The following is a 115,207-nucleotide window of genomic DNA, read 5'->3' on the forward strand; positions in this document are numbered from 1 at the left end:
AAATTCTATCTAAATATGCAGCACATTTGCATTTGAAATAGTTGTATTTTAATTAATGTATTTCCGCAGCGATACACCACATGCGACAAGGTTTGTGTCGCTTCACGTTTTGGTTTTTAAAGTTTTTTTTGCAAGGATTGTTTTTTGCTAAATTTTCCGAATTTAGACACCTAAACCTTGAACTGACGTGGTTGGCTGACACTCATGTAATCTACGTATATTGTGTTTTCCAATGTTGCATAAAATTTGTTTGTTTTTGTTGCTGATCTTTCCGTAGCGATTAATCTTGCATTGCCTAGGTAGTTTTGTAGACGTGTTTATAAGCATTTAAAATGGCAAATGCATCCTATCATATATCCAGTTTACTGGACAAAATGAATTCGCATGACAAGGATTACAGGTGAATCTGTTTTTATGTTTGTCTGTGTAGTTTTCCCAGTGAATATAGTATTTCAACTGGCATTGGTTTTTTGTGTTTATGTTTTGCAGATTTATGGCAACAAATGATTTGATGACAGAATTGCAGAAAGACTCCATCAAACTTGATGATGAAAGTGAAAGAAAAGTAATTAAAATGCTCCTTAAGCTCCTAGAAGACAAAAATGGAGAGGTTCAAAACTTGGCAGTGCGATGGTAAAACTCAGTAAAACTACTTGTACTAAAAGTTGCTGTGAAGTTGTTTATGAAATGATGTACAAGTCAAATGTAGTACACCATTTAATGTTGTTGTATATTTTTGATAATTGACATCCAAAACTCACTTGTCATCTTGTTTAACCGAAGTCAAGACATCTATAGTCAAACAAAGCTAAATGATGCATCAAACCTTAAACATGACACTATACTATTGAAGCAAATATTATGTATTAAAACCTTAATTTGTTTTTTGACAGTTTGGGTCCATTAGTGAGCAAGGTAAAGGAATATCAGATAGAGACAATAGTTGAAACTCTTTGCAACAACATGATTTCTGACAAAGAACAACTCAGAGATATTTCAAGGTTTGTATTGCTGTGCCAAAATATATATATTAAAAAGCTCTCTTCAGTTAACAATTGAAAGGTAACGCCTTCTTTTGATATGAAGCATTGGATTAAAGACGGTGATAATTGAACTTCCACAAGCAAACGTTGGGTTGGTGGGAAATATTTGCAGAAAAATCACAGGTCGCCTTACATCAGCCATCGCTAAGCAGAAGGACGTCTCTGTGCAGTTGGAAGCACTTGATATATTGGGTGTGTATAAATCATTGGCACTTTTGGTATATACTTCTTTTTTTGATTGTTTTTTTTTAGTTTGTTTCAATGACAACAAACACATTAAACTGGTTTTAATTTTTTTATCTGCTAGTATGTGACACAAAAATATTTAAACTCCAAAATTGTCAGGTGATTTGCTGAGTCGTCATGGTGCTTTATTGGCAAGTTTTCATCAGCAGATTAAAGAGGCATTACTTCCTTTACTCAATAGCAGCAGAATGGCAGTCCGCAAAAGAGTTAATACTGCAGTTGGCCATTTGGTAAGTCAAAGTTCCACCATTGTGTAAAGCTGAAAAACCAATATATTATATTCCTAAGACTACAAAAAGAGTAAATGGTGATCAGCGCCAGTATATAGTCTTTTTTAAAAGAAATATTAATTTCTGCCGGTCAGCAATCTGCACAGGCTGATTCCTGTAGTCATTTTTGACATTTTCTCTAGCTGCCAGACCAATATTGAATTATTCATTTAGATTATTTAGATCAATAAAAACATTTTTTGCAATTTTTGTTTTGACCTACATTTATTTGTCTACTTTTCGATAAATGTCTTAAAGAAAGTTATGTTTCCATAGTAAAAATCTTCAGGTCGACTTTTGCATAAGATGAAACTATTTCACTACATAGCATCCTCATTGTCTGTATAAATTCCATAAATGTGATCAATAACAAAGAGTGGTACATAATAGCTGCAACCATTAAAAACAGAAATTTTAGATAAATAACATTTCACAGATGCTTATTTAGAAATATACATTTAGCTTTATTTAATTATTAAGCGTGCACCATAATTGATTGCTACAACAGACTATTTTGTCTTATTCATTTAACAACGACTATTACCAGGTTATAAGTTGCAACAACAACATATTTACTGAGCTCATAAACCACCTGGTGGCCGAACTAAAGAGCAACGATCACGGATGTGGAGACGACAACTCACTAATTCGAACACGCAGAACTTGTGTTCAATGCATTTGTTCCATCACAAGACAAGCGGGACATCGTGTGGGCAGATCGCTCGAGCAACTCATGCCCCTCGTCACAGAGTTTTGCACACAAGAAGAGGTATATACTGGAAAGAATGGTGACATTCAAACAAATATTTCATCAAATTGCACTTTCTTTGGTTTGGTACCAATAAAAAGTACCTTCATAAACCATGATGTTTTGACTAAATTAAAAGTTCAAAACCCATCTGACTTTTAAGATGTAATTTCTGTTGTTAGGCTGATGATGAACTCCGTGAGCATTGCCTGCAAGCATTTGAATTATTTGTGAGAAGATGTCCGATGGAAGTTACCCCACACCTCTCATCCGTCATAAATTTGTGCCTCAAGTAAAGATATTTGTTTGAAGAAATATAAAAAATGTATTTTGGTAACAAAGCTACTGAAGTAATTTTCTACATTTTGCTTCCAGGAATGTACAGCAGTTTTTTTGTTGCCCTGAAAAATTACCCCAAAAATTATTTTGTTGTAATTTGTATGAAGAATTAACAGAAATCAATACAACCCTAAACTGGTTGTCAAGAGTTTTTTTGGAGAGAATTATGTGTTTTAAATGTTATTTACTCAAGCAAATTGTCCCTAAGTATAATCAATGTAACAAATCCACCAACAGCTACATAACATACGATCCTAACTACAACTATGATGATGGAGATGAAGACGATGATTCTATGGAGGAAGATGGGGATTTGGATGATCAGGAAGATGATGAGGATTATTCCGATGATGAGGATATGAGCTGGAAGGTAAATATTGTTTTAAAACTTTTTCAAATTGGTGGTATGTGATTTTTTGACTGTACCTCCTTACTGACATACACTTACTGTGTGATACACTTGGAAATTCTTATTGCTTTATTTACTTCTATTGATAAGAGTTGTATGCTTATTGTTGGCAAAATATTGCTTTGTTTGAGAATTTGGTTTGGTCAGTTTTAACAAAATCATTGAATGATTTCTGGTTGATTTTTTGTAGCAGCCATTGTCTTTAACTTCCTTTTCCACCTAAAAATTGTTACACAACCCAACCTTAAAGATACATACCCTACTTTGAGACCTTTTGTTTCAATTTGTAGTTGTATATTTTCAAAAGTTAAACCAAGAAGTTGTTTGAATTATGTATTGTTAATCTACAATGAGGACTTTTGAATTAACTGATTTTCCAACAGGTTCGCCGAGCTTCTGCAAAATGTATTGAAGCAATTGTTTCCACGCGACCTGAGATGTTGGTTGAATTCTATCAGACTGTCTCTTTGCCCTTGATAGCAAGATTCAAGGTCAGAATTTTTACCACTAAATGTACATATTGGTTTTTGTTTCATTTTGATTTTTGTAAAAACTATGCACATTTTGTGATTTAAGATTTTTTTTTGGTCGTTGCTAAGAAAATCAACAGAATGTCATAAATAATTAATTCCAGGAACGAGAAGAAAGTGTGAAGGCCGATATCTTTGCCGCCTTCATCGCGCTGGTGAAACACACAAAAACTGTGACGTCATCATCCTCAAGCACTGTTGTTGTCAGTGGCAACGATTCCATGGAGATGGAAGATACATCGCTGTCCCTGTTAATGTCCCAAGTTCCAAATATTGTGAAATGTGAGCAAAGCTTTTTATTAGATGTGTCTTCTGTATGCCATGATGGGCTTTCATTGTCATGGCCTCACTTGTATGTTGCACTTTTCAGGGTTATCATTTACTTATCTTGTTACTTGGCTTATTCGACTTATTGTTTTTATGCAAGTTTGTATTTACTTTGACAAACTGTGGAAACGTAAAGAAATATGTTGAACAATTCTCATGTTTTTTTACATTTGTAGCCATCCACAAACATCTTAATGAAAAAAGCATCAAAACTCGTCAGTGTTGTTTCTCACTTCTCACACAACTCATTCTCACCATTCCTGGGTGTCTTTCGAGCCACTTGGAGGCGCTAATGCCAGGGATTGAGTTTAGTCTTTCTGGCAATCGAAGCAATTCCTCGAACATGAAGATTGATACGCTCAACTTTATTCACATACTGCTCACAAATCACGAACCAGAGGTGATTTAGGATTGGCTTTCATTGACAGTCGACTCTTATTTTTCTTTCTCAAATTCTTGTGTTTCAGAAAATTCATCCTTTCATTCAATCTCTAGCGCCACATGTGGTTGTTTGTGTTAAGGACCCATTTTACAAAATCACCTCTGACGCTCTGTTGGTCATGCAAGATATCGTTAAGGTTTGAATGTAAAAAAATGTGATGAAAATAAACCAAGAGTATATAAAACAAGTATTATTGCATTATGTATTACATTTATTATGATTCAAAATAAAAATACTTGTAAACAGACGGTAAAGTAATATTTTGCTTATTAAAAAATTAATTAATGTTATGTTCTGTTATTTTCCATTTTTAAACAAATTATTCAGGAGGGTTTTTCGTTTTCAGATAATATGCGTTGACACAGTGACCTTTGACCCCGACCCTCTGATACAAACCCTCTATCTCGCAACTTTACATCGACTTAAAACTTCCGATATCGACCAGGAAGTCAAGGAGCGTGCGATCACTTGCATGGGGCAGATCATGTCGTCGGCCGGTCACAGGCGAGTAATTTATTATTTGGTCTCATTTATATCTTGTGCCCATTACTTGTTCAGGTTTAGGTTACATCTGATACCAAAGCTGATATGCGTGTGTTTTAATGTAAAAGTTTTAAAATCTAATTTTTGTTTGAGAAGTTTAGACACACAAAAGGCAAAGTTTTAGTCACCACCGTTGCATGATGGCGAATTTTCATTGATAAAGATGTTCTCAAAAACGCTAAAAAAACTCAATTTTTATTCACAGATTGACAGGTGAGGCCCCGAACACGTTGCAACTTTTCCTCGATCGTCTGCGAAACGAAATAACTCGATTAACTGCCGTCAAATCCCTGGATGCGATGGCACAATCCGGTAAAGTAAGTCTGGTGTCCATTCTACACCAGGCGATGCCGGTTTTGGCGAATTTCCTTCGCAAGAATCAGCGCTCGCTTAAGATTTCTACCCTCAAATGCTTGGACAGTATTTTCAAGAATTTTTCGAGGTTTGTGTCGTTTCTTCTTTGAAACTCGTGTAGATAAGAAAACTTTGGCTATTTGCATTAGATAACATTAATTTCATGTCAAACCAACCCATTGTTTGCTATGTGTAAATGTACAAACCATTACAATCAACATACTGATATTAATTATCGAACAGAAAATTGTTTGTACAATAATTTCTGAACCATTCTTCTTTGTGACCCCGCTGTTCCAAAACACAACTTTGCTGCATTCTACCATAGTGACATCACAGTGGAGATGATGTCGTCAGTAATGGAGGAGATCCCGCAGTTGATCAGTGATTCCGATTTGCACATCACACAACTCTCGATGCAGCTTACAACACTTATGTTGCAACAACCCATATCCGCGGGGATCAAGGGGTTATTGGATGAAGTCCTCCCTAATGTTTATAATATCGTTCGGTCTCCTTTGCTGCAAGGTAAGAATGAAGACTTTCCTACTTTGAAACTTGTTTCGCAAATTAACGTCACACCAGGTTGTAACGGTACTTGTAGGGGTTACGTTAAAAATGTTGCACGCTGTGGGTCAGCAATACACAAAAGAGAGTTATTTTTCTTTCGAAAGATATGGTTTCGTTTAAATGCGTCACATATTTTTCAAACGTGCAATGGTGACGAAGACATTGTTCGTGGATTTACAGCAAAATCAAAGTGACGAGGTTTTGTATCTTTGGAATACACGAGTTAAAATAAATTAGTTTAAAAAATGTCGAATTTATCAAAAAAATGACTGATCGTTAAAAGTCTCTATGTCTCATGTATTTTGCAGGTGGAGCGTTGAACGCAGTTCTTCGCTTCTTCCACGTGCTCGTTACCACTAGCGACGCGCGACGCAGACAGGGCGATGACTCAGCAGTTTCGTTTCGTGACGTCCTCCGATCGTTGATCGAACCAATTTACCCGCAGAGATCAACGAAACAACGAACGTCACCACAAAGTTCGACGCCTTCCACTTTGCACAAACAAGCCTTCCATTCAACCGGTGTGTAAAAATTAACTTCAACATAAAGCGAATATTTGAACAGATTGTTTCAGAATTGTTTTTTTATTGGCAACAAATATGTCAGGATGAAAAGTAGCAACGTGGGTGAAATTTTGGGTTACTTATAAATTTATTTGTTCTTAAAACTTGAACTACCGTTTTTCTGTTGATGCAAAATCCTCTTTTGGCGATAAGTTCTGTTAAATTCTTCGACGTTGTGGTTGTCATACAACCGCCGTTATCGGAATTACATAAATATGCACCAACGAACATATTTACTGAACGTATAGTTTGTCTTGCGAACCAGCTATGTTATTGTCCAGTACAACATATTCACTATTGCTTTAAACACATATTATTTTATAGCCAAGTGTATAGCGGCACTAGTGGTCGCTTGTCCGTCCGAATGTGAGATGATCGTGAAACAGTTTATGATGGATATCGGGAACCAAAAATCTACGGAGAGCATCCGGACATTTGTGTTGCTCGCGTTGGGTGAAATCGGACAAAATGTTGACTTAAGTTCGTACAAAGACCTGGACTCGGTGAGTTGATAGCAATGCCGTGCAAAATAACGTGTGTGGAAAACTCCTGCTCTGTATTTTTCAGAGTTAGAACTAGGGGTTTATTTAAACGTATACCGCTTGGTATAAGAATGAAAATTATTTCGTGCAAAGTTGTCTCGCACAAATGGTGTGATGGAATTTCGGTTGAATTTTGTTGTCTCTTAGAGGTTATACTGTATGTGGTCGTGTTTACCGACCGCATAGTTGGTGCGAAATCTTGAAAATGGCAATCAACTGTTTGCGAAATCGAATCAAATTAAAGAAAAACTAAAAATTTTTTCATGGGTGAGCCAAACAGATTTAAGCACGATTCCCCGGTCGTGAAACAATCTTGATAATGTGATATTAGGCATAGTTTTACGTAAAAAAGTTAGACAGACGTCATATTGCACATGTGCGGTACCAACCAGTAAATGTTATAGGTTGTGATGAGCGCCTTCTCCGCATCCAACGAAGAAGTGAAGTTCGCCGCCTCATTTTCCCTGGGCAGAATTTGCATCGGAAACTTACGTCATTATTTACCGGGAATGTTGAAACAAATTCACCAACAGGTGGCGTACAAGATTATTCGAGAGTTTATCCTTGTATATTGTTACTTGCTTTTGTGGTAATTGCATCGAATAAATTTTCTAATTCAACCGTTTGTAAACATTTCCACCCAAGTTTGCTTGGCAACTATTGTCATTGTTAGATTTTGTGTATTTTGCACTTGTATGTGTGGCCGTTTCTTAAACATTCCACATTGAGTCGTGAGGAAGTTTATATTGCGTGTTTTATCAGTCCAAGATGCAGTATCTTCTGCTTCATTCACTCAAGGAGACCATCACATATTCGACACCAGATGCGCTAGAGAGCTACATGGGAAATATTTGGGAATTACTTTTCAGATTTTCCGAAAGCGCAGAAGAAGGTTTCCAACTTATTTTATCCGTTCTTTCGAACAAATGATTTCCAATATTTTTTCAGGAACGCGAAATGTGGTGGCCGAGTGCCTGGGTAAACTCACACTGATCCATCCGGAACGACTCCTTCCCAAACTCCAATCTTTCCTGTCGAGCAAATCTGCTCTCGTGCGCTCCACAGTGGTGACGGCCGTCAAATTCACAATCGCCGATCAGCCGCTCTCTATCGACACCTTGTTGCGAGATCGCTTCGGTGACTTCCTGTCGTTAATGGAGGTTTGTGTGGAATACCTTAAGGAAGCACCTTGAGTTCAGAATTAGTGGCGCATTGCTCTTCCCGTTAAGCTTTGATTGCAGATATCAAATCATAATTTTTTGACAGAAAATTCTAATTCTGTATCTGTATGTGTGTTCGCAGTCGTGTTGGCAACATTTACAAAAGTTTTTTTTTATAATTTTGCGTCCTATTGCGCTAATGCAGGCAATTAGACAATACCCTTAATCTTTTTTTCTGCACAATCTTTCTAACCCTCTGTTGCTTGTCATGGGTTTTACAGGAACTTATTTATGTTTAGGATTCTGATTTAAACGTTCGCCGTGTGACGCTGACGTTGCTTAATTCCGCTGCGCACAACAAATCAATGTTAATTCGGGATCTCCTGCCCAACGTCCTTCCCAAGTTGTACAGCGAAACCAAGATACGCAAAGAGCTCATCAGGTGAATGGAGAATTTGGCATGTATTGATCATTTTAGAATTTGAACTTAGCAAACTAGTCTAGTGCAACGAACACGTTAATTGTTATTTCTGCCGTACATTGCTTGGATAAAGCAGGGGTTGCTCAACTTAAACGGTTTTGTGTGCCACGTTAGCTGTCACTTGCCAAACGTGACGTTTTGTTAGGATATTTTATGTATTTAATAAGAACAATTTTTATTAATTACGATGCCTGGCAGCATGAATAGCACTATGTTGTTATGCGTGTTGGGAAAAAAAAAGATTTAACGATTTTGGATCTAAAACAACACGTAATTAAGGAAGGAAAATATCTCGAACAGGTTCAATAAAGTATCTGCATTCTATTTTAAAATATGTGAATGTTTTTAACAGAGAAGTTATGATGGGTCCTTTCCGACACACAGTAGATGACGGTTTGGACGTGCGGAAGGCAGCGTTCGAATGCATGTACACCTTACTCGAATCATCCGTTACCCAACTCGATATATTCGAGTTTTTAACTTACGTCGAAAGCGGCCTAAAGGACAGCTACGATATCAAGGTACAGTTGCTATGGTGTCTTGGAGTGTGTGAGCATTTGTGTTCTGTTGCCAGGTGCCCATCCTATGTGTTTTGGTTTAATCCTAAACTGTAAAGTCCTAATGCATTCCAACCTGGTCTCGCAATAACTCAATACATGACTTTGCCAAGCGAATAAAATACTTTGGTTCCAAATTTTCATCCATTATTTCCCTGTACAGGCGTTTGTGACCTAATTAATGCGCTCTGTTCGGTGATAAATGTTTTTTGCGAGTTATTGTTTCGTAAATTTCGCCAGTGTGTAAGTTGTGTGGAATTTGTTATTTGGTTAAAATTATAAAATATTTAATCTCCACAGATGCTGACGTTTTTAATGTTGGTTCGACTCTCTCATTTGTGTCCAACAGCTGTTCTGCAACATGTTGACAAACTCGTCGAACCCCTAAGGGCGACCTGCACAGTGAAGGTGACGTTCAGTCTGCTAATACTTTAGGGCGTCCAATCGCTTGTTTCACAAAAATTGTCTTATTTAAATTGTTTCAATCTACTTTTTGATGCATAAATTTAAAGTCATACTAATAGTAAATGTGTGATTTCGGCATGTTTGTTGCTAAGAAAGCATGTGATTTCTATATAAACGAAGTGTGATTTCTATGCTACAGGTTAAGGCAGATTCAGTGAAGCAAGAATTCGAGAAACAAGACGAATTGAAGAGATCTGCGCTGCGTGCTGTTCACGCCCTGTTGGCAATCCCAGAAGCCGACAAATCACCTGCATTAAGTGAATTTCTCGCCCAGGTAAAAAAACACGTTGTGATCGGCGCCTTTGACAATTCAAGTTTTACTGTATTTAATTGACAGCTCATTCGCTGACTTGATGTTATGTTGTTGTTTTTTTCGGAAATTGTTGTTGGAACAAATTTTCCCAAACATTTGGTTCAACCTTTACAAAAAATCATTTTCCACCCTGACAGACTTTTGTTAACTGGTTGCTGCTCTTATTCACATAACACCACCCCACAGATACTCATACATGGACCCACTCTCTTATAGGTTCGCTCCAGTACCGATCTCGCCGCCATGTTCGAGAACATACAGAAAGACTCGACATCCTCCGCTTCCCTGGTCTCCATGGAAACAATGGACACAAGCTAGATGGTGTCGCGGAGCAGCACCACGACAAAATTTCATTCATTCAAGTTCACGTTCAGCAACCCCTTTGCTGTTGCGTCATCCTAGTGTGTCTGTGATGTAACAAACGCACGACAGAGTTAATTTCTTTTTTTGTTTGTTTGTCGTCGTTTCTTCGCTTGGCGGCACCATTATGCGGATTGCGTCATCATTTGCTTAGCGTATAATCGTTGGGCTTAGCAGGCATTCTACAGTTCGGCCAATCGCCAAAGTGATAATTTTTGTGGCCTCAAAAGTAATGCGAATACCTCCCAACGTTAAAGTATATGCTGCCAACTTTCAACTTGGGCAAGATGTGTTGATGAATGTGATTGTGGGTGTGGATGACTTCCCACATACTTTAATATCAATAACTCACGGTTCACAATCGTAATTCTCAGTTCATAGTTGTTTTGAATTCTTGGCTGTGCCATACAAGTTGACAATCCTATTATTCAATGTTTCGCTGCCGGAAATGATGTTCCATTAAAATTCTGCGTTGTTATGCCGCTAATAAAAGTTCTACGTAAAGGTACACGGTTAACTTTTGATGTGAACTTCATGAAAAGTGAAACGATTTCAGGTAAATGTGCCATCCTGCCAGGGCCATTGTTAGAATGACCGGTTTGATGCAGATTGCAATGCTCTACCCCTTGTCAGTGACGTGCTCCATTGCTGGTTTTGTAGCTAAAGTTTGACGCGCGTACGTACATCGGACGTGTATAGATATACCTCATAATATTATCATTACATACCTGCTGCTTGACATAGGTTCAAATGTATTTGTAAACCTGAAAATTATTCTTGATCTTTTTATGGATTTACAGAAAAAAAACATGTGAACGAAACAGTGTGACAATTTCCCTTTTTCTTTCCAACTCTCTCGCTCGATTGTCAATAACGTGGAAATCACATGTGTTTAAATTTTTCAAGGACGTTTTTGTAAAGCTGTATATTTTAGCGAAACAATGGGAAATTGGTCGTCGAGTCAGCCAAAATTAGACCCAATCAACAATACTTCTACCCCTGATGTCGCGAAACCTGGTAAACTTGTGTGTTGCTTGTTTCCATTTTGATTTCTTGCTAACTTGCTTGCGGGGAAAATGGAATATAGGCCTATAGGATTTTTGAAAAATTGTGCTGAAATCATTGAGAATTCTTACTTAAGGCAGTTAACCATTGCACTAATATCCTAATTTTCTGATTTGTTTCGTAAAAATGCCAAACAAATAACTTTCTTGGTGTGAAGCATGATGTTGTATTTTAGTTTCAGATGGTTATGCAAGCGAGTGTCCAATGTCTCGGGGCAAAGGAGATGCATCACAATGCCCTATAAACAAAAATGACGACATTGACCCAGAGAACATGGTATAAATATTTATTTCTCTTAATTTTAAGCTTTTTTATTTAAACCTAACGAATTATTAGAAATAGTCAAACAAATTCAAGTATTGTGAATGAATTTTGTTTATTTAAGGTTCGTGCTGAGCCAGATTGGAAAATTTGTGTAAAGATTTTTTTTTACAGTGAACGTTAATTGTGCAGATTGTCAGAACGTTTTTTTTTGTTAATGCATTGACGAATTGTTTCTGTGCAAATTGTTGGTTAATGTTTGTAAAAATTATTATCCTCTTACATTCTTTGCTAAACCCAACCCTATGCTCATAAGCTTATAAATTGTAAACCAAAAATAACATGAAATGGTAATAACTTTTTGGACCGAATGGGCACACAGTGTGTATGATGGAGATATACTCATTTTACTGAACATTAGCCAAATATTGATAATCCAGCTCTGGAACCTTTAGGAGCAGTGATTCTTAACCTTTAAATACTTGTTGCACCCCTTTGAAATCACCAACTAGTTTTTTGCACAGTATATTGTATAATCATACCTGCACTCCCAGTTAAGATCCACTGTTCCAGGGTCATTAAACCAAGGGTTTCCCACTTTCCCAGCAACCAGCTACCTAGAAATTCTCTAAAAACCTAAGTTTAAATGAAACACCAGAAGTGCATGTAATCTATCTATCTATGTATAGGGTCGGACAGTTTCCAATGTTTAAATTCTTCACAGTTTTACAGTAATCTTGCCATGTTGCTTTGTTGCAGATGCCACCACCAAACCAACGCCCTGCACAAGACCAACCATTTGAACTTCCAACTTCTCGTGTTGTCTCAACAATTCCCAAAGCTAACCCCAAAGAAGGTGAAAAGAGTACTTGGGTTTACCCCTCCGAGCAGATGTTTTGGAATGCAATGCTTCGTAAAGGGTGAGTGAAGGTAGTATTTTGCAAATAAATTTTTAATCTAAGAAAGGGTTTAGTTGCAGTTCATAGGATAGTATGAAAAGTTCCGCAATACAGAACTCACCTTATGTATTTTTGCTACAAGTTGTAAACTAAATATTTTAAGTGTATCTAAAATGTTACTGTCCATATAGCAAAATTGTATTGTGTAAAGTGAGTAAAAATACTGCCTGACTGAAGGTAAAACACGGTTGATTTTCCAACTTTGTGGAAAAAAGATTATGAAGTTTTGATTTTAGGTGGAGATGGAAAGAAGATGAACCCTCACCAGATGATTTGAAAAATATTGTTTTAATTCACAATGCCAACAATGAACAAGCTTGGCAGGAGGTTTTGAAATGGGAAGCATTTCATTATAAGTAAGCCATTGACAATAAGAATATCTTCAACAAATTTTTATTTTTGCCAAACAGCGTTTTTTTTTGAAGGATTAACGCTTAGATTTCCAACCTTTTTTCTCCTAATTACCCCCTGGCAGCCTTTCAAGGCCAAACCTATGCTCCTTTTTAAATATGGTAACTTTGCAAAATAGATTTTAAAATACAACGAAATTGTATCAAACTTAAAAACACTCCACCAGAGCAAAGAATGTAAAAATAACTAATGGTGTACAAGGAAAAGTTTGCAATTTTCTTGCTCACAAACTTTAACTTTACCCCCAAATATACTGCTATTAGCCCCAAAGTAGGTCAGTAGACCTATTGGTAGCCATTGGTATGTAAAGCCCTATAAAAAAGTAAAACTTTTTCAAAGAGCAAAAATTAAAAAACTTTATGATGGTAAAAACTTGCAGAGCAATCAGGGTGCCTCTAAAATGCCATTGTAGGTATTGACAGCCTACGATGCCTAGACTCAATACCTACAATGGGTTTTTAGAGAGACCGGAGCAATCATGTATATTTGTTGTTGTAGAGAGTGCCCGTGTGGGCCAAAACTTATGAAGTTCGGAGGCAAAGCTCAGGATTTTTCTCCAAGGGCCAGAATGAGAAGTTGGCTGGGGTAAAAGACGTATGGAGTGAAAAAAAAAATATTGAAATGTTTCTGGTTCGAATAGGAGTTTTGCCTACTCCTATTTAAACAAAACATCCGTTTTGATTTTATGTGCAAACAAATGTGCACATTATGCTCTCTTGAATGTAACTCGTTCCTGCTAGAAGCCAATTACTGGTTGTTATTGTAGATATCAGCTACCCTTTGATCGCCATGACTGGATTGTGGATAGATGTGGAAAGCAAGTTCGTTACATTATTGATTATTATGATGGGGGAGAAGTGAACATGGAAAATTACCAATTTACGTTACTGGTATGAGACAACCACTAACTACCATAGGCAGCGGCAACGTCAGTATTTGTGAATGAACAAATTGCAGATATTTTTGAAAGAAAAAGTAAACTGTACTTAATTTTGCATAAATCCTTATTATGAATGTACTTTTAAGCTGCTTTGTCAAAACTAATTGTGTCATTTTTTACCAGGATGTTCGGCCAGCCCTGGACTTTTCAAACCCGGGTGCATTTTGGGACAGATCAAAAGCTTGTTGTATGAGGTGGAAAGCTTCCATGTCTGGTAAGCTCGGAGTGGGGGCGAAAAGCCGGGTGTATCACACTGGGGAAGCACCCGAGACTCAAACTGCTGAAGAATCTAAAAAAAGTGACATACCACCAGAATGCCCAATGCATGCCAAGTGAAACCGGCATGTTGCTTTGTAAACTTTTCACTATTTATTTGTTTGTCTGCTAATTTTGTTTCGTTCTAAATATTTGTAACAAGTGTTTGGAGCGTGAAGAATATATTTTTTGCATTGCTGAAAATTTGAAATCGTTGACTTGTTGCAGAAAATGTTTTAATGTTGTCAGGCCTAGGGATGGATACAAACCGGTGTTCATTGTTGGGTTTCTTAAATGTCAAAAGGTGAGAAGGCAAATCTTACACATGAACACATGATTGAAGTCCTGGTAATCTGCTTCTCCAGTCACAAAACCAGGCTGGAATCCAATACACAATAACCAGATTAAATATAAACCCAAAACCATTGGTTTGTGTTTGGTTGCATTTTTACCTGACAACTCAATTCAAATTATGATTAGCTGTCATTGTGTGACCTTAATTTAAAAAAGCTCGGAAACCAAAGGTGAGTGTATTGGGATGAGCAACATGACCAACAGAAACCAGATGTAGAATTTTTTAAAACAGGATAAATAGATTCATTCAATCAGCTCACTCATTTTTCGTTTTTCTTTTGCCATCAATCGCTTGGTTCTTTCATATTCCATCATTCGATGCTTTATGCTAAAAAATATAAAGGATTGTTTCACGACAAGAGGCCAGAAAACTCTTATGATTTGACATTTCATCATTGCAACTTGCCAACGATAAAATTATACAATTATGAATAAATGCAACTGTTCATATCAAAACAAATGTGTTTTTACTCATTGACGGTGCAGTGCTTATATTTGTGAAGCAAATCATTGCATCTGTACGTCTCCGGAAACCAATCCCGGCGGCATTTCATATAATCCATGAATAAGTGGGCACAGTAATCCCTATATTCTCGAGGAACTTGCGCCAAGTCCATTTCTTCTTTTGTGCATTTCATTTCTAACACAAAAAACATGACTGTGAAATTACTGTTCGTACACCATTGAGGTTTTAACCAAACATGAATCCAGATCCTACTAATAAACAATATTTATTTAGTGCAATTACTTGTTTTTTTCTTGAGGATCAATTCCCAAAATTGCCTTTACACCATTGTTTATTCAAAACTATTGTTAATTTAAGGTTTTACCTCTAACTTTTCTTGTGGGATCTTCAAATTTTTCATAGATTTCAGTTTTGTTCATGGGTTCATCTTGCAGGTTTCGCACCCGACTAATACTCGGGCCCATCTTGAAGCCACAAAGATACCAACTAGGGGGCCAAAATACCTGCAACTATAAAATACCATATAAATTAAAATGCAACACGGAATTTGTGACTAGATATTAATCAGGCAATTTTTTTAAGAAAATACGTTTAAAAATAAACACAAACGTTGAAATTGAGCGAAATTAACTTAAAAATAAAGTCCGAACTACTTTCGAATTATTAAAGTAAAATTATGCACAAAAGCTGCCATTCGTTTAAGCAAGAAAAAATGTACCAAAACGACCACTACAGCTTGCAAACTTTAAGGAGCACACACAAACGAGAAAAAAAAACTTGAATTTAATTTATTTTCCATGTGACAAAACATAACTTAATGGAAAAGTAGAACCAGGCAGAGCTAAAGTTATTTGACCTTAGGAAAATATTAAAATAACATTCTGACCCTGTAAATTAGTTGAAATAGTTTTGGGGAAATCACCTAATTAACGAAATGGACAAACCAAGTACAATGACAAATTACAAAATTAATATTTAATAATAATTTTTAGCCTGTGAAACATTGTGGAAAAATATGTTTTCTCAGTTAAAATCTATTGGCTTTCGTGAGCTTAGCCATAAAAAGCCAATTGATTTTAAACCAGATAACATATTTTTCCACCATATCGTCAAAAGTAAAAGGTGGAAATCGTTGCAACTGTGGGTTAGGAATGAGGGAGTGATTGCCGGAATCGGTTATCAGGATTTTGCCTTGTGAAAAGAATATTTTCAAAATCAAAATATTATAATTTTTAGGGTTCTCTAAAACTGTTTTCATTAATCTTTTACATTGTGCAGTTTATTGATAAAATAATTTACTTTTGTACCTTACAAACATGATACAACTTCACTGAAACGCATTGCAAATGCAAACGTAGAATTGCTTGTTTATGATTAAACCTTTTTTAGCAAGAAACATAGAATGATAACAGCTGACCGTATCTAATTCGTAGAAATGAACACGTTACGTAAAACAAGTAAGTTTTTTGATTATTTTTTTCAACGAGCTGCAAGTTTTTAAACGCACCATAAAATCATTTTAACAGAGCACCCGAATCTATACCCACTTTCTCCCCCCCCGCCCCGTTTTAAGTAGCCTACAACCCGTGATTGTTTTAGTTTAGGTGTGGAGGTTTTTTTGTCAAAACAAACTTCATTAAATCATTTACTACCGGTACACTTAATAAAATATATAAAGCACACACCTATTTGCAGACCATCTTTGTGCGCAAGTACACCAAATAGCAAGCAAAAGTTCTTTTTCTACCACAGGATACTGTTCAGGCAAATTACATAAGTAAGTGTAGTGTATAATAGATTTAAGTAAAAGTTGTATCGCTGCATCTATATAATTAACAGTCACTAATAAAATACTCTGGGCAAATTACAAAGTTTCGAATGTGGAAGTTATGAAGCCCAAAGCAATTTTGAAACAAAAACTCTGATCAGCAATCAGAATAAAGATTTAAATTAAAACATTGATGTGCATTAAAATTGACTTCGCAGAACTTTTTTCGCCCATGCAATCAATTTGCACTGAAAAAAAATCATCTGTAAAACAACAATCATTTCAATTGGGTAAATATACCAGATTGGAAAAAATGGTGTGCGTGGAGAATAAATTCCTTGTGCGAAAATTTACCGATAATCTGTCCAATATAATGAGCTAGTATAGTGTACCCTGCAGATCGACGTTGACCGAAAGGTACCACAAAGTGGAGACTAGTGTGAAAGCTAGCACAGTGCCACTCAACAGCTGCACTGATGAGACCTTACAGGTCGAAACAGTGCGTGTACACACCCTGTCTGCAGCTTTGCAATATTATGGTTTTTTTTGCACATATAATGCATTAACATACGAAAAAACGTTGCTATCATCCGTGCAATTTACGATTGCCCCAAAAAAATCCTCAGCACAAAAAATAAACTTTTCAATCTGGTATATATATGGAAGAATTGCTTCAAAATGTGTTCAGAGATATTACTTGCAATTCATTTATTGCAGGCGTGCACTATGGAAAAGGCCACAGAAAAAAATGGGGACATCCCCATTGGCAAAATTACCAGATTTTTCCATGATTGGTAATTTGTTTTTTATTTGTCATGTTATTAAGGTGTGTCTTGACCTAACCTGCTGTGAAAAATTGTGCCACATGCTGTAAAGTATTGCTGGGGAAATATAAGTGAAAATGGTCAAATATTTTTATTTGTCCATGCATGTTTAACTTGCTTTTGGTAAGGGTGAAAGAAACATTTTAAAAACTGGCGCACAAATAAAACTAAATTTGAAGTCTTGCACTAATTTTTTTTCATGTTTAGACGGAACTCCAGCCACACCAGGAAAACATGCAACGATCAGAATGGAAAATCAACGACGCATTTGTGTGAGTAAATCAATAAAATATTCTTGCTATTTTAGTCCAGCACCATTTTTATCTATCCACCACTTTAATGTTTTCACAGAAAAGAATCATGGAGCTAAATGAAGACATTGAACAGGCGATAGAAAAAAGTGTGCAACAAAAACGAAGTCGACGTCGAACTCAAACAGGGTCATAGTACTTCTGAATTTTTTATAAATTTCATGCTTGTTTAAAATAAAATTCCCCAAACATATGTAGCGCAAAAGAAAACAGATTGTAACAGTCAGTTGTCAGTCTCAGTCAAAAATGGCAGTATAAAAATGTAATTGTGTAAGTAATTAATCTTTAAATAAAATGTAGCTAAAAAATACATAGGTATAGACTGATGAGAGTTTGATTTCTTTGAATCGCCTGTATAGTCTCTATGGCTGACAGAGACTCAGTAACGGATTACTACAAAATATGTAGGTATAGATTATAGATATTTTGTAGGTATAGATTACTTACTGTTGACGATCTAAAAAAGTACAGATGGATTCTAATTCTTGCTTGTAGGAACTCAAGTCTTATGTTTACAAACACGAATATTTGGTATCATGAAAATGTGTTTTGCCCATTACTGTTGAAGCTAGTTGCACAACCAGCCGAGCAATAAGCACTAATCAGTAATCACAGTCGATATCGGTAAGCTCTCGCTCACGATTTTTGCTGGAAGTCCATCTTGAAATAATCCTTTCCCGAATGTTCAATTTCCTGATAATGTCAGGTGTTGATATTTCCTCCTCTGATAAATTATGCGGGATGAGAACGTAACAGAACATTACTTCCTTGGAAACCGTCGTTGCCAACCGGAGCAACCCAGATAATGTCACCCATGAAAAGCTTCTGTTTTTAACCCCATTAAAATCCTTTTCCTGGGTTAAAAGTTAATACAAATCTGATATACTCAAAACAGATGGATATTCACGATTTATAAGTTTAAGCGTGAACAAAAACATGAAGTTCTTCCAAGATTAAAGAACCTTTTTATTTTAGCAATAGCCTTTGCATCATTTTAGTTTAGGTTTACAAATAAATTGTTCATTTTCTTTGATGTGCCATGTCAGTCTCTGGTCTATATCTATAGTACTTGCTGGTTCAATGTTTTGAACAGACTGACATAAATTGTGACACAATATCAACAAACAAGTACATAAAAAAGCAAATTAAATCCCACCTTCATGGTTTTTCCATCCACTGTTTGAATGACAACAATGTAGCTGGAATGATAAAATGGAGGTCCTTTCTTGTACAAAACAAGATCGGAACCATATCGCAACCCATCTGTTGGAACCCAACCTTTACTTCGAAAGTGATGATAAACAGAATATAGAACTGGGAAGTTGGGCTTTCTTTCACAAAATATCCTCCATTGGCTGTAAATTAACAAGTGTCTATACTTTTAACATTGAAAATTTAAGAAAATTTGAAACGAGTTTTTTTCAGAGTTTAATTTGAAATAAGTAGTCATGTTAAATGGTGTAAACAGCACAAAAATAGTTGCAGCAAGACAACTACTCCACAAAAAAAAAATATTGAAAGCAAGGTTTTCATCCAGGTTTCAATATTAGATGCAAGCCTGAAGCGATGATATTATAGAAAGCTTAAAGACCAACCACTCATTAGCAAAGTACAAGTGAAGGTTAGTCTGTACGCACTGAAATTTCTGTGGAAGTAAACTTTATTCATACTGAAACAAAAGTTTAAAGTATTTTATGTTTTGCGCATACATAGTAACTGTCACATTACATATTATTGTACAATTTCACCTACTCCAAAATATCGATACAAGTGGAATCTTCCGACTTGATAAAAAGGCAGCCAAGTGCATATGAAAGAAAAAAGCCCTCCTCAAAACTTAGATGCAACTCATCACTGCCTTGTTCAACCTCTGTCTCCAATGTTCTTAACTCCACATGAGGATCAGATTCCTCAGCAGTTTCTTCATTCATTGAAACATCACAGTTACTTTGAGATAAATACCCGATATTATCAGCGGTTTCTTCACTTTCATGTGATTGTGCTTCGATTACCTCTATGGTCTGCCTGGCGGTTTTTGCCTTTCCAAAAAATCCCTGTTGACGGCACATAAAGTTCATTAAAGTTGTCCTTCAAAGAAATGAAGATGCAGACAAAACCACATGGTTTACTTCTGCTGCAAGAAAAGCTACAATAATTACTTTGCAAAATTGTATTTTCCATTGGACAATGTTTTTATTAAACAGTGAACTGAACATTAGGATTACACAACTTTAATTGGTCCAGCAAAGCTTTATGTTTGATTATATTTTTCTCTCATAGTGCAATGGATTTATCCCAAAAAACTAACATCATTTTTAACAACAGCCTTTATCTTAATTGCCAAGAATTACAATGAGATGCCATCAATTAACCGACTGGTGTATGCACTTAAAGACTGTCAACAAGATAATTATACAAAGAGTAGAGTTCCAACCTGGCTACGCAACGCATGGGCATCTCCCTTCATTGTCACATGAATAAAATCATCCCTCAGAAAGCCTTCGAAATAATTCCATTCCGTTGTGGAAGCATGTACATTCGTTATCGAAGCAATTGGAATAGGAAACGGGCGATATTGAATATTTCCCACATTTTTCTTCTTTTGCGGGGGTTTAAAAAGCGCCATATCCGTTATTACTTTTGTAATGCGACCCCACTTTTCTGTGTTTGCCACATGCAAAGCGCATTGCTTTTCTAACACCAAGTAGAAGTATTTGAATCGTGCAGAAATGATGTTTTTACGACCTGTATTGATACTTTAGGACAAAAAATCCTTAGTTATTTTGAATCATCGGTTGTTTAGTAAGTTAAAATCATCGGTCGTTTATATTTTGCTACTTTCACCACTCGTTGTAAATAGAAGAAGTTTGAAAACTTTCCCCCGAAGGGAAAGAACCGTACATTTTTTTTTCTTTTGGTTTGAAATATTGTAAAAAAAACACTAAAAAAAGATACAAGCAAGAGTTGTTTGTATCTTATTTTTTTTCTTTTGTTATTTATTCAATTCCTACCCAGATTGCTGCGATAAGCGCTTGTGGTGTATTTGGAAAAGAAAAAAGGCGATAAATTTTTTTTCGATGAAAAAGGGCGCGAGAGGAACCAATTTTTTCATTGTTGTTTTGGTTTTGCAAGATTTCGCGGGAAAAGTAAGGTAAGTCTTACCAGTTGGCTTACAGGATTAATAAGTCTACCCCGATCCATTCTTTTGTAATAGCATTGTATTTAAACACCAGTGGAAAATTGTCAGCTTTCTGAAATGGACGTGACACATTCTCCATCAAAAGGAACTAGATCACAAACTAAAATGTACCAGAAGAGGTAATTTTTGTAAACCGTTTATTTTTCGTATCTGTTGGGTTGTAATCCGTTAAGTTGTGATAAACTGATGTTTTGCACTTGGTTAAAAAAATCAACTTTGACTATATTGTGCAGCAGAGAAAAAACATTCTTGGCATCAAAAGTTAAAGATGATCTTAGAAGTCCTCTCCGTCACACACAAGAGTACGTGAGCACTCAGTCAAATGAAAAGAGGTACGAATTTCTAGTCTTGATGTTGTTCTGCAATATTATCATTGTTTTGCGTAATGCACGTGCCACTACACACAGTCTGTATAGAGTATGGAAGCACTCGGGAGTTGTTCATCAACTTTATTGTTCGCACGCTTAAGAGTTGTGCATGCCAGCACACAGAAAGATTTGGTCTTGCTCTCCTAATACCTCAGAGGGAACTGCCATATTCTACACCCTGGTGCACCACCAGATTGAAAAAAAATGTCATGACATTTGTGATAATTTACTGCTAATCCACGCAATCTGCACAATTAACATTCACTGAAAATAATCCTTTGCGCAAATTACAAACTTTCCAATCTGGGGTTGATTAAATCAGTGTTTTTAATTAAAGAACCAGAATCATTTTTCATGTTACTTTAAAGGTCACCTCGGCGATTTACACAGAATAGACGTTCCGGAGCTCTTGAAAAGCAATTCAAATCTGAAAACTGTGAAGGTTCAAGCAATTATGAAAGGTAGACTGAAAAACTGTCTCAAGCTGTTTGTATTTTTTAGACACAAGTAAACCTGATACAGGTCATAATACGTTAATTTTTTGTTGGCTGTTTTATTTCAGGAACAAAAAGGGCGCAGGTAGGAAAGTTTTGGCAAGCAGTCACAGCTGGTTTGATCAGGTTGTAAAAGAAGATGAGTTGGGTGAAGAGTTGGTGGTGGAACAAAGACGGCGAGTTGAAAGTTTAAGTGAATCCGATCCCCACATTCCAACCCCATCCTTAAGTAAGCAAAAATATTTTATTATTTGTTGGTGTGCTGCAGACAGGTACCTAATAGGTGTCATCACCGCAGTTAATTTAAAATATTTTAGTTTTAAAACCTGGTACTTGTGTGCCTCAAAATGCCTCTTGTAACCAACGTTTACACACAAACATTGCTTTTTTTAGAAGATATCGAAGTTGAAACAGACACAGTGGTTTTGATGAGGCGCGAAAAACAGATTGAATATGGAAAAAATACCATTGCATACGACAACTATATTTCAGAAGTTCCCAAGTGAGCCAACTTTTTTGGTTAATTTATTACAATTTTATTGGTAAACAATGTCTAGGTGAACCTTTGTGCTTTTTTAAGCCCAATATTTTGCATTGTTTCAACTGAAATGAACATTATTCATAACACCACCTTTTACTTCGTGTGTCAAGTTTCTGTGTCAATTATTCATTACAAAAATTCCTAAAATTGATTGACATCAAGCTGTGTTGGTCCTACTTGCCAAACCCCCAACCAGTTTGATACTGCTATTGTTTTTGTCAAAAAAGAATTGTAACAATGGACTGTCTGGACATATTGTTTACATACAATGAGAAGCCAACATGATACCATTGTTTCTCATTCGGTCCCTCTTTCTGTGAAATCAAACTTTTAGTGCAAGCTAAATTGAAGCTTCCAAATTATTTTTGTAATTATTACCTAAACATGTATTGTTGCATTTTTTTTTAAGAAAGTTGATTTACAACAAAGTCACCTTGTTTCCTGACAATAATTTTACAGATCCCAGAGAAGACGTGGTCACCCTCGAACTCCTGATAAATTCAGCAAATGCAGTCGTCGTTCTTTTGATGCCCAGATTCGAATCTGGAGAAAAGCTCTCCACCACTGGAAAACCCAAGTCCAGGACCAATCATCAAAGAGGTGATTCTATGTAAAAGTTAATATTTGTGACTCTAGGAGCCATGAACGTCTAATTGTTGGAAAGGTTTCATACATATATAGTGACATGTTTAAATTCAAATGTTGTCATGATTGCATTTCCAGGAGAAACTCAGATTCAGCTAAAAAAGTCGAATCGAAATCGGAAACTCCAAAAAAGCGTTCGAAAGGTGGGGATGCACAACAGAAAGTATCGGAATCACCAATGACAAAAACAAGTCCCAAATCCCTGGAGTTTGATGAGGAGGAATTGCTAGCTTCCGATCCTGATGAAGATGTGCTGGATCTCAATGTGGAAGATTATGACCTTTGACCCCTTCTCCTCTCGCTGGGCTTCAAGATGACTGAACTTCTCCATATGCAGATTTGACAAAACCGTACAACATTTTTTTATCGTTAAATGCAGAACTTAATGCGGAAAGCTACTGTGGCTTTTGGAAGTTATGCCCTAATTAAAAACTAGATTGCGTGCTTATTAAAACCCAAATAATTGGGTCATTTTTCTATACTTTTGTATGTGCTGGTTGGCTCGTATTACTGTCACAACGTGTAGCAACCTGTTGGGGTTTGAGGTTGGTTTTCTGTTGCAAGTGTGGCCACTTGTTGATGCTTTTTAGCACTTGAATACTTTGACATGCCGCATAGTCATTTGTGCTGGAAGCAGGCTATGCTTTTGAAAAGCAAATCGCCCTCAATATTTTGTAGTTTCGGTAAAAAGTTAATTTTTGAGATAATGTGTTTGTTACTTTAGCACTCATGAAGTTGCGATTTCACGATATCGAAACTTTCCCAATACAAAAAAGGCTTTTCTGGCAATCGTATGGATTTCTTGTGACCACAACACTCAAAAGGATACACACAGAACGCTGTAAAATAAGTGCACAAACGTTCACGTTAGATGTCATTGAGTATAAGTTGCTTACCATAAAAGTTTAATCTCACATTTCAGTTATATTTATAGCTGGAAGACGTTCGTATTTTATAAAGCAGCAATACTACTGTACAGGTAGCCGGCCAAAAGCAAAAAAATAGGCGTCTGCACACGTGTGAAGAGAAATCATAGATATATCTCATGAAAACACTCGAGTAGGCCTGGTGTATCTGTTATGAAAAGGAGTGGTTGAAATATTGCATGCCGAAACATAGGATACGCGAAGACGACCTCATGCCTGAGGAAAATTTTATTCTTTTTCGTATTTTCCTGTGCGGCATATTGGTTGCAACAAGATGGCGGACGTTGGATTGCCCCATGCTGTAGATTCCCCGCAATACAAAGGGTGACTCAATACATCTTCTCGCTGAAGTCCTCTTGTTTTTTTTTAACAATACGAGTTATCTTAGCGTATGCCCTACAGGATGTGTTTGCTTCCTGTGAGGGGAAAAAATGTTTGCCAGCGTCAATATATTGACGATGCGGAAGAAAGTTTTTTGTCTTGGAACATAATTTCCCATTGGTGAAGTGGAAGACTTTTGAGAATAAAGGTAAGGACAGTTTTACTATTATTTCTTAAGAGCATTTGGAGTGTTTTATTGAAATTCACATGTGTTGCAACGGGTGTGTGGTCAACAATTTGCGTTAACTTCAAAAGATTAGAGACAACGTAATGAAACTTGTAACGAACAACTTTTCCCGAAAAAATCATTTATTTCTTTGGGAAATAATTGTGCATTTATTTTAATCCTTGCTTAATTCTTGATGAATTTTTAAGATTGGTGACTGAAAAACGATTACACGCACGTCGGTATTCTTCAAAAAACATATCCGGTTGCAATCATGTGTCAGCGAAAATATAGAAAATTCCCTTAAAAAACGGAACATTCACCTTTAGAAAACATTTATGTGGAATAATAATTGAGAAGTTTCTGTGTCAATCCAGTTCTGTATAGGTTCTGGAAATGTCAATCTGACAAGTTTTATTTTTCGCGATAAAATTCAGTATCTTTTGTTGCTGCAGATGAACAAACTTGTGCTGACAATGCTTCTTGTTGGACTTCTTGTCATTTCCTGTGACATGTCAGAGGGATATTACGTTCCTCCGTACAGACAATGGCGACGGATATTTGGAGACAGAAAAAGTTTGTCAATCTTTTAATGCATTTTTGATCACATTCGTGGGTCACTTTTCCGTTGATTTTGCATAAAATGTGCTCAAGAGTTTCTTTTTTAAACCATTTGCAAACGTTTTTTATTCTTTTTAGGGCAAGTGGAGGTTGCCGACATTTTGGCAGATGAGCTTTTTGACTTTGATGACGACAATCAATAAGAAGTCGATCCTTGCCTCGCAAATGTCGATTTCCTAAATAAAAAAAACAGAGACATGATTTACGTTTGGTCTGCTAACAGTCTTGTGATATTTATTGCTAACTGCAACGATTAAAGGGCTGCCTAATGCCATGACCGCGATGGCGCGTGTGCAATAAGTCTTTAGGAGGTCAAACGTCTGTTGCGGCTATAATTTCTACCTCTCATCCAATCCGATAACATGACCAGGTTATATTCGTACAATAGGCGGGGAACAAGTTTGTAAATTGGTGCAAGAATTTTTTGCAGTCTTTATGACGTAGATATCATTTAATCACGTGACAAACCAATCACGTGATAACTGTACCAACTGTTTCGTGTAATTTTAACGCCAACTGCAGATTTACTAAGCCTGAAAAGCACCCCCAAAATCGCGTGTTAAAGCACATCCTTGATTCGGTTTTTAAAATATTCAAGACTTTTGAGTTTCCGGTGTTAATTACGGGTATAGTTTTTTGCGCCACGATTACCGAACATTTAGGCGTTCGCATTTTGTGAAGCAGAAAACACTACACGTAAAACGGCAACAGAAAAAGTCGAAAAGGTGAAATATTTGCACCTAGATGGTTGGACTTTCAAACAATAGCCGAGTAGGCCTGTTATATAAAGATAGGTTTGGGGATTCTGTAGTTTCTGACAACTTACAATTACAACTCCGCGTCGCTTAATTTGGAATTAGATTCTCCTCAAATTTAAAAATGAAGAGTTTTTTTCACAATACGACAGTCAAAGTGCCGATGCTGCTATGATATGGAGTGGTTGACATATTGCATGCAGAAACATAGGAAACGCGAAGACGTGAAATTTGTGTCATCACGCTATCGCCATATTGAGGTCTATGCCGGGATTCTTCATGCCTGACAGGAAACTTTTAATCACTTTCGTATTTTCCTGTATGTGCAGCATATTGATTGCAGCATGGGCGGACGTTCGATTGACTCAACATTAAGAGACGAATACAGGGCGTATGCTGGAGGATCTCCAAACACAAAACATATCTCAGAGCCACCTTTTCTCCCAACGACGGGTTATTGTTTATAGCGTAATGCCAGAGGTTTCTAAGCAGTTCGTCTTTCTGATGTTGTTGCGTCACAAGGTTACTGGGAGGTTTTGGAAGAATGTTGTTTTCATAACAAACTGCGTACTTCTGAGAACAAAAAGACTGTTGAAAACATTGACATGTTTTATTTATTCAAGATTTTCCGTCTCTAAGGATTTGTGACCCATAAAAATAATGTATAACGTCACTATCTACGCGAGCCTTATGTACGCTCTGTGACGTCAGTCAGGTCAGCTCCATACAATCCTGGAGCAGACTAACCGCGTCATTATCACTTGATGATGACATAAAATTTGGCAAAACGTTTTAAACAAATAAAAGATGTCAATGCTTTCAACAGTATGGGCCAGCAGTCTCTATATTCTGAAAATTATGAGCAAATCCGCTGTTGGTGTTTCTTAAACTGCACAACCTTTTAGCTGTTGCAGTAAAAAAGCATATTGGGCTAGCGAAGTCCTCCTAAACAACACTCAACATTTTCCGGGTGTGGGATTGTAACGTTTTGTTAGCGATGATTGCGTCACCGGTTCATAGAAGTATAAACCCCTGCCGTATGTCGCATGCAGGATGCATTTGCTTCCAATGAGGAAGGAAAAAACCCAAGAAAAAAAATATTGGTCAGCGTCAATAAATTAACGGTAAACTCCTGTCTTGAAACACGATTCAATATCAGTAACTGGGAAGACTTACCAGGAATTAAAGTAAGTTAGTTTTTTAGTTGTCAAGAGCGTTTAGAATATTTGATTCAAATTCATATGTGTTGTAGAAGGTTTGGTCAAAACGTCGATTCCTTCTGATTTTGTTTTTACCAGATAAAAAAACGTAGTCTTCAATTTTGCAACAAAGGTTCTCCGGGGCCACAGAATATTTCGGTAACGTAAAAACGATTACGAACAACGAACTCAGTTCTGTAAAGCCCGATGTCAAGTAGCATTAAAGTACCGGCAAAACAGGGGAATTGCCTGACAAATTGAACCTTCTCCTCATATATCGTGTACCTATAATCATCAAAAAGTTTTTTTGCGAGAAAGAAGCTCTTAAGTCACATTTTTGTTACAGATGAACAAACTTTTGCTGGCAATGCTTCTTGTTGGACTTCTCCTCGTCACCTGTGACGTGTCAGAGGGATATGTTCATTACAGATATTGGCGTCGGATATTTGGAGACAACGAAAGTTTGTCAATCTTTTATGAGTTATTGGTTCTGTTCGTATGTCTTTTTGCGTTAATTTTGGATAAAGTGCGTGAGAATTTGTTGTTTAAAGCATTTGTTTATTTGCAGAACAAGACGATATTGTCGACATGGTGACAGACGAGATGTTTGACGTTGATGACGATGGTCAGTAGACACCGATTGTTGCCTCGCAAATGTCGATTTCCCAAATAAATATAAACAGAGACATTTGCCTTTTGTCTGATGCGTGTTATTATGATTGCATCTTTTATTACAAACAGTAATGCGATAATGAGGGGATATTACCGTTAACCTTATTGGGCTTAAATTTCAGTTCAAAAATAAAAATCACCTAATTATGAAAGTGAGTGTTTTAGACGAAAACCATGCAAGTAATATTACTGCCTGTAAAATATTTGACCAAATTGGACCAAGTGCTTCAAAGGGGGGCCCGCAATTTACAATAAACACCTAACAACAAAAAATCTGAAAAAGTAAATCCAAACAATATGTTTTTACTTTTCTTTGGTTAATTAAATCAAATAAAAAAAAACCAGTACCATACTTTTCCGTCACGAAATAATATGTATATAATAAAAGCGGCAATTATTTTAATCTCATCATTAAAAACCTCGTGTTGGGCATTGAAAATCCGCGCAAAAAATAACTTTTGTTGGCTGTAGCGAATTTGGGATATCCCACAATGCTTTGCGCGATCGATTTGCAGTTGGGAAGAACTCGAACTCGACGCGAAACGGTTTTGACTTAGTGAACGGGTAAAGGTTGAGTGTTTGTTAGTTTGACTGGGCCAAAGTACAACATGTCGCGCGGAAGACCAAGCTCTTCTCTGTTTGTACGAAATATTGCTGACAGTTGCAGGTATGTATGCAAAAATCCTTATTCGTAGTTATTGTTAAATAAATATAGCCTAATGACATGATTGCATTATTTTACATTGCTTTTAAGTTGCTGTAAGCAAGATTATCTGTGTTAACTGCAAAGCATGTTCAAAGCAACTTTCTTTATCTTAGACCTGAAGACCTGCGACGTGAGTTTATTCGTTTCGGTCCAATTACCGATGTTTACATTCCACTTGATTATTATAACCGACGGCCTCGGGGCTTTGCTTATATACAATATCCTTTATAATAAATGTGGTTTGTATATTTTCCTTGATTCCCCTAACAATGTCCTGTGATTTTTAAGGTTGTAAAGATCCCGTAAAGAGTGGAAAGTCCACAAAGTAAAGTTTAAAGAAAAGTAAAGCAAAGACTTAAAGCCAAAGAAAAGCTTAAAGCCTCTTGGAATAAAGTTCCTAAAGACCCCAAAATGCAGTCCGTGTAAGCCAAAGTTCTGTCGGCATGCATGCTGCAATATTGGTGCAAAATACTTTAATGGCCTTTAGGTTACCTGCTTCTTTTTTAAATTCCTGAGCGTTTTCTTAGGTGTTGAATAGCTCTAAAACCCTTTAAATCTAATATATCAATGTTTTAAGAGGGCTGATTTATGCTTAAAAGCAACTATTTTTTCCCTGCATGTTTGGCTTTTTCTTTGCCAGTTGCATTTGAAAGGGATTGGTGTATTCAGGTTCAACTTGTTTTTGTAGCACAATTAATCATAAAAACAGACAAAGCATCCACCAAAGATCCAAAGTTCTTAAAATTAAAAAAAGCAAAGAGTTGTAGGCCAGTCAAAATTCTGCGGAAAAAGAAATAAAGACAAAGAAAAGAGTTCATTTCCAAATAGCATTGTAAGAAATGGCAAAAACCACCCCTTAGTTTTGTTAATCCAAGTGACTGTCATATATATCCTTCAATGAAAAACAAATCTGTTCAAACGCAATGCAGTAGTATGGGAGTTGTTGTCAAGACTGCAACTTCAAACTTGTTATCAAATTTGCAAGTTAAAAACCTTAATTCAATCAATCACATTTGAGGATGTGAGAGATGCAGAGGATGCGCTTTACGCAATGGATCGAAAATGGATTTGTGGACGATATATTGAAGTGCAGTTTGCTGCTGGTGACCGAAAAAGTAAGTTATATTGTATATACGCTACTACCAGGGTGGCTTGGTTCACCAATCCGGTGTTGTTTATTGTATTTTCATCGGCATACGCTACTCTTTATATTTATGATTAGATACCCATACAAAAAAAGAAATGTGTTTTCTGTTATCTTGTAAATTGTGGCAACTACAACAGCACAGAATTGTAGTTTTATCAGTTTTACAAATTCTTTGTTTTCGTTTAGCTCCAGGTCAAATGAGGAACAAGGATTCAAGTTACAGTCCTCCTCGCAGAGGCCGTCACAGTCGAAGTCCTCACAGTCGTAGGTACAGCAGATCTCGCAGCCGCTCTCATGAGCGCAGAAGGTCACCAGAACGTCGTTATAGTAGAAGTCGCTCTCGTGAACGCTATGCGAGGGAGGATTATCGCCGTAGATCTCCAGAGAATGGTTACGAGCGTCATGCTGTGTAAGTCTTGTTGCCTTTGTTATAACTAATATGTCTATTTTAACTTACTTTTGCCAACGGTCACCCTTGTTGGCAGCAACAGTAGCAGAATGTAATTTTTGGTGGTTCGTGCAGCAAGATTAAAACTGATAATCTGTGACTTGACTCTTTGTTGGGACAGTGTGTTGCAAACTAACAGGATATACTGGTCAGAGGGTATCATGCTGTAATTAATGGTTTTAGGAGATCACGGTCAGGGTCATATGAGCACGGTCGGTATTCTCGTGAAAGGATGCATCGATCACCATCATTTGAAAAAGAACGCCGGTATCGGGAAGACTCTCGTGAGCATTCACCACGAAGAAGGTCACCACCACCACCACCAGAAAGCCATGGTTACGACAGTCCCCCACGAAAAGTTCATGGGTAGGTCAGTATTGGATTGTTACAGCATGCATACTTGATAGCAGACATGATCTGACCAGTGGTCTTATTTCTGGCTTGTCATGCATTAGCATATATTAGTGTTGCTGAAACTACTCTTCATACTGCAGTTGGTTGTAATTCGGTGCTAACTTTAAATCTATTTCGAATTAAGTAGTTTGGAAAACTATTGCATAAACACTCTGATGCATGTAGGACTAAACACTTGCTAAGACGCTATCAACACCCTCAAAATCAACTAGTTTTCTGTCATTCTTAGACCACGCTCCAGATCTGCTTCAAGAGAATCAAACAGCAGCTAAAGTCAAGTTTTTTGTTGCATCTTTGAACATTGTACACATGCTAATAGCACCAGTACGAAGGTGCACTTGGCACTGTTTCTTTAAAATACAAGCTTTCATTTGTAAATTGAAACCCTGTTATTAGATTTGCATACTAAAGGTTTACCGGGCTAAAAGGAAGCACTGCACCACTTTGTACTAGTAAACAATGTATTCTAGTTAAACGCAAAACTTCCAAGAGAAATTACAACGGAATTGTAGCCAAGATCATAATAGCTAATAGTGGAGGAGCAACCATGTATTCTATCACCGTTGCCACAAGACCGGTGTTCCACTGCGTTCCTACCAAAATCAAGTTTGTTCGGTTATAATCAGTTATTATAAGTACTGTAAGCATTGTGTTGCTGGGAATTGAACGTCGGGCAAAAATTAATGATGAAGTTTATAAGACACTTACCCAAAGCTTTGTTGATTTGTTCTTCCTTCACAAACATCTGTTGAGTTACAACCAAACTAGCAAGGAACAAACCGGCTGCAGTCATCTTCATGGAAGTTGTGATACCTGAAAAAGTTAAATAACAAATATCATTCAAACAAATCAATAAATTCAAGGTTCCTCTAAAAAACAACCCTGAAAATCTCCTTGGTTAACTACATAGGAATTTCTCCATGTGTACAACCGAGTTTATGTAATACTGTGTATCAAGATTATAAATTAACTATTCAGATAGTTTACCTTCTTCTAAATACATGTCGACCCTCACTGACAACAATGTAGGCTACTATTTTAGTTCATAAGTATAAAATGGAAACATTGATAAAAACAAGGCCATACGCATTGGTTTTTTAGCCACTCCTATTCCACCAGTTTCAGCACTGCTGATCAGTAATCTTCTTGGCACAGTTGAGTTGTTATGTGAATTTAGCAATCTTGATAATGTTGATTTTCTCTTGAATGCAACAAAATGGTCAAAAATTTATATGCTGATTTTGTGTTTTGAAAAATATTGCACATAGATACAGGTTATGTGAAACAAAACTTGGCTTTTTTCAAATCAGAAAAGTAGGCTAAATGGTGTCGGTAAATTAAGAAGACAAGTAGCTTTCTAAACATAAGAGCACTTACCAAAACACCGTTTTGAGGACGGGTTTTCAGTAAAATTCGACCCAAGTTCATGATGAGTTGTCCTTCAGTCTTATTTTTCCCGAATACTCTGGTTGCGACCTTTACCTTTCGTGTGAGTTTTACTGCTCCGGCGCAATTTAGAAACTTTGACGTATTCTTTCCAGCTTGACCCATAAAGGGTAACCACTGATAGAGATCAGTGGGGCAAACATTCCGAAAGCTAAATTCACTGTTTGATTCGTAACGAGACCTTGACATAAATTTTTTTTTGAAAAGAACAGAAAACTATGCTGGGTAACAATGGGATTCAGCCGGCACCGGTTTTTGGAATTTAATAACATAGTGTAGGGAATAGCTACGTAAACCGGTTATTGACAACCGCATATGCAAGCCTATGTTTCACTTTGCGCACTGTATTCCTGCTGCTAGTGAAATAACTGGATGTTGAATTACCACCTCTGGCGTTGGAAACAAACAACACACAAAAACCTCAAAAATGAGATATTTCCTGGAGTGTGTTTATTTTTAATTCAACAATCAGGTTCACGCAATACTGGAAATTTCGAATAGTCTGTACAGAAAAGATGTTCAGTTGATTATGCGTGGTATTTGTTGTTTCATTTCTGTTGTTTACATCACCAAACTGTCCTGCACCCACAAATCACATGATCTCGTAAGAGGCAATTTCGTTTACTTATTCAAATATTCAGGGTTAAACTTGATGGAATGGAAATAACACAAAATTATTGAAATTGGCATATATTTGAAATCGACCGTTTTCAGATTTACTTTTTTGTCAAAGAATGTCTTTCCTTAAGGATAGCAAACATTTCATATTCATATTCGAATATTAATGTAATTTTTTTTCTAATTTTTCTATCGTTAGAAAGTTATAATCTGTTTTTGTGTGAAAAAAGTAAGTCGCTACCTCGTAAGATGGCTGAGTTACCCGCGTTTAAACTTTTGTCAACTGGCGATTTTTTTTGTCAACTAACATCCCTCTGGCTTTGTTAGGATAGCTGCAAACAAAGTAATACAGCAAATAATTAATGATGACCATCTTTATTGAATTGATCAATGATAATTTATTGATATAAAATAACAAATTAACTTTCTTTTCAATGCCTTCTCCATAGTATCGTCAATTTACTGTTTATCCTTCAAAACGGTAGCAGCTCTTCAATACTAAATCGCAAAATCTCTGCCTTCGACGTTTCAAATGGACGAGCCTACGCTAAAAGGTTAATTTCTATCAACAATCCAACTCGGTGATAATGCTCAGGCCTTCAAAATTTATATCCCACAGTTTTCGCGCAATAAGTATGTGCATGGCGCAATTCAAATTCGATCTCATCCTTTGCTCCAGCCAATCACGTTGTCGACTGCGGAGCGCGCAGTTAAAAGAGACAAAGGTTCTCCTCATCGCTGCGAAAAAAAGGGTTGAGCAAAAGCTTCGCTTGCCTCGAAGCGACTGACGGGAATTTCGCTCGCCGCCTTCCGCCGGTGAGAAGACATGAGCGAAGTTGTTTTGAGCGTTTTGACTTGTGCCGGTAAAATCTATGTGTAGACGCAGACAAAAGACAAACAGTTATGTTTACAAGTTTCAAAACAAGGTTTTTAAACATTCAAGTAAACTTTTAAACAGTCAAATTCAACAGATGCACTTTTAAGATCAGAAAACAGTAATTAAATATGGTTTATATTTATGGAAACATTTCGTTTTGTTCAGAGTCACTGATTTCTATTGTGCATAAATCGACGTTAAGCATGAATAAGCACGTTATACGCATCAGTAGTTTCGTTTTAATAATTAGGGGCTCAAGACCACTGTCATTTGGGCAAAATGGAAATTGGGTAAAACCGGAATTATTTCACGCATAAGTGAACACGACTTCAAAGGATTGCGTTTACATTAATCATGCATTAACTCGTCACAAAAACAAAAAAATTACTTGTAATAACAAACATTTTAACGAACAAAGTCTCCAATATTTCAAAAACAATATTTATCTATAAACTATATCGCAACGAAATGGGTTTGGCCATGGCGACGCTGTGTGAATATCAGCATTCGCCTTGTTCGTCAAAGCGTACACTGCGAGCATTTGCGGCGGTCAAACCCATTTCGTTGCGATATACTTTATAAGTGTTCAAAAAACACAATGGTAATGTGATCTACATGTTCTTAACCTAATCTACACCAATTTTTAAAAATTCTATGGCCCGGAACATTATTAAATTGGCCCTTGTATGCAGCGCCATAAATACGCGAATGCTGGGATTCACACAGCGTGACCGCAGTCAACCCATTTCTTTCCGATATACTTTATAGGTGTTCAAAATTGCAATTATAGTGTATAGATATTGTTGAAATATCCGTGACCTTGTTGATTCAAATGTTTGTTATTACGACTCATTTTTTTGTGTGACAAATTAATGCATAATTTGTGTAAACACAAACGCTTGAAGCCGTGTTTACTCATACGTGAAATAATTTCGGGTTTTATCAATCTCCATTTCGCCGAAATGACGGTGGTGGCGCAAGACTGGTAATTGCTTGGACGCTTTTATTTTCTTGCATTTAGGTCAAAAGCCTACTTGCTGTGTTTCTAGTAGACTTTCTGCTGTTGTTGTCCAGTATCTCGTCGTGGATAACAGGTTCATATAAACATAACCTTGAATTGTGATTAGTCTGATGGTAAGTTGTTTTATGTGTTTGCAAATCGTTGGTATTAATTTATAACTAACCAGAAGTTTTCTTTCAAGCCCAAGAAGAAAATACGATATTAAATTACACATACATACTCCCGATACAACCAGGGGATCTGGCAATGATTCGAAAAATCCTTCTGCAATTCGTTGTGTTGGGATTATTTGAGGTTTGCCCTCCAGGTTTGTGTAATTAGGACACAAACAACAAAAAACTCAAAACATTGTTTTTTAAAATACAATTGCCAGCAAATGACAAAGCGTCCATTTATGTTATAAATGTATATCTCTATTTAGTGGACAAACCAGATCTCATGTACTTTTAACTTTAAAACTCTGTTACATTTAAGAGAAAATTTCACTAAACGGTGAGTTTGTAAACTTTCCATTCGTCCAACTCGTTACAACGAATGTTAGTTGCTTCAGAACATAGCGCCATCTAGAGGGCGCTATGCTTCAGAAGTAAAACACAACACGTTTACAAAGTGAAACATTAATTTTCTTTTCTAGTTTTATCTGGTTTGTATCCACATTTGCAAAACCGATGCGGCCTTAAAAACCGCACAGCATACGTTGGTGTGACGAAACGTCTGACGTCACCAGGTTGGCCTGATAACTATAGAATCTATGAAGATTGCGAGTGGTTCATCAAAGCACCCACAAATCACGTGATCTTGTTCAAAGTGGTTTCATTTTCAACTGAATCATATGACAAACTACAGGTTAGATGAAGAGAATCGGAAAAAATTATTTAGTTTTGTGTTTACTTTTATTATCATACTAGAAGTAAAACCATGCTTTCGCACAGCAAGGCAGGATGGCCCTACCACGCATGCTCTTTATATTTGGCGGTCTCAGATCTCGTATTCTGATCATAAGGCTCACAGGCTTCGCAGCCAAGGCATTGCAGCCAATCTGGATCAGCCACTTCTCCCATTGCAGCGGCTGATCCAGCTTGGCTGCAATCTCTTGGCAGCATGTGAACGTTAATGTCATGGTTGCTTTTGTTTTTTGTTTGTTGCCTTTTTTTATCTGCCGTGTACTAAAGATGAACTCACAACAATAACAGGTTTACGACAAGGACGGGACAACGCGGTTGTATTATTATTATGGAGATCTGCCACCATTCAATTTCACATCACCTGACAATGAAGTTCGACTTGCGTTTAATTCAGATAGGTCTGAAACAAACCCAGGTTTCTCCATTGAATATAAAGCAGGTTGGCGACCAATGTTGGTTGTTTCAGAAATTATCTTTGAAACACAACATGTTTTAGTCAAATATTAATTGATTTCTTCTAGTTTTATCTGGTTTGTATCCACATTTGCAAAACCGATGCGGCGAAAGAAACCGCACAGCAAACGTTGGTGTGACGAAACATCTGACGTCACCAGGTTGGCCTGGTAACTACAAAAACGATGAAGATTGCGATTGGTTAATCGAAGCACCCACAAATCACGTGATCTTGTTCAAAGTGGTTTCGTTTTCAACTTATTCGTGTTACGACACACTACAGGTTAGATGAAAAGAACCGGAAAAAAATTATTTAGTTTTATAATTGCGTATATTATCATACTACAAGTAAAACCATGCTTTCGTATAGCAAGGCATCAGGATAGCCCTACCACACAGGCCCTTTATATTTGGCGATCTCAGCTCTCGTATTCTGATCATTAGGTTCACAGGCTTCGCAGCCAAGGCATTGCAGCCAAGCTGGATCAGCCACTTTTCCCATTTCAGTGGCTGATCCTGCTTGGCTGCGAAGCCTGTAAACCTTATTATCATGGTTGTTTTTGTTTGTTGCATTTTTATCTGCCGTGTATTAAAGATGTACTCAAAACAATACCAGGTTTACGACAAGGACGGGAAAACGCGGTTGGATTTTTATTATGGAGATCTGCCACCATTCAATTTCACATCACCTAACAATGAAGTTCGACTTGCGTTTACTTCAGATAGGTCCGGAACAAACTCGGGTTTCTCCATTGAATATAAAGCAGGTTGGCGACCAATGTTGGTTGTTTCAGATGTTATCACTAAGACACAACATGTTTACTAAGTGAAATATTAATTGTTTTCTTCTAGTTTTATCTGGTTTGTATCCACATTTGCAAAACCGATGCGGCGAAAGAAACCGCACAGCAAATGTTGGTGTGACGAAACGACTGACGTCACCAGGTTGGCCTGGTAACTATAAAAACGATGAAGACTGCGAGTGGTTAATCCAAGCACCCACAAATCACGTGATCTTGTTCGTGGTTGTTTCGTTTGCAACAGAATCTCGTCACGACAATCTAGAGGTAAGAGCCCAATCAAAAAATTTCCACCGTTTATCTCCGGCCATTCTAATCACACAATCGGCTGTTCTGCGATTATGTCGTGTGCGCCCAAACACGTGAATAACGTACGAAATGAGTGCATTCATAATTGGTTTAGGTATGGTGTTGCCATGCTTGATAATTAGCTAAAAAATCTACTAAGGTTCAACTGCGGCATTGCGACGCTTGCGCGGCGTGAGGTTATAAGGTATCAACCCGTTGAAGGCTCGAACATGTTTGCCTTATGTGATTTTAGCCCTATAGTGTCTCCGTTAAATATCTCTAAGGTGCCTTGCACAAAACTGAATGTACGTACAACAATACAAACACTTTAATTTTTCAGATATTTCAGATCATATTAAATACTTAAAAGGCAAATTTTCGAATGCGATATAAAAAAAATTATTTCGAAATAATTTTGATCACATATGTTAAGTGTTATTTTTGACAAAATTCGGCGATTTCATTTTCATAATGTGGTCATAGAATTATGACAGTATCATTTTGTCGTTACCGCAGAATCAGTTGAACTTTCAATGCGTGAGAATAAATTGCGCAATTTTATTTCGGATTTATTCATGCGTGAAAAGCGTGTTCTGGTGAAGACGAGTCCGTTGTGAACAGACGTTATGTCTTGTTTTTGTTGCGTATCTGACTGAATCCGTTTTACTGTATCAGTTGGGAATAATATTGTGTAATTGTAAGCATTAATAGTGGCAAATATTTCTGTTTTAAGAGTTTGTGAACAACATATAGGCTACCTTTAATTTAGCTATGTGCTGTAGATATTAAGAGAAGAAAACCCATGTTTGTACAATGATAAATTTGAAAGTATAATTGAGAGATAAAGATGCAGCACCTACAAAAGTTATGGTTGCCACAGCCTGCAGACAGTCAAATTTTGTGGATATCATAACTGACCCAATGGTAAAAAGTACATTGCAGCATGTTTCATATTTGTGAGTTTCTAAATTGCAAAAATAAGATTTTGCCTCTGTTGTTTTTGTATCTAAGGTACTGTTATTGGTTAGCCCACTTAAAGTTGCTATATTGTTATTTTGAGAGCAAATTTGCCTAACTATTTACTTATGTTTAAATATGTGCTATTAAAAGTGTTTAATTTTACAGTAATGAAAAAAATCCCATTTCTGTCCAGAGTGTAGAACTACGAAGGTGGGCGAACTCATATTTACGAAAATTGTTTTTACATTGCTGTGAAGTTTTAATAAATTAAAGAATTCTTGTGTCAATGATAATTGTATGCAGGGTATATGATTCAGTATGTGTCTCACATAGTAGGTTGAGGTTAGATAACAAGCCTAAACAAGCACAGTTATATTGTTCGGCCTAATTTCAGTAACAAGGATGAGCCAAACAAGATCGGCATCTACGGCCATCGCTGGTAGTGTTTCTTTGTCGAACTTTACCAGAGATATATATCTGGCTAAGGTTCAAAATCCATATACGGGCCATACCTATCTGCTAAGCTAACCAAAGAAAAGCGGTTAAGGCCCGGAAGAAATTTTTTGCTTGGGATGAAGAGAATCGGAAAAAATTATTTAGTTTTGTAAATACGTTTATTATCATACTAGAAGTAAAACCATGCTTTCGCACAGAAAGGCAGGATGGCCCTACCACGCATGCTCTTTGTATTTGGCGATCACAGCTCTCGTGTTCTGCGAAGCCTGTAAACCTTATTATCATGGTTGCTTTTGTTTGTTGCACTTTTATCTGCCATGTACTAAAGATGTACTCAAAACAATAACAGGTTTACGACAAGAACGGGAAAACGCGGTTGGATCATTATTATGGAGATCTGCCACCATTCAATTTCACATCACCTAACAATGAAGTTCGACTTACGTTCATTTCATTTTGGTCTGAAACAAACCCAGGTTTCTCCATTGAATATAAAGCAGGTTGGCGACCAATGTTGGTTGTTTCAGATGTTATCACTAAGACACAACACGTTTACTAAGTGAAATATTAATTGTTTTCTTCTAGTTTTATCTGGTTTGTATCCACATTTGCAAAACCGATGCGGCGAAAGAAACCACACAGCTAACATTGGTGTGACGAAACGTCTGACGTCACCAGGTTGGCCTGGTAAATATAAAAACGTCGAAGATTGCGAGTGGTTCATCGAAGCACCCACAAATCACGTGATCTTGTTCAAAGTGGTTTCGTTTTCAACTTCTCCTACTTTTGATAAACTACAGGTTAGATGAAAAGAACCGGAAAATAATTATTTAGTTTTGTGTTTACTTTTATTATCATAGTTGCTTTTGCTTTCTGTTTGATGCATTTTTATCTGCCGCGTTCTAAAGATGAACTCGAAACAATAACAGGTTTACGACAAGGACGGGAAAACGCGGTTGGATTATTATTACGGAAATCTGACGTCTTTCAATTTCACATCACCTAACAATGAAGTTCGACTTACGTTTACTTCATTTTGGTCTGGAAGATACCCAGGTTTCTCCATTGAATATAAAGCAGGTTGGCGACCAATGTTGGTTGTTTCAGAAGTAAAAACAACACCTGTACTAACTGAAATATTAATTGTTTTCTTCTAGTTTTACCTGGTTTGTATCCACATTTGCAAAACCGATGCGGCGAAAGAAACCGCACAGCAAACGTCGGTGTGACGAAACGACTGACGTCACCAGGTTGGCCTGGTAACTACAAAAAAAATGAAGATTGCGAATGGTTAATCGAAGCACCCACAAATCACGTGATCTTGTTCAAAGTGGTTTCGTTTCCAACTAATTCGTGGGACAACCTGCAGGTTTGATGAAAAGAACCCGAAAAAAATTCTTTAGTTTTGTAATTACGTATATTATCATACTACAAGTAAAACCATGCTTTCGCATAGCAAGGCAGGATCGCTTTTCCTACCGCGCAGGCGCTTTATCTTTGCCTATCAGCCACTTTTCCCATTTCAGTGGCATATCCAGCTTGGCTGCGAAGCCTGTAAACCTTATCATCATGGTTGCTTTTGTTTTTTGTTTGTTGCATTTTTATCTGTCGCGTTCTAAAGATGAACTCAAAACAATACCAGGTTTACGACAAGGACGGGACAACGCGGTTGGATTATTATTATGGGGATTTGCCACCGTTTAATTTCACTTCACCTAACAATGAAGTTCGACTTACGTTTACTTCTTCATATAGAACAAACCCGGGATTCTCCATTGAATATGAAGCAGGTAGGAATACGAATATTGGGTGATTATAAGTTACTATATCTGAGTTATATTTGGTTGGGTAACTACGACTGTAACTTGGTTTTGTGCTGCTTCATTTCTGTGCGTGTTTTTGTTTTATTATTCACTGTTGCATTAAATTGTGCAATAACACCAAATCCTGAATTCGTAATGTAATCCTAAACAGTTTGCGTCAAGTTGTGGATGGTATTGAATGCCATACATTCGAATCTTGACCCCTAATATGACATAATATGCTTTTGCAGTAATATGTTGGACTGGTTTCAAGTCAAACGTAAGTTTTGCCAATCCAAATTCTTCATGGGCTGGGGGGGGTTCCAACATCACAATTTCCCCCACTTTGTCGTATCGTGGATGCAAACCTGACGAGCTGTATTTGATTGCAAAAAACTTTAATATAAGCAAGGTCTTGGCAAGTTTCTGCCCTGATTTTAATTTTCAAACTCCAAGCAACGATGCTACCATGAGAGTGGGAGTGGACAAAATACAAAATGTAACAATGGTGTCTTCGGAACTATTTGACCGCAGTTTTCGCAAAATTGCCTTTTGTCGTTACAACGATGCAGTGATGAGGAGCCAAGGAAATTCTGTTGATAGTAAGTTGTATTGTATCTGTAAACAATTGTTGCATGCATTCCTTGATGCTTACGTGTTAGTTGATCTACAGTAGGTCACATGCAAGCTTATTTATCACCAGAGGCAAGTTTCAGTTTTTTTACTCCCATTCAACCACTTTCTGCCTCCAAAATCGTTGTGTAGCTCAGTCAGTTGATCTTTAATTCAGAAACATCAACTAACTGAGCTGTCTTTATAATCGTTTTGTCGAATGATTCGAACTTACGCAAATCTGTTTATTTAATAGATATGATAAATGACAAGTTTTAATCGCACTAGGCAAATTATGCGACCCACTAAGGTCGTGCGCCCCATTGGTGATTGCCTAGTTCGCCAAATAGACTAACCGACCCTGGCTACATGCGTCCAGAAATTTATTTTGCATTAGATTGCCTACATCTCCCACATCTCCCAAATCTAACGATTGTTCAACCTGCAAACCACAAAAGCTGGTTTCACAACAACCAGGCGGCTGCAGGATGGAGCAATGAATCGTGTTGGAAAGGTAACTTAAATATATTCGGGTTTGCCGAGAAATTGATGTTAGAGTTTTCTTTTAATTATTTGTGAATTTTTTAGGTTTGTTTGTGGAAATCAACTCCTCCAACACAACTACGTTGACCGCGGGCAGTGTTCTGTTTTTCTGCAACAAATTGAGCGGTGACATGAATTCCGTTTATATAAGCGTGGGCAACCAAGTGTATTGGGGCAAAGAAGTATGTTTATGATTACAGAGTAAACCGATGTTACTGTGCACAAATGTGAACTGAATTTAAAACGGAGTTTTGAAAAATGAGTATCTTATATGCACAAAAAACACTAGCTTTTCACCACATGATCAGCCTGGTTTGGAATAAACATTTCGCCTGTGGGCATCTTCAGTTTCTTAGTCACAGTAAACACAATAATAATTGAGTATCTTATATATTCGGTTTCAGTTTGCCTTTGCGTTTATTCATGTGTCGGCTTCAGACCACGGTGCCTTGGTGTCCTGTCACCAAAACTCCAATGAACAGAAACAGTCGACAACAAGACTTCTGAAACTTAACGTTCAATGTAAGGAAACTCGTGACACTTTGTTGTTCCATGAGCAGTATATAAACCTGCAAAGCAGGAAATTCGCTCTCGCAACCAAGTATTGTGGGCAAAACTATTTTAAGATATCACCATTGTTGTGTGGAGTTTCTCTGGGTTATTTCCAAATTACTCATTTTCAGTTTCGCAACTGTCGATAGAAAGCTTCGTTTAATAAATTGGGTTTATTTTGTCGCAACTTTCTCGCTTTGTTTTTGGTTAACTCCCTGTGTTTATCATAATGATGGTTGCCCCGTATCATGACCCTACTGAAAATACGAACGCGGTTCAAAGTAATACTTGTCACGAAACTAGGTTTCGAGAATTTTAAACTCTTATCATTCCTTGCAGATCCGCCCAAAATCCTAGAAAAAATAATTCGAAAAACAGTCACCTTACACCAGGAAATATCTGTCAGTTTAAGATTTGCATCGAATCCACCCATTGTTGGAAACGGTAAAGTGCAAGTTACCAAGCCAGGTTTGTTCATCCCAAGCAATTTTGTTGCATTTTTGTATTTGTCCTATCACGAGGCACTACTCTAAACTCAAAGTACCTCACAAGGGCCTATTTCTCTGTGATGTAATACGTTGGAAAACGGAAATGTTCCTGAGTACTTTTGTATTGTCCTCACAAATGTTACACTCACACTAATGTTAAGTCGTTGAAGTCGTACAACTTAATTAACATGGAAAAACAATAAACAACACCGGATCGATGAACCAAGCCACCCTGGTAGGCTGTCGATCGATACCGTATCTATAGTAGCTGAGTAAAGCCCTTTTAAATCAATCATTGAGACAGCATAGTTAACATATTACATTTTATAACAGGAGGAACAACCATGAAAAACGTGGTGATAACTTCAAACCTCACGTCGAACGAAATCATCTTACACTTTGGCAAGGTGTTGTTTAGTGACTTACGCCTGCACCCCATACTATAAACTCTCTAATATTTTCAGGTTTCTGGTGAAGATCTTGGAAAATGCGCGATCACCATCAACTCCGGGCCTCCGTTTAATGTTGTGGACACAGTTGAGGTGACGTTGGCCAACGAATCAACAACTTCACAATCTACACTTGTTATTATTCTACCAATAGTGTGTGTTGTTATAATAGTAGCGGTTGTGATTGTTGGGGTTCGACGTCATTGCTTTGCAGCCTCCAGGAAAAGTAAGTATTTAACTCGCATATGATTGTAATTTTAATCGCCATGTTCGCTTTTGTTGCGCCCATTAGAAATTCACGGAAAATAACGAATTATGCTTGTCAGTTATATGTGCGTAACCTTATCTTGATATATCGGTTTGTTGCCCCGTTCTGTTGTTGTCGGTAGATATGACGTCATTTCCTCACTGAAACCATATCGATGCAAGCCAGGCTCCCTTTTTCCCAGTGTTTAATTTGCTCAAATCCAACCTCAAAGCACACAAGCATTGTAACTTGTTAGAATTAACGCGACCATGCAAAGAATACACGACTTTCTTCATAATCACACGACATATATGTTTTGTGCAGTCGCGAAACCCGAAGGAGTGAAGATGGTTGCAACAGCCGAGACCCCAGAAAGCCAACCCATATAGTGAGGATTAAATCTTTGTAATCATATTTTGCTTGTGTTTGAGTGATGACGTAATTTCTTGTTGCAGCGTAAATGATCAACGTCGATTACCGCCTACACGAGAAGCCGAGTTCTCTGGTGATGAAAATGTTTATCTGAACCCCAGGACTGGTCCTGCAGCTCTACCGGAGGACGAAGGGCATTAACGCCGTAATAATCTGATATATGTTACCACGTGATCTCCTTGCCCTCATATTAACCTGGCGTCACCGAACAATGTAAAAACGTGGATAGCTGACATCGAAGAATGCGATCCCTTTTTTGTCACAATCATTGCAAGCAAGTTCTGGAAGTTACAAAACCACTTGAAACTGCTTTAAAGCCCCATTGACGTCTTATATGACGTCATGCTCTTGATTTCCTTGTATCAATTATTTTAAATTGATTCTGTTCATAGTATTATATTTCTATTTCTTCATTGCTTTCCTTTGAGTGTTAAAAGCTAAAAACATGACGAATGGTTATTGCAAGAAATATCAAAATGCTACTGAATAAATTTGAGCCAAAACTACATTCTGCTCCACTGAAAATATTAGGGAAGGGATGACATTAGAGGGCGAAGTCATTTATCATTATGTGCATTTATAAATATCGGAGATATCCTTACCCTAAAAAGATTTGGATTCGTTCGAATCCGAATACCTGCAGCCCGCATTCGGTCGGATCCGAATGTTTAATGACGTCATAAATTTGCAAATCGGTCGCAACACGCAATTTTTGTTTATTCACTGTAACGAGAAATTCTATTCTTTATTTATCAGCTAAATACGCAAGTGCTTGTTTCGTACAATTAAAGGTTTTCTTACAGGAAAAAGCATTGCGACCCGGCGCACGTGAGCTCCAAACAATATAACACGTGGTATCCGACCATTTATTTGAATGCAGTATCTCTTTAGGACCATTTGCGGATATTCAGCTGCTTTGTCCCACCTATTGATGTTTCCGTGGTAAACTGTGGGCCCATTTCTTAGTACGGCTCCCGATTCGATGATATCGATTAAGTACGTCATCGGTCGTTGCTGATTACAGAGCCCTTGGGCTCCTAAAAACTAGTGTGTGTGTTTATGGTATGCAGAGGATAAGTCACGGGCATGTAACTAAAGTCATTGTTTTATTGTTCCATAAGTGGATGTGCTTCAGCCTTCATTGCCCACAAGAATATATATTTCCTTCAGAACTACCCACGCACACCACTCGTTCCCTGCGCGCTTAATGCAAATTCCCAATTACATTACAATGGTTTGCAAAAATGGCACAAAACTGAAAATATACCACGAATGACAGACGGTCAATATTGCTTGTTCACATTCTACCTTACACATCCTAAACGATGCAACCCACGTTAGTTTTTGCACCAGATTGTTAGTGTTTGAAACATTACGTTTGGCAGCAAGGATATCGAACTAACGATCATATTACAAGTTTGCTAAAGCCGCATGATTAAACTGGGCTCATACAGGAAGTCTGACAGTTTGAAATACGCGCGGCTTCCTTGAAGAGAGCGTCAACGCGTGTTGGAAAGGGCGTCCCTTGGAACACTTTCCAAATATATATTTTCTGTTGCAGATCCGCCCACAATCCTTGAAAAAACAATTTGGAACTTAAACTCGCACCGGGAAATATTTGTCAGTTTGAGATTTGCATTAAATCCACCAATTGTTGGGAACGGCAAAATGTAATTTACCAAGCCAGGTTTAATCTATGTGATATCTTACTATAGATGTCTACAAACCGATGGCCCACTGTTTCTATCTATTAGCTACGGGGGCAGGGCGCTCCTAGAAAATGCGAGGATCGATTCTAATCGTTAATATTTACACAAATTATTGTTTTACACTCACCTTTATGTTAATTACGTTTACGGAAAACTGACCAATATTGACAATGTTTGACGAAATACGTTTCATGCATTTACAACTACAGAAGTGATTACGGTTGGTGATAAATTCAGGTCCTTATGTCATAAAACTAGTATAGGTTGTCGGCTCTGCACAGTGATTTAAAGATGTGGAATACTAATAGAAATTGTTAAAGCAAGGTGTTTCAAAGAACCTGTTTTTATCGGGGAAATCCTGCATTAGTTTACATATAGTATTTCGAAAGACAGGTCTCATAGTCGCTTAAACTACAGTTGAGTGCAAAGTTGTCGAGTTATCAGACTTCCAGAGAATCAACGGTATCAGAAAAAGGGAGAATGTAATAACGGATGTGATGTCAACGCTTCTCCATCTATAAAACGTCTCCACTAAACTGGCTTCCAACGACTGCTAACTGTTGGTGATTTCGGTCGTTGCCATTGCTTATTCAGTACCAGTTGATATTGCTTGGACGACTTCACAGCTATTTTCTTCCACTTAGGTTGAAAGCCTACTTGCTGTGTTTCTACTGTTGTTGTGGAACCGATGTCATCCAGTGTCGTGGATAACGGGTTCATATAAACATAACCTTGGGTTGTAAATTGTCTGACGGTAAGTATTATTTTTATGTATTTGCGAATCGTTGGTATTAATTTAAAACTAACCAGAAGTTTTCTTTTAAGATCAGAAGAAAATACGATATTAAATTACACGTGCATACATTTCCGGTGCAGGCAGGGGATTTGGTAATGATTCGAACAATTCTTCTGCAATTTATTGTGTTGGGATTGTTCCAGGTTTGCTCTCCAGGTTCGTGTAATTAGGACACAAACAACAAAAAACTCAAAAAGTAATTTTCGTTAAACACCACTGTCAACAAATGAATCGTGCATTTACATAATAAATGTATATCTTTATCAAGTTGTTAAATGAGAGCTCATGTACTTTTAACTTAAAAACTTTCCGTACGGTCAACTCGTTACAACGAATGTTGGTTGTTTCAGAAGTAAAGCAAACAATGTTTAACTGAAATATTAATTGATTTCATCTAGTTTTATCTGGTTTGTATCCACATTTGCAAAACCGATGCGGCGAAAGAAACCGTACAGCAAATGTTGATGTGACGAAACGTCTGACGTCACCAGGTTGGCCTGGTAGCTACAAAAACGATGAAGATTGCGAGTGGTTCATCGGAGCACCCACAAATCACGTGATCTTGTTCAAAGTGGTTTCGTTTTCAACTTATTCTTATCGTGATAAACTACAGGTTAGATATACTTTCTGGTCTGTCAACTTGTTGTCACGATTGTTGGTTGCTTGAGAAGTAAAACCAAGCATGTTTACGAAGTGAAATATTACATTTTTTTCCCTTGCGAGTGGTTAACAGAAGCACCCACAAATCACGTGATCTTGTTCAAAGTGGTTTCGTTTTCAACAGAATCTCGTTACGACGAACAGAATGTCAAATGAAATTAACCGGAAAAAAAATTATATAGTTTTGTAAATACGTTTATTATCATACTAGAAGTAACACCATGCTGCTTTCGCATAGCAAGGCATGCAGGATGGCCCTACCACGCATGCTCTTTATATTTGGCGGTCTCAGCTCTCGTGTTTTGGTTATTAGGTTCACAGGCGTCGCAGCCAAGACATTGCAGCCAATCTGGATCAGCCACTAATTTCATTTCAGTGGATGATCCAGCTTGGCTGCGAAGCCTGTGAACCTTATCATCATGGTTGCTTTTGTTTTTTGTTTGTTGCATTTTTATCTGCCCCGTTCTAAAGATGAACTCAAAACAATAACAGGTTTACGACAAGGACGGGAAAACGCGGTTGGATTTTTATTATAGAGATCTGACACCATTCAATTTCACATCACCTAACAATGAGGTTCGACTTGCCTTTACTTCAGATAGGTCTGGAACAAACCCAGGTTTCTCCATTGAATATAAAGCAGGTTGGCGACCAATGTTGGTTGTTTCTGTTATCACTGAGACACAACATGTTTACTAAGTAAAATATTGGTTGATTTCTTCTAGTTTTATCTGGTTTGTATCCACATTTGCAAAACCGATGCGGCGAAAGAAACCGTACAGCAAATGTTGGTGTGACGAAACGTCTGACGTCACCAGGTTGGCCTGGTAACTACAAAAGAAATGAAGATTGCGAGTGGTTCATCGAAGCACCCACAAATCACGTGATCTTGTTCAAAGTGGTTTCGTTTTCAACTTATTATTATCATGATGCACTACAGGTTAGACAAAAATAAACGTTTTTTTCTTTCTGGTCTGTCAACTTTTTGCCAGGATTGTTGGTTGCTTGAAAAGTAAAACCAAGCATGTTTACGAAGTAAAATATTAAATTTTTTTCCTTGCGAGTGGTTAATAGAAGCACCCACAAATCACGTGATCTTGTTCAAAGTGGTTTCGTTTTCAACAAAATCTCGTTACGACGAACAGAATGTTAAATTTAATCAACCGGAAAAAATTATTTAGTTTTGTAAATACGTTTATTATCACACTAAAAGTAACATCATGCTGCTTTCGCATAGCAAGGCAGGATGGCCCTACCACGCATGCTCTTTATATTTGGCGGTCTCAGCTCTCGTGTTTTGGTTATTAGGTTCACAGCCTTCGCAGGCAAGACATTGCAGCCAAGCTGGATCAACCACTTTCCCCATTTTAGTGGATGATCCAGTTTGGCTGCGAATCCAGTAAACCTAATTATCATGGTTGCTTTTGTTTTTTGCATTTTTATTTGCCGTGTTCTAAAGATCAACTCGAAACAATAACAGGTTTACGACAAGGACGGGAAAACGCGGTTGTATTTTTATTCTGGAGATCTGCCACCATTCAATTTCACATCACCTAACAATGAAGTTCGACTTGCCTTTAGTTCAGATAGTTCTGCAAGAAACCCAGGTTTCTCCATTGAATATAAAGCAGGTTGGCGACCAATGTTGGTTGTTTCTGTTATCACTAAGACAAAACACGTTTACCAAGTAAAATAATAATTGATTTCTTCTAGTTTTATCTGGTTTGTATCCACATTTGCAAAACCGATGCGGCGAAAGAAACCGCACAGCAAACGTTGGTGTGACGAAACGTCTGACGTCACCAGGTTGGCCTGGTAGCTATAAGAACAATGAAGATTGCGAGTGGTTAATCGAAGCACCCACAAATCACGTGATCTTGTTCGAAGTGGTTTCGTTTTCAACTTATTATTATCGTCATAAACTACAGGTTAGATAAAAAGAACCGTTTTTATACTTTCTGGTCTGTCAACTTGTTGCCACGATTGTTGGTTGCTTGAGAAGTAAATCCAAGCATGATTGCGAAGTGAAATATTATTTTTTTTTCCTTGCGAGTGGTTAATAGAAGCAACCACAAATCACGTGATCTTATTCAAAGTGGTTTCGTTTTCAACAGAATCTCGTTACGACGAACAGAATGTTAAAAGAAATTAAACGGAAAAAATTATGTAGTTTTGTAAATACGTTTTTTATCATACTAGAAGTAACACCATGCTGCTTTCGCATAGCAAGGCATGCAGGATGGCCCTACCACGCATGCTCTTTATATTTGGCGGTCTCAGCTCTCGTGTTTTGGTTATTAGGTTTACAGGCTTCGCAGGCAAGACATTGCAGCCAAGCTGGATCAACCACTTTCCCCATTTCAGTGGCTGATCCAGTTTGGCTGCGAAGCCTGTGAACCTTATCATCATGGATGCTTTTGTTTTTTGTTTGTTGCATTTTTATCTGCCGCGTTCTAAAGATTAACTCAAAACAATAACAGGTTTACGACAAGGACGGGAAAACGCGGTTGGATTTTTATTATGGAGATCTGCCACCATTCAATTTCACATCACCTAACAATGAAGTTCGACTTGCCTTTACATCAGATAGTTCTGCAACAAAACCAGGTTTCTCCATTGAATATAAAGCAGGTTGGCGACCAATGTTGGTTGTTTCTGTTATCACTAAGACACAACATGTTTACTAAGTAAAATATTGATTGATTTCTTCTAGTTTTATCTGGTTTGTATCCACATTTGCAAAACCGATGCGGCGAAAGAAACCGCACAGCAAATGTTGGTGTGACAAAACGACTGACGTCACCAGGTTGGCCTGGTAGCTATCAAAACGATGAAGATTGCGAGTGGTTCATCGGAGCACCCACAAATCACGTGATCTTGTTCAAAGTGGTTTCGTTTTCAACTTATTATTATCGTGATAAACTACAGGTTAGATGAAAAGAACATTTTTTTATAATATGATTTGTCAACTTGTTGTCACGTTTGTTGGTTGCTTGAAAAGTAAAACCAAGCATGTTTACGAAGTGAAATATTAATTTTTTTTCCTTGCGAGTGGTTAATAGAAGCAACCACAAATCACGTGATCTTGTTCAAAGTGGTTTCGTTTTCAACAGAATCTCGTTACGACGAACAGAATGTTAAATGAAATTAACCGGAAAAAATTATTTAGTTTCGTAAATACGTTTATTATCATACTAGAAGCAAAACCATGCTGCTTTTGCATAGCAAGGCAGGATGGCCCTACCACGCATGCTCTTTATATTTGGCGGTCTCAGCTCTCGTGTTTTGGTTATTAGGTTCACAGGCTTCGCAGGCAAGACGTTGCAGCCAAGCTGGATCAGCCACTTTCCCCATTTCAGTGTCTGATCCAGTTTGGCTGCGAAGCCTGTGAACCTTATCATCTTGGATGCTTTTGTTTTTTGTTAGTTGCATTTTTATCTGCCGCGTTCTGAAGATTAACTCAAAACAATAACAGGTTTACGACAAGGACGGGACAACGCGGTTGTATTATTATCATGGAGATCTGACGTCTTTCAATTTCACATCACCTAACAATGAAGTTCGACTTGCCTTTACTTCAGATAGTTCTGCAACAAAACCAGGTTTCTCCATTGAATATAAAGCAGGTTGGCGACCAATGTTGGTTGTTTCTGTTATCACTAAGACACAACATGTTTACTAAGCAAAATAATAATTGATTTCTTCTAGTTTTATCTGGTTTGTATCCACATTTGCAAAACCGATGCGGCGAAAGAAACCGCACAGCAAATGTTGGTGTGACGAAACGTCTGACGTCACCAGGTTGGCCTGGTAACTATAAAAGAAATGAAGATTGCGAGTGGTTCATCGGAGCACCCACAAATCACGTGATCTTGTTCAAAGTGGTTTCGTTTTCAACTTATTATTATCGCCATAATCTACAGGTTAGATAAAAAGAACCGTTTTTATACTTTATGGTCTGTCAACTTGTTGCCACGGTTGTTGGTTGCTTGAAAAGTAAAACCAAGCATGTTTACGAAGTGAAATATTAAATTTTTTTCCTTGCGAGTGGTTAATAGAAGCAACCACAAATCACGTGATCTTGTTCAAAGTGGTTTCGTTTTCAACAGAATCTCGTTACGACGAACAGAATGTTAAATGAAATTAACCGGAAAAAAATTTATTTAGTTTTGTAAATACGTTTATTATCATACTAGAAGTAACACCATGCTGCTTTCGCATAGCAAGGCATGCAGGATGGCCCTACCACGCATGCTCTTTATATTTGGCGGTCTCAGCTCTCGTGTTTTGGTTATTAGGTTCACAGGCTTCGCAGCCAAGGCATTGCAGCCAAGCTGGATCAGCCACTATCCCCATTTCAGTGTCTGATCCAATTTGGCTGCGAAACCTGTGAACCTTATCACCATGGTTGCTTTTGTTTTTTGTTTGTTGCATTTTTATCTGCCGTGATCTAAAGATCAACTCGAAACAATAACAGATTTACGACAAGGACGGGAAAACGCGGTTGGATTTTTATTATGGAGATCTGACACCATTCAATTTCACATCACCTAACAATGAAGTTCGACTTGCCTTTACTTCAGATATTTCTTCAACAAAACCAGGTTTCTCCATTGAATATAAAGCAGGTTGGCGACCAATGTTGGTTGTTTCTGTTATCACTAAGACACAACATGTTTACTAAGTAAAATATTGATTGATTTCTTCTAGTTTTATCTGGTTTGTATCCACATTTGCAAAACCGATGCGGCGAAAAAAACCGCACAGCCAATGTTGGTGTGACGAAACGTCTGACGTCACCAGGTTGGCCTGGTAACTATAAGAACAATGAAGATTGCGAGTGGTTCATCGGAGCACCCACAAATCACGTGATCTTGTTCGAAGTGGTTTCGTTTTCAACTGGATCATATGACAAACTACAGGTTAGATAAAAAGAACCCTTTTTTATACTTTATGGTCTGACAACTTGTTGTCACGATTGTTGGTTGCTTGAAAAGTAAAACCAAGCATGTTTACGAAGTGAAATATTATTTTTTTCCTTGCGAGTGGTAAATAGAAGCACCCACAAATCACGTGATCTTGTTCAAAGTGGTTTTGTTTTCAACAGAATCTCGTTACGACGAACAGAATGTTAAATGAAATTAACCGGAAAAAGTTATTTAGTTTTTGTTAATACGTTTTTTGTCATACTAGAAGCAAAACCATGCTGCTTTTGCATAGCAAGGCGTGCAGGATGGCCCTACCACGCATGCTCTTTATATTTGTCGAGCTCATCTCTCGTGTTTTGGTTATTAGGTTTACAGGCTTCGCAGGCAAGACATTGCAGCCAAGCTGGATCAACCACTTTCCCCATTTCAGTGGCTGATCCAGTTTGGCTGCAAAGCCTGTAAACCTTATTATCATGGTTGCTTTTGTTTTTTGTTTGTTGCATTTTTATCTGCCGCGTTCTAAAGATTAACTCAAAACAATAACAGGTTTACGACAAGGACGGGAAAACGCGGTTGCATTATTATTATGGAAATCTGACGTATTTCAATTTCACATCACCTAACAATGAAGTTCGACTTGCGTTTACTTCACATAGTTCTGCAACAAACCCAGGTTTCTCCATTGAATATAAACCAGGTTGGCGACCAATGTTGGTTGTTTCTGTTATCACTAAGACACAACATGTTTACTAAGTAAAATATTGATTGATTTCTTCTAGTTTTATCTGGTTTGTATCCACATTTGCAAAACCGATGCGGCGAAAGAAACCGCACAGCAAACGTTGGTGTGACGAAACGTCTGACGTCACCAGGTTGGCCTGGTAGCTATAAAAACGATGAAGATTGCGAGTGGTTCATCGGAGCACCCACAAATCACGTGATCTTGTTCACAGTGGTTTCGTTTTCAACTGGATCATATGACAAACTACAGGTTGGATGAAAAGAAACTTTTTTTTACTTTATGATCTGTCAATTTGTTGCCACGATTGTTGGTTGCTTGAGAAGTAAAACCAAGCATGTTTACGAAGTGAAATATTAATATTTTTCCTTGCGAGTGGTTAATAGAAGCACCCACAAATCACGTGATCTTACTCAAAGTGGTTTCGTTTTCAACAGAATCTCGTTACGACGAACAGAATGTTAAATGAAATTAACCGGAAAAATTATTTAGTTTTGTAAATACGTTTTTTATCATACTAGAAGTAACACAATGCTGCTTTCGCATAGCAAGGCGTGCAGGATGGCTCTACCACGCATGTTCTTTATATTTGGCGATCACAGCTCTCGTGTTTTGGTTATTAGCTTCACAGGCTTCGCAGGCAAGACATTGCAGCCAAGCTGGATCAGCCACTTTCCCCATTTCAGTGGATGATCCAGTTTGGCTGCGAAGCCTGTGAACCTTATCATCATGGATGCTTTTGTTTTTTGTTTGTTGCATTTTTATCTGCCGCGTTCTAAAGATTAACTCAAAACAATAACAGGTTTACGACAAGGACGGGAAAACGCGGTTGGATTTTTATTATGGAGATCTGCCACCATTCAATTTCACATCACCTAACAATGAAGTTCGACTTGCCTTTACTTCAGATAGTTCTGCAACAAAACCAGGTTTCTCCATTGAATATAAAGCAGGTTGGCGACCAATGTTGGTTGTTTCTGTTATCACTAAGACAAAACATGTTTACCAAGTAAAATATTGATTGATTTCTTCTAGTTTTATCTGGTTTGTATCCACATATGCAAAACCGATGCGGCGAAAAAAACCGCACAGCAAATGTTGGTGTGACGAAACGTCTGACGTCACCAGGTTGGCCTGGTAACTATAAGAACAATGAAGATTGCGAGTGGTTCATCGGAGCACCCACAAATCACGTGATCTTGTTCAAAGTGGTTTCGTTTTCAACTTATTATTATCGTGATAAACTACAGGTTAGATAAAAAGAACCCTTTTTTTTCTTTATGGTCTGTCAACTTGTTGCCACGATTGTTGGTTGCTTGAGAAGTAAATCCAAGCATGTTTACGAAGTGAAATATTATTTTTTTCCTTGCGAGTGGTTAACAGAAGCAACCACAAATCACGTGATCTTGTTCAACGTGGTTTCGTTTTCAACAGAATCTCGTTACGACGAACAGAATGTTAAATGAAATTAAACGGAAAAAATTATGTAGTTTTGTTAATACGTTTATTATCATACTAGAAGTAACACCATGCTGCTTTCGCATAGTAAGGCATGGAGGATGGCCCTACCGCGCATGCTCTTTATATTTGGCGAGCTCAGCTCTCGTGTTTTGGTTATTAGGTTCACAGGCTTCGTAGGCAAGTCATTGCAGCCAAGCTGGATCAGCCACTTTTTCCATTTCAGTGGCTGATCCAGTTTGGCTGCGAAGCCTGTAAACCTTATTATCATGGATGCTTTTGTTTATTGTTTGTTGTATTTTTATTTGCCGTGTACTAAAGATGAACTCAAAACAATAACAGGTTTACGACAAGGACGGGAAAACGCGGTTGTATTTTTATTATGGAAATCTGACGTCTTTCAATTTCACATCACCTAACAATGAGGTTCGACTTGCCTTTACTTCAGATAGTTCTGCAACAAAACCAGGTTTCTCCATTGAATACAAAGCAGGTTGGCGACCAATGTTGGTTGTTTCTGTTATCACTAAGACACAACATGTTTACCAAGTAAAATATTGATTGATTCCTTCTAGTTTTATCTGGTTTGTATCCACATTTGCAAAACCGATGCGGCGAAAGAAACCGCACAGCAAACGTTGGTGTGACGAAACGTCTGACGTCACCAGGTTGGCCTGGTAGCTATAAGAACAATGAAGATTGCGAGTGGTTCATCGGTGCACCCACAAATCACGTGATCTTGTTCAAAGTGGTTTCGTTTTCAACTTATTATTATCGTCATAAACTACAGGTTATATAAAAAGAACTGTTTTTATACTTTCTGGTCTGTCAACTCGTTGCCACGATTGTTGGTTGCTTGAGAAGTAAATCCAAGCATGTTTACGAAGTGAAATATTAATTTTTTTTCCTTGCGAGTGGTTAATAGAAGCAACCACAAATCACGTGATCTTGTTCAAAGTGGTTTCGTTTTCAACAGAATCTCGTTACGACGAACAGAATGTTAAATGAAATTAAACGGAAAAATTATGTAGTTTTGTAAATACGTTTTTTATCATACTAGAAGTAACACAATGCTGCTTTCGCATAGCAAGGCGTGCAGGATGGCCCTACCACGCATGCTCTTTATATTTGGCGATCACAGCTCTCGTGTTTTGGTTATTAGCTTCACAGGCTTCGCAGGCAAGACATTGCAGCCAAGCTGGATCAGCCACTTTCCCCATTTCAGTGGATGATCCAGTTTGGCTGCGAAGCCTGTGAACCTTATCATCATGGATGCTTTTGTTTTTTGTTTGTTGCATTTTTATCTGCCGCGTTCTAAAGATTAACTCAAAACAATAACAGGTTTACGACAAGGACGGGAAAACGCGGTTGGATTTTTATTATGGAGATCTGCCACCATTCAATTTCACATCACCTAACAATGAAGTTCGACTTGCCTTTACATCAGATAGTTCTGCAACAAAACCAGGTTTCTCCATTGAATATAAAGCAGGTTGGCGCCCAATGTTGGTTGTTTCTGTTATCACTAAGACACAACATGTTTACCAAGTAAAATATTGATTGATTTCTTCTAGTTTTATCTGGTTTGTATCCACATTTGCAAAACCGATGCGGCGAAAAAAACCGCACAGCAAATGTTGGTGTGACGAAACGTCTGACGTCACCAGGTTGGCCTGGTAACTATAAGAACAATGAAGATTGCGAGTGGTTCATCGGAGCACCCACAAATCACGTGATCTTGTTCAAAGTGGTTTCGTTTTCAATTTATTATTATCGTGATAAACTACAGGTTAGATAAAAAGAACCCTTTTTTATACTTTCTGGTCTGTCAACTTGTTGCCACGATTGTTGGTTGCTTGAGAAGTAAATCCAAGCATGTTTACGAAGTGAAATATTATTTTTTTCCTTGCGAGTGGTTAATAGAAGCAACCACAAATCACGTGATCTTGTTCAAAGTGGTTTCGTTTTCAACAGAATCTCGTTACGACGAACAGATTGTTAAATGAAATTAAACGGAAAAAATTATGTAGTTTTGTTAATACATTTATTATCATACTAGAAGTAACACCATGCTGCTTTCGCATAGTAAGGCATGCAGGATGGCCCTACCGCGCATGCTCTTTGTATTTTGCGAGCTCAGCTCTCGTGTTTTGGTTATTAGGTTCACAGGCTTCGCAGGCAAGACGTTGCAGCCAAGCTGAATCAACCACTTTCCCCATTTTAGTGTCTGATCCAGTTTGGCTGCGAAGCCTGTGAACCTTATCATCTTGGATGCTTTTGTTTTTTGTTAGTTGCATTTTTATCTGCCGCGTTCTGAAGATTAACTCAAAACAATAACAGGTTTACGACAAGGACGGGACAACGCGGTTGTATTATTATCATGGAGATCTGACGTCTTTCAATTTCACATCACCTAACAATGAAGTTCGACTTGCCTTTACTTCAGATAGTTCTGCAACAAAACCAGGTTTCTCCATTGAATATAAAGCAGGTTGGCGACCAATGTTGGTTGTTTCTGTTATCACTAAGACACAACATGTTTACCAAGTAAAATATTGATTGATTTCTTCTAGTTTTATCTGGTTTGTATCCACATTTGCAAAACCGATGCGGCGAAAGAAACCGCACAGCAAATGTTGGTGTGACGAAACGTCTGACGTCACCAGGTTGGCCTGGTAACTATAAAAGAAATGAAGATTGCGAGTGGTTCATCGGAGCACCCACAAATCACGTGATCTTGTTCAAAGTGGTTTCTTTTTCAACTTATTATTATCGCCATAATCTACAGGTTAGATAAAAAGAACCGTTTTTATACTTTATGGTCTGTCAACTTGTTGCCACGGTTGTTGGATGCTTGAAAAGTAAAACCAAGCATGTTTACTAAGTAAAACATTATTTTTTTTCCTTGCGAGTGGTTAATAGAAGCAACCACACATCACGTGATCTTGTTCAAAGTGGTTTCGTTTTCAACAGAATCTCGTTACGACGAACAGAATGTTAAATGAAATTAACCGGAAAAAACATTTATTTAGTTCTGTAAATACGTTTATTATCATACTAGAAGTAACACCATGCTGCTTTCGCATAGCAAGGCATGCAGGATGGCCCTACCACGCATGCTCTTTATATTTGGCGGTCTCAGCTCTCGTGTGTTGGTTATTAGGTTCACAGGCTTCGCAGCCATGGCATTGCAGCCAATCTGGATCAGCCACTATCCCCATTTCAGTGTCTGATCCAATTTGGCTGCGAAACCTGTGAACCTTATCACCATGGTTGCTTTTGTTTTTTGTTTGTTGCATTTTTATCTGCCGTGTTCTAAAGATCAACTCGAAACAATAACAGGTTTACGACAAGGACGGGAAAACGCGGTTGGATTTTTATTATGGAGATCTGACACCATTCAATTTCACATCACCTAACAATGAAGTTCGACTTGCCTTTACTTCAGATATTTCTTCAACAAAACCAGGTTTCTCCATTGAATATAAAGCAGGTTGGCGACCAATGTTGGTTGTTTCTGTTATCACTGAGACACAACATGTTTACTAAGTAAAATATTGATTGTTTTCATCTAGTTTTATCTGGTTTGTATCCACATTTGCAAAACCGATGCGGCGAAAAAAACCGCACAGCAAATGTTGGTGTGACGAAACGTCTGACGTCACCAGGTTGGCCTGGTAGCTATAAAAACGATGAAGATTGCGAGTGGTTCATCGGAGCACCCACAAATCACGTGATCTTGTTCAAAGTGGTTTCGTTTTCAACTGGATCATATGACAAACTACAGGTTAGATAAAAAGAACCGTTTTTATAATTTCTGATCTGTCAACTTGTTGGCACGATTGTTGGTTGCTTGAGAAGTAAAACCAAGCATGTTTACGAAGTGAAATATTAAATTTTTTTCCTTGCGAGTGGTTAATAGAAGCAACCACAAATCACGTGATCTTGTTCAAAGTGGTTTCGTTTTCAACAGAATCTCGTTACGACGAACAGAATGTTAAATGAAATTAACCGGAAAAAGTTATTTAGTTTTTTGAAGACGTTTTTTGTCATACTAGAAGTAACACCATGCTGCTGCTTTCGCATAGCAAGGCATGCAGGATGGTCCTACCACGCATGCTCTTTATATTTGTCGATCTCAGCTCTCGTGTTTTGGTTATTAGGTTCACAGGCTCCGCAGGCAAGGCATTGCAGCCAAGCTGGATCAACCACTAATCCAATTTCAGTGTCTGATCCAGTTTGGCTGCGAAGCCTGTAAAATTTATTATCATGGTTGCTATTGTTTTTTGTTTGATGCATTTTTATTTGCCGTGTATTAAAGATGAACTCAAAACAATAACAGATTTACGACAAGGACGGGAAAACGCGGTTGTATTATTATTATGGAAATCTGACGTCTTTCAGTTTCACATCAGCTAACAATGAAGTTCGACTTGCGTTTACTTCAGATAGTTCTGCAAGAAACCAAGGTTTCTCCATTGAATATAAAGCAGGTTGGCGACCAATGTTGGTTGTTTCTGTTATCACTAAGACAAAACACGTTTACCAAGTAAAATATTGATTGATTTCTTCTAGTTTTATCTGGTTTGCATCCACATTTGCAAAACCGATGCGGCGAAAGAAACCGCACAGCAAATGTTGGTGTGACGAAATGTCTGACGTCACCAGGTTGGCCTGGTAATTACAAGAACAATGAAGATTGCGAGTGGTTAATCGAAGCAACCACAAATCACGTGATCTTGTTCAAAGTGGTTTTGTTTTCAACTGAATCATGTTGCGACAAACTACAGGTTAGAGGAAAAAAACCGTTTTTATACTTTATGGTCTGTCAACTTGTTGTCACGATTGTTGGTTGCTTGAGAAGTAAAACCAAGCATGTTTACGAAGTGAAACATTATTTTTTTTTCTTGCGAGTGGTTAATAGAAGCAACCACAAATCACGTGATCTTGTTCAAAGTGGTTTCGTTTTCAACAGAATGTCGTTACGACGAACAGAATGTTAAATGAAATTAACCGGAAAAAAATTATATAGTTTTGTAAATACGTTTTTTGTCATAATAGAAGTAACACCATGCTGCTTTCGCATAGCAAGGCATGCAGGAGGGCCCTACCGCGCATGCTCTTCATATTTGGCGGTCTCAGCTCTCGTGTTTTGGTTATTAGGTTCACAGGCTTCGCAGCCAAGGCATTGCAGCCAAGCTGGATCAGCCACTTTCCCCACTTCAGTGTCTGATCCAATTTGGCTGCGAAGCCTGTGAACCTTATCACCATGGTTGCTTTTGTTTTTTGTTTGTTGCATTTTTATCTGCCGTGTTCTAAAGATGAACTCGAAACAATAACAGGTTTACGACAAGGACGGGAAAACGCGGTTGGATTTTTATTATGGAGATCTGACACCATTCAATTTCACATCACCTAACAATGAAGTTCGACTTGCCTTTACTTCAGATATTTCTGGAACAAAACCAGGTTTCTCCATTGAATATAAAGCAGGTTGGCGACCAATGTTGGTTGTTTCTGTTACCACCAAGACACAACATGTTACTTAGTAAAATATTGATTGATTTCTTCTAGTTTTATCTGGTTTGTATCCACATTTGCAAAACCGATGCGGCGAAAAAAACCGCACAGCAAATGTTGGTGTGACGAAACGTCTGACGTCACCAGGTTGGCCTGGTAACTATAAAAGAAATGAAGATTGCGAGTGGTTCATCGAGGCACCCACAAATCACGTGATCTTGTTCGAAGTGGTTTCGTTTTCAACTGGATCATATGACAAACTGCAGGTTAGATAAAAAGAACCTTTTTTTTACTTTCTGATCTGTCAACTTGTTGCCACGATTGTTGGTTGCTTGAGAAGTAAAACCAATCATGTTTACGAAGTGAAATATTATTTTTTTTCCTTGCGAGTGGTTAATAGAAGCAACCACAAATCACGTGATCTTGTTCAAAGTGGTTTCGTTTTCAACAGAATCTCGTTACGACGAACAGAATGTTAAATGAAATTAACCGGAAAAAGTTATTTAGTTTTGTAAATACGTTTTTTATCATACTAGAAGTAACACCATGCTGCTTTCGCATAGCAAGGCATGCAGGATGGCCCTACCACGCATGCTCTTTATATTTGGCGGTCTCAGCTCTTGTGTTTTGGTTATTAGGTTCACAGGCTTCGCAGGCAAGTCATTGCAGCCAATCTGGATCAACCACTTTCCCCATTTCAGTGTCTGATCCAGTTTGGCTGCGAAGCCTGTGAACCTTATCATCATGGATGTTTTTGTTTTTTGTTAGTTGCATTTTTATCTGCCGTGTTCTAAAGATGAACTCAAAACAATAACAGGTTTACGACAAGGACGGGAAAACGCGGTTGTATTATTATTATGGAAATCTGACGTCTTTCAGTTTCACATCAGCTAACAATGAAGTTCGACTTGCGTTTACTTCACATAGTTCTGCAACAAAACCAGGTTTTTCCATTGAATATAAAGCAGGTTGGCGACCAATGTTGGTTGTTTCTGTTATCACTAAGACACAACATGTTTACTAAGTAAAATATTGATTGATTTCTTCTAGTTTTATCTGGTTTGTATCCATATTTGCAAAACCGATGCGGCGAAAGAAACCGCACAGCAAATGTTGGTGTGACAAAACGTCTGACGTCACCAGGTTGGCCTGGTAACTATAAGAACTATGAAGATTGCGAGTGGTTCATCGGAGCACCCACAAATCACGTGATCTTGTTCAAAGTGGTTTCGTTTTCAACTTATTTTTATCGTGCTAAACTACAGGTTAGATAAAAAGAAACGTTTTTATACTTTACGGTCTGTCAACTTGTTGCCACGATTGTTGGTTGCTTGAGAAGTAAAACCAAGCATGTTTACGAAGTGAAATATTATTTTTTTTCCTTGCGAGTGGTTAATAGAAGCACCCACAAATCACGTGATCTTGTTCAAAGTGGTTTGGTTTTCAACAGAATCTCGTTACGACGAACAGAATGTTAAATGAAATTAACCGGAAAAAGTTATTTAGTTTTGTAAATACGTTTTTTATCATACTAGAAGTAACACCATGCTGCTTTCACATAGCAAGGCATGCAGGATGGCCCTACCACGCATGCTCTTTATATTTAGCGGTCTCAGCTCTCGTGTTTTGGTTATTAGGATCACAGGCTCCGCAGGCAAGACATTGCAGCCAATCTGGATCAACCACTAATCCAATTTCAGTGGCTGATCCAGTTTGGCTGCGAAGCCTGTGAACCTTATCATCATGGATGCTTTTGTTTTTTGTTTGTTGCATTTTTTTCTGCCTCGTTCTAAAGATGTACTCAAAACAATAACAGGTTTACGACAAGGACGGGAAAACGCGGTTGGATTTTTATTATGGAAATCTGCCACCATTCAATTTTACATCACCTAACAATGAAGTTCGACTTGCGTTTACTTCAGATAGTTCTGCAACAAAACCAGGTTTCTCCATTGAATATAAAGCAGGTTGGCGACCAATGTTGGTTGTGTCTGTTATCACTAAGACACATCACGTTTACCAAGTAAAATATTGATTGATTTCTTCTAGTTTTATCTGGTTTGTATCCACATTTGCAAAACCGATGCGGCGAAAGAAACCGCACAGCAAACGTTGGTGTGACGAAACGTCTGACGTCACCAGGTTGGCCTGGTAGCTATAAAAGTAATGAAGATTGCGAGTGGTTCATCGGAGCACCCACAAATCACGTGATCTTGTTCAAAGTGGTTTCGTTTTCAACTTCTTATTATCGTGATAAACTACAGGTTAGATAAAAAGAACCGTTTTTATACTTTCTGGTCTGTCAACTTGTTGTCACGATTGTTGGTTGCTTGAGAAGTAAAACCAAGCATGTTTACGAAGTGAAATATTAATTTTTTTTCTTGCGAGTGGTTAATAGAAGCAACCACAAATCACGTGATCTTGTTCAAAGTGGTTTCGTTTTCAACAGAATCTCGTTACGATAAACAGAATGTTCAATGGAATTAACCGGAAAAAATTATTTAATTTCGTAAATACGTTTATTATCATACTAGAAGTAACAACACGCTGCTTTCGCATAGCAAGGCATGCAGGATGGTCCTACCACGCATGCTCTTTATATTTGGCGGTCTCAGCTCTCGTGTTTTGGTTATTAGGATCACAGGCTCCGCAGGCAAGACATTGCAGCCAATCTGGATCAACCACTAATCCAATTTCAGTGGCTGATCCAGTTTGGCTGCGAAGCCTGTAAACCTTATTATCATGGATGCTTTTGTTTTTTGTTTGTTACATTTTTATCTGCCGCGTTCTGAAGATAACCTCACAACAATAACAGATTTACGACAGGGAGGGAAAAACGCGGTTGGATTATTATTATGGAGATCTGACACCATTCAATTTCACATCACCTAACAATGAAGTTCGACTTACGTTTACTTCATTTTGGTCTGGAAGATACCCAGGTTTCTCCATTGAATATAAAGCAGGTTGGCGACCAATGTTGGTTGTTTCTGTTATCACTAAGACACATCACGTTTACCAAGTAAAATAATAATTGTTTTCTTCTAGTTTTATCTGGTTTGTATCCACATTTGCAAAACCGATGCGGCGAAAGAAACCGCACAGCAAACGTCGGTGTGACGAAACGACTGACGTCACCAGGTTGGCCTGGTAACTACAAAAAAAATGAAGATTGCGAGTGGTTAATCGAAGCACCCACAAATCACGTGATCTTGTTCAAAGTGGTTTCGTTTCCAACTAATTCGTTGTACAACCTGCAGGTTTGATGAAAAGAACCCGAAAAAATTCTTTTGTTTTGTAAATACGTATATTATCATACTAGAAGTAAAACCATGCTTTCGCATAGCAAGGCAGGATCGCTTTACCGCGCAGGCGCTTTATCTTTGCCTATCAGCCACTTTTCCCATTTCAATGGCTGATCCAGCTTGGCTGCGAAGCCTGTAAACCTTATTATCATGGTTGCTTTTGTTTTTTGTTTGTTGCATTTTTATCTGCCGTGTACTAAAGATGAACTCAAAACAATAACAGGTTTACGACAAGGACGGGAAAACGCGGTTGGATTTTTATTATGGAGATCTGCCACCATTCAATTTCACATCACCTAACAACGAAGTTCGACTTGCGTTTACTTCTTCATATAGAACAAACCCGGGATTCTCCATTGAATATGAAGCAGGTAGGAATACGACTATTGGATGATTATTTAGTTTATATTTCTGATGTATATTTGAATGAGTAACTACGACTGTAACTTGGTTTTGTGCTGCTTCATTTCTGTACGTGTTTTTGTCATATTATTCACTGTTGCATTAAATTGTGCAATAACACCAAATCCTGATTTCGTAATGTAGTCTTAAACAGTTTGCGTCAAGTTGTGGATGGTATTGAATGCCATGCCTACGATTTCTTGGCCCCTAATATGACATAATATGCTTTTGCAGTAATATGTTGGACTGGTTTCAAGTCAAACGTAAGTTTTGCCAATCCAAATTCTCCATGGGCTGGGGGGATTTCCAACATCACAATTTCCCCCACTCTGTCGTATCGTGGATGCAAACCTGACGAGCTGTATTTGTATCTGATTGCAAAAAACTTTAATACAAGCAAGGTCTTGGCAAGTTTCTGTCCTGATGTTAATTTTCAAACTCCAATCAACGATGCTACTATGAGAGTGGGAGTGGACAAAATACAAAATGTAACAATGGTGTCTTCGGAACTATTTGACCTCAGTTTTCGCGAAATTGCCTTTTGTCGTTACAACGATGCAGTGATGAGGAGCCAAGGAAATTCTGTTGATAGTAAGTTGTATTGTATCTGTAAACAATTGTTGCATGCATTCCTTGATGCTTACGTGCTAGTTGATCTACAGTAGGTCACATGCAAGTATATTTAGCACCAGAGGCAAGTTTAAGTTTTTTTGCTCCCATTCAACCACTTTCTGCCTCCAAAATCATCGTGTAGCTCAGTCAGTTAATCTTTAATTCAGAAACATCAACTAACTGAGCTGTCTTTATAATCGTTTTGTTGAACTAACACGGAATTACATATATTGGTAAGGTGCGCGATCGACAGCATGCGAAGGTACCTAGGTTCGAACTTATCCAAATCGGTTTATTAAATAGCTATGGTAGATGACAAGTTTTTTATCGCACCAATCAGAAAGTTTATTCTGATGTGTAATCACTACGCAAATTATGCGACCCATTGTGGTCGTTCGGCCCATTGGTGATTGCCTAGTTCGCCAAATAGACTAACCGACCCTGGCTACATGCGTCCAGAAACAATGAGACATTGACATTTATTTTGCATTAGATTGTCCACATCTCCCAAATCTAACGATTGTTCAACCTGCAAACCACAAAAGCTGGTTTCACAACAACCAGGCGGCTGCAGGATGGAGCAATGAATCGTGTTGGAAAGGTAACTTAAATATATTCGGGTTTGCCGAGAATTTGATGTTAGAGTTTTCTTTCAATTATTTGTGAATTTTTTAGGTTTGTTTGTGGAAATCAACTCCTCCAACACAACTACGTTGACCGCGGGCAGTGTTCTGTTTTTTTGCAAGAAATTGAGCGGTGACATGAATTCCGTTTATATAAGCGTGGGCAACCAAGTGTATTGGGGCAAAGAAGTATGTTTGTGATTACAGAGTAAACCGATGTTACTGTGCACAAATGTCAACTGAATTTGAAACAAAGTTTTAAGAAATTAGAATCTTATATGTACAAAAAGCACTAGCTTTTCACCACATGATCAGCCTGGTTTAGAATATATATATTTCGCACTTTGGGCATCTTCAGTTCCTTAGTCACAGTAAACACAATAATAATTGAGTATCTTATATATTTGGTTTCAGTTTGCCTTTGCGTTTATTCAAGTGTCGGCTTCAGACCACGGTGCCTTGGTGTCCTGTCACCAAAACTCCAATGAACAGAAACAGTCGACAACAAGAACTCTGAAACTTAACGTTCAATGTAAGGAAACTCGTGACACTTTGTTGTTCCATGACCAGTATATAAACCTGCAAAGCAGGAAATTCGCTCTCGCAACCAAGTATTGGGGGCAAAACTATTTTTAAGATATCACCATTGTTGTGTGGAGTTTCTCTGGGTTATTTCCAAATTACTGATTTTCAGTTTCGCAACTATCGATAGAAATCTTCGTTTATTAAATTGGGTTTATTTTATTGCAACTTCCTCGCTTTGTTATTGGTTAACTCCCCGTATTTATCATAATGATGGTTGCCCCGTATCATGACCCTACTGAAAATACGAACCCGGTTCAAAGTAATACTTGTCACGAAACTTGATTTCGAGATTTTTTAAACTCTTATCATTCCTTGCAGATCCGCCCAAAATCCTTGAAAAAATAATTCGAAAAACAGTCACCTTACACCAGGAAATATCTGTCACTTTAAGATTTGCATCGAATCCACCCATTGTTGGAAACGGTAAAGTGCAAGTTACCAAGCCAGGTTTGTTCATCCCAAGCAATTTTGTTGCATTTTTGTATTTGTCTTATCACGAGGCACTACTTTAAACTCAAAGTACCTCACAAGGGCCTATTTCTTTGTGATATAATACGTTGGAAAACGGAAATGTTCCTGAGTACTTGTATATTGTCCTCACAAATGTTACACTCACACTAATGTTAAGTGAAGTCTTACAACTTAATTAACTTATCACATTTTATAACAGGAGGAACAACCATGAAAAACGTGGTGATAACTTCAAACCTCACGTCGAACGAAATCATCTTACACTTTGACAAGGTGTTGTTTAGTGACTTACGCCTGCACCACATCCTCCACAAACTGTCCAATATTTTCAGGTTTCTGCAGAAGATCTTGGAAAATACGCAATCACCATCAACTCCGGTCCTCCGTTTAATTCTGTGGACACAGTAGAGCTGACATTGGTCTACGAATCAACAACTTCTGTGAACAATTCTCCCGACAACAACAAATCACAATCTATACTTGTTATCATTCTACCAATAGTGTTGGTTGTGTTTGTTGTTATGATAGTAGCGGGTGTGATTGTTGGGGTTCGACGTCATCGCCTTGCAGCCTCCAGGAGAAGTAAGTATTTAACTCGCATATGATTGTAATTTTAATCGCCCTGTTCGCTTTTGTTGCGCCCATTAGAAATCCACGGAGAATAACGAATTGTGCATGTCAGTTATATGTGCGTAACCATATCTTGATATATCGGTTTGTTGCCCCGTTCTGTTGTTGTCGGTAGATATGACGTCATTTCCTCACTGAAACCACATCGCTGCAAGCACTGTCCCAGGCTACCTTTTTCCCAGCGTTTAATTTGCTCAAATCCAACCTCACAGCACACAAGCATTGTAACTTGTTAGAATTAACGCGACCATGCAAAGAATACACGACTTTCTTCATAATATCACGACATATATGTTTTGTGCAGTCGCGAAACCCGAAGGAATGGAGATGGTTGCAACAGCCGAGACCACAGAAAGCCAACCCATATAGTGAGGATTAAATCTTTGTAATCATATTTTGCTTGTGTTTGAGTGATGACGTAATTTCTTGTTGCAGCGTAAATGATCAACGTCGATTACCGCCTGGACGAGAAGCTGAGTTCTCTGTCGATGAGAATGTTTATCTGAACCCCAGGGCTGGACCTGCAGCTCTACCGGAGGACGAGAGACATTATGAAATAATAATCTGATATATGTTACCACGTGATCTCCTTGCCCTCATATCAACCTGGCGTCACCGAACAATGTAAAAACGTGGATAGCTGACATCGAAGAAAGCGATCCCTTTTTTGTCACAAACAAGTTTTGGAATTTACAGAACCACTTGAAACTGCTTTAAGGCACCATTGACGTCATACATGACGTCATGCACTGTATTTCCTCGTATCGAATATTTTAAATTGATTTTGCTCTTAGTCTTATGTTTCGTTTTCTTCATAGCTTTCCTTTGAGTGTTAAAAGCTACAACCATGACAAATGATTATTGTAAGAAATATCAAATGCTTGCGTATATGTAGTAAAAATTGTATTTTATCGTTTTTAATTGTTTGATCAACATTCATTCATTAACCCACTGTCACTCTTTAATTTGCCTCGTCACGGTACTCTTGCGAAATTAATCTGATAAGACCGCTCTCGCAATTGAGAGAGATTCTGTGTTATCTACGTTTGTTTTATGACATTTTTATTACCCGGTCAACACGTCAAAAAGTTGGTCGATATAATTGAACGCTTGGGCTGTAAAGCCAGACAATTTCTGAATCATAACCTTGAACATTTGTACTGTCTCATTACGCATCATTGGATTTACTTGAACTGCCCCATTGAAATTACATGTTTTATTGTGTGTATTCGAATGCCTCACTAATTTTAATACAACCCAGTAATTACTAATGGTACATTGTTGGAGTCTTTATGGAGTCATAGTTAGGTTTTGTGTTATCACATAAATCCAATGAATTCACTCGGTGCATTGACTTCACTCGGTGCATTGACTTCACTCGGTGCATTGACTTCACTCGATGCAGTGACTTCACTCGGTGCATTGACTTCACTCGGTGCAGTGACTTCACTCGGTGCAGTTACTTCATTCGGTGCATTGACTTCAAATTTAGGTATGACTCTTAAAGAACACAGCATAAGATAGTATAAGTTAATTTACACTACGTTATTACAAGAAGGGCTCGCAGGCTACACCAGGAACTTCGAGTGAAGTAACTTCACCGAGTGAGGTCATAAGGTCCCTTCACCGAATACGGTGATCGGTGAAGTTACTTCACCGGATGTAGTGATGGAGCGCACATTTTTACACACGACCGTTTGTGTGGTCGAATCCGAATGTTTAATGACGTCATGAATTTACATATTGGTCGAAAAATAACGTGCAAAGTTTGTATATTCGCTATGGAGAGAAATTCTATTCCAATGTCTTTATTTATCAGCTAAATATAACAGCAATGTTTAGTTGTAAGTTTCGTTGTTAAATTTCGGGAACCATATTTCGATTTTTGTAATTTCCACCCCACAAAGCGCACACGACCGTTTACAACATTCATCGTTCAAGCATCCGACCCATTAACCTAGAAGAAAACCTGATCTGGGTTCAAGTACCGGTGCGGTAACAAAAATATTTTAGTCACAGTCAGTACAAAAAGGTTTACCTTACAATTACATTTTATGTACCAATGGGGGCAATGACGGTGAAGTGCGTGGTAGTTCATAGCAAGTCTGCAAAAGTCACCACAAAATGGAATAAATTGTACAGTTTGGCTGTTTAGCCGACCTTATAGTGGTCAGTGTGCAACTGTACAGACAGCAAAATAAATTTTGCATGGAAATACTTTTCAGATGCAATTTAATTTAATTTGTGGATTAATAACCGTTTTCGATTTCATTCAAATTCATTGTTTGTTTATATGTTGCATACCGGTACATTTATTAAATACAAATTAGCGTCTAGAATGAATAACCATTTAATACGCATGAGTAGTTTCGGGTTTCGGCGTAATGTGAGTCCGAAGTGGCAAAGAAGATGTTAAGAAAATATTGTTTTGTTGACACCAAAGACCAACATTTTTGAGGCAATGTATCATGAAATGCATTTTCCTGTTTTTTGCGTTGTCACTGCTCACTTCCGGATGCACATTTGGAGACGAGTATGTCATGTCATTAAATTTTGCAATATTTGTGTAAAACTTTCTTAAAAGCGAACATGATAAGTTGAAGTATGCATGTGTTTATTGATACGACGTTCCACAACTAAAGTATTTGGTGTGATTGATCAAACAATCACGTAAATTCTATTTAACAAGGTCTTCGAATGATGACATGCTGCATCCTTACGAAGACCATTGGCGTTTCAAAAGACAATCTTCAGTAAATATAACACAGAAAATTGTCAATATTTCGGATTATGAAACTTGGAGTGCACATATCTCATCCGCGTATCTTCCAATAGCAAATACAAGGCAAGTAGGCTACATTTTCTGTTATGACTCAAGTAAATATTTATGTGGCGTAACATTTACTTGAACTAACATTGTGAACACTACATAATGGTCATATTGTAACTCAGTTACTTTGTTGCTGATATTCGTCCGTTCCATCGCTATGTCAGCGACACACATGTATACGGCCATCAGACTGTGATCAACAACCCACTGAAAACTGTAAGTGTTTTGGAGACAAGTAGGAATGGATGCAGCAGAAAGACACAAGCTACTGTTGTTGAGGCGGCCAGAAAATAGTATGTTGTTTCATTGTATATATGCTAGTATGTATGACGCTTTGATGCCATCAAGTTTATGGTTATGGTTTACAACAACTTTTTTCACAAATACAAAATGTTAGACAACAATGCAAATTTTCTCAGTGCTATTTTATTTAAATTTTGTTCGTTTCAGTGACTGCATTGTTGCTCAAAACGGCGGATATTTCAACACAAAAACTCTTTCATGTTATGGAAATGTTGTCAGCAATGGAAAGTTTATTCAAACTTCCGATATTCATAATGTTCATTTTGGTCTCACCTCTGCAGGATCAATAATTACAGGGTAAAAAACATTTGCCCAAGTTAGCGTTAGAACTTTATTGCTGTAACATTCTGCCTACTTGACTGTTAGGTACTTGACTAAAGCTGATGCTCGCATGATGAACTTTACGCAGCTTATTGGTGGTGTGATATGGCTAGTTCGGAATGGTATGTTGCCTCTGTTCTTGTCTGTAACCCCATTTAATCCGTAATATTTTAGAAATTTCTTTGTTAATTTTGATAGGAAGTTTTTGTCTTTGATTTTGTAGGAACATCTTTTGTGGAGGAATCACTAAAACTAGAGGACAATGCTGAGGAAACTGGAACTCTAAAGTAAGTACTTTTTAAACTGAGTTTCAATTAAATATAACTAAACATTAGTTGAGGTGTGATTTTTAACATCTGCTTTCAGTTAGTATGTGTATCTTTTCACCTGTCAAGTTCCTTACAAATGTTTTGCATTAAATTCAACATCTTCAGTTTATGTGGTAATATTACAGATATTTTGCTGATGTACAATCTGCCAGAACAGCTATTGGCCATGATAAATATGGTCATGTTGTTTTAGTACAAGTGGATGGCCAGACCAAGGCAAGGGGCCCAGACCTGTTTGGATTTGCCAAGTAAAACCCAACCTGTGTTGTTGTTATTGTGAATGTTTAACTTCGTCCTGTTAGACTCTTGAAGTTTCAGACACTTTTCTTTAAACTTTAAGGAAGCTTATAGCAATGTTTTTATAAACTTGATATGCTATGTTATCTTTTTCCTTGTTACAATGTGTTTCTCAAGCAAAAATTTTTTTTTTTTATTTTAAAGGTTTTTAATTGATGAGCTAGGTCTTGTGAATGCAATCAACTTGGACGGTGGTGGATCAGCCACCCTGGTATTAAACGGAAGTCTAGCAAGCTATCCATCCGATCATTGTAAGAATAACCCAAAGTTCAGGTGTCACCGTAAGGTGTCAACAATGATATGTGTGCATCGTGCTATATGTGGTCCAGGCTGTCAACATGGATCATGCCAGGATGGAAGGGAAAACGCGGTTGGATTTTTATTATGGAGATCTGCCACCATTCAATTTCACATCACCTAACAATAAAGTTCGACTTACGTTTATTTCATTTTGGTCTGAAACAAACCCAGGTTTCTCCATTGAATATGAAGCAGGTAGGAATACGAATATTGGGTGATTATAAGTTAATATTTCTGAGGTATATTTGGATGAGTAACTACGACTGTAACTTGGTTTTGTGCTGCTTCATTTCTGTGCGTGTTTTTGTTATATTATTCACTGTAGCATTAAATTGTGCAATAACACCAAATCCTGAATTCGTAATGTAATCCTAAACAGTTTCCGTCAAGTTGTGGATGGTATTGAATGCCATGCCTACGATTTCTTGACCCCTAATATGACATAATATGCTTTTGCAGTAAAATGTTGGACTGGTTACAAGTCAATCGTAAGTTTTGCCAATCCAAATTCTTCATGGGCTGGAGGGTTTTCCAACATCACAATTTCCCCGATCTGTCGTATCGTGGATGCAAACCTGACGAGCTGTATTTGTATTTGATTGCAAAAAACTTTAATACAAGCAAGGTCTTGGCAAGTTTCTGTCCTGATGTTAATTTTCAAACTCCAATCAACGATGCTACTATGAGAGTGGGAGTGGACAAAATACAAAATGTAACAATGGTGTCTTCGGAACTATTTGACCTCAGTTTTCGCGAAATTGCCTTTTGTCGTTACAACGATGCAGTGATGAGGAGCCAAGGAAATTCTGTTGATAGTAAGTTGTATTGTATCTGTAAACAATTGTTGCATGCATTCCTTGATGCTTACGTGCTAGTTGGGCTACAATAGGTCACATGCAAGTATATTTAGCACCAGAGGCAAGTTTCAGTTGTTTTACTCCCATTCAACCACTTTCTGCCTCCAAAATCATCGTGTAGCTCAGTCAGTTGATCTTTAATTCAGAAACATCAACTAACTGAGCTGTCTTTATAATCGTTTTGTTGAACTAACACGGAATTACATATATTGGTAAGGTGCGCGATCGACAGCATGCGAAGGTACCTAGGTTCGAACTTATCCAAATCGGTTTATTAAATAGCTATGGTAGATGACAAGTTTTTTATCGCACCAATCAGAAAGTTTATTCTGATGTGTAATTACTACGCAAATTATGCGACCCATTGTGGTCGTTCGGCCCATTGGTGGTTGCCTAGTTCGCCAAATAGAATAACCGACCCTGGCTACATGCGTCCAGAAACAATGAGACATTGACATTTATTTTGCATTAGATTGTCCACATCTCCCAAATCTAACGATTGTTCAACCTGCAAACCACAAAAGCTGGTTTCACAACAACCAGGCGGCTGCAGGATGGAGCAATGAATCGTGTTGGAAAGGTAACTTAAATATATTCGGGTTTGCCGAGAAATTGATGTTAGAGTTTTCTTTTAATTATTTGTGAATTTTTTAGGTTTGTTTGTGGATATCAACTCCTCCAACACAACTACGTTGACCGCGGGCAGAGTTCTGTTTTTCTGCAACAAATTGAGCGGTGACATGAATTCCGTTTATATAAGCGTGGGCAACCAAGTGTATTGGGGCAAAAAAGTATGTTTGCGATTACAGAGTAAACCGATGTTACTGTGCACAAATGTCAACTGAATTTAAAACAAAGTTTTAAGAAATTAGAATCTTATGTGCACAAAAAGCACTAACTTATTACCACAGAATCAGTCTGGTTTAGAATATATATATTTCGCACTTTGGGCATCTTCAGTTTCTTAGTCACCGTAAACACAATAATAATTGAGTATCTTATATATTTGGTTTCAGTTTGCCTTTGCGTTTATTCAAGTGTCGGCTTCAGACCACGGTGCCTTGGTGTCCTGTCACCAAAACTCCAATGAACAGAAACAGTCGACAACAAGACTTCTGAAACTTAACGTTCAATGTAAGGAAACTCGTGACACTTTGTTGTTCCATGACCAGTATATAACCCCGCAAAACAGGAAATTCGCTCTCGCGACCATAAATATTGTGGGCAAAACTGTTTTTAAGATATCACCATTGTTGTGTGGAGTTTCTCTGGGTTATTTTCAAATTACTGATTTTCAGTTTCGCAACTATCGATAGAAATCTTCGTTTAATAAATTGGGTTTATTTTATCGCAACTTCCTCGCTTTGTTTTTGGTTAACTCCCCGTATTTATCATAATGATGGTTGCCCCGTATCATGACCCTACTGAAAATACGAACCCGGTTTAAAGTAATACTTGTCACGAAACTTGGTTTCGAGATTTTTTAAACTCTTATCATTCCTTGAAGATCCGCCCAAAATCATTGGAAAAATAATTCGAAAAACAGTCACCTTACACCAGGAAATATCTGTCACTTTAAGATTTGCATCGAATCCACCCATTGTTGGAAACGGTAAAGTGCAAGTTACCAAGCCAGGTTTGTTCATCCCAAGCAATTTTGTTGCATTTTTGTATTTGTCCTATCACGAGGAAGTACTTCAAAGATCGTCACAAGCGCCTATTTCTTTGTGATATAATACGTTGGAAAACGGAAATGTTCCTGAGTACTTGTATATTGTCCTCACAAATGTTACACTCACACTAATGTTAAGTCGTTGAAGCCGTACAACTTAATTAACATGGATCGGTGAACCAAGCCACCCTGATAGGCTGTCGATCGATACCGTATCTGTAGTAGCTGAGTAAAGCCTTTTTAAATCAATCATTGAGACAGCATAGTTAACATATTACATTTTATAACAGGAGGAACAACCATGAAAAATGTGGTGATAACTTCAAACCTCACGTCGAACGAAATCATCTTACACTTTGACAAGGTGTTGTTTAGTGACTTACGCCTGCGCCACATCCTCCACAAACTCTCTAATATTTTCAGGTTTCTGGTGAAGATCTTGGAAAATACGCGATCACCATCAACTCCGGGCCTCCGTTTAATGTTGTGGACACAGTTGAGGTGACGTTGGCCAACGAATCAACAACTTCACAATCTATACTTGTTATTATTCTACCAATAGTGTGTGTTGTTAAAATACTAGCGGTTGTGATTGTTGGGGTTCGACGTCATCGCCTTGCAGCCTCCAGGAGAAGTAAGTATTTAACTCGCATATGATTGTAATTTTAATCGCCCTGTTCGCTTTTGTTGCGCCCATTGGAAATCCACGGAGAATAACGAATTGTGCTTGTCAGTTTTATATGCGTAACCTTATCTTGATATATCGGTTTGTTGCCCCGTTCTGTTGCTGTCGGTAGATATGACGTCATTTCCTCACTGAAACCATATCGCTGCAAGCACTGTCCCAGGCTCCCTTTTTCTCAGCGTTTAATTTGCTCAAATCCAACCTCAAAGCACACAAGCATTGTAACTTGTTAGAATTAACGCGACCATGCAAAGAATACACGACTTTCTTCATAATCACACGACATATATGTTTTTGTGCAGTCGCGAAACCCGAAGGAGTGAAGATGGTTGCAACAGCCGAGACCACAGAAAGCCAACCCATATAGTGAGGATTAAATCTTTGTATTCATATTTTGCTTGTGTTTGAGTGATGACGTAATTTCTTGTTGCAGCGTAAATGATCAACGTCGATCACCACCTGGACGAGAAGCCGAGTTCTCTTTCGATGAAAATGTTTATCTGAATCCCAGGACTGGACCTGCAGCTCTACCGCCGGACGATGGACATTATGAAATAATAATCTGATATCAACCTGGCGTCACCGAACAATGTAAAAACGTGAACAGCTGACACCGCAGAATGCGATCACTTTTTTGTCACAAACAAATTTTGGAATTTACAGAACCACTTGAAACTGCTTTAAGGCACCATTGTCGTCTTATATGACGTCATGCACTGTATTTCCTCGTATAAATTATTTTAAATTGATTCTGCTCATAGTATTATATTTCTATTTCTTGATTGCTTTCCTTTGAGTGTTAATGCTAAAAACATGACGAATGGTTATTGCAAGAAATATCAAAATGCTACTGAATAAATTTGAGCCAAAACTACATTCTGCTCCGCTGACAATATTAGGGAAGGGATGACATTAGAGGCATTTATCATTATGTGCATTTATAAATATCGGAGATATCCTTACCCTAAAAAGATTTGGATTCGTTCGAATCCGAATACCTGCGGCCGGAATTGGGTCGGATCCGAATGTTTAATGACGTCATAAATTTGCAAATCGGTCGCAACACGCAATTTTTGTTTATTCGCTGTAACGAGAAATTCTATTCTTTATTTATCAGCTAAATACGCCAGTTGTTTCGTACAATTAAAGGTTTTCTTACAGGAAAAAGCATTGCGACCCGGCGCACGTGAGCTCCAAACAATATAACACGTGGTATCCGACCATTTATTTGAATGCAGTATCTCTTTAGGACCATTTGCGGATATTCAGCTGCTTTGTCCCACCTATTGATGTTTCCGTGGTAAACTGTGGGCCCATTTCTTAGTACGGCTCCCGATTCGATGATATCGATTAAGTACGTCATCGGTCGTTGCTGATTACAGAGCCCTTGGGCTCCTAAAATCTAGTGTGTGTGTTTATGGTATGCAGTGGATAATTGTTCCTTTATTGGATGTGCTTCAGCCTTCATTGCCCACAAGAATATATATTTCCCTCAGAACTACCCACGCACACCACGCGTTCCCTGCGCGCTCAATGCAAATTCCCAATTACATTACAATGGTTTGCAAAAATGGCACAAAACTGAAAATACGACGAATGACAGACGGTCAATATTGCTTGTTTACATTCTACCTTACATATCCTAAACGATGCAACCCACGTTAGTTTTTGCACCAGATTGTTAGTGTTTAAAACATTACGTTTGGCAGCAAGGATATCGAACTAACGATCATATTACAAGTCTGATAAAGCCGCATGATTAAACTGGGCTCATACAGGAAGTCTGACAGTTTGAAATACGCGCGGCTTCCTTGAAGAGAGCGTCAACGCGTGTTGGAAAGGGCGTCCCTTGGAACACTTTCCAAATATATATTTTCTGTTGCAGATCCGCCCACAATCCTTGAAAAAATAATTTGCAACTCAAACAACTCGCACCGGGAAATATTTGTCAGTTTGAGATTTGCATTAAATCCACCAATTGTTGGGAACGGCAAAATGTAATTTACCAAGCCAGGTGTGTTCTATGTGATACCTTACTATAGATGTCTACAAACCGATGGCCCCCTGTTTCTATCTATTAGCTACGGGGGCAGGGCGTTCCTAGAAAATGCGAGGATCGATTCTAATCGTTAATATTTACACAAATTATTGTTTTACACTCACCTTTATGTTAATTAGGTTTACCGAAAACTGACCAATATTGACAATGTTTGACGAAATACGTTTTCATGCATTTACAACTACAGAAGTGATTACGGTTGGTGATAAATTCAGGTCCTTATGTCATAAAACTAGTATAGGTTGTCGGCTCTGCACAGTGATTTAAAGATGAGGTATACTAATAGAAATTGTTAAAGCAAGGTGTTTCAAAGAACCTGTTTTAATCGGGGAAATCCAGCATTAGTTTACATATAGTATTTCGAAAGACAGGTCTCATAGTCGCTTAAACTACAGTTCAGTGCAAAGTTGTCGAGTTATCAGACTTCCAGAGAATCAACGGTATCAGAAAAAGGGAGAATGTAATAACGGATGTGATGTCAACGCTTCTCCATCTATAAAACGTCTCCACTAAACTGGCTTCCAACGACTGCTAACTGTTGGTGATTTCGGTCGTTGCCATTGCTTATTCAGTACCAGTTGATATTGCTTGGACGACTTCACAGCTATTTTCTTCCACTTAGGTTGAAAGCCTACTTGCTGTGTTTCTACTGTTGTTGTGGAACAGATGCCATCTAGTGTCGTGGATAACGGGTTCATATAAACATAACCTTCGGTTGTAATTTGTCTGACGGTAAGTATTATTTTTATGTATTTGCGAATCGTTGGTATTTAATTTATAACTAACAGGAAGTTTTCTTTTCAGATCAAGAAGAAAATACGATATTAAATTACACGTACATACACTCCCGATACAACCAGGGGATCTGGCAATGATTCGAACAATCCTTCTGCAATTTATTGTGTTGGGATTGTTCCAGGTTTGCTCTCCAGGTTCGTGTAATTAGGACACAAACAACAAAAAACTCAAAAAGTAATTTTCGTTCAAATACAACTGTCAGCAAATGAATCGTGCATTTACATAATAAATGTATATCTTTATCAAGTTGTTAAATGAGAGCTCATGTACTTTTAACTTTAAAACTTTCCGTACAGTCAACTCGTTACAACGAATGTTGGTTGTTTCAGAAGTAAAGCACACCATGTTTAATTGAAATATTAATTGATTTCATCTAGTTTTATCTGGTTTGTATCCACATTTGCAAAACCGATGCGGCGAAAGAAACCGCACAGCAAATGTTGGTGTGACGAAACGTCTGACGTCACCAGGTTGGCCTGGTAACTATAAGAACAACGAATATTGCGAGTGGTTCATCGGAGCACCCACAAATCACGTGATCCTGTTCAAAGTGGTTTCATATTCAACTGATTCTCGTTACGACAAACTACAGGTTAGATAAAAAGAACCTTTTTTATACTTTTTGGTCTGTCAACTTGTTGCCACGTTTGTTGGTTGCTTGAGAAGTAAAACCAAGCATGTTTACGAAGTGAAATAAAAATTTTTTTCCTTGCGAGTGGTTAATAGAAGCAACCACAAATCACGTGATCTTGTTCAACGTGGTTTCGTTTTCAACAGAATCTCGTTACGACGAACAGAATGTTAAATGAAATTAACCGGAAAAAAATTATATAGTTTTGTAAATATGTTTTTTATCATAGTATAAGTAACACCATGCTGCTTTCGCATAGCAAGGCGTGCAGGATGGCCCTACCACGCATGCTCTTTGTATTTGGCGAGCTCAGCTCTCGTGTTTTGGTTATTAGGTTCACAGGCTTCGTAGGCAATACATTGCAGCCAAGCTGGATCAACCACTATTCCAATTTCAGTGGATGATCCAGCTTGGCTGCGAAACCTGTAAACCATATTATCATGGTTGCTTTTGTTTTTTGTGTGTTGCATTTTTATTTGCCTTGTTCTAAAGATTAACTCAAAACAATAACAGATTTACGACAAGGACGGGACAACGCGGTTGTATTATTATTATGGAAATCTGACGTCTTTCAATTTCACATCACCTAACAATGAAGTTCGACTTGCCTTTACTTCAGATAGTTCTGCAACAAATCCAGGTTTCTCCATTGAATATAAAGCAGGTTGGCGACCAATGTTGGTTGTTTCTGTTATCACTAAGACACAACATGTTTACTAAGGAAAATATTAATGGTTTTCTTCTAGTTTTATCTGGTTTGTATCCACATTTGCAAAACCGATGCGGCGAAAGAAACCGCACAGCAAATGATGGTGTGACGAAACGTCTGACGTCACCAGGTTGGCCGGGTAACTATAAGACCTATGAAGATTGCGAGTGGTTCATCGGAGCACCCACAAATCACGTGATCTTGTTCAAAGTGGTTTCGTTTTCAACTTATTATTCTCGTGCTAAACTACAGGTTAGATAAAAAGAACCGTTTTTATACTTTCTGGTCTGTCAACTTGTTGTCACGGTTGTTGGTTGCTTGAGAAGTAAATCCAAGCATGTTTACGAAGTGAAATATTAATTTTTTTCCTTGCGAGTGGTTAACAGAAGCAACCACAAATCACGTGATCTTGTTCAAAGTGGTTTCGTTTTCAACAGAATCTCGTTACGACGAACGGAATGTTAAATGAAATTAACCGGAAAAATTATTTAGTTATGTAAATACGTTTTTTATCATACTAGAAGTAACACCATGCTGCTTTCGCATATCAAGGCATGCAGGATGGCCCTACCACGCATGCTCTTTATATTTGGCGGTCTCAGCTCTCGTGTTTTGGTTATTAGGATCACAGGCTTCGCAGGCAATACATTGCAGCCAATCTGGATCAACCACTAATCCAATTTCAGTGGCTGATCCAGTTTGGCTGCGAAGCCTGTGAACCTTATTATCATGGTTGCTTTTGTTTGTTGCATTTTTGTCTGCCGCGTTCTAAAGATGAACTCAAAACAATAACAGATTTACGACAAGGACGGGAAAACGCGGTTGGATTATTATTATGGAGTTCTGCCACCATTCAATTTCACATCACCTAACAATGAAGTTCGACTTACGTTTGCTACATCTGGGGATGGAACAAACCCAGGTTTCTCCATTGAATATAAAGCAGGTTGGCGACCAATGTTGGTTGTTTCTGTTATCACTAAGACACAACATGTTTACTAAGTAAAATATTGATTGACTTCTTCTAGTTTTATCTGGTTTGTATCCACATTTGCAAAACCGATGCGGCGAAAGAAACCGCACAGCAAACGTTGGTGTGACGAAACGTCTGACGTCACCAGGTTGGCCTGGTAACTATAAAAGTAACGAAGATTGCGAGTGGTTCATCGGAGCACCCACAAATCACGTGATCTTGTTCAAAGTGGTTTCGTTTTCAACTCGATCATGTTGCGACAAACTACAGGTTAGATAAAAAGAAACGTTTTTATACTTTATGATCTGTCAACTTGTTGCCACGATTGTTGGTTGCTTGAGAAGTAAAACCAAGCATGTTTACGAAGTGAAATATTAATTTTTTTTCCTTGCGAGTGGTTAATAGAAGCACCCACAAATCACGTGATCTTGTTCAAAGTGGTTTCGTTTTCAACAGAATCTCGTTACGACGAACAGAATGTTAAATGAAATTAACCGGAAAAATTATTTAGTTTTGTAAATACCTTTTTTTATCATACTAGAAGTAACACCATGCTGCTTTCGCATAGCAAGGCATGCAGGAGGACCCTACCACGCATGCTCTTTATATTTGGCGATCTCAGCTCTCGTGTTTTGGTTATTAGGTTCACAGGCTTCGTAGGCAATACATTGCAGCCAAGCTGGATCAACCACTTTCCCCATTTCAGTGGCTGATCCAGTTTGACTGCGAAGCCTGTGAACCTTATTATCATGGTTGCTTTTGTTTTTTGTTTGTTGTATTTTTGTCTGGCGCGTTCTAAACATGAACTCAAAACAATAACAGGTTTACGACAGGGACGGGAAAACGCGGTTGTATTATTATTTTGGAAATCTGACGTCTTTCAATTTCACATCACCTAACAATGAAGTTCGACTTGCGTTTACTTCATATTGGTCTGGAACAAACCCAGGTTTCTCCATTGAATATAAAGCAGGTTGGCGACCAATGTTGGTTGTTTCTGTATCACTAAGACACATCACGTTTACTAAGTAAAATATTGATTGATTTCTTCTAGTTTTATCTGGTTTGTATCCACATTTGCAAAACCGATGCGGCGAAAGAAACCGTACAGCAAATGTTGGTGTGACGAAACGTCTGACGTCACCAGGTTGGCCTGGTTACTATAAGAACAATGAAGATTGCGAGTGGTTCATCGGAGCACCCACAAATCACGTGATCTTGTTCAAAGTGGTTTGGTTTTCAACTTCTTATTATCGTGATAAACTACAGGTTAGATAAAAAGAAACGTTTTCATACTTTATGGTCTGTCAACTTGTTGCCACGATTGTTGGTTGCTTGAAAAGTAAAACCAATCATGTTTACGAAGTGAAATATTATTTTTTTTTTTGCGAGTGGTTAATAGAAGCAACCACAAATCACGTGATCTTGTTCAAAGTGGTTTCGTTTTCAACAGAATCTCGTTACGACGAACAGAATGTTCAATGAAATTAACCGGAAAAAAATGTATTTAGTTTTGTAAATACGTTTATTATCATACCAGAAGTAACACCATGCTGCTTTTGCATAGCAAGGCATGCAGGACGACCCTACCGCGCATGTTCTTTATATTTGGCGGTCTCAGCTCTCGTGTTTTGGTTATTAGGTTCACAGGCTTCGCAGGCAAGACATTGCAGCCAAGCTGGATCAACCACTAATCCAATTTCAGTGGATGATCCAGTTTGGCTGCGAAGCCTGGGAACCTTATTATCATGGTTGCTTTTGTTTTTTGTTTGTTGCATTTTTGTCTGCCGCGTTCTAAAGATGAACTCGAAACAATAACAGGTTTACGACAAGGACGGGAAATCGCGGTTGGATTATTATTATGGAGATCTGCCACCATTCAATTTCACATCACCTAACAATGAAGTTCGACTTACGTTTGCTACATCTGGGTATGGAACAAACCCAGGTTTCTCCATTGAATATAAAGCAGGTTGGCGACCAATGTTGGTTGTTTCTGTTATCACTAAGACACATCACGTTTACTAAGTAAAATATTGATTGATTTCTTCTAGTTTTATCTGGTTTGTATCCACATTTGCAAAACCGATGCGGCAAAAGAAACCGCACAGCAAACGTTGGTGTGACGAAACGTCTGACGTCACCAGGTTGGCCTGGTAGCTATAAAAACGTCGAAGATTGCGAGTGGTTCATCGAAGCACCCACAAATCACGTGATCTTGTTCAAAGTGGTTTCGTTTTCAACTGGATCATATGACAAACTACAGGTTAGATAAAAAGAACCTTTTTTTTACTTTTTGGTCTGTCAACTTGTTGTCACGATTGTTGGTTGCTTGAGTAGTAAAACCAAGAATGTTTACGAAGTGAAATATTATTTTTTTTCCTTGCGAGTGGTTAATAGAAGCAACCACAAATCACGTGATCTTGTTCAAAGTGGTTTCGTTTTCAACAGAATCTCGTTACGACGAACAGAATGTTAAATGAAATTAAACGGAAAAAATTATGTTGTTTTGTAAATACGTTTTTTGTCATACTAGAAGTAACACCATGCTGCTCTCGCATAGCAAGGCATGTAGGATGGCCCTACCACGCATGCTCTTTAGATTTGGCGAGCTCAGCTCTCGTGTTTTGGTTATTAGCTTAACAGGCTTCGCAGTCAAGACATTGCAGCCAATCTGGATCAACCACTAATCCAATTTCAGTGGCTGATCCAGTTTGGCTGCGAAGCCTGTGAACCTTATTATCATGGTTGCTTTTGTTTTTTGTTTGTTGCATTTTTGTCTGCCGCGTTCTAATGATCAACTCGAAACAATAACAGGTTTACGACAAGGACGGGAAAACGCGGTTGGATTATTATTATGGAGATCTGCCACAATTTAATTTCACATCACCTAACAATGAAGTTCGACTTACGTTTACTTCATATGATGAACCAAACCCAGGTTTCTCCATTGAATATAAAGCAGGTTGGCGACCAATGTTGGTTGTCTCTGTTATCACTAAAACACAACATGTTTAAGTGAAATATTAATTGTTTTCTTCTAGTTTTGTCTGGTTTGTATCCACATTTGCAAAACCGATGCGGCGAAAGAAACCGCACAGCAAATGTTGGTGTGACGAAACGTCTGACGTCACCAGGTTGGCCTGGTAACTTTAAGAACGGTGAAGATTGCGAGTGGTTCATCGAAGCACCCACAAATCACGTGATCTTGTTCAAAGTGGTTTCGTTTTCAACTTATTATTTTAATATACTACAGGTTAGATGAAAAGAACAGGAAAAAAATTATTTAATTTTGTGTTTACTTTTGTTATCGCAGTTGCTTTTGTTTGTTGCGTTTTTGTCTGCCATGTACTAAAGATGAACTCAAAACAATAACAGGTTTACGACAAGGACGGGAAAACGCGGTTGGATTTTTATTATGGAGATCTGCCACCATTCAATTTCACATCACCTAACAATGAAGTTCGACTTACGTTTACTTCATTTTGGTCTGGAAGATGCCCAGGTTTCTCCATTGAATATAAAGCAGGTTGGCGACCAATGTTGGTTGTTTCTGTTATCACTAAGACACAACATGTTTAAGTGAAATATTAATTGTTTTCTTCTAGTTTTATCTGGTTTGTATCCACATTTGCAAAACCGATGCGGCGAAAGAAACCGCACAGCAAATGTTGGTGTGACGAAACGTCTGACGTCACCGGGTTGGCCTGGTAACTATAAGAACCGTGAAGATTGCGAGTGGTTCATCGAAGCTCCCACAAATCACGTGATCTTGTTCAAAGTGGCATCGTTTTCAACTAAATCATATGAGAAACTACAGGTTAGATGAAAAGAACCGGAAAAAAATTATTTAGTTTTGTGTTTACTTTTGTTATCGCAGTTGCTTTTGTTTGTTGCGTTTTTTTCTGCCATGTACTAAAGATGAACTCAAAACAATAACAGGTTTACGACAAGGACGGGAAAACGCGGTTGGATTTTTATTATGGAGATCTGCCACCATTCAATTTCACATCACCTAACAATGAAGTTCGACTTACGTTTACTTCATATTCATATTCATATAGATCAAACCCAGGTTTCTCCATTGAATATGAAGCAGGTAGGAATACGAATATTGGGTGATTATTAAGTTAATATTTCTGAGGTAAATTTGGATGAGTAACTACGACTGTAACTTGGTTTTGTGCTGCTTCATTTATGTGCGTGTTTTTGTTATATTATTCACTGTAGCATTAAATTGTGCAATAACACCAAATCCTGAATTCGTAATGTAATCTTAAACAGTTTGCGTCAAGTTGTGGATGGTACTGAATGCCATGCCTACGATTTCTTGACCCCTAATATGACATAATATGCTTTTGCAGTAAAATGTTGGACTGGTTACAAGTCAATCGTAAGTTTTGCCAATCCAAATTCTTCATGGGCTGGAGGGTTTTCCAACATCACAATTTCCCCCACTCTGTCGTATCGTGGATGCAAACCTGACGAGCTGTATTTGTATTTGATTGCAAAAAACTTTAATATAAGCAAGGTCTTGGCAGGTTTCTGTCCTGATTTTAATTTTCAAACTCCAAGCAACGATGCTACCATGAGAGTGAGAGTGGACAAAATACAAAATGTAACAATGGTGTCTTCGGAACTATTTGACCGCAGTTTTCGCAAAATTGCCTTTTGTCGTTACAACGATGCAGTGATGAGGAGCCAAGGAAATTCTGTTGATAGTTAGTTGTATTGTATATGTAAACAATTGTTGCATGCATTCCTTAAAGCTTACGTGCTAGTTGGGCTACAATAGGTCACATGCAAGTATATTTAGAACCAGAGGCAAGTTTCAGTTGTTTTGCTCCCATTCAACCACTTTCTGCCTCCAAAATCGTTGTGTACCTCAGTCAGTTGATCTTTAATTCAGAAACATCAACTAACTGAGCTGTCTTTATAATTGTTTTGTCGAATGATTCGAAATTATGCAAATCGGGTAATTAAATAGCTATGGTAGATGACAAGTTTTTATCGCACCAATCAGAAAGTTTATTCTGATGTGTAATCACTACGCAAATTATGCGACCCATTGTGGTCGTTCGGCCCATTGGTGATTGCCTAGTTCGACAAATAGACTAACCGACCCTGGCTACATGCGTCCAGAAAAAATGAGATACTGACATTTATTTTGCATTAGATTGTCCACATCTCCCAAATCTAACGATTGTTCAACCTGCAAACCACAAAAGCTGGTTTCACAACAACCAGGCGGCTGCAGGATGGAGCAATGAATCGTGTTGGAAAGGTAACTTAAATATATTCGGGTTTGCCGAGAAATTGATGTTAGAATTTTCTTTTAATTATTTGTGAATTTTTTAGGTTTGTTTGTGGAAATCAACTCCTCCAACACAACTACGTTGACCGCGGGCAGTGTTCTGTTTTTTTGCAAGAAATTGAGCGGTGACATGAATTCCGTTTATGTAAGCGTGGGCAACCAAGTGTATTGGGGCAAAGAAGTATGTTTGCGATTACAGAGTAAACCAATTTTGCTGTGCACAAATGTCAACTGATTTTAAAACAAAGTTTTTAGAAATTAAAATCTTATATGTACAAAAAGCACTAACTTATTGCCACAGGATCAGTCTGGTTTAGAATATATATATTTCGCACTTTGGGCATCTTCAGTTTCTTAGTCACCGTAAACACAATAATAATTGAGTATCTTATATATTTGGTTTCAGTTTGCCTTTGCGTTTATTCAAGTGTCGGCTTCAGACCACTGTGCCTTGGTGTCCTGTCACCAAAACTCCAATGAACAGAAACAGTCGACAACAAGACTTCTGAAACTTAACGTTCAATGTAAGGAAACTCGTGACACTTTGTAGTTCCATGACCATTATATAACCCCGCAAAGCAGGAAATTTGCTCTCGCGACCATAAATATTGTGGGCAAAACAATTTTTAAGATATCACCATAGTTGTGTGGAGTTTCTCTGGGTTATTTTCAAATTACTGATTTTCAGTTTCGCAACTATCGATAGAAATCTTCGTTTAATAAATTGGGTTTATTTTATCGCAACTTCCTTGCTTTGTTATTGGTTAACTCCACGTATTTATCATAATGATGGTTGCCACGTATCATGACCCTACTGAAAATACGAACCCGGTTTAATGTGATACTTGTCACGAAACTTGATTTCGAGATTTTTTGAACTCTTATCATTCCTTGCAGATCCGCCCAAAATCATTGGAAAAATAATTCGAAAAACAGTCACCTTACACCAGGAAATATCTGTCAGTTTAAGATTTGCATCAAATCCACCCATTGTTGGAAACGGTAAAGTGCAAGTTACCAAGCCAGGTTTGTTCATCCCAAGCAATTTTGTTGCATTTTTGTATTTGTCCTATCACGAGGCACTACTCTAAACTCAAAGTACCTCACAAGGGCCTATTTCTTTGTGATATAATACGTTGGAAAACGGAAATGTTCCTGAGTACTTGTATATTGTCCTCACAAATGTTACACTCACACTAATGTTAATTGAAGTCGTACAACTTCATTAACATATCACATTTTTTAACAGGAGGAACAACCATGAAAAACGTGGTGATAACTTCAAACCTCACGTCGAACGAAATCATCTTACACTTTGACAAGGTGTTGTTTAGTGACTTACGCCTGCACCACATCCTCCACAAACTGTCCAATATTTTCAGGTTTCTGCAGAAGATCTTGGAAAATACGCAATCACCATCAACTCCGGTCCTCCGTTTAATTCTGTGGACACAGTAGAGCTGACATTGGTCAACGAATCAACAACTTCTGTGAACAATTCTCCCGACAACAACAAATCACAATCTGTACTTGTTATCATTCTACCAATAGTGTTAGTTGTGTTTGTTGTTATAATAGTAGCTGTGATTGTTGGGGTTCGACGTCATCGCCTTGCAGCCTCCAGGAGAAGTAAGTATTTAACTCGTATATGATTGTAATTCTAATCGCCCTGTTCGCTTTTGTTGCGCCCTTTAGAAATCCACGGAAAATAGCGAATTGTGCTTGTCAGTTATATGTGCGTAACCTTATCTTGATATATCGGTTTGTTGCCCCGTTCTGTTGTTGTCGGTAGATATGACGTCATTTCCTCACTGAAACCATATCGCTGCAAGCACTGTCCCAGGCTACCTTTTTCTCAGCGTTTAATTTGCTCAAATCCAACCTCACAGCACACAAGCATTGTAACTTGTTAGAATTAACGCGACCATGCAAAGAATACACGACTTTCTTCACAATATCACGACATATATGTTTTGTGCAGTCGCGAAACCCGAAGGAATGGAGATGGTTGCAACAGCCGAGACCCCAGAAAGCCAACCCATGAAGTGAGGATTAAATCTTTGTAATCATATTTTGCTTGTGTTTGAGTGATGACGTAATCTCTTATTGCAGCGTAAATGATCAACGTCGATCACCGCCTACACGAGAAGCCGAGTTCTCTGGTGATGAGAATGTTTATCTGAACCCCAGGGCTGGACCTGCAGTTCCACCGCCGGACGAGGGACATTATGAAATAATAATCTGATATCAGTATATGTTACCACGTGATCTCCTTGCCCTCATATCAACCTGGCGTCACCGAACAATGTAAAAACGTGGATAGCTGACATCGAAGAATGCGATCACTTCTTTTGTCACAAACAAGTTTTGGAATTTACAGAACCACTTGAAACTGCTTTAAGGCACCATTGACGTCATACATGACGTCATGCACTGTATTTCCTCGTATCGAATATTTTAAATTGATTTTGCTCTTAGTCTTATATTTCGTTTTCTTCATTACTTTCCTTTGAATGTAAAAAGCTATAACCATGACAAATGATTATTGTAAGAAATATCAAAATGCTTGCGTATGCGTAGTAAAAATTGTATTTGATCGCTTTTAATTGTTTGACTAACATTCATTCATTAACCCACTGTCACTCTTTAATTCTCGTCACGGTACTCGTGCGAAATTAATCTGATAAGACCACTCTCGCAATTGAGAGAGATTCTTTGTTATCTACGTTTGTTTTATGACATTTTTACCCGGACAACTCGCCTGAAAATGAGTCTGTATAATTGAACGCTTGGGCTGTAAAGGCAGACAATTTCTGAATCAAAACCTTGAACATTTGTACTGTCTCATTACGCATCATTGGATTTACTCGAACAGCCCCATTGAAATTACATCTTTTATTGTGTGTATTCGAATGCCTTACTAGTTTTAATACAACCCAGTAATTACTAATGGTACATTGTTGGAGTCTTTATGGAGTCATAGTTAGGTTTTGTGTTATCACCGAGTAAACATAACATAAATCCAATGACTTCACTCGGTGCAGAGACTTCACTCGGTGCATTGACTTCAAATTTAGGTATGACTCTTAAAGAACACAGCATAAGATAGTATAAGTTAATTTACACTACGTTATTACAAGAAGGGCTCGCAGGCTACACCAGGAACTTCGAGTGAAGTAACTTCACCGAGTGAGGTCATAAGGTCCCTTCACCGAATACGGTGATCGGTGAAGTTACTTCACCGGATGTAGTGATGGAGCGCACATTTTTACACACCACCTCTGTTGCATATTCGGTCGAATCCGAATGTTTAATGACGTCATGAATTTACATATTGGTCGAGAAATAACGTGCAAAGTCTGTATATTCGCTATAGAGAGAAATTCTATTCCAATGTATTGATTTATCAGCTAAATAACAGCAATGTTTAGTTGTAAGTTTCGTTGTTAAATTTCGGGTACCATATTTCGATTTTTGTAATTTCCACCCCACAAAGCGCACACGACCGTTTACAAAATTCATCGTTCAAGCATCCGACCCATTAACCTAGAAGAAAACCTTATCTGGGTTCAAGTACCGGTGCGGTAACAAAAATATTTGAGTCACGGTCAGTACAAAAAGTTTTACCTTACAATTACATTTTATGTACCAATGGGGGCAATGACGATGAAGTGCGTGGTAGTTCATAGCAAGTCTGCAAAAGTCACCACCAAATGGAACAAATTGTACAGTTTGGCTGTTTAGCTGACCTGATAGTGGTCACAGTGTGCAACTGTACAGACAGCAAAAAAAAATACTTTTTAGGTGCAAGTAAATTTAATTTGTGGATTAATAACCGTTTTCGATTTCATTTAAATTCATTGTTTGTTTATATGTTGCATACCAGTACATTTATTAAATACAAATTAGCGTCTAGAATGAATAACCATGTAATACGCATGAGTAGTTTCGGGTTTCGGCGTAATGTGAGTCCGAAGTGCAGTGTTGCCAGTTGGGCGCTCTTTACGCCCAATTGGGCGTGTTGTCTTGGGTGTTTGCGCTTTTTTATTGCACCTTGCGCTTTGGGCGCATTTGGGCGTGTTTAAGAAATTTAAAAATTTGATAATTAACTCATTAATTATCTGACAAAACGCTGTTTCAGCCGTATTCAAAATACTGCAAACTGACCACACAACGAAATATGACGTCATAATCATGTTGCAAAGACGACTGTAATCAAAATAATGAGTATTATGAAACTTGGAGTGCACATAACTCATCCGCGTATCTTCCAGTAGCAAATACAAGGCAAGTAGGCTACATTTTCTGTTATGACTCAAGTAAATATTTATGTGGCGTAACATTTACTTGAACTAACATTGTGAACATTACATAATGGTCATATTGTAACTCAGTTACTTTGTTGCTGATATTCGTCCGTTCCATCGCTATGTCAGCGACACAAATGTATACGGCCATCAGACTGTGATCAACAACCCACTGAAAACTGTAAGTTTTTTGGAGACAAGTAGGAATGGATGCAGCAGAAAGACACAAGCTACTGTTGTTGAGGCGGCCAGAAAATAGTATGTTGTTTCATTGTATATATGCTAGTATGTATGACCCCTTGATGCCATCAAGTGTCGATTGCAAACAGCCTTGTGTAACTTTTGTCACAAACACGAAATGTTAGACAACATTTCGTGTTTGTGACAAAAGTTACTCCCCAGAAAAAGACCATGTTAAAGCTTCTGTTAAATATCCCAAAAAGTCTTGAGTATTTTACGTTTGATGAAATTTTTTAGAATTGTGTGCACGTGAAGGACGCAAATTGGTATTTCTTTCTTAAATAAATTTTCCTGGCGGGAGATGCCCAAAAAAAAAAAAAAAAAAAAAAAAAAAAACGGCGGATATTTCAACACAAAAACTCTTTCATTTATGGAAATGTTGTCAACAATGGAAAGTTTATTCAAACTTCAGATATTCATAATGTTCATTTTGGCCTCACCTCTGCAGGATCAATAATTCAGGGTAAAAAATATTTGCCCAAGTTAGCGTTAGAACTTTGTTGCTGTAACATTCTGCCTACTTGACTGTTAGGTACTTGACTAAAGCTGATGCTCACAAGATGAACTTTACGCAGTTTATTGGTGGAGTGATATGGCTGGTTCGGAATGGTATGTTGCCTCTGTTCTTGTCTGTAACCCCATTTAATCCTCAATATTTTAGAAATTTCGAGTATAAAGACAGCGCAGTTAGTTGATGTTTCTAAATTAAAGATCAACTGACTGAGCTACACGATGATTTTGGAGGCAGAAAGTGGTTGAATGGGAGTAAAAAAACTTAAACTTGCCTCTGGTGCTAAATATACTTGCATGTGACCTATTGTAGCCCAACTAGCACGTAAGCATCAAGGAATCCATGCAACAATTGTTTACAGATACAATACAACTAACTATCAACAGAATTTCCTTGGCTCCTCATCACTGCATCGTTGTAACGACAAAAGGCAATTTTGCGAAAACTGCGGTCAAATAGTTCCGAAGACACCATTGTTACATTTTGCATTTTGTCCACTCCCACTCCCACTCTCACTCTCATGGTAGCATCGTTGCTTGGAGTTTGAAAATTAAAATCAGGACAGAAACTTGCCAAGACCTTGCTTGTATTAAAGTTTTTTGCAATCAAATACAAATACAGCTCGTTAGGTTTGCATCCACGATACGACAGAGTTGGGGGGAATTGTGATGTTGGAAAACCCCCCAGCCCATGAAGAATTTGGATTGGCAAAACTTACGTTTGACTTGAAACCAGTCCAACATATTACTGCAAAAGCATATTATGTCATATTAGGGGTCAAGAAATCGTAGGCATGGCATTCAATACCATCCACAACTTGACGCAAACTGTTTAAGATTACATTAAGAACTCAGGATTTGGTGTTATTGCACAATTTAATGCTACAGTGAATAATATAACAAAAACACGTACAGAAATGAAGCAGCACAAAACCAAGTTACAGTCGTAGCTACCCAACCAAATGTACTTCAGATATAGTAACTTAATAATCATCCAATATTCCAATTCCTACCTGCTTCATATTCAATGGAGAATCCTGGGTTTGTTCTATACCCGTATGAAGTTGTTCTATATCACCGCATCGGTTTTGCAAAGGTGGATACAAACCAGATAAAACTAGAAGAAATCAATCAATATTTTACTTAGTAAACGTGTTGTGTCTTACTTTTGAAGCATAGCGCCCTCTAGATGGCGCTATGTTCTGAAGCAACCAACATTCGTTGCAACGAGTTGGCCGCCAGGAAAGTATAAAAACGAACCGTTTAATGAAATTTTCTCATAAGTTTCAAAGTTGAAAGTACATGAGCTCTCATATTTATCCACATGATAAAGATATACATTTATTATGTAAATGCACGATTCGTCATTTGCTGACAGTGGTATTTAACGAAAATTACTTTTTGAGTTTTTTGTTGTTTGTGTCCTAATTACACGAACCTGGAGAGCAATCAGCAAACCTGAAACAATCCCAACACAACAAATTGCAGAAGGATTGTTCGAATCATTACCAAATCCCCTGGCTGTATCGGGAGTATGTATGTGTAATTTAATATCGTATTTTCTTCTGATCTGAAAAGAAAACTTCTGGTTAGTTATAAATTAATACCAACGATTCGCAAATACATAAAAATAATACTTACCGTCAGACAAATTACAACCCAAGGTTATGTTTATATGAACCCGTTATCCACGACACTGGATGGCATCTGTTCCACAACAACAGTAGAAACACAGCAAGTAGGCTTTCAACCTAAGTGGGAGAAAATAGCTGTGAAGTCGTCCAAGCAATATCAACTGGTACTGAATAAGCAATGGCAACGACCGAAATCACCAACAGTTTGCAGTCGTTGGAAGCCAGTTTAGTGGAGAGGTTATATAGATGGAGAGGCGTTGACATCACATCCGTTATTACATTCTCCCTTTTTCTGATACCGTTTATTCTCTGGAAGTTTGATAACTCGTCAACTTTGCACTCAACTGTAGTTTAAGCGACGATGAAAGCTGTCTTTCGAAATACTATATGTAAACTAATGCAGGATTTCCGCGATAAAAACAGGTTCTTTGAAACACCTTGTTTAAAAATTTCTATTAGTATTCCTCATCTTTAAATCACTGTGCAGAGCCGACAACCTACTAGTTTTATGACATAAGGACCTGAATTTATCACCAACCGTAACCGTAACTTGTGTAGTTGTAATTGCATGAAAACGTATTTCGTCAAACATTGTCAATATTGGTCAGTTTTCGGTAAACCTAATTCACATAAAGGTCAGTGTAAAACGCCCTGCCCCCGTAGCTAATAGATAGAAAACAGATAGAAACATCGGTTTGTAGACATCTATAGTAAGATATCACATAGAACAAACCTGGCTTGGTAAATTACATTTTGCCGTTTCCAACAATTGGAGAATTTAATGCAAATCTCAAACTGACAAATACTTCCCGGTGCGAGTTGTTTGAGTTACAAATTATTTTTTCTTTGAGATTGAGATTTACATCAAAGGATTGTGGGCGGATCTGCAACAGAAAATATATATTTGGAAAGTGTTCCAAGGGACGCGCTTTCCAACACGCGTTGACGCTCTCTTCAAGGAAGCCGCGCGTATTTCAAACTGTTGGACTTCGTGTATGAGCCCAGTTTAATAATGCGGCTTTAGCAAACTTGTAATATGATCGTTAGTTAGATATCCTTGCTGCCAAACGTAATGTTTTAAACACTAACAATCTGGTGCAAAAACTAACGTGGGTTGCATCGTTTAGGATGTGTAAGGTAGAATGTGAACAAGCAATATTGACCATCTGTCATTCGTCGTATTTTCAGTTTTGTGCCATTTTTGCAAACCATTGTAATGTAATTGGAAATTTGCATTGAGCGCGCAGGGAACGAGTGGTGTGCGTGGGTAGTTCTGAAGGAAATATATATTCTTGTGGGCAATGAAGGCTGAAGCACATCCACTTATGGAACAATAAAACAATGACTTTAGTTATTTGACTTATCCTCTGCATACCATAAACACACACACTAGTTTTTAGGAGCCCAAGGGCTCTGTAATCAGCAACGACCGATGACGTACTTAATCGATATCATCGAATCGGGAGCCGTACTAAGAAATGGGCCCACAGTTTACCACGGAAACATCAATAGGTGGGACAAAGCAGCTGAATATCCGCAAATGGTCCTAAAGAGGTACTGCATTCAAATAAATGGTCGGATACCACGTGTTATATTGTTTGGAGCTCACGTGCGCCGGGTCGCAATGCTTTTTCCTGCACGAAAACCTTTAATTGTACGAAACAAGCACTGGCGTATTTAGCTGATAAATAAATAATAGAATTTCTCGTTACAGCGAATAAGCAAACAGTGCGTGTTGCGACCGATTTGCAAATTTATGACGTCATTAAACATTCGGATCCGACGGAATGCGGGCTGCAGGTATTCGGATTCGAACGAATCCAAATCTTTTTAGGGTAAGGATATCTCTGATATTTATAAATGCACATAATAATTAATGACTTCGCCCGCTAATGTCATCCCTTCCCTAATATTGTCAGTGGAGCAGAATGTAGTTTTGGCTCAAATTTATTCAGCAGCAAGTTCATAGACTGGGTACAAAATTGTTGATTTTTTTTACTAGTGGAGACTGTGACGTTTATGTCGCATACGTAAGCATTTTGATATTTCTTACAATAATCGTTCGTCATGTTTTTAGCATTAACACTCAAAGGAAAGCAATCAAGAAATAGAAATATAATACTATGAGCAGAATCAATTTAAAATAATTTATACGAGGAAATACAGTGCATGGCGTCATATAAGACGACAATGGTGCCTTAAAGCAGTTTCAAGTGGTTCTGTAAATTCCAAAATTTGTTTGTGACAAAAAAGTGATCGCATTCTGCGGTGTCAGCTGTTCACGTTTTTACGTTGTTCGGTGACGCCAGGTTGATATGAGGGCAAGGAGATCACGTGGTAACATATACTGATATCAGATTATTATTTCATAATGTCCCTCGTCCGGCGGTAGAGCTGCAGGTCCAGCCATGGGGTTCAGATAAACACTTTCATCTCCAGAGAACTCGGCTTCTCGTGAAGGTGGTGATCGACGTTGATCATTTACGCTGCAACAAGAAATTACATCATCACTTAAACACAAGCCTAAAATGATTACAAAGATTTAATCCTCACTTCATGGGTTGGCCTTCTGGGGTCTCATCAGCTGTTGCAACCATCTCCATTCCTTCGGGTTTCGCGACTGCACAAAACATATATGTCGTGATATTGTGAAGAAAGTCGTGTATTCTTTGCATGGTCGCGTTAATTCTAACAAGTTACAATGCTTGTGTGCTGTGAGGTTGGATTTGAGCAAATTAAACGCTGGGAAAAAGGGAGCCTGGGACAGTGATTGCAGCGATATGGTTTCAGTGAGGAAATGACGTCATATCTACCGACAACAACAGAACGGGGCAACAAACCGATATATCAAGATAAGGTTACGCACATATATAACTGACAAGCATAATTCGTTATTCTCCGTGGATTTCTCATGGGCGCAACAAAAGCGAACAGGGTGTTTCAAATTACAATCATATGCGAGTTAAATACTTACTTCTCCTGGAGGCTGCAAGGCGATGACGTCGAACCCCAACAATCACACCCGCTACTATCATAACAACAAACACAACCAACACTATTGGTAGAATGATAACAAGTACAGATTGTGATTTGTTGTTGTCGGGAGAATTGTTCACAGAAGTTGTTGATTCGTTGACCAATGTTAGCTCTACTGTATCCACAGCATTAAACGGAGGTCCGGAGTTGATCGCGTATTTTCCAAGATCTTCTGCAAAAACCTGAAAATATTGGAGAGTTTATGGAGGATGTGGTGCAGGCGTAAGTCACTAAACAACACCTTGTCAAGGAGTGAGATGATTTCGTTCGACGTGAGGTTTGAAGTTATAACCATGTTTTTCATGGTTGTTCCTCCTGTTATGAAATGTGTTATGTTAACTAAGTTGTACGACTTCAATTAACATTAGTGTGAGTGTAACATTGGTGAGGACAATATACAAGTACTCAGAAACATTTCCGTTTTCCAACGCATTATATCACAAAGAAATAGGCCCTTGTGAGGTACTTTGAGTTTAAAGTAGTGCCTCGTGATAGGACAAATACAAAAATGCAACAAAATTGCTTGGGATGAACAAACCTGGCTTGGTAACTTGCACTTTACCGTTTCCAACAATGGGTGGATTCGATGCAAATCTTAAAGTGACAGATATTTCCTGGTGTAAGGTGACTGTTTTTCGAATTATTATTTCAAGGATTTTGGGCGGATCTGCAAGAAATGATAAGAGTTTAAAAAATCTCGAACGGCATTTTGAACCGGGTTCGTATTTTCAGTAGGGTCGATTTCTATACGGGGCAACCATCATTATGATAAATACGTGGAGTTAACCAAAAACAAAGCGAGGAAGTTGCGATAAAATAAACCCAATTTATTAAACGAAGATTTCTATCGATAGTTGCGAAACTGAAAATGAGTAATTTGGAAATAACCCAGAGAAACTCCACACAACTATGGTGATATCTTAAAAATAGTTTTGCCCCCAATATTTAACTAGAGGATGTTAGTTGACAAAAAAAATCGCCAGGTAGCAAAAGTTTGAACGCGCCTGACTCGGCCACCTTACGAGGTAGCGACTTACTTTTTTCACACAAAGACAGATCACAGGCTGAAAAATTTGCATTAATATTCGAACATGAATATGATATGTTTGCTATGTCATAACCATAAGTAAACATCGATTCCCGCTGAAATCTTCAAGGGTAGATATTCTTTGGTGTCTGTACTATCTAAAAATATGAAACTTTTTCGCGAGAAAAAACGCGCACCCTCTCAAATTTGAAGAATATTAACCATAACCCCCATATTTTTCAACGCTCTGCGCTCGCAGCGAAAGGTAACAAAAAAATTTCCCAGTTAACAAAACTTTGGCCGCGTGTAACTCTGCCATCTTATAAGCCAGCGACTTACTTTTTTCACACAAAGATAGATCACAGGCTGAACTTTCCAACGAAAGAAAAATCAAAAAATTTGCATTAATTTTCGACTATGAATATGATATGTTTGCTATGTCATAACCATAAGTAAACATCGATTCCCCCTGAAATCCTCAAGGGTAGTTATTCTTTGGTGTCTGTACTATCTAAAAATGTTAAACTTTTTTGCGAGAAAAAACGCACACCCTCTCAAATTTGAAGAATATTAACCATAAACACCAAGTCATCTGTGTATCTCCTCGTGGTGCGACTGGAAGCAGCTTCGGCTGACCAAACACAGAGGCGACTTTTGAAAATATGGGGGTTATGGTTAATATTCTTCAAATTTGAGAGGGTGCGCGTTTTTTCTCGCGAAAAAGTTTAATATTTTTAGATAGTACAGACACCAAAGAATAACTACCCTTGAGGATTTCAGCGGGAATCGATGTTTACTTATGGTTGTGACATAGCAAACATATCATATTCATATTCGAATATTAATGCAAATTTTTTTTTGATTTTTCTTTTGTTGGAAAGTTTAGCCTCTATCTTTGTGTGAAAAAGTCGCTACCTCGCGGCCGAGTCACGCGCGTTCAAACTTTTGTTAACTGGCGATTTTTTTTTGTCAACTAACATCCCTCTGGTGTGGCAAAGAAGATGTTAAGAAAATGTTGTTTTGTTGACACCAAAGACCAACATTTTTGAGGCAATGTATCATGAAATGCATTTTCCTGTTTTTTGCGTTGTCACTGCTTACTTCCGGATGCACATTTGGAGACGAGTATGTCATGTCATTAAACTTTGCAATGTTTCTGTAAAACTTTCTTTAAATTGAAGTATGTATGTGTTCATTATTGATACTACATTCTGCAACTAAAGTTTTCAGCATGATTGATCGAACAATCACGGAAATTCTATTTAACAAGGTCTTCGAATGATGACATGCTGCATCCTTACGAAGACCATTGGCGTTTCAAAAGACAATCTTCAGTAAAAATAACACAGAAAATTGTCAATATTTCGGAGTATGAAACTTGGAGTGCACACAACTCATCCGCGTATATTCCAGTAGCAAATACAAGGCAAGTAGGCTACATTTTCTGCTATGACTCAAGTAAATATTAATGTGGCGTAACATTTACTTGAACTAACGTTGTGAACACTACATAATGGTCATATTGTAACTCAGTTACTTTGTTGCTGATATTCGTCCGTTCCATCGCTATGTCAGCGACACACATGTATACGGCCATCAGACTGTGATCAACAACCCACTGAAAACTGTAAGTTTTTTGGAGACAAGTAGGAATGGATGCAGCAGAAAGACACAAGCTACTGTTGTTGAGGCGGCCAGAAAATAGTATGTTGTTTCATTGTATATATGCTAGTATGTATGACGCTTTGATGCCATCAAGTTTATGGTTGTGTTTTACAACAACTTTTTTCACAAATACAAAATGTTAGACAACAATGCAAATTTTCTCAGTGCTATTTTATTTAAATTTTGTTTGTTTCAGTAACTGCATTGTTGCTCAAAACGGCGGATATTTCAACACAAAAACTCTTTCATGTTATGGAAATGTTGTCAGCAATGGAAAGTTTATTCAAACTTCCGATATTCATAATGTTCATTTTGGTCTCAACTCTGCAGGATCAATAATTACAGGGTAAAAAATATTTGCCCAAGCTAGCGTTAGAACTTTATTGCTGTAACATTCTGCCTACTTGACTGTTAGGTACTTGACTAAAGCTGATGCTCGCATGATGAACTTTACGCAGCTTATTGGTGGTGTGATATGGCTAGTTCGGAATGGTATGTTGCCTCTGTTCTTGTCTGTAACCCCATTTAATCCTCAATATTTTATAAGTTTCATTGTTAATTTTAACAGGAAGTTACTGTTTTTGTCTTTGATTTTCTAGGAACATCTTTTGTGGAAGAATCACTGAAACTAGAGGACAACGCTGAAGAAACTGGAACTCTAAAGTAAGTACTTGTGTGCTTTTAAACTGAGTTTCGATTAAATATGACTAAACATTAGTTGAGGTGTGATTTTTAACATCTGCTTTCAGTTAGTATGTGTATCTTTTCACCTCTTCAGTTTATGTTTCTTACAAATGTTTTGCATTAAATTCAACATCTTCAGTTTATGTGGTAATATTACAGATATTTTGCTGATGTACAATCTGCCAGAACAGCTATTGGCCACGATAAATATGGGCATGTTGTTTTAGTACAAGTGGATGGCCAGACCAAGACAAGGGGCCCAGACCTGTTTGGATTTGCCAAGTAAAACCCAACCTGTGTTGTTGTTATTGTGAATGTTTAACTTCGTCCTGTTGGACTCTTGAAGTTTCAGACACTTTTCTTTAAACTTTGAGGAAGCTTATAGCAATGTTTTTATAAACTTGAGATGCAATGTTATTTTGCTGCTTGTTACAATGTGTTTCTCAAGCAAAATTTTTTTTTTTTATTTTAAAGGTTTTTAATTGATGAGCTAGGTCTTGTGAATGCAATCAACTTGGACGGTGGTGGATCAGCCACCTTGGTATTAAACGGAAGTCTAGCAAGCTATCCATCCGATCATTGTAAGAATAACCCGAAGTTTCGGTGTCACCGTAAGGTATCAACAATGATATGTGTGCATCGTGCTATATGTGGCCCAGACTGTCAACATGGATCATGCCAGGATGGAAGGTTTTAAGCTGAAATAAATTGATTTTGGGCATTTGCTTAACTGTTCTTTTTTTTCAAGGTGCATTTGTGATTTGAATTGGGATGGAGATATTTGTGATATTTTAAAATGTTCTGTAAATAATTGCACTGGAAATGGTAATTGCACGAAAGGTAGGAGATGGTATATGAGTTAAGAGATCACCAACAATGCAATAAACACGTTTTTTTTTCATAATTAATCACAATCGCTACATTAATTTAAAGTCTTCAACCATTGTCTTTTTTTGTTAAGTGGGCTGCAGATGTCATCGTGGTTGGCATGGCGACCGGTGTAATATTCCATGTGAGCAGGGGTCATTTGGGTTTAACTGCTCACAGATTTGTCGATGTGAGCATCATTCTCACTGTGATCGCAAAGATGGAACGTGCCACTGTTTACCTGGTTATGAGGGAGCTCTTTGTGATGAAAGTAAGTTAATTTTGAAACTGGACCATAACATATTTTACACTAAGACAAGGGGTTTTGTTAAAAATATCTGCAAATTTTGCCCAGGACCCTCCTGATCAATGGGTAGTTAATTGTTTTTAAATGTGCTCTATGACAGAATGTCCACCAGGAAAGTACGGCAGCAATTGTTCTTTCAACTGTCATTGTAGCGATTCATGTTTGTGTGATCCTGGGACTGGTTCATGTCTTCAAAGAAGTCGAGTTCCAACCCTGCTTTATCAGGATTTTGTCAACTGTACGTGCTTCGTTACTTGTATAATTCAAGACATGTTTTTTTGCAATTAAAGCGCCTTGTTTTTTGTTGCCATAGTGACGAGGTGCGTTGCCGCCAATTTTTGGAACATGACGTCACAAGTACATGAAACTTCAATAGGGTTTTATTTGAAAGATGACAAGTAAGTTAAAGCAACAGTTCAAGGTTAATGTAATGTACCTACTTTCTACTTTCATTCAACGGTAAATGGTATTGTCACGTCACAAGCGCGTCAACAAAATTCACCGAGAGTATTGATAGGCTAACGAGTTTTTTGTGTAAACAGCAGTGATGAAAATTGTTTCGTGTGTAGGTTTATATTATCTCTATTGTGTGGGACCGTCGGAATCTTGGTGATAAGTTTAACTGCGAACTTTTTGTTGCTGTGGCGGAATTATGCGAAGAGCGACGACGGCCAAATACCCTTTTCCGAATATTGCGAAACCAGCGAATCTTCGTCGGGTGATGACGTCAAACCGAACAATGAAAATAGAAACGACAGCGATTGTGACGAGACAACTTTTTATCCAAATAATTTTGGATCCCTTTGGACCGGATTGACGTCAAAGTTTTTTCGTAACTCGGAAACCAAATACCAGCCCCTTGGAACAACTGACGAATTTCTTGAACTGAGTGAAATAACTCCGCTGCAAAAATAGCGTGGCCTGCACCTTGTGCCTCGTAGAGCCACCGTATTAGTTCCAACGGGTCGTGGTCATTATTTGATCCCTCCTTCGTCTCTTCTTCACTCGACTGCAATTGATGTTACTACAACTTTAATTTTTATTGCTTGACCGCTTTTCAAGGTATGCAGGCAAATTAAGTAGCAAAACAAGCTACCTTTGTGTCGTAAGCAGAGAAAGTTGTTGCCTTGTTTCTACTATGACAGAAAAACTTTGTGCAAAATGGCATCGATCTCTTCAGGTTACTGTGAAAACTGCTTTTTTGTTTTCAGATTTTTTTTTTTTCTCGAGCAGAGATCGAACCGTCGATATCTTGTATGCTTTATTGGCATTTCAATTTAAGATTCAATCTATATGAACTTTCACGAAATACTTTCATAATTACCTAGTATGACGTCACAATACCTGAATCGGGGATCCCCGAACACGCAACCCTGCCGTGCTGGTAACCAATGGAAATAAACGTTTCCACTTATTTCCTTTTTGCAAGATACTTTGTTTGTTCACAATCAAATGTAGAACGTTGCATGGAGGCCGCACAATTTCAATACGTGTTGCGCACCCGCGACACCAAGTGGCTATAGTTCCTCATTGTTGTATGGTGTTTTGATTTATACTAGTGTGCAATAGATTGTCGAAGTGGGTTGTGTGACGTATTCAGTGATGTCATCCTTCCCAAATAAAATGAACCTTACTGTTTTGTAGCGTGGACCATGAGCCGAATTTAAAGGTTTAACTGCACGCAAACTTGCCGAGCTGCATATGCAGTAGTGCACAATGCTTCGACCTCTGAGATCTTATCAGTGCATCTGCTGGTGACTGTAACACTTAACTTGCCTTTTTTCCGTAACTCTGGGACCAAGTACAATCCTCTGTGAACAACTGACGAATTTAACGAAATCACTGCCATGCGAGTTTTCAGAAGAGGAATTCCCATTAACAACGTAAATTTTTTTGGTAGTCAGCATTAGCAATCGACTTTCTGGAGATTATGTCCCTGTACGCACGATGCAGCATTGGAGTTTCGTAAAAACAGATTCTTTTATTTCAGTAACTATAAAGACAAATGTTATTGCATAACGCATGTTGTTGTTGCTCAGTAACGGTGATGAACAAGGACGATTGTGACGTAATTCTGCCGTATTGTTACTTCTTGCGAAGAAAATAATTTTCTCTGTTTGTATTTCGGTTGTCAGGAATCAATTTCTGCTGCAAGATTTGCAACAAAAGTGAAATTAAACATTCGTTTTTCCTGAAAGTTATGGCCAACGCAAATATCCTCGTGTCAAACGCAGTTTATTGCAAAGAAAGCATGTTTCGCTAAAAAGCATCATCAGTTATAAATAAAAGGGTTTGGTAAAAATATGGTTGAAACCCAACGTACGTGGGTCGGACGTGGCGTGAAAAAATTTAACGCATCTTTCGCATTCTCTTCCGAAAATAAATGAACAGCGAGTCGTTTTGCTGCAGATTCTAAACGCCCGGCCTGCAATTGCCAGACCTCACAGAACCTCTCCAACTATTTTGAAACATAGCCATTATTAGTCATAATTGCATAACGACCGCAATTAAACCAATAGATACAATACACTTTAACATTATTCGGAAAAACGCAAACAAAACACAACTACAAAGCAGCAATAAGATATATTTGCAAACAAATGAATCAAGCACTGTAACAAAACAATAACCATCCAATTTAAGTGTTTTGGCATATATGCATATATATATATATATAGGGACGACGGCAAATGTGCTAAAAGTTGTTTTTTTATATTCTATATCGTTCAACTTTAAACCAAACCGGGAGCTTGATTTTTCAAATCTCGCTCTGACTTGTCAGGAAAAAGTGGCTGATTCAGCTAGGCTGCAATGCCTGGGCTGCCAAGCCTGCAAACCTAATGATCACGATACGATAGCTGTAATCGCCAAGCAAGGACCTGCGCAGTAGGGCGATCCTGCCAATCATGCTATTGCATGTAATATACTGCTATATCGTTTAATTTACAATTTGCGGGAGTAATATATTTTCGGCTGCAACACCACGTTTGAAGTTCCACCTATAATTTACTTCCGAGTGATATTTGTCCAAATCTTATGTCAGAGGCTGATTCTTGAAGATATGATCAATGTTTGAGATTTCGAAATTGGGAAAATCAACCTCAAAGTAAAACTAAAGTGAGAAATGAGTTAAGGTGTAGACCTACACGTAACATATTCTGTTTGGTGTTCAATGAATTCTGCTAGGTAAAAATGTTATGCCTTCAGCACTAAACATGGTTGTTCCAGTAACTTCGTATCCATACAAGTTAAATACAGAGAGTAAATCTGTTTGGAACACGTAGCACTTTTGAAACTGATCAAGATCCCTAAGCGGATAAGGTCCACCTGACCATTCAGCTAAATTGTATCTTCTTCCTCTAAACCGTAGGTCTATCACGTTGCCAATGTCTTTTCCAAATGCACGATCGCCGCTTTTCTTGATGGTTTCTCCGACGAAATCGATTTCTTTCTGATCGCAGTAGTCAGAAAAGTTGCAAAGCAATATGGGATTGCGCGATTCCACAGCAAACGTATTGATTTGAAAAGTCACCTCGCACATTTTAAGTTAATATAAAGGTGACTGAGTTGTCTCTGATAAGTTAGCAAAGAGCTGTAATTTAGCAGGTTTATAAGAAGTGTAGCAATGTACAAGTAATGAAGCATATTATATCGACCAATGGTATCATTCAATAAAATAACATAGCTTGCATCATAAGTGGTCATTATCTGTCTCTTTTTCACTGAACTTCTCTTTCCTGTTTGGCCCACCTTCCTTGGCACTTTGGGGTCATAAACTGTTCACAATTTTGAAAATTTAAGAGATGAATTGCGCTTGTTAGTTTTAAGTTTATCCAAGGTTTACGCTCAAGTTTATTGTGGCTGTATGCTACACGATCTCTAATGCGCACAAAGGCAACATTACAAAGTCATGTATGTTGCTGACATGCAACTGCAACTACCTTCCCTTCATAGAGTGCAAACGTCCAATCAAACATTAACTCGTAATTGGGACGTTTGATGGCTTTTGTTTCGTTCTCGTAAAACGAGAAACCTATACAAGTTATCGTAAAAACCCAATCAAATAAACTCCTTTATAACTTACACTAAAAACAATTGAAACACCCGTCTTTGGTTTTCTTTGGTCAAAACTCGCGGCAAGTTTCGTGTTAAAAAAAATTAACGTTGTCACAAAGTCTCTCACTCGTATTTTTCTATGACGGTTTATTAACGACATGTTTGCGTCACTTAAACTTATTCGTATTTTACGCCGGTATTGTGCGAGTTAATAATTGTCAACACAATTAACCTTGAAAAGAGTGCAACCAACAAATAACATCGAAGACCTATCAGGGTCGGTATATTTCAACTCTTACTTCCACAAACAAACTTGAAGGTAATGTTGTCCCATAAAATACGAATCGAGCTTCTTTTTAACATTTTGTTTCTCACGCAAAGGGAAGTATTACTTCTCGATTCCTTCTCTCTTAAAAAGCATTCCATCCTTGTCAAACACATCGAAGCCACGCAATAAGTTCCAGCCCCCGGTTTCAAAACTATCCAATAAATCCACATTAAACTTCTCATACCAAGCCCGGGGTTTATTGGGGTGATTGTCAATTTCCACGGTAACCCCCTCAACCCCACCACTCTGGATGTATACATCTGGTTCCTCGGGGATTTCCCTTCCGTAATGGGTTTTGCAAAGCTTCTTAATCTGCTGGTAAACCTCGTTTTTCAGTTGAGGGTCAATTGTTATGTTGATGGTGCGCGATTTGGCGTCTGGTTCGTCTTGAAATGTAGGCTCAACGAAGATTTGCATGTGAACCATTTCTCTACTGATTTTGCTAACAATAGCTAAGATCAAGTATTACAAACCTTACTCTAGAATCATGAAACGAGCATTACCACCATTTTTTGCTATGTGAAACTTTAACAAAGGAACTGAACCTCATGCATGCTATGTTGTAAACGTTTAAATGTGAATCCCAATTCGTTTCGGAAGTTTGCGACAAATATCTGGCAGGATGCAAATTTGTTCAGACATCTATCTCATCGTTTACAACCAAAGTGCTGTTTAAGCCTTGGGTTAACTTTTGTTAAGCTCTAGTAAGAGGTTAATAAGATCAAATATTTTGGTTCATATTCTGCAGCACAGAGAGAATATTTTCACATTTTAAGCTGATGACAGAGCTTAGCCTTGCGTTTATCAAATCTCGTTTCTAGACTATACCTTTTTTCTCCACTCGAGCGTAAATTCTTTTGTTCACTTCAGCCGAAATCAAATCACCAACGACGCCACCTGAAGTAAAGCTAACGGAACCACACAAAGTGCGTTGAATTTAAAAAGGGTTTTACGTCAATAGTTTTACTTGTAGAATGGGATGTTTAAATTTTTTCATTTAACTTCAACACATTTGCACTGAATTATTGTCTGGGCAGCGCGGATTCATGACCACTATAAAAAGTTCAAACAAATCGTCGTGATATTATGTGTTAAGTCGTATTTTTCAATATATGCACCGGAAACCAGAAAACATACTTGAAAAAGTAGTAGTCTTCTTAAATAAAATCATCTACCATTAGAGCAGTGGTTTGCATTTTTTGTATTCATGTCACATATAATCTTTCAAGCGAATTATCCCAAATGTAGAAATTTATAGGCCGATTTATGGAAAAAAAATTGCCCAATTGCATTTACACCGAGTGAGTTGTTTGCGTTACAGAGAGAGAATTTTGTGGTATTTAGTTATAAACACTACTAATGATCAGAATGTTGCCTTGAAGCAAAAAAGATATATTTTAGTGAAGTGTTTGTTAATTTTGCCTTTACCGGTACCATGAACCTCCAGGAGTAACGTAAAAGCACTACCCTTGACATGTTCGTTTTCGTTCTGATTACGGAGAAAAATGTATTCAAGACATTTTATGTTTGTTAGTTTATGTAGCGTTGTTAACATGTTTTTCCTTAAACTAGGAATTAAGGGCGAAGTGTGAACTCATTTATTTGAAATATTTGCAGCATAAATAGAACATGCATTGCAAAATGACGCTACTGTCCTGCAATCCCTTCAAATTGGAAAAAACTATAGTTTCAATGTAGGCAAGCGATTTGCATTTTTTTAGCTTGTAAAACAATTGATTTAAGGCATTTAACTCAGAAATGAGAAATAACCCTTTCTTTCAACAGCATTCAGTAAACCTCCAGATTATTAGAACTATAGCCTAAGCCTACCAAAGCAAAATGCTGCAAATTATGCCTATTGGAAAGCTGCAGACGGGGTGTGTACATGCACTGTTTCGACCTGTAAGGTGCGTGTACACACCCTGTCTGCAGCTTTGCAATATTATGGCTTTTTTTGCACATATATGCCTATTGGGTTGTAAACATTTGGGCGTGGTGTTCTTTCTGTGAAACAAAACATACAGACCTTCGAAATGCATTCAGCTTACTCATACCATATTTTTAAAAATGTTGTGTGTGGACTGTGGAGAATATATCTAAATTTGCAAAATTTTATCTGTAATCCATCTAAAAAAGTAACAAACAAGCTAGCTACATTAACATGTTAAAAAATTTCTTTGTCAACAGTTGCAAAAAAAGTCTCATTGTTTTGTCCCAGGTTGGAACCAACTAAAAACAAAATAACTATTTTTAAACAAACATGGCTTCATCATTAATTAGAATCTGCTCAAAATCAAGCACCATTTGCCGAAGACTGGTTTCGCAACCACAATTTGTTCGAAACTATGCAGAAGCAGCTGCAGCCCCAGCAGCCCAGGCTGGCCAGATGATATTCACATTTGCTGCACCAGAAGAGGTATTTTGTGTTTAGTCTCTTTAGCCCATGTTTCTTGTGGAAACAAAGTCTTTTGCTTTAAATTGATACAAACCATTAGAAACGTAACTGTCATGTATGAATTCACTAGCTAACAAACCTTGTAAACTTGTTAGTATGTTGCTACTAGACAGGCGTAAACCTTAATTATTATCATACTCCTGTATTTTCAGGCATTTTACAATTCTAGCACCAACGTGAAACAAGTTGATGTTCCAACTGGGACTGGTTTTATTGGTATCCTTGCCAACCACGTCCCAACATTCGGAGTTTTAAAACCGGGAGTTCTCACGGTTATGGAAAGTGAAGGCCCTGTCAACAAATTTTTCGGTATGATGTGAATTTTACTGAAATTGAATAACTGTGAAAAGCTGCTCGCTAGGCCTTCCTGTTCTGTTAGTTTTTGCTTCAGTTTTTGCAATGTGCTGATGCAGTTACTTAACAAATTAGGAAGCTATATGTTTGAACATAAACAATGGTATAAATTTGTTGTAATGACATAATGTTTGACTATAATGCAAACAACATAACATACAAATCTGCTATTAGGCCAAAACAGTGGCCCTGTCACTATAAAAACATTATTGGCTCTGTTGCTTATACAGATTTGCAATGATGAACAGCCTAAACTCTCAATAAGTTAAAGCAGGGGTTCTTAACCTGGGGTCCATGAACCCCCAAGGGGTCCGAGAAGATGCATTAAGGGGTCCATGAGACGAAATAAAATTATTTCGAAAATCCACGTATTTTCCTCTGTCCATAAGGTATCGCTGTCCACGAATTTTAATTTTTCGACATTTGCAATGTGTTGCTTGCAAAGGGGTCCATAGCTTTTCAAAGAATGTTTTAGGGGTTCGTGATCCAAAAAAGGTTAAGAAACACTGAGTTAAAGGATCAGTTGTACTTGTATCTATTAGTATACTTGTTGCAATGTTATACTTTTTATAACAGTAAGCAGTGGAACATATGCTGTAAATGAGGACTCAACAGTTCAAATAACGGCAGAAGAAGCGGTCCCATTAGATGCACTGGACAAGGACGTAAGTAGATGCATGTTTAAAGTTGAAGATATAATACACAAACATAAAATGCTTGATGTGATACAATCTTTCGACCCAACATTCTCATAAATGCTGTACCGCCCCCCAAACACAACAGAACAGACAAAAAACATAACGAATTTATTTGTTGCTTGTCAATTAATACACATTCCATCGTGTACGTTTCAAAGTAAGAGCGGAGACAATTATGGAAAGGTGCTCGCGTACCACCTAGAATGCGTTCACATACCACTAGTGGAACAGCTTGTACCACCAGTTGGGAAACACTGACTTAGGCTATAAGAGAAAATTTGCCCCATCACCAATCGCCCAGTTAGTCTCCAGCCACTTTGAGAACCACATATATATGTGCTTTGTTATAAACTTTGCAAGCCATAAATATATACATCTATGTCCTTACAGTTAGCAAGATCGGGGTTGCACAAAGCTCAGTCTGAGTTCTCAGCTGCCACCACAGACATGGGTAAGGCAGAAGCACAAGTTGCGATCCAAGCATATGAAGAAGTTCTCGCCGCATGAAAATTTCCCACAAATCAGTAAAAAATTTACAACTCCAATTCCATGAAATCCACAATTGTTTTGAAATATTCCTTGTAATAGTTTGGTTGTTGCTCCTATTGCTTGCTTTCGGTGAAATGCCACAAATAAAAGTTCGTTTTCCTCAAACTTATTCAAAGACAAAAGTGTTTTTCATCGGAACATTACGATTATTTTTGTAAACAGGCAAAAAACTACTATTTTCGTCTAAGCTCGGGACATTGTGCATCTACATTACAATGCAACTAAATCTCATGTATGTGGCTGGACGCTTTTATATACGAATAGCCTACGTCTCGTTCGGGCTGCACCCATATTCGCATCACATGCTTCCAACAATAAGAGAACACTTAAACCTATATGTTCTTTTAAAACGAAATAAGGTATCCGATCATCTTCAGGTTCTAGATCAGTATTTTCCACAAAAAATGATGGAACTGGGATTGTGCTGAACACTTAAGTATATTTCTATATTGGGCGATCAGATTCGGAAAGTACCTTTATGACGACAATCACATACCTCGTTTGGAGTTCTAACAATCATAACTGTTTGCATATTGCTTCAAAGTGATTTGCATTAAGCAAAAGATGTTTAATGTTTGAAACTCCGAACTATTGGAGGGTCCACCTAAAATTGTCTGAAAATTTACCCTGCGGTATGCTGCTAATTGCGTATTTCAATTATACAAATTACTTTCATACTCTATTGTCTTAGTCTTGTAAACCTTTGACATTTGATTGAAAGTAAAGCCCCATTAAACGTAAACAGTTCAAGTATGTATTTGATTTTATTACGCAATTTGAATCAGCGACTTACATGATTAAATTGAAAGACATCACGTTACAAAGTCAGGAGGCGGAAATTAAAATGACCAAGGCTTTTTGCAGGAAAGCATAACTCCGTCTGCAGCCTGTGGTCCGTCTGCGTTCAAGTTGTGCCAGGAATTAAGTCAGAAAACAAAGGACTACATGAGTGAAAAGCACAAACGCAACATACTTCACAAATTTTTTAAAAGAAAGTATATACTGCATTTAATTTTATTATAAAGGTGGTGAATCTACTACGAAATGATTAGGTGCGCTTCATGTATTCAATCAGTTAAAAAGTGATATTCAAATCGTGTTATTCCCTTACTGTCCATAAAGTGGGTGGAACTTGAAGGTCATGCCTTCTGCACTAAAAATAGTTGTCCCAGTAACAACTACAAACTTCAGCTGGAAAAGTTTGTCGAGTAAATCCGTTTGGAACACACAGCATCTTTCAAAACTACCACGTTTTTGCAACGGATTCGACGTTCCCGCTAATTCATTTAAACTGTGTGTTGTTGAGTTATTGAAGTGTCTTGAAAATGCGTGATAAGCACTTTTTTGGATCGTTTTCCCAAGCAAATCAAATATGTTCTTGTCTGGATTGTTTTCAGGAAAGTGGACCATTAACAATGGAAATTCCGACTCCTTGTCAAATGTATTTATTTGAAAGGCTACCTTGTCCATATTCGTTTTTGCTATGTTCTGCCTGTAATAAACCTTGTCGATTTTATAATTAAAGCATTCAAATACGAATTAAAACAATCCATAATTGGTTGAATCTAATTCACGGTGTCCAGCAGCGGGAAAACAAAGTTGCATAAAAAACTGAAACAAAACCGCGCTTTGTTAACCTGTTATACACCATTAACATGCAAGATACCTGTTATCATTGTCACTATTAGTTGTGCACTTTTTCAAAACTTTATCTTCACTAGAAATTAAAAACTGTACATCATATGTATTACTGCACAACTGTCGCCACTAACTTCATGTTGTTTGTTCAGTCGTCGACCAAACATACAGCAGCCTTCGTTTTATTGTTGATTAACTTTTATTGGTTGCTATGTATAGCTTGGTGGCTTCTGTTTGCTTTTTGTTTCATTAAGATCGATCATCCCATAGAAAGATCACAAAGTTCACACCGATTCATCACTGCAACATTTACACGAAGCTGGGAGTTCCTTGGTTATAATATATAATATTTTCATTCCAAAAGCGATCTTTTTCCAACGCCACTTGTTGTGCGCGACACAGGTAAAAACTTTACATTGTAATTTCCTCCAGTGTGACAAAGTGGTTTCAAATTACGTTTATCGTTGTGAAAACAATGTATTAAAAATACACAGGTGAATAAACTGACAATAAATATAAGCTACAACAAATGCGCATTTTAATACATCTGTAACAAAAATTCGTTATTCTTAAGCTAACAAAAATGTAATTTTTGTCACAGAAACGCTGTAAAGGATCCTCACATATTTGTAAATGTGACTGACGTAAATCAGTCGGTGCTCGTGGCTTCAGTAACCCTGGCACGCAAATAATTTAAGGAAAACTCTTTTTGGCCAAACAAGACAGAAGTTTGTTTGGCAAACTTATCGCACTTAATGGAGGCAAATCAGAACACGCAGGTCCGTTTTGTCCTCCAACAAATTGAAGAAATCTTGCTTTCATGGCGTTTTAACCATCGTCACCACAGCGGCAATGTTTCGTTTCGCAATTGCGCTTCGTCTGTCACTCTGACGTAACCAAGCATGTCTATGACGTCATTGCATTGCTCCTGAATATCAAACGTCTGTTTCAAGGTCAAACGTCTTCTCCATCCGTTTAAAACATCTTCAGCTTTTCGTATGGTGGCAAACGCGGATTTACCCGCAAGGTTCAAGGCGTTCTGTTTGAACAAAGGTGCTTTGTTACGTAACGTTTATCTACAAAAAGAATCTAATTTAAAGCGTCTTTATTAACAGAAACTATCTCTTTCTCTCAGTCGTGAAATCGGCAAAATTTCTACTTATTTTTTTACCTGTTTAATAACAGATTTTTCTATCCATTTCTCCACTTCCTGTGGCATCCTTTCGTCAATAAAACTGTAGATGTCTCTAGCAACATCTAGCGGTTGTCTTGTCACGTCTTCGTGTCTCACCCGGTAATATTTCACGTGGGGGAATTTTTCTGTAATTGACACGAAAACAAGTGAGTAGCAATTGACAAACCTGCTCGGAAATCACTTCCATATTATTGACAAAGTATATAACACAAGCACGATAGTACAAATACCATAAGGTTTATAAGGGCATGAGTTGCTGTGCATGTGACATTTCATAAAGTTTATTTCATTGGAAATTATAAAGCTCGAACTAACCTGACCATGACCGATCGACAAACTTAATGTTATTTTCCATTCGGTCGCACAAAATACTGGATACGTCCGACAGTGGCTCAGATCTTGCTTCATCATATGACAGCTACAAAACCAACGTAGCAAATTGAAATAAGTAATACAAACCTATCTCCCAAGTGACAACCAGACTGACTGAACGCCTATCCTCAGATAAGCAAATCAATTAAAATATTTAAACTAAAATCACGAAAAGTGGCTTGACTAAGTGTGTTGTGTTGCAACTTGTCCAACTGTTATACTTCACTATCAAACTTTATTTTGTTTTCATTCGAATAGGAGTTTCTAATAATGTTTAACTACCTTCATTCTCGATGACATAATTGCTCTGGGGTCACGCAGAAGGTGAATGACCTTGAGTTCAAGGACATTACGCGCGAGGTCACTGTCGAACAAACTCTCCAAGGTCGAAATGTCGCAAATCCTCAAAATCTTGAACGTAGCGAAGTCAGCAGTTCGACAGAGGTCAGACATCAAGGTCAAATCGACCGGAAGAACACAGTGGACGTCACGCTTGGACGGATCTTCGCATAAACCTATGTATCGGTCCATGAGCGGGAGATGACGTTCGATGAAACAAAGATTGTTTTTCGCGCATCCCGCGAACTGATCGGTTATGTTTGTGACGTGAAAAGCAGCTTTGTAGTCTCGGCGCAGGCTGGTCAGGTCGCAAGTGACCAGTTTTCGAAGGCTTTCGACGCGTTCCTCTACCAACGCGTTGCAAAGTCGCGTGTACGGAAAAAGAGGTTCAAAAAGATAGAATGTGAACGGATTCTGGTTGAACATCTCGCCGAGAAACGTTGATCCGGAGCGTTTGTTGGTGAAGAGGATTACAATCTTTTTCTTCTCTCGTTTCAGCGGTTCTGGGCTTTTCAGCGTGGCAACATGTATTTTTGAAGGTTCTTCCACTTTAACAGTCTTTATATTCTTCAGCCCCAGCACATGTTGACTCGATCCATGCCGAATATATTTTTGTGCGAGTTTTCTTTTCGGTAATGTGGAGTCTCCTTCAAAGTATCCAAGTCGCCAGAGTAATGACGCACAAGAAAACACCAACAGCACAAACAAACTTCTCCTCATCAACTGTACGAGGGATTGCGGCCGATACATTTTGCCCTCGATCGTTTCTACAACCTTGACTGATCGACTTCTGTATAAAAAATGGTTTATTTGATCCTGGTGCTGTTGGTCTCCAGGAAACTTCCTGAGATACAATTTCTATGAAAACTTCACCGGGTTTTCAGCTGTACTTATATTTTACTAACCTGAAACAAAGTAATATTTTATCAAACTTATTTAATTAATTATCGGGTTTACGCATAATCTTGTACTAATATATATATACATATTGAATGCCAGTTAAATGATAACAAAAACAACGCCAAAATTTGTTGAACTGCTGCACCCAGCAAGTATATAACAAAAATTCTTAGATTATCAGTTTGCAAAAAATACCTTGTTGTGCAGAAAAGCTGGTAAGGTATTCGCTTTCACAAAAACTTTTTGTGACTGTTCTGTCGCTGACAAACTTTCTGCTAGTGCTAACAAATCACCGATCAAATAACAGCAGCAATTGTGTTTACGATCTCTTATCTATGAAAATAGGACGTAGCAAAGCAGTAACAAAACCACGTGCTATGAAACCACATGCTTCACTGCGTATGAAGTTCAATTCCTTGCTACAATCTCACTCGCAACCGATCTACAGTGTGATAATACTGACTCGTATAGCTGGCCGTTATCTTTCGTACTTTGCCCCAGGCTAAATTTGACACGACGTAAATACAACTCGCTGTTGTTATCTGACTGCTGATTTTGGTCGGGTTTGCAGAAACCTTGTCGCAGACTATATAGTTTTAACATTGTGGAAGCGATACCACGCCAGCTTCTCTAACACATGCTTTTGAAGAAATAAACTGAAAAGTGTAAAATATTAACCATATTTGTTCCCTTGTGCAGTCATAGTGCCTTTGTAACATCTGTTCAACTCAGTAAATTTTAACTTTAACAGATTTTGCATCAAGTGTCGGAGTTTAAAAATTTCCAAACATACAAGACTTAAAGATGGACACGCAATCTGCATTTTTAAAAAATACCGTGTATCTGACTATCTAGCTATATTTTAACTGTTGCTCTCCGCAAGTAACTATATAGTCGTTAATCATATGATTTGCAGCTAAGCTGGATCAAAGTCACCTTTTCCTGAAAAGTCGGAGCAAGATATGAACAACCAAGCTCCCGGTGAGGTTTGAAACCACAACCCTGGGTATACCGGGCATAATGCTAGCTATAATGATCGAAATAAAATAGCTCACTAAGTATTAACCTCCGCAGTTGGCCGGTCGTGCCTTGTCATGTGATAGCATGCAACATTTCTGCGTTGTTAGATACGGCAGCGAAGATCCCATACAAAAATGTTAAGGTCGCCTGTTGGCAAATGCGCTTGCGTACCAATTTATCTTTGTCACAGTATAACCAATCCAACCAGCTCAGTCGCGAGTTGAAATCTCATTACATAATGACTGAAATGTGAGAGCTGGGATCGACGAACCTTCGCTGTGGGGAAGAAGAAGAAGGACATGAAACACTCTATGGTATCTGAGTGCAGTCACATGCCACGGTTGCTGCGTCAGAGCGCAACGAATCTAGTTTTTATGATAGAGGATTATCAGATGATCTGTGCACGTGCGGTTGACGTCGCTGAAAGTTTGGTTGACTTTTCAAATTAATTTCCTTCTTGGTGCAAATTAATCGGCTGTTTATTACAAAAACACTTCCGTGTTCTTCGTATCATGCTGTGATGTCAGTGGTTATAAGCAGGATTACATGGAGTTGGACGAAGTTTACGTCTGTACTTATCGCACCACCCGCATGACAACTTATGGTTCTAATATATATATTTTTACTGGAATATATGTATGTGGATATATACAGGAGGGGCCGATCCTGCAGTCACATTTGATTGATTTAACAAAAAAAAACAGGTCAAGCCGAATAAAATTTTCCTGGGTAAAAACAGGCCCTGCATTTTTATTTTCTTATCGGGATCAAACTTTTCAAGGTCCGCCTTGGCTGTGGGACAACATTCCGCGTTATTGTTATGGTTGTATCTGTGTATCTACAAACTATTTGAGCCAACAATAAAGACCATCCGAATACTTACAACCACGAGACTTTTAGTTCATACGACTTACTTTTATCTGTAGGTGAGAGGTTTGCTATAGGGTAGAAGTTGGCAAAATACCACATAAAACTCTTAAAACAATGCTTGTGAGAATGTCAAACAAATTATGGGGATAAAAACAGAAAATGTTTGCAATTAACGTTGCTTGAACAAAAACATATTAAAATGAAACCAGCTGAAAGTTAGGGACGCTCCAATACTAACAAATAAGGGCGGTAGATATGACAACCCTGGTTGTGCTTCTAATTTTGTTACATTAAAATCCCCTTTTTCAGACTAATAACTAACAGCAAATACATTGGAAAACCCAACAAAAAAATGCGTATTTTGGGGTAACCGCACAGATTGGTGCAGAATTAAACCAACTTTACGTTGCAAGATACGCTGAGTACACGGATTGGTCATTTTGTAAAACCGCAAGGTGGCGGATGAGAGTATACTTCATCGCAAATACACAGACAGATGTTATTCTGTTTTTTATTGATTTTGAACCACATTATCATTTGAACCCTAGTTATTCTGGCCATGGATCCCTACCAGGTTTTGTACTTGGCATATAGGTTCGTGTTGCGACCGACGTCAATTGCCTATGCAGCATCCGTGTGATTTTGGTGACTCCGTACGCTTTGCTGGAAACGACCTTAACACAACGCACAAAATACGTGAATAGAAGTAGACAATTTACCAAATTCAATTTAACTTGCAAATAAAAGTGTTTCAAACCAGTGCTTTAGAAAACAGCCAGGGGCTTCGTAGGGTCGGGAATGGTCCGAGAAAATGTTGGACTCGATCACAAAATAGAATGCGGTGCCTGTATTTCACCTAAAAAAAAACTAATTTTAGACTTTATTTTCTTTGGTCTTTTCCTTCTACTGAGTTGATGCGAAAATGGAAAACTTTGCTTGTTGAAACCCCCTACATATTCGAACCTTCAATATTTGCATGCTTTTTTGCGCTATCGTGCAAAAAACAAATTATTGTTACAAAGATAAATGACGTAAGGGAAAGTCGAGATTTGGTGAGCTTCACCTTCAATGTATCGTAAACCTTTTCTGGAGCAAGTAGTTTCTTTTGGTACAACAATCATTCTTGTGTAGTGTTTATTGCCCTAACTCGCCATTGTGGACCAAGACTTAGTGTAAAAACTGGTTTTAAATGGTCTGAGACACGAGGGCAAACCATTGTCAAACAAAACGCCTCAATAAAACGAGATGCGTGTGCCAACAAACGAATTAATTCTTTTATCCCTCACGCTCCATTGTGAGGCAACAAAGCCCCGCTGTGACGTCATACGGTTTATCGCAGGAAAACCTTTGCGCCGTAGTTCCTATTGCGAAGGTTCCTTAGTGTGTTGTGTACCTAAGCCTAGTGTTACCAGATGGTAGAGCATATTACTGAAACAGTGTAGCTCCGAAGCACAATATGCGGAAGGCAGCTGTTTTAATTGGCAATAAAATATCGGAAATGCTGAAATTCCGTTCGTGAATCGCTTGGTTGCTGGGAAGTAAACACGGCATAAATTAGGAGTGCAGCAAAATGAAAGAAGTCGTCTGCTCTGCCGAAAGGGCTTTCTCGTCATCGGGTCGTAAACCTGTAGGACCTTAAGCGCGCCCAGGCAAGAACAAATGGCAAAGCTAATGCTAAACTATGTACAAATACCTTATGGAGGGGAAAGGCTTGTTATAAGAGCAAGCAGAAATGGTTTAACGACGGAATCAGACACAGCTTGTGTGTCAACAAGCAAAATGTCTTGTGAAATATCGACAAGGCTGAAACTAGCCTTCGGTGTAACGCGCACCTGAGACTTAATCAAACAGCGGCTATTTGCTAATCAGCACGCAAAAAGTGCGTTTTTCTCTGGCGCAGACGACCAGGATTGGTCGGCGACCGGTACAGCATTGCCGCTGCTCTCGGAGACCAAATGCTGGTGTTGGTATTTGTGTAATAGCGCATTGTTACGAAACAGCTTGGCGGTCTATTGCAGTTTGTTATGCAATAATGTTTGTGTATTTACAAAGGAATATATTGTTTGTCAAAATACAAGTTAGGGAAAATATTGAGGTGTATTTCAGTGACGCAATTACGTGAAATTAAATCCGT

At 37.9% G+C, this 115,207-nt stretch overlaps 17 protein-coding genes across 26 annotated transcripts; 12 read left to right on the top strand and 5 right to left on the bottom strand.

Moving 5' to 3' along the window:
• The first annotated feature begins 267 nt into the window (after positions 1 to 267).
• Positions 268 to 10,763, top strand: LOC145914291 (cullin-associated NEDD8-dissociated protein 1-like). Its single transcript, XM_083002102.1, has 25 exons — positions 268 to 400; positions 490 to 633; positions 894 to 1,001; positions 1,087 to 1,235; positions 1,389 to 1,519; positions 2,106 to 2,327; positions 2,489 to 2,598; positions 2,883 to 3,015; positions 3,438 to 3,545; positions 3,689 to 3,866; positions 4,088 to 4,311; positions 4,379 to 4,489; positions 4,700 to 4,857; positions 5,102 to 5,338; positions 5,579 to 5,778; positions 6,129 to 6,341; positions 6,708 to 6,886; positions 7,330 to 7,458; positions 7,688 to 7,817; positions 7,874 to 8,085; positions 8,385 to 8,527; positions 8,919 to 9,087; positions 9,424 to 9,531; positions 9,728 to 9,862; positions 10,118 to 10,763. The coding sequence occupies exons 1-25, from the start codon at positions 333 to 335 to the stop codon at positions 10,217 to 10,219; spliced, it is 3,801 nt and encodes a 1,266-aa protein (XP_082858228.1). The 5' UTR covers positions 268 to 332; the 3' UTR covers positions 10,220 to 10,763.
• A 378-nt stretch (positions 10,764 to 11,141) lies between these two features.
• On the top strand, positions 11,142 to 14,546 carry LOC145895162 (holocytochrome c-type synthase-like). The gene is made up of 7 exons (XM_082983936.1): positions 11,142 to 11,278; positions 11,502 to 11,602; positions 12,347 to 12,507; positions 12,783 to 12,902; positions 13,456 to 13,542; positions 13,724 to 13,847; positions 14,021 to 14,546. The coding sequence occupies exons 1-7, from the start codon at positions 11,203 to 11,205 to the stop codon at positions 14,231 to 14,233; spliced, it is 882 nt and encodes a 293-aa protein (XP_082840062.1). The 5' UTR covers positions 11,142 to 11,202; the 3' UTR covers positions 14,234 to 14,546.
• Positions 14,547 to 14,666: 120 nt separating this feature from the next.
• LOC145895173 (NADH dehydrogenase [ubiquinone] 1 beta subcomplex subunit 7-like) lies at positions 14,667 to 15,477 on the bottom strand. The gene is made up of 3 exons (XM_082983946.1): positions 15,337 to 15,477; positions 14,978 to 15,146; positions 14,667 to 14,834 (listed from the first exon to the last, which is right to left on the bottom strand). Exons 1-3 carry the CDS (start codon positions 15,434 to 15,436, stop codon positions 14,750 to 14,752), a joined length of 354 nt encoding a protein of 117 aa, XP_082840072.1. The 5' UTR covers positions 15,437 to 15,477; the 3' UTR covers positions 14,667 to 14,749.
• Positions 15,478 to 16,291: 814 nt separating this feature from the next.
• On the top strand, positions 16,292 to 18,056 carry LOC145903674 (large ribosomal subunit protein mL52-like). The gene is made up of 5 exons (XM_082991788.1): positions 16,292 to 16,429; positions 16,668 to 16,749; positions 17,458 to 17,534; positions 17,772 to 17,836; positions 17,916 to 18,056. The coding sequence occupies exons 1-5, from the start codon at positions 16,408 to 16,410 to the stop codon at positions 18,009 to 18,011; spliced, it is 342 nt and encodes a 113-aa protein (XP_082847914.1). The 5' UTR covers positions 16,292 to 16,407; the 3' UTR covers positions 18,012 to 18,056.
• Positions 18,057 to 18,473: 417 nt separating this feature from the next.
• LOC145903651 (tRNA-splicing endonuclease subunit Sen2-like) lies at positions 18,474 to 20,627 on the bottom strand. 3 transcript variants are annotated; one of them, XM_082991778.1, is made up of 5 exons: positions 20,310 to 20,469; positions 19,888 to 20,009; positions 19,628 to 19,796; positions 19,032 to 19,230; positions 18,474 to 18,729 (listed from the first exon to the last, which is right to left on the bottom strand). In XM_082991778.1, the coding sequence occupies exons 1-5, from the start codon at positions 20,330 to 20,332 to the stop codon at positions 18,478 to 18,480; spliced, it is 765 nt and encodes a 254-aa protein (XP_082847904.1). In that variant the 5' UTR covers positions 20,333 to 20,469; the 3' UTR covers positions 18,474 to 18,477. The 3 variants fall into 3 exon arrangements, with proteins under 3 accessions (XP_082847904.1, XP_082847889.1, XP_082847897.1); XM_082991763.1 differs by having other exon boundaries at positions 19,628 to 19,929; positions 20,310 to 20,627; XM_082991771.1 differs by having other exon boundaries at positions 19,628 to 20,009; positions 20,310 to 20,408.
• A 369-nt stretch (positions 20,628 to 20,996) lies between these two features.
• Positions 20,997 to 23,891, top strand: LOC145907886 (uncharacterized). Of its 5 annotated transcripts, none has more exons than XM_082994990.1 (8): positions 20,997 to 21,026; positions 21,090 to 21,193; positions 21,308 to 21,406; positions 21,811 to 21,903; positions 22,005 to 22,165; positions 22,330 to 22,438; positions 22,937 to 23,077; positions 23,201 to 23,891. In XM_082994990.1, the coding sequence occupies exons 2-8, from the start codon at positions 21,132 to 21,134 to the stop codon at positions 23,406 to 23,408; spliced, it is 873 nt and encodes a 290-aa protein (XP_082851116.1). In that variant the 5' UTR covers positions 20,997 to 21,026; positions 21,090 to 21,131; the 3' UTR covers positions 23,409 to 23,891. The 5 variants fall into 5 exon arrangements, with proteins under 5 accessions (XP_082851116.1, XP_082851131.1, XP_082851123.1 ...); XM_082995005.1 differs by having other exon boundaries at positions 20,999 to 21,026; positions 21,311 to 21,406; XM_082994997.1 differs by having other exon boundaries at positions 21,004 to 21,026; positions 21,109 to 21,193.
• Positions 23,892 to 28,350: 4,459 nt separating this feature from the next.
• On the top strand, positions 28,351 to 30,973 carry LOC145898697 (uncharacterized). 2 transcript variants are annotated; one of them, XM_082987266.1, is made up of 6 exons: positions 28,351 to 28,509; positions 28,662 to 28,766; positions 29,560 to 29,663; positions 29,882 to 30,104; positions 30,327 to 30,509; positions 30,787 to 30,973. In XM_082987266.1, exons 1-6 carry the CDS (start codon positions 28,451 to 28,453, stop codon positions 30,827 to 30,829), a joined length of 717 nt encoding a protein of 238 aa, XP_082843392.1. In that variant the 5' UTR covers positions 28,351 to 28,450; the 3' UTR covers positions 30,830 to 30,973. The 2 variants fall into 2 exon arrangements, with proteins under 2 accessions (XP_082843392.1, XP_082843401.1); XM_082987275.1 differs by having other exon boundaries at positions 30,327 to 30,513; positions 30,787 to 30,918.
• LOC145898708 (uncharacterized) lies at positions 30,827 to 32,067 on the bottom strand. The gene is made up of 4 exons (XM_082987288.1): positions 31,935 to 32,067; positions 31,644 to 31,758; positions 31,266 to 31,370; positions 30,827 to 31,150 (listed from the first exon to the last, which is right to left on the bottom strand). The coding sequence occupies exons 1-4, from the start codon at positions 31,983 to 31,985 to the stop codon at positions 31,053 to 31,055; spliced, it is 369 nt and encodes a 122-aa protein (XP_082843414.1). The 5' UTR covers positions 31,986 to 32,067; the 3' UTR covers positions 30,827 to 31,052.
• A 2,450-nt stretch (positions 32,068 to 34,517) lies between these two features.
• LOC145917834 (CUB domain-containing protein 2-like) lies at positions 34,518 to 36,703 on the top strand. Its single transcript, XM_083003123.1, has 6 exons — positions 34,518 to 34,632; positions 34,701 to 34,826; positions 35,154 to 35,365; positions 35,713 to 35,863; positions 35,946 to 36,160; positions 36,473 to 36,703. The coding sequence occupies exons 2-6, from the start codon at positions 34,766 to 34,768 to the stop codon at positions 36,701 to 36,703; spliced, it is 870 nt and encodes a 289-aa protein (XP_082859249.1). The 5' UTR covers positions 34,518 to 34,632; positions 34,701 to 34,765.
• A 2,345-nt stretch (positions 36,704 to 39,048) lies between these two features.
• Positions 39,049 to 43,992, top strand: LOC145898289 (uncharacterized). The gene is made up of 13 exons (XM_082986723.1): positions 39,049 to 39,181; positions 39,311 to 39,461; positions 39,539 to 39,750; positions 40,024 to 40,171; positions 40,435 to 40,785; positions 41,193 to 41,309; positions 41,384 to 41,520; positions 41,743 to 41,860; positions 42,230 to 42,358; positions 42,712 to 42,785; positions 42,843 to 43,053; positions 43,399 to 43,462; positions 43,530 to 43,992. The coding sequence occupies exons 5-13, from the start codon at positions 40,653 to 40,655 to the stop codon at positions 43,645 to 43,647; spliced, it is 1,101 nt and encodes a 366-aa protein (XP_082842849.1). The 5' UTR covers positions 39,049 to 39,181; positions 39,311 to 39,461; positions 39,539 to 39,750; positions 40,024 to 40,171; positions 40,435 to 40,652; the 3' UTR covers positions 43,648 to 43,992.
• Positions 43,993 to 62,447: 18,455 nt separating this feature from the next.
• LOC145898299 (uncharacterized) lies at positions 62,448 to 67,195 on the top strand. Its single transcript, XM_082986734.1, has 11 exons — positions 62,448 to 62,576; positions 62,845 to 62,992; positions 63,258 to 63,614; positions 64,129 to 64,236; positions 64,311 to 64,447; positions 64,673 to 64,790; positions 65,162 to 65,290; positions 65,514 to 65,587; positions 65,647 to 65,896; positions 66,249 to 66,312; positions 66,380 to 67,195. The coding sequence occupies exons 3-11, from the start codon at positions 63,482 to 63,484 to the stop codon at positions 66,510 to 66,512; spliced, it is 1,146 nt and encodes a 381-aa protein (XP_082842860.1). The 5' UTR covers positions 62,448 to 62,576; positions 62,845 to 62,992; positions 63,258 to 63,481; the 3' UTR covers positions 66,513 to 67,195.
• A 1,130-nt stretch (positions 67,196 to 68,325) lies between these two features.
• Positions 68,326 to 74,399, top strand: LOC145900266 (uncharacterized). 3 transcript variants are annotated; one of them, XR_014402512.1, is made up of 11 exons: positions 68,326 to 68,477; positions 68,634 to 68,789; positions 68,897 to 69,067; positions 69,225 to 69,374; positions 69,444 to 69,520; positions 69,622 to 69,685; positions 69,853 to 69,975; positions 70,169 to 70,275; positions 70,354 to 70,519; positions 70,784 to 71,139; positions 71,654 to 71,761. XR_014402512.1 is itself a non-coding variant. In XM_082988847.1 (9 exons), exons 1-9 carry the CDS (start codon positions 70,788 to 70,790, stop codon positions 74,102 to 74,104), a joined length of 1,326 nt encoding a protein of 441 aa, XP_082844973.1. In that variant the 5' UTR covers positions 70,786 to 70,787; the 3' UTR covers positions 74,105 to 74,399. The 3 variants fall into 3 exon arrangements, 1 of the variants encoding a protein (XP_082844973.1); XR_014402511.1 differs by having other exon boundaries at positions 70,169 to 70,519; XM_082988847.1 differs by lacking the exons at positions 68,326 to 68,477; positions 68,634 to 68,789; positions 68,897 to 69,067; ... (4 more) ...; positions 70,169 to 70,275; positions 70,354 to 70,519 and adding exons at positions 71,836 to 71,972; positions 72,198 to 72,315; positions 72,689 to 72,817; ... (2 more) ...; positions 73,841 to 73,904; positions 73,972 to 74,399 and having other exon boundaries at positions 70,786 to 71,139.
• A 5,210-nt stretch (positions 74,400 to 79,609) lies between these two features.
• Positions 79,610 to 86,956, top strand: LOC145917836 (cubilin-like). Its single transcript, XM_083003131.1, has 18 exons — positions 79,610 to 79,694; positions 79,763 to 79,977; positions 80,530 to 80,680; positions 80,763 to 80,974; positions 81,526 to 81,673; positions 81,753 to 81,925; positions 82,087 to 82,237; positions 82,317 to 82,528; positions 82,651 to 82,807; positions 83,073 to 83,429; positions 83,885 to 83,992; positions 84,067 to 84,203; positions 84,429 to 84,546; positions 84,920 to 85,048; positions 85,272 to 85,345; positions 85,405 to 85,651; positions 86,004 to 86,067; positions 86,135 to 86,956. The coding sequence occupies exons 1-18, from the start codon at positions 79,610 to 79,612 to the stop codon at positions 86,265 to 86,267; spliced, it is 2,871 nt and encodes a 956-aa protein (XP_082859257.1). The 3' UTR covers positions 86,268 to 86,956.
• A 5,890-nt stretch (positions 86,957 to 92,846) lies between these two features.
• LOC145917838 (uncharacterized) lies at positions 92,847 to 94,883 on the bottom strand. Its single transcript, XM_083003134.1, has 6 exons — positions 94,787 to 94,883; positions 94,288 to 94,416; positions 93,991 to 94,064; positions 93,688 to 93,931; positions 93,267 to 93,333; positions 92,847 to 93,199 (listed from the first exon to the last, which is right to left on the bottom strand). The coding sequence occupies exons 1-6, from the start codon at positions 94,881 to 94,883 to the stop codon at positions 93,067 to 93,069; spliced, it is 744 nt and encodes a 247-aa protein (XP_082859260.1). The 3' UTR covers positions 92,847 to 93,066.
• Positions 94,884 to 95,052: 169 nt separating this feature from the next.
• LOC145901161 (N-acetylglucosamine-1-phosphodiester alpha-N-acetylglucosaminidase-like) lies at positions 95,053 to 99,937 on the top strand. The gene is made up of 13 exons (XM_082988913.1): positions 95,053 to 95,901; positions 96,047 to 96,202; positions 96,310 to 96,480; positions 96,638 to 96,787; positions 96,857 to 96,933; positions 97,041 to 97,104; positions 97,285 to 97,407; positions 97,600 to 97,815; positions 97,874 to 97,965; positions 98,087 to 98,263; positions 98,400 to 98,537; positions 98,613 to 98,697; positions 98,869 to 99,937. The coding sequence occupies exons 1-13, from the start codon at positions 95,837 to 95,839 to the stop codon at positions 99,212 to 99,214; spliced, it is 1,860 nt and encodes a 619-aa protein (XP_082845039.1). The 5' UTR covers positions 95,053 to 95,836; the 3' UTR covers positions 99,215 to 99,937.
• Positions 99,938 to 104,880: 4,943 nt separating this feature from the next.
• Positions 104,881 to 106,848, top strand: LOC145908368 (ATP synthase F(1) complex subunit delta, mitochondrial-like). Its single transcript, XM_082995634.1, has 4 exons — positions 104,881 to 105,099; positions 105,291 to 105,447; positions 106,069 to 106,157; positions 106,581 to 106,848. The coding sequence occupies exons 1-4, from the start codon at positions 104,944 to 104,946 to the stop codon at positions 106,695 to 106,697; spliced, it is 519 nt and encodes a 172-aa protein (XP_082851760.1). The 5' UTR covers positions 104,881 to 104,943; the 3' UTR covers positions 106,698 to 106,848.
• A 2,367-nt stretch (positions 106,849 to 109,215) lies between these two features.
• Positions 109,216 to 111,033, bottom strand: LOC145917839 (carbohydrate sulfotransferase 1-like). Its single transcript, XM_083003135.1, has 4 exons — positions 110,227 to 111,033; positions 109,888 to 109,990; positions 109,549 to 109,697; positions 109,216 to 109,416 (listed from the first exon to the last, which is right to left on the bottom strand). Exons 1-4 carry the CDS (start codon positions 111,031 to 111,033, stop codon positions 109,216 to 109,218), a joined length of 1,260 nt encoding a protein of 419 aa, XP_082859261.1.
• Between the last annotated feature and the right edge of the window lie 4,174 nt (positions 111,034 to 115,207).

This window comes from Ascidia mentula, chromosome 1 (genome assembly GCF_947561715.1).
Source record: "Ascidia mentula chromosome 1, kaAscMent1.1, whole genome shotgun sequence".
Lineage (NCBI taxonomy): Eukaryota > Metazoa > Chordata > Ascidiacea > Phlebobranchia > Ascidiidae > Ascidia > Ascidia mentula.

What these genes read in the sequence shown, in the direction of transcription:
- LOC145914291 (XM_083002102.1), top strand. Translation starts at nt 333, where the DNA reads ATGGCAAATGCATCCTATCATATATCCAGTTTACTGGACAAAATGAAT. An exon ending in CAAAACTTGGCAGTGCGATG is followed by an intron (nt 634 to 893) that starts GTAAAACTCAGT and finishes GTTTTTTGACAG; the next exon opens with TTTGGGTCCATTAGTGAGCA. An exon ending in AGTTCCAAATATTGTGAAAT is followed by an intron (nt 3,867 to 4,087) that starts GTGAGCAAAGCT and finishes TTACATTTGTAG; the next exon opens with CCATCCACAAACATCTTAAT.
- LOC145895162 (XM_082983936.1), top strand. Translation starts at nt 11,203, where the DNA reads ATGGGAAATTGGTCGTCGAGTCAGCCAAAATTAGACCCAATCAACAAT. An exon ending in CCCTGATGTCGCGAAACCTG is followed by an intron (nt 11,279 to 11,501) that starts GTAAACTTGTGT and finishes GTTGTATTTTAG; the next exon opens with TTTCAGATGGTTATGCAAGC. An exon ending in ACATTGACCCAGAGAACATG is followed by an intron (nt 11,603 to 12,346) that starts GTATAAATATTT and finishes GCTTTGTTGCAG; the next exon opens with ATGCCACCACCAAACCAACG.
- LOC145895173 (XM_082983946.1), bottom strand. Translation starts at nt 15,436, where the DNA reads ATGGGCCCGAGTATTAGTCGGGTGCGAAACCTGCAAGATGAACCCATG. An exon ending in TCCCACAAGAAAAGTTAGAG is followed by an intron (nt 15,147 to 15,336) that starts GTAAAACCTTAA and finishes TTTTTGTGTTAG; the next exon opens with AAATGAAATGCACAAAAGAA. An exon ending in AAGCACTGCACCGTCAATGA is followed by an intron (nt 14,835 to 14,977) that starts GTAAAAACACAT and finishes TATATTTTTTAG; the next exon opens with CATAAAGCATCGAATGATGG.
- LOC145903674 (XM_082991788.1), top strand. Translation starts at nt 16,408, where the DNA reads ATGAACACGTTACGTAAAACAA. An exon ending in TGTTCAGGCAAATTACATAA is followed by an intron (nt 16,750 to 17,457) that starts GTAAGTGTAGTG and finishes CATTTATTGCAG; the next exon opens with GCGTGCACTATGGAAAAGGC. An exon ending in AAAATCAACGACGCATTTGT is followed by an intron (nt 17,837 to 17,915) that starts GTGAGTAAATCA and finishes ATGTTTTCACAG; the next exon opens with AAAAGAATCATGGAGCTAAA.
- LOC145903651 (XM_082991763.1), bottom strand. Translation starts at nt 20,501, where the DNA reads ATGGCGCTTTTTAAACCCCCGCAAAAGAAGAAAAATGTGGGAAATATT. An exon ending in ACTTGTATCGATATTTTGGA is followed by an intron (nt 19,231 to 19,627) that starts GTAGGTGAAATT and finishes GTTAATTTACAG; the next exon opens with CCAATGGAGGATATTTTGTG. An exon ending in TGGATGGAAAAACCATGAAG is followed by an intron (nt 18,730 to 19,031) that starts GTGGGATTTAAT and finishes CTTTTAACCCAG; the next exon opens with GAAAAGGATTTTAATGGGGT.
- LOC145907886 (XM_082994990.1), top strand. Translation starts at nt 21,132, where the DNA reads ATGGACGTGACACATTCTCCATCAAAAGGAACTAGATCACAAACTAAA. An exon ending in GGTTCAAGCAATTATGAAAG is followed by an intron (nt 21,904 to 22,004) that starts GTAGACTGAAAA and finishes GTTTTATTTCAG; the next exon opens with GAACAAAAAGGGCGCAGGTA. An exon ending in TATATTTCAGAAGTTCCCAA is followed by an intron (nt 22,439 to 22,936) that starts GTGAGCCAACTT and finishes ATAATTTTACAG; the next exon opens with ATCCCAGAGAAGACGTGGTC.
- LOC145898697 (XM_082987266.1), top strand. Translation starts at nt 28,451, where the DNA reads ATGTCGCGCGGAAGACCAAGCTCTTCTCTGTTTGTACGAAATATTGCT. An exon ending in TGCTGCTGGTGACCGAAAAA is followed by an intron (nt 29,664 to 29,881) that starts GTAAGTTATATT and finishes GTTTTCGTTTAG; the next exon opens with CTCCAGGTCAAATGAGGAAC. An exon ending in CCCCCACGAAAAGTTCATGG is followed by an intron (nt 30,510 to 30,786) that starts GTAGGTCAGTAT and finishes TGTCATTCTTAG; the next exon opens with ACCACGCTCCAGATCTGCTT.
- LOC145898708 (XM_082987288.1), bottom strand. Translation starts at nt 31,985, where the DNA reads ATGAACTTGGGTCGAATTTTACTGAAAACCCGTCCTCAAAACGGTGTT. An exon ending in GTCCTCAAAACGGTGTTTTG is followed by an intron (nt 31,759 to 31,934) that starts GTAAGTGCTCTT and finishes GTTGCATTCAAG; the next exon opens with AGAAAATCAACATTATCAAG. An exon ending in ACAAATCAACAAAGCTTTGG is followed by an intron (nt 31,151 to 31,265) that starts GTAAGTGTCTTA and finishes TGATTTTGGTAG; the next exon opens with GAACGCAGTGGAACACCGGT.
- LOC145917834 (XM_083003123.1), top strand. Translation starts at nt 34,766, where the DNA reads ATGATTCGAAAAATCCTTCTGCAATTCGTTGTGTTGGGATTATTTGAG. An exon ending in ATTTGAGGTTTGCCCTCCAG is followed by an intron (nt 34,827 to 35,153) that starts GTTTGTGTAATT and finishes TTTCTTTTCTAG; the next exon opens with TTTTATCTGGTTTGTATCCA. An exon ending in CGTGTTACGACACACTACAG is followed by an intron (nt 36,161 to 36,472) that starts GTTAGATGAAAA and finishes CGTGTATTAAAG; the next exon opens with ATGTACTCAAAACAATACCA.
- LOC145898289 (XM_082986723.1), top strand. Translation starts at nt 40,653, where the DNA reads ATGAGAGTGGGAGTGGACAAAATACAAAATGTAACAATGGTGTCTTCG. An exon ending in TCTGAAACTTAACGTTCAAT is followed by an intron (nt 41,861 to 42,229) that starts GTAAGGAAACTC and finishes CATTCCTTGCAG; the next exon opens with ATCCGCCCAAAATCCTAGAA. An exon ending in TCATCTTACACTTTGGCAAG is followed by an intron (nt 42,786 to 42,842) that starts GTGTTGTTTAGT and finishes TAATATTTTCAG; the next exon opens with GTTTCTGGTGAAGATCTTGG.
- LOC145898299 (XM_082986734.1), top strand. Translation starts at nt 63,482, where the DNA reads ATGAGAGTGGGAGTGGACAAAATACAAAATGTAACAATGGTGTCTTCG. An exon ending in CCAAGGAAATTCTGTTGATA is followed by an intron (nt 63,615 to 64,128) that starts GTAAGTTGTATT and finishes ATTTTGCATTAG; the next exon opens with ATTGTCCACATCTCCCAAAT. An exon ending in CCTTGCAGCCTCCAGGAGAA is followed by an intron (nt 65,897 to 66,248) that starts GTAAGTATTTAA and finishes TGTTTTGTGCAG; the next exon opens with TCGCGAAACCCGAAGGAATG.
- LOC145900266 (XM_082988847.1), top strand. Translation starts at nt 70,788, where the DNA reads ATGTTGGACTGGTTACAAGTCAATCGTAAGTTTTGCCAATCCAAATTC. An exon ending in CCAAGGAAATTCTGTTGATA is followed by an intron (nt 71,140 to 71,653) that starts GTAAGTTGTATT and finishes ATTTTGCATTAG; the next exon opens with ATTGTCCACATCTCCCAAAT. An exon ending in AGTGCAAGTTACCAAGCCAG is followed by an intron (nt 72,818 to 73,143) that starts GTTTGTTCATCC and finishes ATTTTATAACAG; the next exon opens with GAGGAACAACCATGAAAAAT.
- LOC145917836 (XM_083003131.1), top strand. Translation starts at nt 79,610, where the DNA reads ATGAAGTTCGACTTGCGTTTACTTCATATTGGTCTGGAACAAACCCAG. An exon ending in GATCATATGACAAACTACAG is followed by an intron (nt 80,975 to 81,525) that starts GTTAGATAAAAA and finishes AAACAATAACAG; the next exon opens with GTTTACGACAAGGACGGGAA. An exon ending in CCAAGGAAATTCTGTTGATA is followed by an intron (nt 83,430 to 83,884) that starts GTTAGTTGTATT and finishes ATTTTGCATTAG; the next exon opens with ATTGTCCACATCTCCCAAAT.
- LOC145917838 (XM_083003134.1), bottom strand. Translation starts at nt 94,883, where the DNA reads ATGTTTACTTATGGTTATGACATAGCAAACATATCATATTCATGTTCG. An exon ending in TCTGTCTTTGTGTGAAAAAA is followed by an intron (nt 94,417 to 94,786) that starts GTAAGTCGCTAC and finishes CATTTCTTGCAG; the next exon opens with ATCCGCCCAAAATCCTTGAA. An exon ending in AGTGCAAGTTACCAAGCCAG is followed by an intron (nt 94,065 to 94,287) that starts GTTTGTTCATCC and finishes ATTTCATAACAG; the next exon opens with GAGGAACAACCATGAAAAAC.
- LOC145901161 (XM_082988913.1), top strand. Translation starts at nt 95,837, where the DNA reads ATGAAATGCATTTTCCTGTTTTTTGCGTTGTCACTGCTTACTTCCGGA. An exon ending in GTTGAGGCGGCCAGAAAATA is followed by an intron (nt 96,481 to 96,637) that starts GTATGTTGTTTC and finishes TGTTTGTTTCAG; the next exon opens with TAACTGCATTGTTGCTCAAA. An exon ending in GAAGAAACTGGAACTCTAAA is followed by an intron (nt 97,105 to 97,284) that starts GTAAGTACTTGT and finishes GTAATATTACAG; the next exon opens with ATATTTTGCTGATGTACAAT.
- LOC145908368 (XM_082995634.1), top strand. Translation starts at nt 104,944, where the DNA reads ATGGCTTCATCATTAATTAGAATCTGCTCAAAATCAAGCACCATTTGC. An exon ending in CCCTGTCAACAAATTTTTCG is followed by an intron (nt 105,448 to 106,068) that starts GTATGATGTGAA and finishes TTTTTATAACAG; the next exon opens with TAAGCAGTGGAACATATGCT. An exon ending in TAGATGCACTGGACAAGGAC is followed by an intron (nt 106,158 to 106,580) that starts GTAAGTAGATGC and finishes ATGTCCTTACAG; the next exon opens with TTAGCAAGATCGGGGTTGCA.
- LOC145917839 (XM_083003135.1), bottom strand. Translation starts at nt 111,033, where the DNA reads ATGTATCGGCCGCAATCCCTCGTACAGTTGATGAGGAGAAGTTTGTTT. An exon ending in TTATGTCATCGAGAATGAAG is followed by an intron (nt 109,991 to 110,226) that starts GTAGTTAAACAT and finishes TTGGTTTTGTAG; the next exon opens with CTGTCATATGATGAAGCAAG. An exon ending in AAAAATCTGTTATTAAACAG is followed by an intron (nt 109,417 to 109,548) that starts GTAAAAAAATAA and finishes TTGTTCAAACAG; the next exon opens with AACGCCTTGAACCTTGCGGG.